The sequence below is a fragment of the Mobula hypostoma genome, unplaced genomic scaffold, assembly GCF_963921235.1.
Source record: "Mobula hypostoma unplaced genomic scaffold, sMobHyp1.1 scaffold_62, whole genome shotgun sequence".
In the NCBI taxonomy this organism is placed as follows: domain Eukaryota; kingdom Metazoa; phylum Chordata; class Chondrichthyes; order Myliobatiformes; family Myliobatidae; genus Mobula; species Mobula hypostoma.
The window spans coordinates 1,123-109,756 of record NW_026948193.1 but is presented as its reverse complement, the minus strand read 5'-3'; the positions used below and the strand labels follow the sequence as shown (position 1 = coordinate 109,756).

At 46.8% G+C, this 108,634-nt stretch overlaps 2 protein-coding genes and 1 long non-coding RNA gene across 5 annotated transcripts; 1 reads left to right on the top strand and 2 right to left on the bottom strand.

The window, feature by feature from the left end:
• Window positions 1-7,499: 7,499 nt before the first annotated feature.
• On the bottom strand, window positions 7,500-13,593 carry LOC134341764 (zinc finger protein 235-like). The gene has a single exon (XM_063039680.1). The coding sequence runs from the start codon at window positions 13,512-13,514 to the stop codon at window positions 12,378-12,380; it is 1,137 nt and encodes a 378-aa protein (XP_062895750.1). The 5' UTR covers window positions 13,515-13,593; the 3' UTR covers window positions 7,500-12,377.
• Window positions 13,594-41,656: 28,063 nt separating this feature from the next.
• LOC134341767 (uncharacterized) lies at window positions 41,657-66,897 on the bottom strand. Its single transcript, XR_010016854.1, has 3 exons — window positions 66,719-66,897; window positions 59,308-59,475; window positions 41,657-45,325 (listed from the first exon to the last, which is right to left on the bottom strand). It is a non-coding gene; the product is annotated as an uncharacterized LOC134341767 (long non-coding RNA).
• Window positions 66,898-69,413: 2,516 nt separating this feature from the next.
• LOC134341765 (zinc finger protein 239-like) lies at window positions 69,414-77,502 on the top strand. 3 transcript variants are annotated; one of them, XM_063039683.1, is made up of 3 exons: window positions 69,437-69,495; window positions 70,496-70,570; window positions 74,821-77,502. In XM_063039683.1, exon 3 carries the CDS (start codon window positions 75,157-75,159, stop codon window positions 76,027-76,029), a length of 873 nt encoding a protein of 290 aa, XP_062895753.1. In that variant the 5' UTR covers window positions 69,437-69,495; window positions 70,496-70,570; window positions 74,821-75,156; the 3' UTR covers window positions 76,030-77,502. The 3 variants fall into 3 exon arrangements, with proteins under 3 accessions (XP_062895751.1, XP_062895753.1, XP_062895752.1); XM_063039681.1 differs by lacking the exon at window positions 70,496-70,570 and having other exon boundaries at window positions 69,414-69,495; XM_063039682.1 differs by lacking the exon at window positions 69,437-69,495 and having other exon boundaries at window positions 70,312-70,570.
• Window positions 77,503-108,634: the final 31,132 nt, after the last annotated feature.

Genomic DNA, 108,634 nt, shown 5'->3' with positions numbered 1-108,634 from the left:
GTATCAGCTCATCCCTCTGCAACTGGACCTTGGACTGTCTGACTAACAGACCCCAATCAGTTAAGTTAGACAACCTCTCCTCCTCCACTCTCACCCTGAACACCGGCGTGCCTCAAGGCTGTGTGCTGAGCCCTCTTCTGTACTCCCTTTTCACCTATGACTGCGTTCCTGTACATGGTTCTAACTCCATAATCAAGTTCACAGATGACAACATGGTGGTTGGCCTGATCAGAGGGGATGACGCGACGGCCTACAGGGACGAGGTCCAGCACCTGGCCGCATGGTGTGCCGACAACAACCTGGCCCTTAACACCCAGAAGACCAAGGAGATCATTGTGGACTTCAGGCATGCTAGGAGCCACACTCCCAATCTACAACAACGGAGCTGCAGTGGAGCATGTATCAAGCTTCAAATTCCTTGCTGTCCACATTTCCGAGGATCTCACCTGGTCCCTGAACTCCTCCATCCTGATCAAAAAGGTGCAACAGCGCCTTTACTTCCTGCAGAGAATCAATAAAGCTCACCTCTGTCCCAGGGTACTGACGGACTTTTACCGCTGTACCATTGAGAGCATACTCACCAACTGCATCTCAGTGTTGTATGGCAATTGTCCCATTTCGGACCACAAAGCACTCCACTGTGTGGTGAAAACTGCCCAGCGGATTATCGGCACCTAATTGTCCACCATTGAGAACATCCACCATAAACGCTGCCCAGGCAGGGTGAAATGCATTATCAAGGATGCATCTCACCCTAACCATGGACTTTTTACTCTCCTTCCATCCGGTAGGTGCTACAGGAGCCTCCGCTCCCACACCAGCAGGCACAGGAAGAGCTTCTTCCCTGAGGCTGTAACCCTGCTGAACCTCACATCACAGCGCTAAGCAGTACTGCATCCGTATTGTACTGTCTCAGTACTTTTATATTTGTGTGCTGTAGCACTTACTTTTTATTCTCAGTTATTTTGTAAATAACACTATTCTTTGCATTTCTGGTCAGATGCTAACTGCATTTCATTGGCTTTGTATCTGTACTCAGCACAATGACAATAAAGTTGAATCTAATCTAATCTGAAAAAAAAACAAAGGAGCTGATTGTGGACGACAGGAGGAATGGAGACAGGCTAACCCGTATTGACATCAATGGATCTGGGGTTGAGACAATGAACAGCTTTAAGATCCTTGGCATAAATATCACCGAGGATCTCGCATGGTCTGTACATACCGGCTGTGTTGTGAAAAGAGCACAGCAGCACCTCTTTCACCTCACACGGTTGAAGAAGTTTGGGATGGGGCCCCAAATCATAACAACTTTCTACAGGGACACAATTGAGAGCATCCTGACTGGCTGCATCACTGCCTGGTATGGGAACTGTACTTCCCTTAATCGCAGGAACCTGCAGAGAGTGGGGCGGACAGCCCAGCGCATCTGTAGATGTGAACTTCCCACTATTCAGGACACTTACAGAGACAGGTGTGTAGACAACAGACAATAGGTGCAGGAGTAGGCCATTCAGCCCTTCGAGCCAGCACCACCATTCACTGTGATCATGGCTGATCATCCACAATCAGTACCCTTTTCCTACCTTCTCCCCATGTCCCTTCACTCCGTTATCTTTAAGAGCTCTATCTAACTCTTTTTTTAAAGAATCCAGAGAATTGGCCTCCGCTGCTTTCTGAGGCAGAGCAATCCACAGAACCACAACCCTCTGGGTGAAAAAGGGCCCAAAGGATATTGGGGACCCGATTCACCACAACCTGTTCCTGCTGCTCCCATCCAGGAAACGGTACCACAGCAAAAGGACCAACAGGCTCCGGGACATCATCTTCCACCAGGCCATCAGACTGATTAATTCATGCTGATACAATTGCATTTCTATGTTATATTGACTGTCCTATGTACAAACTATTTATTATAAATGCTTCACTACAATACACACAGGTAACACCAGTTTCTGTATTGTACATAAATATTTCCCCTAAACCCTCCCCCGGGTGACTGACGGTGGTGAACTCAGTGATGGCAATGCCAGTGAATATAAAGGGAAGGGCAGTAGTCTGTCTCATTGGAGTCTGGCACATTTGTGATGTGAAAGCTACTTGTTGCCCAGGGCAAGGTGTTTGATATCATTATGTACCCAGAGAGAGTGGGACAAAACATGTTCTCACGGGTAGAAAAGTCCAGAACAAGAGGGGGTAGAACAAGCAACAGACACAAAATGCTGGAGGAACTCAGCAGGCCAGGCAGCATCTATGGAAAAGAGTACTAATGCTGAGTTCCTCCAGCAATTTGTGTGTGTTGCTTGGATTTCCAGCATCTGCAGATTTTCTCTTGTTTGTGACTGGAGGCAGAACAAAGGTGATTTTCTCAACAGCTGATGTAAAAGATTTTGTTCCCTTTCTCCGAGTTCCCGATCCTTGCATTTAGACAGCTGGAGCTCAGCTCTGTCTGAGAGATCCATCGGTTCCCATTCCCTCATCAGCCGGAAGCTCCCCGGGGCCCGTGTACGGATGGTGGGGCTGAGAGAGAGGGAAGAGAGCAGGACTGTCCCGGGATTGCGGGTCACGGAGTCCGGAGCTCACAGCAACTACCCGAAGTCGGTGTTGAAAACGCCCGCCCGGTGAGACCCCCAACCCGGAGATCCCTTCTTACCTCAACCGATCATCCGGGGCCTTTTGTGCACCGCGCGCTGGTGAGCTCGAGCTTGGTCGGTTTAACGGCTGGGCTACTGATCACGTGACCAGCCCCTCCCCCACCGCCGTCAACAGAGGAGTCACGCGCTGCGCTATTCCCATTGGTCCGAAGCGATGTCAATCACTGGTTCCAGCCAATACCCGAGGCGGACCAACCGAGAGGGCGTTACCCCGCTGACACCGTCTCCCGAACTTTCCGTCACGGCGGGACAACCGTCAAAGTAAATGTCCGCTTTCTGATTTATTTCCATTTCCCTCCGAGGGAAGTTGGGGCGTTTGTGAAGCGTCTCCTGCGGCCGGAGTCTGATGTGTCGCTGAGAGGTAGGAGGAGACCGCTCGGCCCGTCGGTTTGATGCCGGTTCCCCGGGGAGGGAGAGGGGGATTTTATTGAAAGGATGAAGACGGTGAGAGAGGGGGCGGACAGGATGTTGGTCCCGGTGGGGACAGGAGGGGCTCATCTGTGGAAATGTCTGAGCCCACGGTGGTGGCGAGCAGAGGGATTCACCACATTGGGGGGCAAACACCGGCAGACTGTTGCCCTGCAAGCGGGGCCAATGGTCCGGGCAAAGTGACAATTATTTGTGTTTTGTTGAGACTGTACCTGGAATATGGTGTAAAATCCCGCTCCCCACACTAACACGGGTCACACAGACCAAAGAACAAACTGCCGGAGGAACTCAGTGGGTCGGGCAGCATCTGTGGAGGGAAATGGACCGTCAACATTTCGGGCCGAGACCCTCCCTCTGGACTGAGAGTGGACGGGAAATAGTCAGAGAAAAGAGGTGAGGGGTGGGGATGGGGCAAGAGCTGGGGAGTGAGAGGTGGATCCAGGTGAGGGGGGAGGTGGGAAGGTGGAAATAGTGATGGGGGTGGGAGGTGACTGGTTGGGGCAACACGGGGCTGCAGAAGATGGAAATTAATTCCATAGAGGATTAAGAAAGAGGTTAGAGAGTATTTGTTATAGAGAGTGCAATGAAAATTCACCAGACTGATCCCTGGAGTGGTGGGGTCATCATATGAAGAAAGATCAAATGTGATAACCCTTTCATTTAGAGAATTGAGGACTGAGAGGTGAACACATTGAAATACACAACATCATTACCGGCTGAACCAGGGATCCCAGTCTCTGAAAAAGGGGGTGGATTGTCCGGGACTGAGATGAGGGGAAATGTCTCCACTCCGAGGGAGGTGAATGTCTGTAAATCCCCACCACAGAGGGCGGTGAAGACTCAGTGATCGTCCTCACATAAAACAGAGCCCGGCAGATGTGTGGAGACCGAAGGAATCGAGGAAATGAGGATTGGGCAGAAACATGTGTCTGAGATGGGAGAGCAGCCGTCATCTTGTTGATGGTTAGAGGGGCTGAATGGCCACCTCCTGCTGTTTCTCACTTGATGTTTCATGTGATCCCGTGTCCTGTTCTCGTTTTTCTGCAGATCTGCAGCATCTGCCGGTCACTGCTGTACGTGTCCGTGTAGCTTCATCTTTCACCCGCTCAGACAAGGCACAGAGATCCGGATCTGTCACGTCCTCTCGTTGTGGGTGGACAGTGTTTTACTCTGCAATATTTTCAGCATGTTTCTATATAACCACATAACAATTACAGCATAGAAACAGGGCATCTCGGCCCTTCTAGTCCGTGCCGAATGCTTACTCTCACCTCGTCCCAGGCCTTTGCCCATAGCCACTGGGCTGAGGCCTGGGACTAGGCCTCATTCCACTGTTTTTACCTGCTGAAGTTCAGCCAATGTTTCTGGATGTCTGACCCATTTATGTGAGAATTTAGCCTTTTGTATTTATCTGAGCTTTTCATAAATATGTACAGTTTAGTTCAGCTTCACTCCAGAATTTCCAAAGCAGCAACCCAGTCAGTCAAATAGTTCCACACAACTGAAATAGTTTACAGTATTACATTTTTAAAATGTTTATGTTGTACTACTTATATAATTTAACTATTTAATATGTATATTCTTATTTTAAATCACAATGGTTAAAATCTATTGTTACGAATTAGGTTCTATTGCTGCCGCAGAGACAACGAATTACATGACATCTGCCGGTGCTATTAAACTTGATTCGTATAATTGGTCTGGGAGACTCACCACCGGTCACCTGATCCCAGTTACGGCAGGTCGTAATGCGAGATTGAAGCCCTTTCTATTTATTTGCATTCCTCAGAAATGACAACAGTTAAGTTTCCCTCTGTGGTTCCAGAGCAGGAGCTCAGTCTGTCTAATATTTCCACACAATTAAAATGGGGAATATGTTTATTCTTATCACGTACTGAGCTACAGTGAAAATCTTGCCCGACCTACCATCCACACAGATCAATACATTACAACAGTACATTGAGCTGATATACGACAAAACAATAACTGTAACAAAGCATTATGGCTGCAGAGAAAGTGCAGTGCAGATAGACATATGGGGCAGGGTCACGTCGAGTTACATCGTGAGGTCGAGTCCATTTTATTGGACTGGAGACCATTAATTTGGCTTACAACCGCAGACAGGAAGCTGTCCATGGGTCTAGTGGTACGCTCTTTAAGGCTTTTGTATCTCTTCCCCGTTGGGGGATTCGGTTTGCAGAAATAATGTCCAAAGTTGTGGGCATCTTTGAGTACACGGCCTGCTTTCCTGAGGCAGGGGAAGTGTAGGAAGAGTCCATAGAGGGGAGGCTTGTTTCTATGATGTTTTCAGATGAGACCAAAGTTCTCTGCAGTTCCTTGCAGTCATGAGCAGAGCTTTAGCCAAAAGAAGGCGTGAAGTGTCGACAAGAAGCTCAGAGACCTCGGCCTTCACCCTGCCTTGTGCAGCTGGATCCTGGACTTCCTGTCAGATGGCTGGCAGGTGGTAAGAGTGGGCTCCCTCACCTCTGTCTCTCTGACCCTCAGCACACATGTCCCACAGGGTTGTCTCCTTGGCCCCCTCCTTTACTCTCTGTGCACCCATGACTTGTGTTGTCACCCACAGCTCCAATCTGTTAATTAAATTTGCTGACAACACTACATTGATTGGCCTAATCCCAAATAACAACTTTCAATCGATCAAATGCTTCCTGACAAGGCTCAGTCCAAACAAACTTTTCACCCTTCTTCAGGAGATTAGTCAGAGGAAGAGCAGTATCAGCAAAGTTCTTCCAGAACTTACGATAATATCCAACCATTCCCAGAAACCTTCCAAGAGCCTTCTTACCAGTCTGTCACAAAAACTGTGTGTCAACTGTCTAAGAAAAATAACAAGATGGCTTGAGTGGCAAAAATAGATTGAGGTGCTTTTATTTACAAAAATAGTGGAAAAACAAAAACTTGGATGTCCACATCAAAACAAGAAATTTAAAAAAATGCAATATATATATATAGCTTGCAATTGTCACCTGTCTAATTAACAGCCACCCTCAAACGAAACAAAAAAAGAACCCAAAGCCAAGGCTTACAACTGCTAAGCCAATCCCCCGAGACAAACCAAAAGTTAATTAACTCAATTATCTTCCATTTCACACAATCTGAAACTCTACCACCAGTTCTCACAATATACACATATACCTCATCATAGGATTCTCCATTTCCCGGTTAATTAACTTAAATAAACCCCAAAACTTTACCACAAGATGAGTAATTAGGTAACATAACCCTTGTCCCAGGTAAAGATGGTATCCTCCACCATCGGCACACCTGTGCAGGTTGCTGCTGCCTCTATATAAGACAGCTCTATGCAGCAGCTCTGTTTCAGACCCAGTGACTGTGGAGGAGAGAGACGTCAGATTATCATGACACTTCGGCAAAACACTTATTGGAAGGATGAATATAGAAACATAGAAAATAGGTGCAGGAGTAGGCCACTCGGCCCTTCGAGCTTGCACCGCCATTTATTATGATCATGGCTGATCATCCAACTCAGAACCCCGCCCCGATATGAATAAATTGACCTGAGATAATAAAACTGTGACATAGTGTGTTTCCTTTTTTGATACCTATTACTGCTGGGGTTGAGTGTAAAATTGTGACGGTTGATTTATTGAGATGTGTTCACTCACCACAATAACAGAGGGAATAATGTGTGTGGATTACCCTTTGAGTGTTTTACCGAGTGTACCATGAGACGTCTGTAATCAGTGACGGGCCTTCGTCACACAGTCGGAATAGGAACTTCAGAAATTGCCTGGATTTTGCCTGCACAGGAGCCAACTTGCCTTGACCTACAACACAGCCAAGATAGATCACAGAGGCATGGCCAAATTCACTCTTAGCTAAGTCAACTGTAAGGTTGGCCCTGGAAAGCCTGTCAAACAGCTTTTCTACTACAGAGATATGCTCTTCCCCAGTGTCACTCCCTGTGACTAAGTCATCAATATAGGCATCTGTGTGTCCTAACCCTTGAATTACAGAATCAATCATTCTCTGGAATGTTCCTGGAGCATATTTCATTCCAAATGGTGAAACATTGTATTCATACAACCCAGAAGGTGTCACAAATGCAGAAATTTCTCTACCTCAGTCCGTCAATGGAACACACCAATACACTTTCACAGATCGATCTTTGTAAGAAATTACCTTTTCCAACCTTATCGATGCAATCATCCACCCTAGGGATAGGATAGGCATCTGTTTTTGTTACTGCATTTACCTTCCTATAATCAGTGCAAAATCTAACACTATCATCAGGTTTGGGCACAATGACGCAAGGTGAGCTCCAATCTGATGTTGAAGGCCTAATAATACCATTTCCAGCATATAATCAATTTCTTGCTCAGCCAATTTACACTTCTCTACATTCAGCGATATGGGTGTTGTTTAATCGGTTTGGCTTGACCAATATCTACGTCATGTACTGCGACCGTGGTTTGCTTGGGAACATCGGGAAATAAATCTTTAAACTTCAGAATTAATTCCTTCAGCTGTTGTTGTTGCTTTGGCTGCAGATGAGCCAACTTGTTGTCAATGTTTTCGAGAACAACCGAGTTCATTAGCCTAACTGGGACCATGTTTGGCTTGTGAAAAGTCTCAGACGAGTCAATTGTTTTAGATTGAGGTGCTTTTACTTACAAAAAAAACTTAGATGTCCACATCAAAACAAGCATTTTTAAAACATACTATAACATATATACACATATACATACATGTATACACATATACATACATGTATACATTTATTACACACACACTTCATCATAGGATTCACCATTTCCCCGTTAAATAACTTAAATAAACCCCAAAACTTAACCACAAGATGAGTTCATTAGCCTAACCGGGACCATGTTTGGCTTGTGTAAACTTTCAGACAAGTCAATTGTTTCATTCTCAGGGTTGTCAGATTGATATGTTTGACAACACTCACCGATGGTGCCTGCTTGTCAGAATAAGGCTTTATCATATTGATGTGTACCACCTGTGTTAGTTTACGTCAGTCGTGTGTTTTAATAACATAATTCACATCATTAATATGAGAGACTAATTCATACAGTCCATTGAATTTCACTTGAAGTAGAATCGTCAACATTGGAGATAAGGCAAGCACATTATCCCCCACCTTGTATTTTCTTTTGTTTTGGTCCGCTTATCAAACCAACACTTCATTTTGTTTTGAGAAATCTTTACGTTTTGTCTCGCCAGACGACAAGCTTGGTATAGTTTAGTTTTGAACTTCAAAACATAGTCGAACAAGTTAACATGTACATCCCCCTCAATCCACTGTTCCTTTAACAAGGTCAAAGGTCCCCTCACTCTCTGACCAAATACAAGTTCAAATGGACTAAAGCCCAGTGACTCCTGTACCAACTCTCTTAAACCTGATTTATACTTGTGCGTCAAGTGTACACCATAGGCACTACGTACCCTATGCCGTACCCACGCTGTACCCTACGCCGTAGGGTGACGTGCACCTCCTCAAAAAAGTAACTCATGCGTCGCGGCGATGCAGACCGCAACAACTGTGATTGGTCCGCTTGGTAGCATCGCATTTCTGGTTGCTTTTCTCTGCCATGTCTGTACACTGATGCAAAATAAATGGTTGGAGACAATGAACCAAATCAACAAATCTACCTGCCGACATGGGAAAATATTTGAGATGCATTTCCCTGTCCATGTCTGTCACGATGAAACTCAACAGTGTCAGAGAAACCCCACGGCCAACTTGCGTTTTGGTGGTGAAGTGCAGAGCGATGCAGACACAACTACACATACTCGCTACGGCATAGGGCTACGCAAAAATTAAATCGGGCCTACGGTGTAGGATACGGCGTATCCCGAATGCACAAGTATAAATCAGCCTTTACAGTGAACAAAAGCAAATGTATTCCTTCATCCCAGTCGTTCCCATTATCAACACAGTACGTCTTAATCATTGTTTTGAGGGTAGAATGAAATCTTTCTAAAGCCTCTTGTGATTCCGGATGGTACGCAGACGATGTAATTTGTTTAGCTCCCAGTTCATAAACTACCTGCTGGAATAATCCAGATGTAAAATTACTTCCTTGGTCAGACTGGATTTCTTTAGGCAAACCAAATAAAGTAAAAAAACTTGTTTGGAGCCTTCGCCACAGTTTTAGCTTTAATAAAATTTGGAAAAGGGTTCACCGAATGCAGGTATAGGCCAGAGTGGGGCCACTAGGGTGACCTGATTAGGTTTACCCACAACTTGACAAGTATGACAGGTTCTGCAAAAGGTCACAATATCTTTCCTCAAATTCGGCCAGTAAAATTCTTTCATAATCCTGTTTACAGTTTTATTCATGTCAAAATGGCCACCTACGGGCATACTGTGGGCCAAAGTTAAAATTTCAGTCCCATAAACTTTAGGAATAATTGCCCATTCCTCACTCGCAGGTATAGCAGGTGGCCTCCACTTCCTCATTAACACCCCATCCTTGAGATAATACCCTACCGTCATTTTCTTAATCTCATCATCTGAGAAAGATGTTTCTTATAAAGCTTCAATCTCAAGGTCTCGGTTTTGTTCTGCTATAAACTCCTTCCTAGACAGGGATAAATCTTTCTCATCAGACTTACTACCTGAATCCTGTTGAAACAATGAAGGCAGAAAAGTCCCCGACAAGTCATCATAACCTGAATCCTGATTTTGGCTATCATGGGTATCAGAATCATGCTGCACAGAACCGTCTGCATTGGCAGACTTTTTAGCCGTACTTCGAGTTACTGTGATAAATGTTAAAATCCATCTGTGAGTCGTCAGTGGTTGGTTTAGTTGTCAACTGCACTGCAGGAACAACTTTACCATCTGCCAGGTCATTCCCTAACAGCAAAGTAACATCTTCCACCAGTAAACTGGAGCATAATCCAATCCTAACAGGTCCCGAAACCAACCCTGACTGTAAAGTTACCTTGTGCAATGGCACAGAAACAATGCTGCCCCCAATGCCTTTAATAAGATTTACCTCACCAGTGTCAGTCTCATCATCGAACTAATATAAGTGACTGAGAAGTCCCAGTATCTCGAAGAATTTTCACTGGTACCGGTGTTGACCCTTCCATTACTAATACAAACCATCTGACATAAAATGATCGAATCCCTTCTTAACTCAGTCAGACCTCTCAGTCCTTAACTGAGCCTCAACAGAATGTTCAGAACCCTGTGGGTTTACAGGTGCTTCAACATGCTGATCACAGGCATGTGGGACTGCCTCCTTTTCCTTTTTCTTCTTCAGGACAGAACAATTAGCCACCATATGACCAGCTTTCTTACAATAGTAACAAAGAAGACCAGAATATTTCTCCTTCAACTGCTTCCCTTCATCCTCCATCTCATCACTAGTCCCAGCTTTAATTTCTGGTTTACCCTGGTTATCCCTGCTACTCTTTTGGAACCTCTTATTCTGGGTGAACTTAACCTTATGAGTTAAAGCAAACTTATCTGCTCATCTAGCAGACTCCTGCAAAGTGGCAGCATCCTTTTCATTTAATTACATCTTTATGTCATCAGGGACGCACATTTTGAATTCTTCAATTAAAAGCAACTCTATCAAGCTGTTAAAATCATCATTTACATTTTTATATGTGCACCAGCGGTCAAAACACACAAACTTCTCTTAAGCAAATTCCATATAAGTCCGGTTCACAGATTTCCTCAAACTTCTAAACTTTTGCCTGTATGCTTCTGGGACCAACTCGTAAGCTTTGAGCACAGCCTGTTTCACCATGTCATAATCAGCTGCTTCATCAACTGTCAAAGCAGAATAGGCTTGCTGAGCCTTCCCCTTAATTACACTTTGTAAGAGAATAGGCCAACCCTCTTTTGGCCATTTCAAACCCTGAGCAACCTTCTCAAAATGCTGAAAGTATTTATCAACCTCTGCCTCGTCAAATGGAGGTACCAATTTAACATCCTGACTGCCCTCAAACTTATCACCAGAGTCTAATGCTAGACCCCTTTGCTGCAATCTCTCTATCTTTTCCAGCTCGAACAGCCACTGTCTTTCTGCTTCCTCCCTGTTTTTCCGCCTCTTCTCTCTGTTTTCCTGCCTCTCCAGCCTCAACCTGCCTCTGCCTTTCCACAGCCTCCATCTTGAATTTTTCTAACTTGTACGGGAGGCCAAGCTCACTAGGTTTACTTTCAGGAAACACCTCCAACTCCTCCACTTTAAACACACCCTCAGATACATAATGTTCAACTATTATCCTCTGCATCTGTGACCTCCTCATTGTCAATTTCACCTTAGCAAGTTTTAACCTTTTAGCAATACTCAACAACTCAATCCTTCTGGTATCCTTCAGTGCCTCAGAGGTTGGTGCTTCCAGAAATCTATCAACATCCATTGCTGCTGATTTTCCACACACAAATAAATCAAAAGGGATTTCTCCAATGAAATCGATAATTAATCAATATGCCTCCAAATCTTTTCCTATATCGGATGCAGGTCCCAATTTGGCCCCATAACACTTTAGAAATGAGTCAGCAGCAATAGACTACACCCAGAGTCTGTTTTTGATGTTAAATCCACTATCTTTATTAGTACCTACTAACAATATAGTAACTTAAGCAAGATAAACAAAAGTTAACAGTGTTATATGTATATATGTGGGTAAATATAACTCCCAAACTATTGAGCTCAGGGGAAACAAGGCTTGGAGTCTTGAGATGGTAAACTATGAAAGTTCAGTTCAACCACAGAATAGTTGATGAGAGAGAGATATTTGTAATCCAGGGTAAATGTCAAGAGAAGGCAATAACGTTGAGTTTCACAGCATCCATGGTGGTAAAACGAGAGAACAGTCGCTGTAGATTTTATCCGTCGTCATTCCAAATCCACATACAAATTATCACCGAAAGTGACTTGTCACAAGGGGTATCGTCTTCAAGTGAATTTCCACACCACACCCAGGCAAGGGTTAACACATAAGTGGTCTTCACAGGATACCCCAAATCCAATCCACTCCTATGGATCAAACGAGGTGACAACCACACATTCAATGTATGCTGAATCGATAATTAACCCAACCTTGTGGGCAGAGGAAAGTTCGAAACAGTGACCCTTGGCCAGTAGTTCCCTTGTTCTGAACCTTCCATTTATCCTCCTTCATCTCCGTCTGACTGAGTATCTGTGTCCGTGGTTAAAACTAAACAAGCTGTGAGCGATGTAAACAAGCTGCAAGTCAGACTGATTTCCATTCTTAATCTCTCTCTCTCTCTCTCAAAATGACAGTCCACAGCAAACGAAATCTGGGGATTCATAACAATGGCCTCTCCCCATTGTGAACTGACTGGTGTGCCAGTAGGTGGGATGACTGAGTGAATCCTTTCCCACATTCCGAGCTGGTGAATGGCTTCTCCCCAGTGTGAACTCGCTGATGACTCTGTAGGTTGGATGACTGAGTGAATCTCTTGCCACAGACTGAGCAGGTGAACGGCTTCTCCCCAGTGTGAACTCGCTGATGATTCTGTAGGGTGGATGATTGGGTGAATCTTTTCCCACAGACTAAGCAGGCGAATGGCTTCTCCCCAGTGTGAACTCGCTGATGATTCTGTAGGGTGGATGGGTGAGTAAATCTCTTCCCACAGATTGAGCAGGTGAACGGCCTCTCCCCAGTGTGAACTCGCTGATGACTCTGCAGGAGGGACGACTGAGTAAATCTCTTCCCACAGACTGAGCAGGTGAACGGCTTCTCCCCAGTGTGACCTTGCTGATGTGCCACTAGGTTGGATGACTGAGTGAATCTCTTCTCAGAGACTGAGCAGGTGAACAGCATCTCTCCAGTGTGAACTCGCTGGTGAGCCATTAGCTTAGACGAGCAAGTGAATCCCTTCCCACAGTCTGAGCAGGTGAACGGCCACTCCCCACTGTGAACTGACTGGTGTGCCAGTAGTCTGGATGACCGACTGAATCCTTTCCCACATTCTAAGCAGGTGAATGGTTTCTCCCCAGTGTGAACTCGCTGATGACTCTGCAGGTGGGATGACTGAGTGAATCTCTTCCCACATTCTGAGCAGGTGAATGGCTTCTCCCCAGTGTGAACTCGCTGATGACTCTGTAGGCTGAATGACTTAGTGAATCTCTTCCCACATTCTGAGCAGGTAAACGGCTTCTGCCCAGTGTGAATTCGCTGATGACTCTGTAGGTTGGATGACTGAGTAAATCCCTTCCCACATTCTGAGCAGGTGAACGGCTTCTCCCCAGTGTGAACTCGCTGATGACTCTGTAGGTTGGATGACTGAGTGAATCTCTCCCCACAGACTGAGCAGGTGAATGGCTTCTCCCCAGTGTGAACTCGCTGATGGCTCTGTAGGGTGGATGAATTAGTGAAACTCTTCCCACAGTCTGAGCAGGTGAACGGCTTCTCCCCAGTGTGAACCCGCTGGTGAGCCATTAGGTCAGATGACCGAGTGAATCCTTCCCCACAAATTCAGCAGATGACCAGCCTCTGGTCAGTGCGAATTGCCTGGTGTGTCCACAGGTGGGATGACCGACTGAATCCCTTCTCACACACAGATCAGATGAATGCCCTTGTCCAGTGTGAACTTGCTGATGTACCTTCAATTGGGATAACCAAGTGAATCCACTCCCACTGTCTGAGCAGGTGAACGGCCTTTCCCCTGTGTAAAATGACGGGCATGCCAGTCGGTCAGATGACCAAGTGAATCCCTCCCCACAGTCTGAGCAGGAAGGATGGTCGATTGAATCCCTTGCTCCACTTCTCAAACATCTGGACAGAGACAGCAAAACTGGCGTGCCATGTTTGAGATCCTAGGAGCTAAATTCCTTCTCGTTTTTAACCTGTAAAAAGATTTACAAAATCCAACAATGGGTTAGGACGAAATTTCAGATGAAATTACTTGAGTTTTCAAGGTTTGATCTGGTATCACACTGTTACAGTGAGGTTCAACCCAAGTTGGAGAGAGAAATCATCTTCTAACTGGGCACAGTGCTGGTATCTGGAATGGCCATCAAATTCTCTGATGCTCTTCCTGTCTCTATAAGAATGGGGCATTTCTGCCGTCTCCAATTTGTTCCTTGGCGCAGTTACTCTCTCCATTGGTGAGCAGCATGGATGCCTGTCCCCACAGTAACCTAAAGAGTATCAGGCAAGTTGTCTTTCTTGTCATGCATCTGGGATTTTCTTTTATGTATTATTAACTTAAAAGTGCCACAGTTTTAACGCTATATAAAAAATTCCTGCTGAGATGAATGGTTGGTCTGCACAGCCGTTAAAAGGACTTAGAGTGAATTTTTGTATTATTTCAGGTTCTTGTCAGAGTCATCGAAAATTACAACACAGAAACAGGCCCTTTGGGCCATCTGGTTTGTGCTGAACTATTTAAACTGCCCACTCCCATACCCCTACCATCCAGGTACCTATGCAAACCTCTTAAATGTTGAAATTGAGCTCGCATGCACCACTTGTGCTGGCTGCTCATTCCACACCCGGATGACCGTCTGTGTGAAGAAGTTTCCCCTCATGTTCCCCTTAACGTTTCACCTTTCACCCTTAACTCATGGTCTCTGGTTGTCATCCCACCCCATCTCAGTGGTAAAAGCCAGCTTGCATTTACCCTATCTATACCCCTCATAATAGTGGTATACCTCCATCAAATCTCCCCTCAATCTTTTATGTTCCAAGGAATAAAGTCCTGACCTGTTCAATCTTTCCTCATAACCCAAGTTCTCCAGACCTGGCAACAGCCTTGTGAATTTTCTCTGAACTCTTTCAACCTCTTTTACAACCTTCATGTAGGTAGGTGACCAAAACTGTACACAATACTCCAAATTAGGCCTCACCAATGTCCTCCACAAGTCAAGATAACGTCTATCTATTGTTGTCAGTACTTTGGTTCATGAAGGCCAATGGGCCAAAATCTTTCTTTCCATCACATTTGTGACACCAATTTCAATAGACAATAGGTGCAGTAATAGGCCATTTGGCCCTTCGAGCTGGTACCGCCATTCACTGTGATCATGGCTGATCATCCACAATCAGTACCACGTTCCTGCCTTCTCCCCATATCCCTTGACTCTGCTATCATTAAGAGATCTCTCCAACTCTTTCTTAAAAGCATTCAGAGAATTGGCCTCCACTGCCTTCTGAGGCAGAGCATTCCACAGATTCAGAGCTCTTTGGGTGAAAAAGTTTTTCCTCAACTCCATTCGAAATGACCTACCCCTTATTCTCAAATTGTGGCCTCTAGTTCTGGACTCCCCCAACATCAGTGAAATAAAGACTTGTATTCCGAGATCCCTTTCTTCTACAACACTCCTCAGTGCCCTACCAGTCACTGTGAAAGACCTCCCTTGGTACGTCATACCAAAGTGCAACACCTCACACTTGTCTGCATTAAATTCCATTTTCCATTTCTCAAACCATTTTCCCAGTTGGTCCAGATCGCACTGCAAGCCATGATAGTCTTCCTTGCTGTCCACTACACCACCAATCTTGGTGTCAGCCACAAATTTGCTGATCCAGTTAACCACACTATCATCCAGATTACTGATATAGATGACAAACAACAACAGATCCAGCACTGATCACTGTGACACACCACTAGTCACAGGCCTCCAGTCAGAGAGGCAACCATCTGCTGCCACACACTGGCTTCTCCCAAAGACAGTGTCTCACCCAATTTACTATCTCATCTTGAATGCTGAGTGACTGAACCTTCTTGACCAACCTCCCATATGAGACTTTGTCAAGTGCCTTGCTAAAGTCCATGTGGACAACATCCACTGCCTTGCCTGATAACTTCCTCAAGAAACTCTATAAGATTTGTTAGACATGACCTACCATGCACAAAGCCATGCTGTCTATCCATAATCAGTCTACATTTATCGAATTACTTACGGTATATATCCGGTTCCTGCACACACATTCCAATAACTTTCCCACTACTGATGTCAAGCTCACCAATGTACAATTTCCTAGATAATTTTTAGAGGCTTTCTTGAACAGCGGAACAACACCGGCTGTCCTCCAGTTCTCCAGTACCTCACCTGTCACTAAGGATGATTTAAATATCTGTGCTTGGGCCCCAACAATTTCTGCACTTGTCTTCCGCAGGGTCCCAGGGAACAACTTGTCAGGTCCTGGGGATTTATCCACGCTAATTTGCCTTAAGACAGCAAACACCTCCACCTCTGTAATCTGTTCAGGGTCCATGAAGTTGATGCTGCTTTGTCTCACTTCCATAGATTCTGTGTCCATCTCCTGTGTAAATACGGTTGCAGAAAAAAATCTCCCACATCTATTTTTTCCCTTCCAATCTTTTTGCAGAATCCCTGAGGATTCTCCTTCACTTTGTCTGCTGGGGCAACCTCATGCCTTCTTTTATTTCTTTTATAAGTGTTCACTTGAATTTCCTGTATTTCATATGTACCCCATTTGTTCCAGTCTGCCTGTACCTGGTATGTACCTCCTTTTTATTGATCTGGGAGATGAAGCACAAAGGGATGATAGAGCTGCATGGTGTGGGGTGGGGGTAACGGGGGTTAAACTAAAGTTGCGGGGGGAATGGGGGCCTGAATAACAGAACAGATAGTGGAGGGGTTGTGGAGACAGTTGTTGTTCAGACCTCAAAGCCAGGAATGAAGAACGTTGAGCATGGTGCAGTGAATATGCTGAGCCCTGTATATTTCAATACAAGGAGCAGCGTAGGAAAGGCGGATGTGTTCAGGGCATAGAATAACACCTGGAATTAAGATACTAGGATCTGGCCACTGGGGACTGGCACAGGCTGCTTTCTGGCAAAGGTGTGCTTGGTAAATGGGAAGCCTTCAAAGCAAAGTTCTGATAGTACAAAGCAGGTGTGTGTGTTTGTCAGAATAAAAGGTAAAGATAGAAACTGTAGGGAACCTTGGATTTCAACAGATATTGAGACCCTGGTAAAGAAGAGATGTTTGCTATCCTGAGGCAGATTAGGGTGGAGAAATCTCCAGGGCATGATAAGGTACTCCCTCAGACCCTATGGGAAGCAAGTGCAGAAATTGTCAGGCCCTAGCAGAGATAATTAAATCATCCTTAGTGACGGGGGATTATCAGAGGATTGTATTACATCACTGTTCAACATAGAACATAGAAATCTACAGCATATTCCAGGCCATTCAGCCCACAATGTTGTGCCAACCATGTAACTTACTCTAGAAACTGCCTAGAATTTCCCTAGCACATAGCCCTCTATTTTACTGAGCTCCATGTACCTATCAAAGAGGCTGTTAAAAGACCCTATTGTATCTGCCTCTACAATGGCTGCTGGCAGTGCATTCCATGCACCCACCACCGTCTGTGTAAAAAACTTATCCCTGACATCCCCTCGGTATATATTTCCAGGCACCTTAAAACTATGCCCCTTGTGTTAGCCATTTCAGCCCTGGGAACGAATCCTCTGGCTCTCCACACCATCAATGCCCTTCATCATTTTATACATCCAAAAAAGGCTCTAAACATAAACAAGGAAATTATACATTGCTTTGACGATTTGTTGGAAATAATAAAAGGTATGAGGGTATAGATGGGGTAAATGTAAGCAGCTTTTTCCACTGATGTTGGGTGGGATGACAACCAGAGGTCATGGGTAAGTGACTTCCCCATTTATACAACACAATACAATACAGCACAATACAGGCCCTTCGGCCCACAATGCTGTGCCGAACATTACTTACTTTAGAAATTATCTGGAGTTCCCCATAGCCCTCTATTTTTCTACGCACCATGTACCTATCCAGGAGCCTCTTAAAAGACCCTATTGTATCCGGCTTCATTACAGTGGCCGGCAGCCCATTCCACGTACTCACCACTCTGTGTAAAAAAAAACTCACCCCTTGAGCTGATATCACGTGTCAGGACGTGACTGGACAGAGTTCCCAGCATGCGCAGAAATGAAGAATGATCGAGAAGCATGGCAGTGTAAAACGTGGTTTTGTTGCTGTTAAATAAAAGTTCAATTCTGCCAGAATATAGTTTGTTATTAGTAACCCACGGTACGTATAAAGAACACAACACCCCTGACATCTCCCTCGTACCTGCTTCCAAGCACCTTAAAACTGTGCCCTCTCTGCAGATTTTCTCTTGTTTGTGACTGGAGGCAGAACAAAGGTGATTTTCTCAACAGCTGATGTAAAAGATTTTGTTCCCTTTCTCCGAGTTCCCGATCCTTGCATTTAGACAGCTGGAGCTCAGCTCTGTCTGAGAGATCCATCGGTTCCCATTCCCTCATCAGCCGGAAGCTCCCCGGGGCCCGTGTACGGATGGTGGGGCTGAGAGAGAGGGAAGAGAGCAGGACTGTCCCGGGATTGCGGGTCACGGAGCCCGGAGCTCACAGTAATTGTCCCTCACCCTCCGCTCTCCCCTTTCCATGTCTCCCCTCACCTTCCCCCCGATCCCCGGAGACGCGCTCTTACCTGCTGTCGGTCTGCCGAGGCCTATCGTGTACTGCGCGCATGCGTGATATTCGGCAACGACACAGCGCTGACGCCTGCGCATTTGATAGGTGCTTCGGCGACGGCGATATTTGTAACGCAGGGATTTATGGGTAATCACGGTGCCATTAAAAGTTTCTGCAAGCACCGGTTCCACGTCTATCACTCAAGTCTTTTTTGTGTGTATGGAAAATTCAGCAGCTGGGTTAAAGCAGAAAGCTGCTCCCATTAAAAAAAGTACTCAATATCAACGTGTATCTAATGCCGAAGTACAATACTCTTACAAATGTAGATATAAAACACAAGAGATTCTGCAGTTGCTGGAAATACAGAGACGCAAACACACACAATGCTGGAGGAACTCTGCAGTTCAGGCAGCAACTAAGCAGAGGAGTACACAGTCTAGGCACGCTGATGGGGCTCGGCCTAAATATTGTCTATTTCTTAATTTCCACATTTGCAGCCAGATCTGTTGATTTCCTCCAGTATTCTGCAGAAATTAACCACCTTTTTTTTTTCAAACTGTTTGAAAATGTTTCTGATCTTTCATTTGCAGCCACATCCTACCAGTCTGATTCCTCTTCCTGCTCCTCCTGGTAAACTCTAGGTGCCATCTCTTTCAGGAGCCCCAAAGCCCTGATTCAGGCTTTGATTTCTGACTCTGCTCCATCGAAGATTCACTCACTAGTCTGCTGTCAGACTTTAGAGGTGCGTTGCAACAACCCAGCTGTCTGAGACACAGTCCTTTGAAATGAGTGAAAATCACACAAAACGTTGAAAAGAGCGGGGAGGAAGGAGTTTAACCAACTTCATCCAGAGCCCTGAAGGACGTCAAAAGCACAGTGAGCTTATCGTCTTATTCAGTCTGGAGAAAAATATGCAGGAAATTCATGCAGGTGTACGGGATGATGAGAGACATTGGTCATGTGGATAGCCACAGGCTTGTTCCTAGGGCTTTAGATTTAGATTATGAAGACACACAGTCCTCTTTCATTGTCATTTAGTAATGCATGCATTAAGAAATGATACAATATTTCCTCCAGTGTGATATCACAAAACACAGGACAGAACAAGAGTGAAAAATCTAACAAAATCACAATTATAACATATAGTTACAACAGTGCAACAATACCATAACCTGATGAAGAAGTCAATGAGCACAATAAAAAGTTCAAAGTCTCTCAAATGTCCCACATCTCACGCAGACGGGAGAAGGAAGAAAAAACTCTCCCTGCCATGCCCGACCACAGTCCGACTCCGAGTCGTCCGAAAACTTCGAGCCTCCGATCAGCTCTCCGACACCGAGTACCGAGTATCATCTCTATCCGAGCGATTCGACCTCAATGTCGGTCGCCAACAGCAGGCAAAGCCGAGGGTTTTGAGGCCTTCCCTCCGGAAGATTCACGATCGCGCAGCAAGGACAGCAGCGAACGGGCATTTCAAAAGTTTCTCCAGATGTTCCTCTGTACTTTCACGTCCCTCTGCATCAAATCAGAATTGTCCACGGCCCCTATTTAACGGATACGATATCATTTCACCAAAGGACTGCACGCACTGCCCTCGCTCCTCCCGCCGAACCGGCTGAACACGAGGGGGCAGAGTTTTAACTTGCTTGGAAGTAGGTACAGAGCAGATGTCGGAGCTAAGTGGTGTGTGTGTGGACAGCATTGCCAGCGACAGTGCTGGAGGCGGATACAATAGGGTCTTTTAAGAGACTCTTAGATATTACATAGATGTTAGATAGTACATGGAGCCTAGAAAAATAGAGGGCGATGCGGGAGGGTAATTCGTGGCAGTTTCTGGAGTAGGTTACGTGGTCGGCACAACACTGCGGGCCGAAGGGCCTGTAACGTGCTGTAGATTTCTGTGATTCTGTGAAATTCAAGGGAAATCTCTTCTCCCACGGTGTAGTGACCAGCTGCAACCTGTCATCACAGGGAGAGTGAGAGGGGAGCGGACTCGAACTCCCAATGGGATCGCACCCCTTCTCATTCACTACCATCATCCGCACCCCCGTGGACCCCATCCCTTCCCACCCACTCCCGCCATTTGCACTCTCAATGAGATCTCTTTCCGTTCATTTCCAACGGGACTGCGAGGCTGGAAACTGGAGGGGTTGCTGAAATCCCCGTTTGCAAGAACCCAGGACACCATCAGCGACACGAAACAGCTTACCAGCAAAGTCACGGTGAGCACACTCACGGTGAGAGAGAGAGGGGAGCGGGGAAAGGTTGGAGAAGGAGATGTTGGGAGGAACTCGGCCGGTAGAGTAGAGAGAGGGATAGACCGAGAGGCAGGGAGGGGGGATAGCGAGAGATCGAGAGATCGAGAGATACAGTAGATGGGTGGCGAGATGGAAGGTGAGAGAGAAGGGAGAGAGAGGGTGAGAAGGGTTGGAGAGAATGCTGAGATAGCGGTAGAGGAAGTGGGATGGGGAGATAGAGGGAGAATGGGGTTAGAAGACAAAGGAAGAGATAGAGGTGAGAGTGGAGTGTCCTATCCACTGTGTGGGGGTTATTAGTCTGCCATGTGACATCAGGGGATCGGCTGATGTCGTCAGCTTTTCCATCTATTGATTCGCGTTTGACCTACAAATTCTGTGCGTGTGAACATGTTTATTTTTTCTGCGTGATTACGAGTCAAGCAGACCCGTTCGGCTGCACTGGACACGATTAACGTTCTTAGTAAAACAGTGGTGACGGGGATGGGATCTGTGACACTCGCTCTTTTGGAATCGATGTTCACATTTGAACAATGACCATCATTGGACAAGCTCAGGAATATTATGATTCACAGACCACGGGAAGGTTTACATTAAACTGTTTGGCTAGTTATTCAACATCTCTGAGCCTAATCAAAAGGTTACTATCTTGCTCAGTTTATGCGGTCCGGGAACATACAACATCGTCCGAAGTTTGATGAATCCCGATTTGCTCTCTTCGAAATCTTATGAGGAACTGCTGAGATTTGATCTCATTACAATCCTAAACCATTGGATATTGTGCAGCGCGTTAGATTCAGCTCTCGTTTTCAGTTAGAAAACGAACCAACAGCAACGTTTGTTGCTGAATTAAGAAAACTGACTGAACTTTGTGTTTACGTTGCTGTTCGAGAAGTTATAGAAACATAGAAACATAGAAAATAGGTGCAGGAGTAGGCCATTCGGCCCTTCGAGCCTGCACCGCCATTTATTATGATCATGGCTGATCATCCAACTCAGAACCCAGCCTTCCCTCCATACCCCGTGACCCCTGTAGCTACAAGGGCCATATCTAACTTCCTTTTAAACATAGCTAATGAACTGGCCTCAACAGTTTGCTGTGGCAGAGAATTCCACAGATTCACCACTCTCTGTGTGAAGAAGTTTTTCCTAACCTCGGTCCTAAAAGGCTTCCCCTCTATCCTCAAACTGTGACCCCTCGTTCTAGACCTCCCCAACATCGGGAACAATCTTCCCGCATCTAGCCTGTCCAATCCCTTTAGGATCTTATACGTTTCAATCAGATCCCCCCTCAATCTTCTAAATTCCAACGAGTACAAGCCCAGTTCATCCAGTCTTTCTTCATATGAAAGACCTGCCATCCCAGGAATCAATCTGGTGAACCTTCTTTGTACTCCCTCTATGGCAAGGATGTCTTTCCTCAGATTAGGGGACCAAAACTGCACACAATACTCCAGGTGTGGTCTCACCAAGGCCTTGTACAACTGCAGTAGTACCTCCCTGCTCCTGTACTCGAATCCTCTCGCTATAAATGCCAGCATACCATTCGCCTTTTTCACCGCCTGCTGTACCTGCATGCCCACTTTCAATGACTGGTGTATAATGACACCCAGGTCTCGTTGCACCTCCCCTTTTCCTAATCGGCCACCATTCAGATAATAATCTGTTTTCCTATTTTTGCCACCAAAGTGGATAACTTCACATTTATCCACATTAAATTGCATCTGCCATGAGTTTGCCCACTCACCCAACCTATCCAAGTCACCCTGCATCCTCTTAGCATCCTCCTCACTGCTAACACTGCCACCCAGCTTCGTGTCATCCGCAAACTTGGAGATGCTGCATTTAATTCCCTCATCCAAGTCATTAATATATATTGTAAACAACTGGGGTCCCAGCACTGAGCCTTGCGGTACCCCACTAGTCACCGCCTGCCATTCTGAAAAGGTCCCGTTTATTCCCACTCTTTGCTTCCTGTCTGCTAACCAATTCTCCACCCACACCAATACCTTACCCCCAATACCATGTGCTTTAAGTTTGCACACTAATCTCCTGTGTGGGACCTTGTCAAAAGCCTTTTGAAAATCCAAATATACCACATCCACTGGTTCTCCCCTATCCACTCTACTAGTTACATCCTCAAAAAATTCTATGAGATTCGTCAGACATGATTTTCCTTTCACAAATCCATGCTGACTTTGTCCGATCATTTCACCGCTTTCCAAATGTGCTGTTATCACATCCTTGATAACTGACTCCAGCAGTTTCCCCACCACCGACGTTAGGCTAACCGGCCTATAATTCCCCGGTTTCTCTCTCCCTCCTTTTTTAAAAAGTGGGGTTACATTAGCCACCCTCCAATCCTCAGGAACTAGTCCAGAATCTAACGAGTTTTGAAAAATTATCACTAATGCATCCACTATTTCTTGGGCCACTTCCTTAAGCACTCTGGGATGCAGACCATCTGGCCCTGGGGATTTATCTGCCTTCAATCCCTTCAATTTACCTAACACCACTTCCCTACTAACATGTATTTCGCTCAGTTCCTCCATCTCACTGGACCCTCTGTCCCTTACTATTTCTGGAAGATTATTTATGTCCTCCTTAGTGAAGACAGAACCAAAGTAATTATTCAATTGGTCTGCCATGTCCTTGCTCCCCATAATCAATTCACCTGTTTCTGTTTGCAGGGGACCTACATTTGTCTTTATCAGTCTTTTCCTTTTTACATATCTATAAAAGCTTTTACAGTCCGTTTTTATGTTCTCTGCCAGTTTTCTCTCATAATCTTTTTTCCCCTTCCTAATTAAGCCCTTTGTCCTCCTCTGCTGAACTCTGAATTTCTCCCAGTCCTCAGGTGAGCCACTTTCTCTGGCTAATTTGTATGCTACTTCTTTGGAATTGATACTATCCCTAATTTCTCTTGTCAGCCACGGGTGCACTACCTTCCTTGATTTATTCTTTTGCCAAACTGGGATGAACAATTGTTGTAGTTCATCCATGCAACCTTTAAATGCCTGCCATTGCATATCCACCGTCAATCCTTGAAGTGTCATTTGCCAGTCTATCTTAGCTAATTCATGTCTCATACCTTCAAAGTTACCCCTCTTTAAGTTCAGAACCTTTGTTTCTGAATTAACTACGTCACTCTCCATGTTAATGAAGAATTCCACCATATTATGGTCACTCTTACCCAAGGGGCCTCTCACGACAAGATCGCTAATTAACCCTTCCTCATTGCTCAAAACCCAGTCCAGAATAGCCTGCTCTCTAGTCGGTTCCTCGACATGTTGGTTCAAAAAACCATCCCGCATACATTCCAAGAAATCCTCTTCCTCAGCACCTTTACCAATTTGGTTCACCCAGTCTACATGTAGATTGAAGTCACCCATTATAACTGCTGTTCCTTTATTGCACACATTTCTAATTTCCTGTTTAATACCATCTCCGACCTCACTACTACTGTTAGGTGGCCTGTACACAACTCCCAGCAGCGTCTTCTGCCCCTTAGTGTTACGCAGCTCTACCCATATCGATTCCACATCTTCCCGGCTTATGTCCTTCCTTTCTATTGCGTTAATCTCTTTTTTAACCAGCAACGCCACCCCACCTCCCCTTCCTTCGTGTCTATCCCTCCTGAATATTGAATATCCCTGAACGTTGAGCTCCCATCCCTGGTCACCCTGGAGCCATGTCTCTGTGATCCCAACTATATCATAATCATTAATAACAATCTGCACTTTCAATTCATCCACCTTATTACGAATGCTCCTTGCATTGACACATAAAGCCTTCAGGCGCTCTTTTACAACTCTCTTAGCCCTTTTTAATGCTTGCCCTGGATTTGTCGGCCTGCCACTTTTACTTTTCCCCTTTGTACTTTTTGCTTCTACGCTCACTTTACACTCCTCTGTCTCTCTGCACTGGTTCCCATCCCTCTGTTGTGAACTAACCTCCTCACACCTAGCCGCTTTAATTTGATTCCCACCCCCCAACCATTCTAGTTTAAAGTCACCTCAGTAGCCCCCGCTAATCTCCCTGCCAGGATATTGGTCCCCCTAGGATTTAAGTGTAACCCGTCCTTTTTGTACAGGTCACACCTACGCCAAAAGAGGTCCCAATGATCCAAAAACTTGAATCCCTGCCCCCTGCTCCAATCCCTCAGCCACGCATTTATCCTCCACCTCATCGCATTCCTACTCTCACTGTCGCGTGGCACAGGCAGTAATCCCGAGATTACTACCTTTGCGGTCCTTTTTCTCAACTCCCTTCCTAGCTCCTTATATTCTTCTTTCAGGACCTCATCCCTTTTCCTACCTATGTCATTGGTACCTATATGTACCAGGACCTCTGGCTCTTCACCCTCCCACTTCAGGATACGAGGTCGCTCAGTCGTCGGCGTGATGTTCACATTCAGCGTCGCTTATCGGCAGAATCAGAGCTCTCACTTCAGTCAGCTTTTGATATCGCAAATGGCATGCAAGCGGCAGATAAAAATGCAGTTTTGTCGCAAGAGTGCCAAGTACAAAGAGCGGTGACATCTCCATCACCTACAACTGCCGCAGATTGTACTGACCCTAACAAGGTGCCCCCAGCTAAGAATCAGAAGAATTGTACTCCGGGTTTTCCGATGTCACCGTTGCGCTGAATTTCACCGGAAGCCTCCTGACTGTTGACACCGAGACTCATTCCGCTTTACTTGCCAAAGAAAGGACACTTGACCAGAGTTTGCCGATCTCGGCCTCCATCCAAACCAAAACGTCCCACAGCATCTGATCTCTTCTTATTGATCATGACGGGTCTGACCAAGCTACGTTCTGGTCAATGGGAACCAACGTCCACTTTCCTCGGGTGTTGATAGTAGGACACTCATCAAATCCAACGCAAAAAAGAGGTGTTGAAATTCGCTGTTGATGTATGTCACTATTCCATAAATGCGGTGCGATCTGAAAGCTCGAAAGCGCTGGACGCTGCTGCCTTGAAAGCCGGATCCAGACGTCGGGGTCCGGGTCGGAGACCCGAGAACGAGCCAATTGCCGGAGCGGATTTAGAGGCGATTCGATGTGGCGGAACAGAGGCGAGCCGAGGCGAGGCAGAGCCCGGCCCCGTGCCCGACAGCGAGGACCGATCCGAGATTTGATCGATTTTAAAGTGGGGCCGAATTGGAAAGATCGGAACGAGCAGAATCGAGGCGGTGAGACTAGGCTGGAGAGAGTCTCGAAGCAGCAGGGCCCGGCTCCGAAAGCGAGGAACGACGCGATGTTCGGACGTTTTCAACGACGGACCAGATGGCCAGATTGGGCGATAGACGGGACGCTTCGGCTCGGTGCTCCGCGACGTTTCCTCGGCGCTACGTTCAACAGAGGCAGGGACATGTTCTTGAATCAGTTGCTGCAATACCTGGCTTCCTATCCGTGGGGGGACTCAATTTTCTCAACTTCAGTTCTGAATGTTATTTGGTGAAGTTTATCGTTTGAAACTTTGGTCTTTTTGGTTTATTTTCTCTCCGCACATCTGGCATTTGACGATTTTCTTTCTTAACCGGTTCTATTGGTTTTCTTTGTTTTGTGGTTATTTGTAAGGAGACGAATCTAATTGTTGAAAGAGTATAATAAATGCACTTTGTATTTTGAACTGTAAACAGGTACGTCTTCCTCGACGGGTCAGCAGAGGAAAGGCCGAGGAGCTTCCATTTCCCGTGGGTCCACAGCTCTGTAGATGATGAGTTGGAGATGAGGAATTGATGCAATTACGGAAAAGGTTTGAGAAGATTAGTGATGTACCCCGGACAGTGTGCGGGCTGTTGCATCCCGTCAGGTGTGGAGGCGCTAATGCAGAAGATCGGAAAAAACCACAACGTGTTGTAAAGTCAGTCAGCTCCAGCAAAGGCATCAGGCTCCCCACCATATTCAGAAAGCAATGTCTGAAGAAGACGGCATCCATCATTGAGGATCCTGAAGATCCGGAACACTTTGCATTGCTGACATCAGTAAGCAGGTACCTGGTCACAAGACACACCCTGAACGTTTCACTAACACATGATCGCATAATGCATACAGCAATATGGCATCGTAGGCACTCGGTTGTGCCCACGGTTTAGTCCATTCCAAGATCAATCTGACCCTTTCCGACTACATCGCCCTCATCTTTCCCATTCATCCACCCGCCTATCTGAGAGTCTGTGGAATGTCCATAACGGAAATGACGCCACGCCGCTGATTACAGAGCGTCACACGTACACACCCCTCAGTGTGTCAAAGAAATCCCTCCGCCATCACCACAATACCTTCCGCCCAACTCCATAAAGTTATGTCTCCGTGTATTCGCCATTTCCGCCTGGGAAACATACAGTATCTCTTGCTGTACAATCGACCTCTGCCTCTTATCATTGTGTACACCTTCCCGACATCACAGCTCATTTTCTGTCCTCCTAAAGCAAAACCTTAGCTCGGTCAACCGCTCTTCATAATCCTGGCGTCATCGCAGTAAATCTCCTCTGCTCGATCTCTAACGATTCGACATCCTTCCTATAATGAAGACCACCGCAGCCTCTGCCTTCTGCGGCCAAACCAATTCTGAATCCACACGGGCAATTTTCCCTGGAACTGGTGTCTCCTACCGTCCCGAATGAGCTTATCGTTGGGCGAACATACCATACTAAAATCCATATTCACGACCTCCAGTCCTCGGTTTTAATCAATATGTCTCGCCCATTCCTCACGGTATTCAGTCATCTTCGTGAGACATGTTCTGCTCTTCTGAAAGTCCTGCCGACTATCCCTAATCAGACTGTGCTTCGGCAAATCAATAGGATACAATGGAACTGTATTGTCATGGCTGATGACAACAAAATGGCGGCGCTGCTCCAGACCGCGCATAACAGATATTTGCAATGCGTGCGGTCCGGATTCATTCAAACAAGAAAAAAAACAGTATTTACATACACAAATGATTTCAGTGACACTCAAAGGCCATTGGCAAGGCAGGGTGTTGCATTATTCAGCACAACAACGGCCCTCGGGATGAAGTTATTTCCGTCTAATGCCATGGAGAAGATGTTTCCCTCTCCCCTACCAGACGGCCGGAAATTAAACAGAGGGTGTCAGGGATCGGATGGGTCTTTACTGTTGCCGCGGACATCCGGAGTTAGATTGTCTCCCAGTCCAGTATTTGAGCCCCAGTGATGTTCGGAGCCGTCCTAATCAACCCTTTGAGTGGTTTACAATCTGTCTCGCTGCATCTGGAGCACAGCACTGCCATTCCGTGTGTCAGTCTGCTCTCTATCGCACAGAAAATGTTGACCAGCTATTTCTGAGACAGATCAGCTCTCCCTAATCACCTCATATAGTATAGTCACTGTTGTGCTTTCATTGCTAACGAGGTTTTGCTGACGGGCCGAGAGAGCTCCTCGGTGATATTCATCCCCAAAAACCTGAACCTCTGAACACTCCCCATTAGTTCACTATTCAGGGATAGTGGGGCTTGTTCGAGACGTCTTGCATTTTTGAAGTCGATTACCATTTCTATTGTCTTCTTAGTGCTGGTCGAAGTTTGAGGTTCACCCTCTCTATATACAGATTCATCAGCCTCTGTGATGAGGCCAGTCACTGTTGTGACCTCTGCGACTATGATGACTGAGTTTGTAGCAGAAGCGGGAGGGCAGTCATGGGCGAAGAGAGAGAGTAGAGACGTGGCTCTGTACACACCACTGCGGGGCACCTGTGCTGAAGTTTTGGGGATTTGATGCGCACTTGCTTAGTTTCCTCGTTTGGGTACGATGACTGAGTTCCAATTACAGGTTGATGTGCCGAGACTTGTGGAGCTACTAAACGTCATCTCCAGAAATTCTCCCCAAATTTGCCCGTCTCTGAAGTAAGAGTAATTGGTCGGTCATTCCCAGGGTTAATCCTGGTACCTTTCTTGAACAAAATATTGATATTTGTCATAACCTCCCACCGTCCAATGCTTCGCACCTATGCCTGTGGGCAGCGAGGACGCACATGTCATCACCAAAGCCGAGGAAATCTCTTCCCACGCATCCATTAGTATCATGTGCGATATTCCTTTCGGTCTCAGGTTCTTAGCTATCCTCATGCTCTTCAAATTCTCCAATGCATCTTCCTTCGAAACCTTGACATATTCCAGCATAACAGGCAGTTCACGCTGCCCCCACATTCATCAAGTTCCCTCTGAGATTCCTACTCTGTGGTCTATGGAGTCCTGGGTTAATAGTGCTGGTCCCCGGCATCAGATCTGTCCGGAAGCTCTGCACTGGTGAATACTGAAGCAAAGCATTCATTATCGACCCGCACTGCCGCCCCCGACACCAGGCACATGTTTCTTTCCTCTTGTATCCTTCATCGTTTCTACGCTCTCGTCCTCCTGTTCCCCTCCTCGCCAATGCACACGCCTGACACTAATTTCCGCTGTTTGGCTCCTTCTTGGCGACCTTGTAACTCTCCAGAATCCTCTCTGATGATCTCTGCTTCTTAACCCTTAAGCATGCTTCTTTCTTCCTCCGGAATGGATATTCCACATCTCGTCACAGCCGTGACCCCTTCCAGTTAGAAAACTTTCCCTACCTCAGTGGGGCAAACCTGCCCAGAACGCCAAGCAAGGGCGCCCGGAACAACCTTCACATTTCTGTTGGGCATTTCCCTGAACACATCCGTTCCCAGTTCACATCCCCAGGTTCCTGTCTCATAGCGTCATGATGGGGACTCCCCCAAATTAAAGACTTCCCAATATATTCTGCTCATATCCTTGTCCATGGCTCTGTAAAAGTTCAGGGGGTTGTCGTCAGTATCACCAAAATACTCGCTAAGCCTCGCATATCTTAGTTGAGCTTATTCTCTTCAAGCATCGGCTTTCTAAATTATTTCTAAACTTTTCTAAATTAAACAATACTACGTCACTGTTTGCATTCTTTTTGCGCTCCCTCTCTTGTTTATTTATTTATTGTTTGTTTCGGTGCTTTTGGACGTATTGCACTGCACACACATTTCACGGCATTTACTGGAGACAGTAAACGTGATGCTGGTTCCGATTCTGATGATGGAAATGAGGAGCCGGTGATGATCCATAATATGCACCGTCATTTACTGAGACCTTATTCGGAGCCGGAAAACCCGATGCACATTCGGTATCGGTAATATTTGTCACAGAGGTTATTATAGAGATTTTTAACCTTCAATGTCAAAAAGCAGGGGTTACTTCAATACAATTCCGTGCTGCCCTTGTCAATCATGCCCGCACAACGGGCTGCTGAGTTCATTGTGACTGAAGAAGTTTGGACAAAGTTGGAATAAGGTGATGGAATCCGTGTGGTCTACAATGACACTGGGCAAATAACGCAGACTGTGCAGGCCCGCTGTAAAGTTCATATGTGGGATTGGTTTCAGGATAAATCGGGAGCTCACTCAGAGCTAACATTTGCTTTGAGAGATATGGAGCGAGATATCGTACAATTAATATCAAACAAAATGAATGTGAAGGCTAGAATAGAAGTAGATACGAGAAAATCTGCAGATGCTGGAAATTCAAGCAACATACATAAAATGCCGGTGGAACGCAGCATGTTGTGTGTGTTAATATAAGTAGGTGATAGGTCATGACCGGCATTTCAATCCGGAGTGCGTGGAACAGCTTTAAAAACTTTCTGATTGTCTACTTTACTAGACGGTGTTATGGACTGAGCTTTAAGTATTCCCCGCGGTGCCGAGAGAACACAAAAGTAGAAATAGCACCTTGTTTGTTAACTGACTGTAACTAACCCGAGTTATTGTGCAACCTCTGTGTTTCTCTCACCGGGGTATAGATTAATGTATAAAAGGGCAGCGAGGTCAGAACGCAGGCGAGTGGCTCTCAGTGCTAGCAGTGCGGTACATTTTGTACAACACCCGAAAATGGCTCTACCAACAATCCGGCATGTGAGCATTGTACTTTACCCTATTCTCGCAGCTTTCGGTGTTCCGGGTAAGTCGACACATCCTCTGTCTGAAATGTTCGGGACGGACTTCTATTAACAGTCATTTCACTGGGTGTTGATTACCGGCGAAACCGACCCAGCGCGGAGACACGGCAGACTACCGCTGCTGAACGGTTCGTCTCCGCTCCACACGCTGATGCAGGGTCAAGTTCACCGTCACCCCGACCCCCCATCCCGCCCCCAAAGTTCATCGTAGACGATGCTGCTGAAATTCAGGGAGATCAATCCTCTCCGCTGTTCACCACTGTCAGCGTAAATTTGATACCGGGATTGTTGCAGATTGAAAGGTATTTTGTGATCTAACTTTTTGGTGAAGGAGCAGTGGAACAGGACGATTTGTGGGAACGTTGCGGATTGTACCTACTGCCGCCGTAGTTGAATTTTTTCTCTCTCACTGTCTGTCTGTCTGTCTCTCTCATCTCTCTCTCTCTCTCTCTGTCCTCTCTCTGTCTCTGTCTCTGTCTCTCTGTCTTTCTGTCTCCCTGTCTCTCTCCCTGTCTGTCCTCTCTCTCTCTCACGCTCTTTCTCCCTTTCTCCCTCTCTCTCTCCATCCTCTCTCTCTCTCTCTCCCTCTCTCTCTGTCTCTGTCCTCTCTCTCTCTCTCTGTCTCTCTGTCTTTCTCTTTCTCCCTGTCTCTCTCTCGCTTTCTCACTCTCTCTCTCTCACTGCCTGTCCTCTCTCTCTCTCACACACTCTTTCTCCCTTTCTCCCTCTCTCTCTCCGTCCCCCCCCCACTCTCTCTCTCTCTCTCTCTCTCTCTCTCACACACACACACACACACACACACACACACACACCCACTCTCCCTCTCCTTCCCTCCCCCCTTTTTGGATTTCCGATCAAACCTTTGATTGTATGCCTTTCCCGTACCAGTTGCGAATTATAGTAAATATAGCTAGCATAAGAATGTGGTGTCCAGCTAGAGATTTGAATTAATTTCTCCCTGTCGCATCTTTAAGATGATAATGAATATGATCAAAAATGGCGGATATATCCAAGTGAGAGTTTATTTATTGATAGGCGTTTCGGAAACTATTCGAGTTTAAGCTAGATTGCGTACAAGCGACACTAGACGAGTCAGTGAAGTCCGATTCTGTTCACCAGGCCCTGCGCTCATTCATTGACTAAATGGAGGGAACGAGTGCATCGGTTTCACCCTGGGGCTGATGACCGACAGCGGGCACGGCCCCACTTACTCCGGGCCAGTACCGGCTCAATAATAAAGTTCCGTTGAGTGGATTCTGTCGACTGCACATCAGCCGTTCCTCCTACAGCCACTGTATTCAGCTCTGTCACGGCTCTCATTCACTACGGCTGGTGTCTGAATGGGGCTTCGAGGGTAAGAGCCATTGAAATGACGATCCCACGGGTAGGGAATGTAGTGCGCAAGGGAGGTATGGGAGAAGATGGTGATCTCCCCTATTTTTCTGGGTTGTGATGGCGAATGAGCAGCAGTGCTGCCCCCTCTCGGTTACATCGCCAAGGTGACATCGAGAGCACGTCAGCAGCAACTTAACCAGGAGCAGTGCTGCCCCCTGTCGGTTACATCGCCAAGGTTACAATGCGCAGTTCAGCTGCAAACCCTTTTAGTTCACTGAATGAGGAGCTTTTATTCTCTCTTGGAACATATTTCCCCGGTAATTTTGCCGATCACTGTCGGAAAATTATTTTCACATTGCATTCCGAGAACGCTTCTCCTCGCCCTGTTTGTAACTCACAATTTGTAACTCTTTCCCTAGCGAACCTATTGACAACGGTGGTCCTCTTCCGAGGGAATTGCGGCCTTTCCAAATGTATATCGCTCTGCATGGCTTTCATGGCAATGGCAGATCTCCTGGTGATGATCGTCTGTGTAATTGCGTATCATATCGTCATGTACCAGTTTCCAAAATCCTTCCTGTCCTATACATCCGTCTGTAAGGTCGTCCTGTACTTCAATTCGACCTGCCTGCAAACCTCGGTCTGGTACACTGTCCTGTTCACAGCCGATCGGTTTGTAGCGATCTGTTGTCGGAAGCTTAAAACGAAATATTGCACGGTGAGGACAGCTGTTGCCGGCATTATAACCGTTCCGCTCCTGATGCATTTACAGAACGTCCCGTATCTATTAGAGTATAAACCTGTGCGTGTAGTTAACGGTATTCAATGGGGCTGCCAGCCGAGCTCGTGGTTCATTACGTCTCTTGTGGGCGTCGCATTCTCCTTTCTGCAGAGTATTTTAACGGTTATATTACCTTTTGTTCTGATAACCCTGTTTAACTGTCTGACGGTAAGGCGCATTTTATTAGCCAGTAAAGTACGCCGCGGACTGCGCGGTCAAGGCAGTCAAACACAGAAGGATCCAGAGATGGAAGGCCGCCGGAAATCCATCATTTTACTCTTTAGTGTGTCCGGCAGTTTCATTCTGTTGTGGCTGTCGGTCACTGTGATCTTTCAGATCACCCGACTCACAGGAAACGCGCATTACGAAGGTGATTACACCGACTCTGCCTATGTCGCCACTGAAGCCGGTTACATGATCATGTATCTGAGTTCCTGCACGAACGCCTGTATTTATACAGCGACCCAGGCTAAGTTTAGAGAGGAAATGCGGCTAGTGTTAAAATCTCCTTGGACTTTATTTTTAATATTGGTTAAAAAACACAGGTAAAGCAAAGCACATATTCCTAAAGGTCGAATGTTCATTAACTACTAATTCTCCGCATCGGGAATCTGCTATTCTGTCGCGATGTACATCTGGGTTTTATGTGTTTAACTATAATGTGTCTCGCTATTAAATTGACTTGGAGTCAAATATAACTCCATTTCTGTGCAGAAGCGTCCTTGATAGCCGTGACGTCATCAACAATCCTGGTATCCGATCGCTCAGTTGATTTCAGTCACTCGTTGCGTTTGACAGCTTCGTTGACAGTCGGGGTCATTTGGCCGCTGGGTAACTCGGGTAAAGGTGGAGCCATCGGAATGACTTTTACACTGGCAGTGGAGATTCGCTGCGGTCAGCGCTGTGACAGAGCTACCTTCTTGTAGATTGCAGTGCGGAATCAATATTGCATAGATTCTGCCCCAGCTCGACTATGGCGACCTCTGCCAATTCCCAGAGCCATAATCCAGCCCGTATCCCTCTCTACCTTTGTTAACCAAGGGTTATCCAGGCACGTTTCCATTGTTTTATTATCACCCGCATCCAGCACGTCTACTGCAGACATAACCACGCCGCACTGGGCGAGAAAAAGAGAATGTCTTCAGATCTGTGTATGGACGTGCCACTGCTGACATAGGGGAAGACAAAGTTATTGGCTATCTGTACAATATACACCTCCCCATAATTGTATAAACTTTTACACGGACCCTTCACTTTATTTTCTATTTCAGACAATCAAACTTCTCCTTATAGTTTATCCCCTTCCCCACAGTCCAGGAAACAATCTGGTGAATTTCGATCTACCATAGCTCAGTTCTTACAACATCCTTCCCATGGCGTGGTAACCAGAATTGCACCCATTGCTCTCAGTCTGTTATCACCAGTGCTCCGTATCGCTGTCAGACCGAGTCGGAATTCTTCCACTCAGAGCCTCGGTGAACAATGCAAGAATAACAAAATCCACTTTCGCTGTACTGTCCTCCTGCATTCAGAAAGGTATGGCCTAGCGTTGCAAGGTTACAACTAAAAACGACCCTCCAAAGGTCTATATGCCCTCCCAGATTTTCATTTCACAATGTGGATAAGTCACATTTTGTTTCACATCCTCTTTTACAAACAATAAAGGACCCAGCAGCAAATCTACAGCTCGCCACTTATTGCCGGGTCCGGGAGGAGAGACACGCTCGCACACTGCCATTTGCATCCATTTACCAAGCTAATTGTGTGACTAGTTTGCCAATTCATCTCCGCGTCCCTGTATCTGTCATGGGTGCCTTGTTAGAAACATTACTGAAGGCCATCCAAACTCTATCTACCTTCCTGCTTCGTTAAATCGTCGAGATCATTCCTTTAAAAGTACAATCATATTTGTGACACATGACGCCGCCGGCACAAGACCACACGGCTACGGCGTAGGGATCCGCATAGGCTCTGCGTATGGTTCGCGGCGATGCCGTACCTACGGCGTCGATTTGACGCAGTGGTATAAATAAGCCTTGACTCCTTATTCGCTTCGTTGAACTGCCTTCCGAGCTGTATATACATATATTCTGTTAACCGGAATTTTCTGCCATGCCATTCCCATACCGATATAAAGAGAGCTGATCTCAATATTCAGGAAATGAAGTGATAAGGGGAGCGATGTGGAAACGGTGAAGAAGGGAGAAAAAAGATATTTAAAGAGGCACAGACGGTAAACGACGTTTGGGGGATAAATTGAAGACGGGTGTTTGCATAACTAATGACACAACTAAATCGAGATGGCTGGGTTTATAATTCTATGCACTTGTATCCAAATCACTGCAAGGTCCCGTCCAAATCAGTCCCATGATCCCAGAGTTCAGCGCTCTTTCAGTCACGCCCGCACGGCCCTCCCTCCACCGCGGACGTCCATCCTTCAGCTACCCGAGGTGAAATTTCCGCAGTCCCATCCGTCGGCTCAGTAGCCTGTCTATTCCTTCCACTTTTGAGCATTCTCTCAGTGGAAAACTGGGCGAGATACGCATCCCGTCAACAACTCATCCACACGAATGCTCCAAGCCGTATGGTAATGGACACGTAACTGAAAGTGTTCCGGGAGAACGAAACGGGGCAAATAGAGTATAGCCCCCTGGGTAATAACTGGGGAATAGCGATCACACTGTGAAAATTCGCGGAAATCCGGGTGGGCATATGAAATACAACAAGAAGCTATTCCTTAATGAGACATTATCACGACTAATATATTCCAACGAAGAATCTTTTCCTTTTTCCGCATCTAATCTCATTGATTTACATAAAAAATGAATATTTTGAAGTATTTCAAACACTGATCCTCCGCAGAACTTCGGGTGTAAAGTTGCAAGCGTTCACTGCATTTCCTGAAGGGTATTCTCCCCGTCACCGTTCCAAATTATCCCGTTTCTTAACTCCCCACCTGGGAAAAATTCCTTCTGCGTCCTTTTCTTTTGTATCCTGTCTTCAGTGTGGAAGTTTGATTCAGTTCATTTCTGTCTCTTGTATTCACTCCATGGATCTCCTCAGCTCCGGCCTCCTGCATCCATTCCACACCCTCACACTCCTCATTTGGAGCTTCATTCCATTCTCACAGTTCCCATGTCTCCACTGTACTTTTCCAATGTTGGAAGATTCTCCACACAGGTTTCTCTGAAGTTCCGTCCCTCTGCCAACGGAGAGAAATTCCTTTCTGCGTCTCAGTTATTTCCTCTGCATGTTCTCCCCACACCTCTCCTGAATTCAGCACGGTGAGATCCGCCCGGTCTTCATCCTCTTCAATTTCTATTCGTCAGCAAGATTCTACCAACCTTCATAACTCTCTTTATTTTCTCTGCCACTCCACGCCTTTCAGCATTTTGAAGGGAACATTTTTTACGTGATTTTCTGAAGTATTCGGCCCTCGTCACCATTATGTCCTGGTCCTGGATGAGACACATCCACTGTGATCCAGGGACACAGAGCTGAGCAAAACAGCGGGCTGAGCGCTGGCGAAATTCTTGGCAGTCTCTGGAGTAGGTCTCTCTGCTGTGGGCCGAAGGGCCGGTAATGTCCTGTCAATATCTATGTTCTGTTTCAATCTTTTTATTAACTTTCAAAATTAAACATAACAATAATAGTAACGATACACAGAGATCGGGATTACAATAACAACAGTTAGCATGTACAAGCACAAATTCCAAGTAGCAAATATAGTTTAGCCTCCCAACCTCATAGTAATTCACCATGAAAAAGATACTTTATAAACAGTGAAAAAGAAAACCCCCTAAACTAAAAAGAAACTAAACTAAACAAAAACACAAACAAAGCTTGAGCTGTTATATTACATCGGCTAAACATATTTGTTGTTAACTCCGCTCCTCTATACATGAACAAAAAAATTACTACAAAGGATTCAGAAAAGGTCAACTTACATCATATGAAAACATTGAATAAATGGCTTCCAAGTTTCTTCAAATTTAACCGAAGGATCCAGGGTACCACTCCTATTTTTTTTCCAAGTTTGGGCATGCTATCGTTTGGGAAAACCATTGAAATGCAGTGGGGGAATTAGAATCTTTCCATTTAAATAAAATGGACCTTCTGGCTATTAATGTAACAAATGCAATTAGACTGACATGGATAAACGACTAGAGTCTATCACTGGTAGTTCAAAAATTGCAGTAGTAGGATGAGGTTGTAAATCAATTCGTAGAACTACTGAAATAATATCAAACATATTTTTCCAATATTTTTCTAAAAGAGGACAAGACCAGAACATATGTGTCAAGAAGGCTACCTCAGAATGACATCTATCACAAACAGGATTTATATGGCAATAAAAACGAGCTGACTTATCCTTGGACATATGAGCCCAGAGAACCACCTTGAACTGTATCAAGGCGTGTCTGGCTCACATTGAGGAAGTATTGACTAATGTTCTATGTTCATACAGTTTTCTCACTCCATCCGGAGACAACAGTAATGGAGAGGTACAGCTGTTAATTTTGTGTACTTGATTAAACGTTTAAAGACACGTCGCCTGTGTTCTGGACAAACGACAGGCGGATGAGTAACTGCTCCTGCTTATCGCCGACCATTTTGTTCCTGCCACTTTAATTCCCTATTCCTTGAAAGTTCTGATCTTTGTGTGTCTGACCACATACTCTGATATACAGGTGAAACACCCTGGTTTCCTTGGCTGCGTGAGTCTAAGGAAAACACTCTCAATCCCCGCCAAACTCCTGAGACTGAGACGGCTCGATCCCACCCCAAACCCCAGTTTGTGTGGGTGCTGTGTAATTGGCTATCCTGTGACAAATAACAGACTTTACACTGCATACGATTAAAGGGATTATACTTATGAATCTTAACTTAACTGAAAGGTTAGTGAAGAATAACAGAAATAAACTGCCCAATTCCAATCAAACAGTCATACGTGCACACGTTGGAACTCATCTGGAACTTCTCTGTCACTCAGGCGCTGGGTCCTCGGTCAACGTGAAAGCTCACACCACCTTCCGAACGGCGCTCACAATCCATCTCGAACAAACGGGTCTCCCGCCGGATCCTGTGCTTCGACCGGGTCTCTACAGCGTCTTCTCTCCCCATCTCCTGCCGAACAAAACCCAAGCCCAACCTTAGTGTCCCTCACCAGAGAAACAACCCCTTCATTCAACCATCCTAATTGGATAGCACACATTTCTCCTCATCTCTTTTGTTCAACCATCAGCCAAACAAGCTGAAAACAAGCTGCTTTTACAGAACTGCCAATATGAAATACATACAGCACAACCGTAAAAGTAATAACCAGGGCATTACACTCTCCGCACACCAAAATAGTCATGTCATCATGACTTGGAAATAATTTGTCATCTCATATTAATAACACCGCTTTCAATGGAATTTCGAGATGTCAGCAACTCCAATCCATTTTTGAAAGGTCGTGACATACCTCACTAGGGGGATAGTCGGAGCATTCTGTACCCTGGCCCTACATAGACAAGCTGATTCTTTGAGACCTCCTTACCCCATCCACTACTTCTTCAGTTTCAGACACTCCTTGGGATACCTCTGGTGTACATGACGAGGGTTCCCCCGGTCTATCACTCGTGCCTTCCTGCAACCCGGATCCCTCTGCTCGGCTTCATCCCCAGTTACTCTGGAGCCTGGACCCGCTTCCTGGTCCAGCTGCAAGCCTGCCTGAGCACTGCTAATCCCCCACACAACCCCCACCCCCCCCCCACCCCCGCCCCCCGCCCAGGTCACCTGCCTGAGCGAGAGCAAGATTGGGAATCTCTTCATCATTTTTTGGGGAGTTGGCGAAAGGCAGCATATACCACAACCCCTTTACCTCATCCTCCGAGTCCTTCAGTCTCTTCACGTTGCGGCAAGGTCCTCTTACTAGGTGTAGGGTCCAGGCCAGGCTCTGGGTGAACACGCACCTCTTGCCCCAGAGGTAGAAGGTGGTTCCGATGCAGAACCCTGACAGGTCCATTCCCATCCTCTGGTATCACTCAGAAAACTAGTACGTTTGGCATTTGACTCTCCATTACATTGGTCGTAGCCTCCCAGCGGTCAGCCAACTTATACTTCCCTGGTAGACCCAAATTCATTATGAGGACTCGGTTTCCAGACTTGCACTGGGAGAACCTAACTTTTTGATCATCTTCTCCATGTGCCTTGTGTGTTACACGCTTGGGCGATAATGGCTTTCCACGTCGCAGCGTCTTTGATATCTCGCACATCTAAATCTGATCTTTAACAGTGTCCATATATCTTCTTCCTTGCCTTCCTCTTCCACGTTTCCCTAGCATACGGTCTTGTAACGTAAGACATTCCATTTCTCCCTTTCTATAAACATAACCCAGGAATTTAAGTTTCCTCTCATTTAATGTTCTCTTTAAAGATCTTTTTGTATGGTCAAGTTGGAGTACTGTCTCATTAGTTACCATATCTCTACATGATATTTTCAGCATTCTTCTAAGAAACCACATTTCTGTTGTTTCTATGTTTCTTTGGAGTTCCGGTGTTATAGTCCGTGTTTCGGAAGCATACAGCAAGATTGACCAGATGTAACATTTTAGTAGCCTCAGCCTTGTTGTTATAGAAATGTGTCTGTTGGCAAAAATGAGTTTCAGTTTTTGGAAGTTGGTTTTGGCAAAGGCAATTCTTTTTTTTTTATTTCCACTTTGGTTCCAGCATCTTGTGATATAAAACTACCAGGGTAATTAAAGCTAGTCTTTTGTTCAATCTCTTGGTTACCGATGTATAATTGGCAGTTGGGAGTATCCTGCTGTTTTGATATTACCATACATTTGTTTTTTTACAGTTGATGGTTAGACCAAGATCTGCACTTGTTTGTATTACTTTGTCTAGGAGGATTTGTAGGTCTTCTGCAGCACTTGCTGTTAGGGTGGTATCGTCTGCATATCTTATATTGCTGATTTTAACACCTCCAATTTTTATCCCATCTATGTCTTCAATTTCTCTGAGAATCACTTCATTATATATATCAAATAATTCCAGTGAGGCAACGCATCCCTGTCTCACTCCTCTTTTAATTTTAGTCCAACTGCTTATATTATCATCATTTTTTATCGCCGCTGCTTGATTCCAATATAATTTTTGAACCAGTTGTTGGTCCCTTCCATCAGTGTTTAGTTCAGCGAGAATTTGAAAGAACTTTTCATGTTTCACTTTGTCGAATGCTTCAGTGAAATCAATAAAACATAAAAAGACATCATTTTGATATTCAATTATCCTTTCTGAAAGCATTCGTAGTATGAAAATTGCGTTCCTAGTTCCACTATCCACAATAAATCTATATTGCAGTTTGGAAATTTCTGGTCTTAACTTGTTTTTAATTCGACTCAGAACAATTCTCAACAAAATCTTTATTATGTGACTTATAAGACTGACTGTTCTATAATTTTCGCAGTCAGTAGTTCCAGGAATTTTTGGCAGAGTTAGAAATACTGATTTCAAGAGATCGTCAGAGAATACAGCAGACTCATATATGACATTAAACAGTTCAAAAAGAATATCTATGCACAGATCCTACAGGGCTTACTGAAATTTCATCAGGTCCAGTGGCTTTACCATGTTTTACGCTTTTCATTGCTTTAGTTATTTCTTCTTTGGTAATAGGTGGGCCAGAATTAGGGTGTTTAATATCTGGGGTTTCCCTCTATTATCTTCAAAAAGCTGATCTATATATTGAATCCACGTCTCACATACTTTATCTGGGTCTGTTAGTATGGATCCGTCTGCTGATCTTATGCATCCTGTAGAGGAGGTTTTCTTAATTTCAGTAATTTCCTTAATTTTCTTGTACATTTCTTTGCTGTTGTTAATATAGCCTTCTACTTCATTGCATTTTTGATTCAGCATTCTTCCTTTCCAATATTGCACAATTGTCTGATCTGTCTGTCTAGCTCTCTGTATGGCACTTCATTATTCTTCACTAACCTTCTTTGTTCCATCAGATCTCGGATTTCTTGGGTTATCCACCCCTCGTTGGTGTGTTGGATTTCTTGTACTAGGATTATCTCCACTGCTGATTGCTGTAGAGCATATTTAAATCTGTCCCAAATAGGTGTTGTTTCGTGTTCGGTGAGGTGCTCTTCTACAGCTGTTTTGAATTGTTGCTGAAGTATGCTATCATTTTTACATTCTCCCAACATATACTCCATTCTCTTTTTTCCATGTTTCAGTTTCTTTAATTTTGTTTTAATGGTAGCTATTACTGGATGGTGATCTGAACCACAGTCTGCTCCTGGGTAGGCTTTAGAATTTGTGATATTATTTCTGAAGCGTTCACTGATGGTAATGAAATCTATTTGATTCCTTGTTCTATCTCCAGGGCTAATCCAAGTACACAATCTATGTGGATGGTTTTTATACCAAATATTAGTGATCACTTGGTTGTTTCTGACACACCAATCAGTAAACCTTTCTCCATTTTCATTTTTCTCCACAAATTCAAAAGGTCCTATCATGTTATCAACGCTTTCCTGCTGTCCACTTTGGAGTTAAAATCTCCCATGACTAGCTTTATATCGTGAGATTTACATTGCTCAATGCTGGCATTTATTTAAAGTGAAGTAGAGTATACAAGCAAGGAGATAATGCTGGTAGTTTCTAAGCTAAAGAGTATTTGGGACATATCGACACTACTTCGGCCTCACTTAATAACATAAGAAATAGGAGCAGGAGTTGGCCATCCAGCCCATAAAGCCTACCCCGCCATTCAATAAGATCGTGGCTGATCTGTCCGTAAGCTCAGCTCCATCTCCCTGCCTTTTCCCCATAACCCTCAATTCCCCTACTATGTAAAACCCATCTAACTGTATCTTAAATATACTTAGTGAGGAAGCCTCAAATGCTTCCCTGGGCAGAGAATTCTACAGATTGACTGCTCTCTGGGAAAAACAGTTTCTCCTCATCTCCGTCCTAAAGCTTCTCTCCTGAATCTTGAGGCAATGTCCCCTAGTTCTAGTCTCTCCTACCAATGGAAACAACTTTCCTACTTCTATCTTATCTATCCCTTTCAAAATGTTGTATGCTTCTATAAGATCCCCTCTCCTTCTTCTGAATTCCTGAGAGTACAGTCCCAGGCGACTCAATCTCTGCTCATAGGGTAACCCCTTCATCCCTGGAATCAAACTGGTGAACCTCCGCTGCTCTGCCTGCAAAGCCAGTACATCCTTCTTCAAGTATGGCAGCAAAACTGCACACAGTACTCCAGGCGCGGCCTCACCAGTACCCTGTATAGTTGCAGGATGACCTCCCTGCTCTTGAATTCAATCTCTCTAGCAATGAAGGCCAACATCGTATTAGAGTTAGAGTATTTCGGACCCATATCTCAGAAAAGGCGTGTTGTTGTTGGAGAGAGTCCAGAGGATGTTCAAGAAGACGATTCCGGGAATGAAGGGGTTAAGATATGAGGAGCGTTTGCCAGCCTTGGGCCTGTACTCCTGCACTGACCTATGTTTAATAAATGCGGGTGGTGGGGGGTAAATCTCACTGAAACCCACCGAATGTGGATAGGTCCAGATAGGGTGGATGAGGAGAGGGCTTTTTGTATGGTGGGGGTAGCCATAACAGAGGGCACAGCCGAAAACTGAGGAGCGACATTTTAGAATAGTTAAGGAGGATCTTATTTAGTCGGAGAGCAGTGAATCTGTGGAATTCTCTGACACACACGGCGGTGGTGGTCAAGTCCGTGGGTGCATTTAAGGCAGAAGCTAATAGTTTGCTGATCAGTCAGGGCATTACAGGATATGCCGAGGAGGAAGGTGCATGGGGTGGAGTGAGAACCGGGATCAGCCATGATAGAACGGCGGAGCAGACTCGATGGGGCTGAATGGCCTAATTCTGCTCCTATGTCTTATGGTCTTATACTGCTAGAGTATTACACAGTGAAGACTGACACAAAAAATACTATTACATTCAGCTGCTATTTCTTTACTCTATTACTAACTCGCCAGCATCATCTTCCAGCGGTACAATATCAACTCTTGCCTCTCTTTTACTCTTTATAAATCTGTAAAACTTTTGATACTTGATATTATTGGCTCACTTACCTTAATTTTTCATCTTGTCTCTCCTGTGTGTTTTTTTTTAGTTGTCTCCTGTTGGTTGTGTAAAAGCTTTCCAGTCCTCTAACTTCCCACTATTTTCTTGCTATATTATATGACACCACTTTTGTTTTTATCAAAAACAGGAGAAAACCTGTGGATGCTGGAAATCCAAGCAACACATACACAGAATGCTGGACGAACCCGGGATGCCGGGCAGCGTATATGGGAAATAGTAAACAGTCGAGGTTTCGGCCGAGACCCCTAATCAGTACTGGGAAAAAAAAAGATGAGGTGTTAGAGGAAGAAATGTAGGGGCTGGAGGGGTAGAAGAAGTGGTAGGTGATAGGTGAAACTAGCAGAGGGGGAGTAATGAAGGAAAAAACTTCTTAGTATATAATTTCCTTAACGATTCTCGAAAGATCATTGCTGATGCCTCCACATCTCTTCAGCCACCTCTTTCAGATCTCTGGGGTGTGCACCATCTGGTCCAGGTGACCTATTTACATCCAGACCATCTCTGTTTCCCAAGAACCTTCTCCTGAGTAATGTAACTTTACACATTCTGATCACTGACACCTGGGACTTCCATATTCCTGCCAGTGTCTTCGACAGATAAGAGTGATGTACAATAATTATTCAGTTCATCTGCCATCACCTTGCACCCCCAGCCCATTACTACCTCTCCAGCATCATTTTCCATTGGTGAAACATCCACTTCCACCTCTCTTTTACACTATATGTACCTGAAGAAAAGTTTGGTATCCTCTTTAATATTACTGGCTACCTCACCTATGTATTCCATCCTTTCCTTTTTTAAATTATTTGTTCATTCTGTTAGTTTTTAAAAGCTTCCCAATCTTCTAACTTCCTCATAATTTTTGCGCTGTGCCCTCTCTTTGATTTTTATGTTGTCTTTAGTTTCTCTTATCAGCCACGTTTTGTCCCCTTACCTTTAGAAAACAACTTCCTCTTTGTGATGTATATATCCCCTGCGTTCTGAATTGCTTCTAGTAATTCCAGCCATTGCTGCACTGTTTTCATCCCTGCCCGTGTTCCTTTCAAATCAATTTTGACCAATATTTCTCTCATGCCTCTCCAATTCTCTTTATTCCACATCTGATTTTAGCTTCTCCTTCTCTAATGTCAGGGTGAATTTGATCATATTAAGATCACTTGTCGCTAAGGGTTCCTTCAACTTAAGTGACCTAATTAATTCCAGTTCATTACAACACCCAATCCAGAATAGCTGATCCCCAAGTGGGCTCAACCACGAGCTGCTCCAAAAAAGCATCTTGTTGGCATTCTAGGAATTCCTCCTTGAGACCAACACCATCCTACTTTTCCTAATCACCTGCATGACAATCCCCCATGACTATTGTAACATTGCCCTTTTGGCACGCATTTTCTATCTCCCATTGTAATTTGTGGACTACATACTTACTGCTGTTTGGAGGTCTCCATACAATTCCCATCAGGGATTCTTTTTTTTTTACATTTGCTGTTCCTTAATTCTACCCACAGATTCTACACCTTCCAACCCTATGTCACCTCTTTCTAATGATTTTATTTAATATTTTACCAACAGAGCCACACAACCCCACTACCAGCTTGTTCTTTCAAGAAACTTGTAAGCATCTGGGAAACAAGAGGACCTGCAGATGCTAGAAATCTAGAGAAATACACACAAAGTGCTGGAGGAGCTCAGCATGTCAGGCAGCATCTATGGATGGGAATCAACATTTCGGGTCAAGATCCTTCATCGGGACTCTTGATACCCACCTATCTGGAATATCAACAAGCAAAGAAAGTAGAAAGTACTGCGAAATAGGGAAAAAAAACTTTGAGAAAATTTAGTTCAAGGCTTAAAAAAACCTGTCAAACAGAGCTCAGTAGTTAACAAACACAACAAAAGCAAGTACTTCTTTCATCAATACCGACATTGAATTTTTTTATAGAAATATCTTGGTCCCATTTCAATCTGTAAAATACACAAAGAAAAATAAGAACTTTAGAAAAGACTATTTACAGACAGACCCACTTAGATTAACACTACCTTGGTCAGAAGGAGGAAGAGAAATAACACACATGAAAAAAAAAATACACAACAGTCAGATAAAGCTTCTAAGTATATATTTTCATCAAAAATGTACAGGATTCAGCATATGCAATAAAATACAGACTAGAAAACTTAAATGAGAGGCCCACTCAGAAAAATGAATCATCACTATGGAAGAAAAGATTAACCAGTGGAATGAGTATGACCCTCCATGGGAGACATCCCAACGATCTGAGCAGACCAGATGTTGACAAGGAAGCATCGAGCACCTGACTGAGAGTTGGAGACCTCTTCCCAGAAACAGAGGGGTTCCTTGCAGAAATACAGGACAAGGTGGTTAACAAAAATAAGAAAAAAATCAAAACTACATGCAATACCAAGAAACAAGGCAATAAATGCAGGGAATAACAAGAGAAACCAGACACATTCCAACACATTCCAGGATCCTGCAGCAGTTGAACTCAATTTGATTACAATCGAGTGGCAAATATCATTGACCAGAATCTTGCTTTAAAATACAAACTGACCTCCATTTCATCATGGCACCGTACATTCAAGCCTGTTCCAGTTTTAGAGTCAAAATCTCACAAACTATAGATAACCAATACATTATTTCAGATAGGACAATCCATGATAACCATCAGATATAATATTACAGGATAAACAAGCAGGAACAACTCCCTCAATAGATATAACCATTCCCAACACACACATGTTCCTCGATCAGTGGAGCACCTCACCACAGGTATTGTTTGTGTCATCAGTCAGACAACCAGATTATTTTCTCTGTCAATCAGCTTCCAAATGTTGCGACTCTGTCATTCGTTGCCACGGCCCACTGCTGATTCCCTTCTCCTCATCATACATTCTTACCCCGACCATCGTCCAGAGCCCCAAACTCTGCCCTGTGCAGACCCGCCTCTGGTTTCTGACCCTACTCTGTTGAACATCCAACTAATGGTTTCCCATTCTGCTTTCAGTCTTCAGAGGACAGTGTGTTTTCAACAACCCTTTAGAAGCAGGGAAAATGACCCATAATGTGGAAATGAGACATCAATAAGGAGGTTAACTACCAATGTCATTCTTCCTCAGCCCAGAGATTAGAGGGACGGAGAACATCTCAGACAGAACTGCAGTCAGCTCCACTTCTTCAGGCTGCAGAAATTCAAACCTCTTCACCCAAAGAGTGGCGACTGTTTGGAACCCATCACCACAAGGAGAGCAAGAAGGGAACAACAGGGGAGGATTTAAAAGGACTGTCATGGAACAGAATCACTGGCAGGGTCCAGCCGGCCTGAGTTGTCTCCCTACTGTACGATAGCTGCATTATAAATTCACTAAGTACCGGAGACAGAATTCAATTAGAACTGATTTAATTGTCTTAGATCCAGAATATTAAACTCCAGCCCTATTAAGGGTGAATGTGCAGCAGAAGAAACTCCTCCCATGCCCAGTGACCAGGGTGCAGAACTGGGTGTGGTGAGTAGCAGCAATAATTGCAGAGTTCAGCACCGACTCACTCTCGAAATTGCATTCAGCAACGGTGATGGACAAATATCCAGCATGCAGCTTATTGAAACTTTCTCCCTAGTGTGAACCCGGCAGTGTGTCACAAGTGTAACACGCTGTAAAGTTTCACAGCTAATGTAATGGCCTCTCTGCAATGTTTCACTGCTGAGGTAATGGTTTCTCTGTAGCAGCAATGTTTAGGTTACGAATAGAGATAACAGGGTTTTGGAGTGTGGGGCTATCCAATGACAGAAATGTTCTCTCTTGTGAGTCTGGAAGAGAGATTTTGGTGTTTTTTTTTGCTGGGGAGAGATGAGAAGATGCGAATGGAGAGAGTGGGCCCTTTTTCATTTATTTTTTTGTTTTCTTCAGGAACCATGTAGTCAAATTAAGAATTATAAAGCTCAATTGTTTCATTGCATATTGTGTACCGCTTGTTATTTCGGGGTACTGATTTGTAAAAGGGGACACATCGTGCAGCATCCACCCAAATGAGATTTCTTAAGCTTGGCCAGGCTGGGGGGGCTATCACCCCCTATATTAAGCTGCTAGCTGAAGTGAAAGTTACATAAGGTTAAATGACTGAGTGAATCGCTTCCCACATTCACAGCAGGTGAACAACCTCTCCACAGTGTGAACTCAATGATGCACATTTGGATTATTTGGTTCAGAGAATCTCTTCTCGAAGTCTGAGCAGGTGATCAACCTCTACCCAGTGTGAACTTGCTGGTGTCTCTGTAGTTGAGATGACCAAGTGAATCCCTTCCCACAGTCTGAGCAGGTGAACGGCCTCTCCCCCGTGTGAACTCTCTCATGTACCTTCAGATGAGATGACTGAGTGAATCCCTTCCCACAGTATGAGCAGATGAACGGCCTCTCCCCAGTGTGAACTGACCGGTGAGCTTGCAGGTGGGATGACTGAGTGAATCCTTTCCCACAGTCTGAGCAGGTGAACGGCCTCTCCCCAATGTGAATTCGCTGATGTACCTTCAGTTTAGATGACTCAGTGAATCTCTTCCCACAGTCTGAGCAGGTGAACAGTCTCTCCCCAATGTGAACTGACCTGTGTACCAGTAGGTAGGATGACCGAGTGAATCCCTTCCCGCAGTCTGAGCAGGTGAACGGTCTCTCCCCAGTGTGAACTGACCTGTGTACCAGTAGGTAGGATGACCGAGTGAATCCCTTCCCGCAGTCTGAGCAGGTGAACGGTCTCTCCCCAGTGTGAACTAACCGGTGTGCTTGTAGGCTAGTTAACCGTCTGAATTCCTTCCCGCAGTCTGAGCAGGTGAATGGCCTCTCCCCAGTGTGAACTGACCGGTGTGCTTGTAGGCTAGTTAACTGTGTGAATCCCTGCCCACAGACTGAGCAGGTGAATGGCCTCTCCCCAGTGTGAACTCGCTGATGTAACTTCAGTTGAGATAACAGAGTGAATCTCTTCCCACAGTCTGAGCAGGTGAACGGCTTCTCCCCAGTGTGAACTCGCTGATGTACCTTCAGTTCAGATGACCGAGTGAATCCCTTCCCACAGTCTGAGCAGGTGAATGGCCTCTCCCCAGTGTGAACTCTCTGATGTACCTTCAGTTGAGATAACCGGGAGAACCCTTTCCCACAGTCTGAGCAGGTGAATGGCCTCTCCCCAGTGTGAACTGACTTGTGTACCAGTAGGCTGGATGACTGAGTGAATCCCTTCCCGCAGTCTGAGCAGGTGAACTGCTTCTCCCCAGTGTGAACTCTCTGATGAACCTTCAGATTAGATGAGCAAGTGAATCCTTTCCCACAGTCTGAACAGGTGAATGGCCTCTCTCCAGTGTGAACTGACTTGTGTACCAGTAAGTTGGATGACTGAGTGAATCCCTTCCCACAGTCTGAGCAGGTGAATGGCCTCTCCCCAGTGTGAACTGACTGGTGAGCTTGTAGGGTTGATGATCGAGTGAATTCCTTCCCACAGTCTGAGCATTTGAACGGCCTCTCCCCAGTGTGAACTCTCTGATGTACCTTCAGATTAGATGAGCAAGTGAATCCTTTCCCACAGTCTAAGCAGGTGAATGGCCTCTCTCCAGCGTGAACTCTCCGATGAACCTTCAGGTGAGATGACGAAGTGAATCCCTTCCCACAGTCTTTGCAGGTGAACGGCCTCTCCCCAGTGTGAACTCTCTGATGAACCTTCAGTTTAGATGAGCAAGTGAATCCCTTCCCACAGTCTGAGCAGGTGAATGGCCTCTGCCCAGTGTGAACTCGCTGGTGAGCCATTAGTTCAGATGATCGAGTGAATCCTTCCCCACAAATTCAGCAGATGACCAGCCTCCGCCCAGTGTGAACTGACTGGTGTGTCCACAGGTGGGAAGACCGACTGAATTCCTTCTCACCCACAGAACAGGTGAATGGCCTTGTCCCAGTGTGAACTTGCTGATGTACCTTCAGTTGAGATGACCGAGTGAATCCATTCCCACTGTCTGAGCAGGTGAACGGCCTCTCCCCTGTGTAAAATGACGGGAATGCCAGTCGGTCTGATGACCAAGTGAATCCCTCCCCACAGTCTGAGCAGGAAGGATGATCGAGTGAATCCCTTGCTCCACTTCTTAAATATTTGGACAGAGACAGCAAAACCGACGTGTTGTGTTCAATTTTCACGTAAACAAATTCCTTGTCATTTTTAACCGGTAAAAAGATTTACAAAATCGATCAATGGGTGTAGGACAACATTTCAGATGTCATCACTTGAGTTGTCAAGGTTTGATCTGGTATCACACTGTTACAGTGAGGTTCAACCCAAGTTGGAGAGAGAAATCATCTTCTAACTGGGCACAGTGCTGGTATCTGGAATGACCATCAAATTCTCTGATGCTCTTCCTGTCTCTATAAGAATGGGGCATTTCTGCCATCTCCAATCTGTGACCTGGCTCAGTTGGACTCTCTCCATTGGTATTATTCCCTGTTCCCACTGAGCTGCATGGGTGCCTGGCCCCACAGTATCTGAAACACTCACACAAATAGCTGGCAGTGTATTACACGCATCCACCACTCTCTGTGTAAAAAACTTGCCCCTGACATCCCCTCGGTATCTATTTACAAGCACCTTAAAACTATGCCCCCTCGTGTTTGTCATTTCAGCCCCGGGAGTAAACCTTTGGCAATGCACATGATCAATGCCCCTGGAAACCATAAAAAAACATAGAACACAACAGCACAGAAACAGGCCTTTCGGCCCTTCTTGGCTGTGCTGTAACATTTCCTGCCTAGTCCCACTGACCTGCACACGGACCATATCCGTCCATACACCTCTCATCCATGTACCTGTCCAATTTATTCTTAAATGTTAATAAAGAATCCGCATTTACCACCTCATCTGGCAGCTCATTCCATACTCCCACCACCCTCTGTGTGAAGAAGCCCCCCCAATGTTCCCTTTAAACTTTCCCCCCTCACCCTTAACCCCTGTCCTCTGTTTTTTTTTTCTCCCCTTGTCTCTGTGGAGAAAGCCTGCTTGCATTCAAGTCCAAACTTATTCAACCTCTCTCTGTAACTGAGTTTCTCAAGTCCCGGCAACATCCTTGTAAACCTTCTCTGCACTCCTTCAACCTTATTAATATCCTTCCTGTAATTTGGTGACAAAAAATGAACACAATACTCCAGATTCGGCCTCACCAATGCCTTATACAACCTCACCATAACATTCCAGCTCTTGTACTCAATACTTTGATTAATAAAGGCCAATGTACCAAAAGCTCTCTTTACAATCCTATCTACCTGTGACGCCACTTTTAGGGAATTTTGTATCTGTATTCCCAGATCCCTCTGTTCTACTGCACTCCTCAGTGCCTTACCATTTACCCTGTATGTACCCCTCATCATTTTACAGACCTAAAAAAGGCACTAAGCATAAACAAGGAAATCATACATTGCTTTGGGGATTTGTAAGGAGTATACAAAATTATGAGGGTATAGATAGAGCGAATGCAAACAGGCTTTTTCCACTGAGGCTAGGGGAGAAAAAAAACAGAGGACATGGGTTGAGGGTGAAGGGGGAAAAGTTTAAAGGGAACATTAGTGGGGGCTTCTTCACACAGAGAGTGGTGGGAGTGTGGAATGAGCTGCCAGACGAAGTGGTAAATGCGGGCTCACCTTTAACATTTAAGAAAAACTTGGACAGGTACATGGACGAGAGGTGTATGGAGGGATATGGTCAGGGTAAAGGTAAGTGGGACTAGGCAGAAAAATGATTCAGCACAGCAAAGAAGGGCCAAAAGGCCTGTTTCTGTACTGTAATGTTCTATTGTGTGATGGTTACAAGCTGCAGCTGGATGCACATCTTGTAGGTGAGGGCATCAAGGACACTAGAGGTATCCCCACCTTCCCACCAATGTCCCCTCTAATTTGTAATGACCGTGTGCACATAAATCTTGTACTGTCCATTTTTTTTTACCCAGTGACAACGTGTGCACAGTGAATTTTATATAGAGAGGTATTCATTTTAACCTTGCAAATCACTGCCAGTGAGAACTTTGATCTCCCCTGGCTTCGATCGAGTTCACGCTCACACAACCTATGTAGCAGTCCTGTAATGGGAAATGAAGGTGTTTTTGACCAGAGCTTTTGCACATTGTCTATATGTGGCTTGTTTGCTAAATTACGCTTTAAAAAGTCAGATTTCCAAATATCACTCCACTTCTTCCCACTTGTAAATTCTCCAGCAACTTTTGAATTGCCACAATACACACAGGTAACACCAGCTTCTATATTGGACAAAAATATTTCCCCTGAACCCTCCTGAGGAATTGAGGATGTATAAAAAATCATTTTGAACCTCTGTAACCTCTGGTTAAAATAATAATTGGGACGGAATAGGAATTTTTGAGCTGATGTAAACTCTGTCTTCAGCGGTTAGCTAAGACAGGCTCATTACCAGTCCTCTGTGGCTTGCAGAGAGACACACTGAGAGCTGATAACATTATACATTGTACCCTCTTTAGTAAAGGGATAAGAACTCGCCGATAGGGACAGGAATGAATATCTGTCTGTAATTAAGTCAGGGCCTTGCAAAGGGAATAACTGATAAGGACTGGACAGTACATCCATCTGTAATTAAAACCTTGATTTAGCGAACCTTATCTAAGTAATTATGTTTTGCACCAACAGACTTGCTGGGCGTACCAGTTCAAATAACATCTTGCAATGGTAATGTATGGGGCTTACTATGTCTTAATTTCTGGCTGTAACCTGACTAAATCAGTCCACTTGTCAGATGGTGGCAGTGCTTACGTGCCTTCCCTTTGACAACTGGGTCTCAAACTCCTGCAGGAGAATGCGCTATAAATTGTAGTGACGATAAGAAGCTGGTCTCCCAAGTTTTATTCAGATACAACTTGAACATTTGGCGTCACAAACTGGATCCCAATATAGGGAGTTCCAAGCAGACTGTGGTGGGATATTACCTCATGAGAACAAACAGTAAATTTGATTTGGAGAAAGAACTGTGGAAAGAAATGGAAATTGTTCAAAAGGGAATGGAAGGAAAAGGTAGATGTGAAGTGGAACAGTATATTATTAGCAAATTGGAGGAATAATGCATGTGACAAAGGGATAGAGGTATGTACTGCAGAAGGAACGCGAAAGGTTGGGAGACGCTAAAAGCGGAGCGTTAATGGGTGGATGGGAGCTGAAAACGAGAGCAGGAAAAACAACGTAAGCAAACCAAGGCCTAGATAGGAGAGAAGGGCAGGAACATCAGTTCGAACTGATAGGGAAACAAGTGAATCCCGAACCCATGTCTGCATACCGACCCTGTTTGAGGACAGTGACAGTGATGAGGAGTGGGCACCCACTGTACCCCACCCACCTTATCAGGGGCCAAGTGCACCCAGTGCTCCTGAACCCCAATCCTCCCAGTACTCACATACGGTGGCCGCTCGGGTAAAACAGCAGTGGCAGGGAAGGGGAGGTCCCTATACCCTGAGATCCAGAAAGGAAATACTGTGGGAAGAATCCAATAAAACCCAGAGCTAATGGCTCCACAAAGACAATTGCCCACCCGAATGCTGCCCAGTCCACGAGCAGGAGGAGGGACAGTCCTCAGTGATTCCTGTGTATGCACCCTGGAAGCCTCAAGAAATGATAATGATCATGATTCAGGCCCAGATAGGAAAGAAAAACCTGGACAGTTTGCTCAGTATGTCCTCAGTATTATACAAATGTATAATGCGACACCGCAAGATTTATTCTGTCTCTGCTGCATGATTCTCTCAGCTGATGAGGGGCAGAAATGCAAAGCAGAATTGAGATACCAAACCTATCAGGAGTTACAGGTGGAAAACCACAATGAGAATGAACAGACAGACCAGATTATTCAAGCCTTGGAAGGGCTCTCCTGCAACCTGTAAACATCACTAAAGTACCTGAATGCAAACCGAAGCCTGGGGAATCAGGACCAGATTATTGGGAGTGATTTCTGGCCTGCTGCAGCACTTTCGCAGGACACCAAGCCTTCAATGATGGGAATCTGTCCCCCCAGTTTAATGCCTTTCTTCTCCTATGCTTACCAACTAAGTTAGCCAACATGATTAAGACAAATAATATGGATTGGCCTGACAATGACCGAAATCGAATGCGACGAGCTTTGATATATTATTGGGACCCGGCTTTCGAATCCCGATCAACCCCGAAAGGAAGTGATATTAAAGCTGAATATGTTCAGCGGGTAGAAGGATGCGAGCGGGCTATATCTGGGATCAGAAATGGGAACACAAACCTACCACGGGACAGGTGGGGACAACAACCCGTTTAGAAATTGACAAGCAAGGACGCTTCCTGCTGTGAGTACCACCCCTCAGGAAAAGCCCAATGAAATATTGCAAGTTGCTGCAATTCCAATTCCGTTTACAGGGGCCACCACAACCACTCTTAATCAGGAAATAGTACTGGAAAAGGGATTCCAGCCATCAGACACTACAATCACTGTGTCTGGGTTCGAAGGCACGGAACATGCGTGTTCACGTACCCAGCCACTGCCGGTGGAATTCCAGGGATACCAGTGTGAGGTTTCATTTACAGTCACCACCAGTCTGGGGTGTAATCCAGCAGGGAGAGACTTGCTCTGTCCGCTGGAAGTCGAGATTCTATAGACGGACAAGGGTGTCACCCTGGGACTAGCAAACAACCGACAGCTTCCCCAGTTTCTGACCCCCCAGTGGTGGGCACTTAATCTGGACTCCACTGCATTTGAAACCCTTCTGCCAGCGGCCAACCCTCATGTGACTCTGTGCTATGACCCTACTGAGGAAAGCCAATATTATGCACCCCTTGAGAGACAGAAGTTCCTGGTCACAGTGATTGGAGAGGTTAAAGGAAGAGAGGGCAGTGCATTACTGGCTGAAGTTCCGGATTTCCTTTGGCGACAGACAGGACTGGTGGTTCCCCATACCACTGTTAGGGTTTTCCCTGGGTTCAAGCCAAAGAACCTAGGGTTCCTTGCCTACACCCTGACGAAACAAGCATCCAACACCGAGGGAGACTGGCAAGACTTGCCCGCGGGCTAACTCCGATTCTGGAAGGAGTCTGAGGTGAAGACGGGACATCTGGTAAGACACTCTTTTAATATTAACCGAACCCAAGACATTGTATCCCATCTCTGGGCAATTTCAGGCCATGAAGTCGGCTGCATTAACTGCCCCCCGCTGGCCGGATCACCGTGAAAGAAGGACAGACTGTGCCATCCTTTCCACAATACCCCCTAAAGGCCGAGGCAACGTTTTATGTGGATGGAAGCTCTTTTGTGGATCCAGCAGAGAAACAATGTTCTGGCTATGCGATAGTGACGGACAGTGAAGTAATTGAGCAGTCGTCTTTTGAAACAGTTGTCTCCGCCCAGAAGGCTGAGCTGTTTCACTCGTGCCTGTATCCTAGCAACAGACTAAAGTGCAAACGTTTACACGGACTCCCGTTATGCATTTGGAGTTGTACATGACTATGGGGCTCTCTGGGAACGTGGGGATTTCTGACTTCCTCTGGCCACCCCATTAGTAATGCCACCTTTGTAAATGACTTACTCACTGCTCTACAGCTACCTCGAGTTTCAGCTATTATTAAATTTGCAGCCTGCACCCGCAAGTCCGACCGGGTCACTAAAGGCAATGCTTTAGTAGATTAGACAGCAAAAAGTGTGTCACAGTCCTCAGGAGTTGTAGCACCCTCGGATTCAGTCAAGCAACCCTCTGTGACTGAAGCAGAACGGGTTTGCCAGACATGCAGGAGGTACTTACTTTTCAGGGGGACGCCTCTGAGGAGGAGTGCAAACGGTGGTCCGAGATGGGGTGCCAGAAAGACCCCGATGTAGGATTTTGGATCACCCCAGTGGGACAGGTTCGTGTTCCTGCACAGTTTCTACCAATATTGGTCCATTATATACATAATTGAACACACCTGGGAAAGGAGGGAATGGTTGGTAACCTGTACCCTGCACACCGGGTATGACTCCCTTGACAGGTGAACCTTTTTCGCATCTACAAGTTGATTTTATTGAATTGCCTAGAGTACATTACTATAGATACTGCTTCGTTATTATAGATGTGTTTAGTAGATGGACTGAAGCTATTCCAACTACCAATAATACTGGTATGACTGTTGTGAAGGTATTATTACGGGAAATAATTCACAGGTACGGCCTGCCGAAGATGCTCTCTGACAATGGCCCACACTTTGTAGTGAAAGTAAACGAAGGGGTATGTAACAAACTAGCTATGAAGCGACAATTCCACTGTGTACACCACCCACGGGCCGCTGGCATAGTGGAAGGAGCCAATGGCACTCTGAAGAGTAAATTCGCCAAACTAACAGCAGAGTCTGCACTCACTTGGTTGAAGGTTCTACCGTTAGCCCTGTTCCACACGAGGGTTACCCCACAGGGGAAAACAGGGTCATCACCAGCTGAAATCATTTATGGACGGTCCATGAGGACAACCTGGGGACCAAGACCTTGTGCACCATTGCTCCCAGGATGTCTACCAGCAAACTTGTATATGCATACCCTAGGGGAAGAGATGAGGAAATATATATGCCAACTAACCAAAATCCTCCAAGCATTACGAGGGGAGCTTGATCAGTTTGTGGCCTCAGGAAGATGGAGTCAATTTTAGAAAACCTACCACATTTATTTTTCGCAAACAACAGGAATTCTGCAGATGCTGGAAATTCAAGCAACACACATAAAAGTTGCTGGTGAACGCAGCAGGCCAGGCAGCATCTCTAGGAAGAGGTACAGTCGACGTTTCAGGGCGAGACCCTTTGTCAGGACTAACTGAAGGAAGAGTGAGTAAGGGATTTGAAAGTGGGAGGGGGAGGGGGAGATCCAAAATGATAGGAGAAGACAGGAGGGGGAGGGATGGAGCCAAGAGCTGGACAGGTGATAGGCAAAAGGGATACGAGAGGATCATGAGACAGGAGGTCCGGGAAGAAAGAGCGTGGGGGGGAACCCAGAGGATGGGCAAGGGGTATATTCAGAGGGACAGAGGGAGAAAAAGGAGAGTGAGAGAAAGAATGTGTGTATAAAAATAGTAATAGATGGGGTACGAGGGGGAGGTGGGGCATTAGCAGAAGATAGAGAAGTCGATGTTCATGCCATCAGGTTGGAGGCTACCCAGATGGAACATAAGGTGTTGTTCCTCCAACCTGAGTGTGGCATTTATTTTTCATACATTTACACACAGTCCAATGGTCGTGGAGCATACGGATTCCTTCTTTGTAGAAATTGGCATCTTCGACATCCAGAAGTGGTCCACAGCCTCGGGTGACTGAGTTTGTGGCCAAAGGTAGAAGGAAATGAGTTACTAACTTCAAACTTCCTGCATTTTCACTCAGAGTTGAACTGCTCGTGCATGTACCAAGAGCTGTATAATTCTTCCCCTTCTACCTCGGCCATGAACTGATCAATCACCCCTGCTGTGGACCACTTCTACAAAGAAGGGATCTGTACGCTCCACGACTGCTGGACTAAGTGCGTTCATGTAGGAGGGGACTATGTTTAAAATTAATGTGCTAGGTTTTCCAAAATTGACTCCTTCTACTGTAGGCCACAAACATATCAATCACCACTCATACATTCACAGGTACGACAGCCTTACAAGGAAGAGAACTACCCCACAGACAGGAGTGACTATCCCACCTCAGAACCTGGGGATTTTGTCCTGATCAAGAACTGAGATTGAGTGAATCTCGGACCTCGGTGGAGAGGACCATATCAGGTGTTACTGACCACTCCCACGGCTGTGAAACTGAAGGGGCAATCTCGGTGGATACATCGAACAGACTGCCAATGTGTTACTGAAGGAACTGAGTAGAAGGACTCTCTCGGACTAGAGGAAGATGTATTGGTTTCTAGTGATGTTCTTGTTTATGTCTTTGAGAGGGCTCACTCCAGCATCTGGGGTTCCCCATGTTAATACCTTTCTGTCTCTCTGTCACACCTAGGCCAAACAGGTAGAACTAGGGGCCTGCTGGGTTTGTGCCGAAATTCTGCAGCATGGTAAAACTATGATTCCAATGTCAGTAATCCCGCACAACCAGAGTGAGGAACTCTCAGCCTGGGCTTTCTCAAATAACAGCCAGGGAAGTGAGGTGAGGAACTGTGGTCCAGTCAGAGATGACTATGGCTGTCAGTGTTTTGAGGGATGGTATCTCAGGCTCCCATCAAACAGAACTTCCTATACTGGGAAACATGCATCCTGGCCATACTTGCAGGTACCCAGCAGCGGAGAGGAATAACCGAAACTGAGCGATTTTGGATGATCACTTTTCTCTCCTGTGGAGTAGCCAGGAATTCACGAGAGATAATCAATCTGGCTACAGCACTTGAGGAGCTGGCCACAATACTGCAGGGGCCCTGACAGAAACACAGGCCCAAGTAACAGAAATATCCACTGAAATGATTGCAATCCGGCAAACAGTCCTACAGAATCCTATGGCGTTTGATTTTATCCTGGCTGAGAAAGGGGGAACCTGTGCTATTATTGACACAGAATGCTGCACCTATATCCCTAATGAGTCTACTAACATTACATCCCTCTCCGACCACACTGCCAAGGAGACTGACAGCATCAAGAAAGTACGACAGGACTTACATGGGTTCACCGAAGGGTCGAAATGATGGTCTTTGAAGGTCTGTTCTGTAATTTGTGGGGTATGATATTGCATTATGGCCTAATAGTTGCAGATATCTTTGTTATGATTACTGTTCTACACTGTTTTTACCCACTGATAAGTCAATGCTCTACTCAGTTGCTTTCTCTGTAAAAAACTACTACTTTGTTGATCATGTAATGATCAAAAGGAGGGAATGATAAAGTATGTAAAAGGGTTAACACTTTGTTAAACAATAGTAGCCTATTTTTCAGAAAGCAACTGCTGATGATCAACAGACGTTCTATTTTAACTTCATCAGTCCACAGGACTGGTTTCCAAAATGCATCAGGCTTCTTTAAATGTTCCTTTGCAAACTTCTGAGGCTGAATTTTGTGGTGAGGACACAGGGACAGTTTTCTTCTGATGACTCTTCCATGAAGGTCATATTTGTGCAGGTGTCACTGCACAGTAGAACAGTGCACCACCACTCCAGAGTCTGCTAAATCTTCCTGAAGGACTTTTGCAGTCAAACGGGGGTTTTGATTTGCCTTTCCAGGAATCCTACGGGCAGTTCTCTCCGAAAGTTTTCTTGGTCTTCCAGACCTCAACTTGACCTCCACCATTCTTGTTAACTGCCATTTCTTAATTACATTACAAACTGAGGAAACGGCTTTGCTATCTTCCTTTTGCCTTCTCCTGCTTTGTGGGCACCATTTGTTTTAAATTTCAGAGTGCTAGGCATCTGCTTAGAGGAGCCCATGGCTGCTGATTGCTGGGACAAGGTTTGAGGAGTCGGGGTATTTATAAAGCTTTGAAATTTGCATCACCTGGCCTTTCCTAATGATGACTGTAAACAAGCCATAGCCCTAACAAGCTAATTAAGCTCCGGGAACTTGGTAAAAGTTATCTGAGAGCTCAAATCTCTTGGGGTGCCCAAACTTCTGCATGGTGCTCCTTTCCTTTTTTTTCACTCTAAAATTGTACAAAACAAAAATAATACACTAATCTTGCTTAAAATTTTGAAAAGAATGTTTCATCTTTAACTTTATGACTTTTGGAGATCGGTTCATATTCTACTCACTGCACTATTCACAGTAACAGAAATTTTCACCGGGGTGCCTAAACTTTTGCATGTCACTGTAGCCAGCTGTGGTTTCAGGATGCTTAGCTCCTTGTGCACTCATGCGTAGAGATAGGACAGCTTCAGTCTGTTCTGTGTGTGTAGGCCATTATGATTATTTTGTAATTTGTCTTTAGGGGCTGTCATGTAGTAAATAACTTTGGCTCCAGTCTGTCTTGTGTGGGGGGTATCTGGACGGATATATCTGTGGTGTAAGGGGAATTGTTAGTCAGTTAGTGGATTGGGCGGGACAAGTCATGGACTCTTCCTCTTTGAGTGACTAACTGAGTAAGTCCCAGGTGCTTGGAATAAATAGTTTGCACTTATACGGTCTCTGGGTGACTTTATCTGGATTCAACTTCCACAGAATGGGAGTGGTTTTAAAGGGCTGGGCTGCTGGAAGCACATCACCAGACCTAGAGTGATTGCAACTGGGTCTGACAGAGGCATAACTGGTTCTTCTGACAACATTCAGTCTCACTCCAACTATTTCCTACCATCCTTTGTACAAGTATGCAATGTCTAAAGGACCAGTGTTTGAGTAAAGGAGACTCACCAAACTTTCTCCTGACTGAGACACTGTTTTCTCCAAGTCAGATGGGTTCTCTCCAGTTGAAGCTCTCAATCCTCGGGCTGGTTTACTTGTTGCTGTTCCCTCGTCTTCAGTCGTGGTTTGCTTCCAGTTGGGGTTTTTCTTCCAATAAATCTCTCAGCGCAGGTCTAACTTTAACGTGAAAGAGAATGAAGCACATTAACAATAAAAAGGAGAAACAAACATTTCTGCTTAACGTTACTAAGAACAAAACTCACTGAAATTTAAACATTGAAGGAAAACATAATGATCTCAGTGATCTTTAGTTGTCTCACATGTCACAAAACAACGTGGGATAAGAAGGAGCCATCATTCAGTCATGGTAAGACATAAGACACAGGAACAGAATTAGGTGATTCGATCCATCTGGTCTGCCTCACCACTCAACCATGGCAGATTTTTATTCCAACACCATATTCCTGCCTTCCTCCTGTAACCCCGAAGTTACTTAGCAATCATGAATATATTAATCTCTGTCAAAAATACACCCAAATGGCAGCCTCAACCAAAATCTGTGACAACAAATTCCACAGATCGGACATCTTTCGGTCAAAAATTTGTTTCATGTCAGTTTTAAAGGGAACCATCTTTATTCTGAGATTGTGCTGTCAGATCACAGACTCTCCATCTAATGGAAACATCCTCTCCATGTCCACTGTATCCAGGCTTTTCAGCATTCAGTAGGTTTACTTAACCATACATCCCTCCACCACCCCAAACGTTCCTCTGAACTCCATCGAGCACAGGCCCAGAACCATGAAATGTTCCTCATACATAAAGCCGATCATTCCTGAGATTATTCTTGTGTACATTGTTTGCAACAACTGTACAAACACATTTCCAGGAATAATAGACAAATTGATACCAGTATAATTTACGGGGAAATGTGCTTTCTTTACTGTTCTACTGTTACATACCTTGTGGGTATCTTGTGACTGTCTTATGACCATGATGTAATGGAGTATCTTGTGAACATGATGTAATCATGTTGTGATGGTGGGGTCAAATAATTTTCCCGCCAGTGTGAGGTCATCTGATGACCTGTTCCAACAGGTATACATGGGGAAACCCCTGTTGTTACGGAGTTAGTTCGTCAGTTTTGGTTCGTCTGTTACTCCATCAGTTAGTTTTGCTGCGTAATCGTCTCATGACATAGTTTCGTTTCAAAGCAAAGTTTTACTTTCTATTTTAAGGCAAAACCGTTGTGCTGGCAGTTTCGCCAATCGCTACCCGGTTTTGTCTGTTTACCTTTGCAGTCTAGTGTCGGAGAGTGAAGACCTTTACCAAACTACAGGAACCCGAAGGATTGAGTAAAGTTGGTGTCGTTTGGCGGATTCATAAAAGATCGACCTTACACAGGAGATTAGTGTCCCACACAGCAGATTAGTGTGCAAACTTAAAGCACACGGTATTGGGGGTAAGGTATTGATGTGGATGGAGAATTGGTTAGCAGACAGGAAGCAAAGAGTGGGAATAAACGGGACCTTTTCAGAATGGCAGGCGGTGACTAGTGGGGTACCGCAAGGCTCAGTGCTGGGACCCCAGTTGTTCACAATATATATTAATGACTTGGATGAGGGAATTAAATGCAGAATCTCCAAGTTTGCAGATGACACGAAGCTGGGTGGCAGTGTTAGCAGTGAGGAGGATGCTAAGAGGATGCAGGGTGACTTGGATAGGTTGGGTGAGTGAGCAAATTCATGGCAGATGCAATTTAATGTGGATAAATGTGAAGTTATCCACTTTGGTGACAAAAATAGGAAAACAGATTATTATCTGAATGGTGGCCGATTAGGAAAAGGGGAGGTGCAACGAGACCTGGGTGTCATTATACACCAGTCATTGAAAGTGGGCATGCAGGTACAGCAGGCGGTGAAAAAGGCGAATGGTATGCTGGCATTTATAGCGAGAGGATTTGAGTACAGGAGCAGGGAGGTACTACTGCAGTTGTACAGGGCCTTGGTGAGACCACACCTGGAGTATTGTGTGCAGTTTTGGTCCCCTAATCTGAGGAAAGACATCCTTGCCATAGAGGGAGTACAAAGAAGGTTCGCCAGATTGATTCCTGGGATGGCAGGACTTTCATATGAAGAAAGACTGGATGAACTGGGCTTGTACTCGTTAGAATTTAGAAGATTGAGGGAGATCTGATTGAAATGTATAAAATCCTGAAGGGATTGGACAGGCTAGATGCAGGAAGATTGTTCCCGATGTTGGGGAAGTCCAGAACAAGGGGTCACAGTTTGAGGATAAAGGGGAAGCCTTTTAGGACCGAGATTAGGAAAAACTTCTTCACACAGAGAGTGGTGAATCTGTGGAATTCTCTGCCACAGGAAACAGTTGAGGCCAGTTCATTGGCTATATTTAAGAGGGAGTTAGATATGGCCCCTGTGGCTACGGGGATCAGGGGGTATGAAGGGAAGGCTGGGGCGGGGTTCTGAGTTGGATGATCAGCCATGATCATAATAAATGGCGGTGCAGGCTCGAAGGGCCGAATGGCCTACTCCTGCACCTATTTTCTATGTTTCTATGTTATTGAATCTTCGTTCAGAATTAGTGATCTGCATCTGAGATAACCCCTGCAAGCTTGGGAAAGGTTTGTGCAGTGTTCACCATTCAGAAAAAGGTCAGTTCCTTTAACGTGATTCCTTTGGACAGAATCAGCAGTAACGTCACATCTTCGAAGAAATCCGTTTCCAGAGAAGTCTCTCCTTATTGACTGCGTAAATCACTTGGTCTTTCAAATCTACCACTTTTAGACTGTGTTTGAATTTACCACTTTAAGATATGTTCCAGAGTTTGGCTGTTTGTTAAATTGCCATATAGCAGTTAACTTCCAGTTAAGTTAGTCGTTTGTTTACTTTTCACCATTGTTGAGCAGAGTTTAATAAATGTTTAAGTTTGTTTATAAAACCTGACTCAATTCTATATTCATAGTTGCCGACCACATAACACTACGATCACAAAATAAGCCATTTCCATTTCCAAGCTAAACCAGGTTTATTTCAGGAAATATAAACCAGTCCGGGGTGAATGTAATAAAAAGAAACTGGAATTACCAGAAATACTCAGCAGGTAAGGAACAGGTGTGGGGACAGGAACACACTTTACAATTCAGGTTAATAATGTTTCATCAGAATGACTTCAAACGTTTTCAGTTTTTAGTGCCAATCTCCAGCAACTTGAGATTCTGTCTGATTTCCACCGAGTGACAGACGGGGGATTTCCAAACACAGTTTGAACACCAAACTCATGGGTCTATTTCTACTGCTGTAAACATGGAATAGCCCATTTACTCATAGCCTCTCCTCAGATTAGCAGTCATTGCTTCCAAAGGAACTCCAGAAATAAACATCTGATCCCAGACCAGAAATACTCGCTCAACACCTCATAAACCCAAGCAACTCGATCCCCAGGTCCATTTTACCTGGAGCAAAAACTGTGATATCCCAGGACCCAATCTCACAGAGTCACACAGCTGAACCTGCCACTCACTGACCCTGAAAATCTCACACATCATCGCCCGCCCCCATCTCACACTGGATATTGCAAACCGGGATTTCCACACAACCAATGTCCAGCTGCTCGAAATTTCTGCTTCATTGCAGAAGGACGACCATCCAGCCCCATCTGTAGAAGCACTAACCAAAGTCAAAACCAAAACAGTAACAGTTACATATGCCTGGAATGTAGATCACAGGACTCCCCCAGTACTCTTTGCTGACAGGAAAATGCTGCAGTGTGTCATCCAGTCACAGTTCAAAAACCAGCACCTCCACACCAATGCACAACAGAACTGGTACCTGATGACCCTCTGGCATTCCAGCTAACAATAAACGATTCTGGAAATAACTCAGCGAAGCCAAAGGTGCAAAAGAACACTTCACAATAACAACAAGGGTTAGAAGAAAGATTGCTGATATATAACATTGAGGAGGTGGGACACAGGGTGGACCGAGGTTGACCCAGATGGTTGATGTATATCACTGAAGCAGGGCAGTGGGGTGGGGTGAGGAGACTGGACAGAGGTTGAACAAGATGGGCAGGGATGAGCACATGGAACCAGGTGGGAGAAGGGATCAAAGACAATCACTGATGGTCCTCCAGCAATACACAGATACTGAATTAATAGTACATACTACTCTATAACAGATCCTAAAATGACAAAGTTAGAACAAACAACAAGAAATTTGCCATATATACTTTGACCCTCACCAAATTTTTATCAACATCCCATAGAAAGCTTCTCATCCGGACACTTCACACGTTTCCATGGTAACTACTCTGCCCGTGACTGTGATGAACTCCAGAGACCTTTGGATACAGATCAGCACATCACAGAAACCCTTCTCACCCCTCGACTTCCCAGACCCTCGGTAAAGCAGGCAGTGAAATGAAAGATCCCCACAACCTGGGACGTTCTCCTTTCTCACCCACCCCATTCGGGGAGAAGACAACAGCCTAAAGCTCAGGGACAAATGCGAGGAGCCTCAGGAAGCGAGGCGAGTTGGGGGAAGTTAACGGGACTCAGTGGCCAACATTAGATTTCCCCAACACAACATAGAGGAAACGTAGAACATAGAATAGTACAGCACATTACAGGCCATTCGGCCCACAATGTTGTGCCGACCCTCAAACCCTGCCTCCCATATAACCCCCCACCTTAAATTCCTCCATATACCTGTCTAGTGGTCTCTTAAACTTCACTAGTGTATCTGCCTCCACTACTGACTCAGGCAGTGCATTCCACACACCAACCACTCTCTGAGTAAAAAACCTTCCTCTAATATCCCCCTTGAACTTCCCACCCGTTACCTTAAAGCCATGTCCTCCTGTATTGAGCAGTGGTGCCCTGGGGAAGAGGCGCTGGCTATCCACTCTATCTATTCCTCTTATTATCTTGTACATCTCTATCATGTCTCCTTTCATCCTTCTTCTTTCCAAAGAGTAAAGCCCTAGCTCCCTTAATCTCCGATCACAATCCATACTCTCTAAACCAGGCAGCATCATAGTAAATCTCCTCTGTACCCTTTCCAATGCTTCCACATCCTTCCAATAGTGAGGCGACCAGAAATGGACACAGTCCTCCAAGTGTGGCTTAACCAGAGTTTTATAGAGCTGCATCATTACATTGCGATTCTTAAACTCTATCCCTTGACTTATGAAAGTTAACATCCCATAAGCTTTCTTAACTACCCTATCCACCTGTGAGGCAACTTTCAGGGATGTGTGAACATTACCCCGAGATCCCTCTGCTCCTCCACACTACCAAGTATCCTGCCATTTACTTTGTACTCTCCCTTGGAGTTTGTCCTTCCAGAGTGTTCCACCTCACACTTCTCCGGGTTGAACTCCATCTGCCACTTCTCAGCCCACTTCTGCATCCTATCAATGTCTCTCTGCAATCTTTGACAATCCTCTATACTATCTACAACACCACCAACCTTTGTGTTGCCGGCAAACTTGCCAACCCACCCTTCTACCCCCACATCCATGTCATTTATAAAAATCATGAAAAGTAGAGATCCCTGAACAGATCCTTGTGGGACACCACTAGTCACAATCCTCCAATCTGAATGTACTCCCTCCACCACGACCCTCTGTCTTCTGCAGGCAAGCCAATTCTGAATCCACCTGGCCAAACTTCCCTGCATCCCATGCCTTCTAACCTTCTGAATAAGCCTACCGTGTGGAACCTTGTCAAATGCCTTACTAAAATCCATGTAGATCACATCCACTGCACTACCCTCATCTATATGCCTTGACACCTCCTCAAAGAACTCTATCAGGCTTGTTAGACATGATCTGCACTTCACAAAGCCATGCTGACTGTCCCTGATCAGACCATGATTCTCTAAATGCCCAGAGATCCTATCTCTTAGAATCTTTTCCAACAGCTTTCCCACCACAGACATAAGGCTCACTGGTCTATAATCACCCGGACTATCCCTACTACCTTTTTTGAACGATGGGACAACATCCGCCTCCCTCCAATCCTCCGGTACCATGCCCGTGGACAACGAGGACATAAAGCTCCTAACCAAAGGCTCAGCAATCTCTTCCTTCGCCTCCTGGAGCAGCCTGGGGAATATTCTGTCAGGCCCCAGGGACTTACCCATCCTAATGTATTTTAACAACTCCAACACTTCCTCTCCCTTAATATCAACATGCTCCAGAACATCAACCTCACTCATATTGTCCTGACCATCATCAAGTTCCCTCTCATTGGTGAATACCGAAGAGAAGTATTCATTGAGGACCTCCCTCACTTCCACAGCCTCCAGGTACATCTTCCCACCTTTATCTCTAATTGGTCCTACCTTCACTCCTGACATCCTTTTGTTCTTCACATAATTGAAGACTGCCTTGGGGTTTTCCTTTACCCTACTCGCCAAGGCCTTCTCATGCCCCCTTCTTGCTCTTCTCAGCCCCTTCTTAAGATCCTTTCTTGCTTCCCAATATTCCTCAATAGACCCATCTGATCCTTGCTTCCCAAACCTCATGTATGCTGCCTTCTTCCACCTGACTAGATTTTCCACCTCACTTGTCACCCATGGTTCCTTCACCCTACCATTCTTTATCTTCCTCACTGGGGCAGATTTATTCCTAACATCCTGCAAGAGATCTCTAAACATCGACCACATGTCCATAGTACATTTCCCTGCTAAAACATCATCCCAATTCACACCCGCAGGTGTGAGCTTTATAGCCCTTCCACAATTAAAAATTTTCCTGTCCTCTTTGATTCTATCCTTTTCCATGATAATGCGAAATGCAAGGGAGCGGTGGTCACTGTCCCCTAGATGCTCACCCACTGAGAGATCTGTGACCTGACCTGGTTCATTACCTAATACTAGATCTAGTATGGCATTCACACTGGTTGGCCTGTCCACATACCGTGACAGGAATCCGTCCTGGACACACTTAACAAACTCTGCCCCATCTAAACCCTTGGAACGAATCAGGTGCCAATCAATATTAGGGAAGTTAAAGGCACCCATGATAACAACCCTGTTATTTTTGCACCTTTCCAGAATCTGCCTCTCAATCTGCTCCTCTGTATCTCTGCTGCTACCAGGGGGCCCGGAGAGTCACCACCCATCGGGGAGTGTGAGCACACACCACGTGATCTTGCGTCACAAAGCGGAGGGCGGGGCTAAATAGCCTCACGTGACCAGTTGGCGGGACTTCCATTCCAATTCTGCGGAAAGAGACAGCCTGGGCTCCTGGTTTGGGTCGTTCAATGCAGATTAAGTGGAGTCGACACGTTTCTGACGAGCCCAGATAACTGGGTACTAAATGAGTAATTGGCCCGCAGTTCGGGGCTGACGGCCAACATCAGATCTCCCCGCTCGGGATCGGTCTCAGTACTCACCGATGAGAAAGTGACATCTTCAGCCCGTAAATAGTGATCCCGACCCCTGGCTCCCCGATCAAGGAGGCGATCGTCCCTTCCCGATCCCGCAGACGATCCGCTTCAGCACTGCGCCGAAAAGCAAACGCCGACAATCTGGCGGCAGTGAGCATGCGCAAAGAGACTGTGCGTCTTCCGGAGGGCGGGGCCTCGGGAGCAGACACGCTGCTGTTGAATGGGCGGGGCGAACAGGATCACGTGACCGGTGGGTCCCACAACCCAGGGAGAGACTCCAGCGACCCGCCCGTCACTGTGTGTTATGTACAGCAGCGATAGACCACAAACTCAGTCTGTATTAGTATAAACTACTATCTGTATTACTATAGAGACAATTAAACAAACTACTCTTCTAAACAGAAGTTAACAGTGTTATGCGTTTGTGGCTGTCAAAATGTCAAGTTTAGGAACAGTTCTGAAAGTTTCAAGATGGCAAGTTTCAGTTATCCACGCAATGGGGAAATTTGTAAATCCACATTGAAATGCAACGAGAAAGTAATCACAAATAATTTCACAGGTTCCACGCTGGGAAAACGAAGTCACAGTCACAGAGGATTTTCTGTCGTCGAGTTGTGTTCCAAAATCCACGAAGAGATTATCCAAGGTGACAGTTACAGGAATATTCTTTAGAGCAAGTGGTCGCTGCACAACACCCGAATCCACGCAAGTGTTAACGAAAGTGGTGGCCACAGAAATACTCCAACAGTCCACTTGTGGATCAAAACAGTGACAGTCACACATTCAATATGCACTGCGTGCCGCTCCTTCACCCAGTCCTTTTGGGCATGGGAAAAGTATCAAACTTTTACCCATTACTTTAGCAAACTACAGCTTGCAGTCCGCCGGTCCTCCGTCTGTCTCTGTCTCTGTGTCTGTCTGTCTCGGGAAGGTACAGGGACAGAGAAACACCCAATCCCCCATTGGGGAAGAGATACAAAATCCTTGAAGCGCGTACCACCAGGCTCATGGACAGCTTCCTGTCTGCGGTTGTCAGCCAAATGGATGGTCTCCAGTCCAATAAAATGGACTCGACCTCACAATGTAACTCGACGTGACCCTGCCCCATATGTCTATCTGCACTGCACTTTCTCTGCAGCCATAATGCTTTGTTACAGTTATTGTTTTGTCGTATATCAGCTCAATGTACTGTTGTAATGTATTGATCTGTGTGGATGGTAGGTCGGGCAAGATTTTCACTGTAGCTCAGTACGTGATAAGAATAAACAAATTCCCCATTTTAATTGTGTGGAAATATTAGACAGACTGAGCTTCTGCTTTGGAACCACAGAGGGAAACTTGACTCAACTGAGGAACACAAATAAATAGAAAAGGCTTCAATCTCGCATTACGATCTGTGGTAAATGAGATCAGGTGACCAATGGTGGGTCTCCCATACCAATGATCAGAATCAGGTTTAATAACACCGGCAGATGTCATGTAATTCGTTGTCTCTGCGGCAGCAATGGAACCTAATTCATAGCAATAGATTTTAACCCCCTCTGTGGTGGGGATTTACAGACATTCACCACCCTCAGAATGGAGACATTTCCTGGACAGTCCACCCCCTTTTTCAGAGACTGGGATCCCTGGTTCAACCGGTAATGATGTTGTGCATTTCAATGTGGTCACCTCTCAGTCCTCGATTCTCTAAATGAAAGGGTTATCACATTTGATCTTTCTTCATATGATGACCCCACCACTCCAGGGATCAGTCTGGTGAATCTTCATTGCACTCTCCATATCAAATACTCTCTTACCTCTTTGTTAATCCTCTATGGAATTAATTTCCATCTTCTGCAGCCCCGTGTTGCCCCAAACACTCACCTCCCACCCCCGTCACTATTTCCACCTTCCCACCTCCCCCTCACCTGGATCCACCTCTCACTCCCCAGCTCTTGCCCCATCCCCACCCCTCACCTCTTTTCTCTGACTATTTCCCGTCCACTCTCAGTCCAGAGGGAGGGTCTCGGCCCGAAATGTTGACGGTCCATTTCCCTCCACAGATGCTGCCCGACCCACTGAGTTCCTCCGGCAGTTTGTTCTTTGGTCTGTGTGACCCGTGTTAGTGTGGGGAGCGGGATTTTACACCATATTCCAGGTACAGTCTCAACAAAACACAAATAATTGTCACTTTGCCCGGACCATTGGCCCCGCTTGCAGGGCAACAGTCTGCCGGTGTTTGCCCCCCAATGTGGTGAATCCCTCTGCTCGCCACCACCGTGGGCTCAGACATTTCCACAGATGAGCCCCTCCTGTCCCCACCGGGACAAACATCCTGTCCGCCCCCTCTCTCACCGTCTTCATCCTTTCAATAAAATCCCCCTCTCCCTCCCCGGGGAACCGGCATCAAACCGACGGGCCGAGCGGTCTCCTCCTACCTCTCAGCGACACATCAGACTCCGGCCGCAGGAGACGCTTCACAAACGCCCCAACTTCCCTCGGAGGGAAATGGAAATAAATCAGAAAGCGGACATTTACTTTGACGGTTGTCCCGCCGTGACGGAAAGTTCGGGAGACGGTGTCAGCGGGGGTAACGCCCTCTCGGCTGGTCCGCCTCGGGTATTGGCTGAAAGCAGTGATTGACATCGCTTCGCACCAATGGGAATAGCGCAGCGCATGAATCCTCTGTTGACGGCGGTGGGAGAGGGGCCGGTCACGTGATTAGTAGTCCAGCCGTTAAACCGACCAAGCTCGAGCTCACCAGCGCGCGGTGCACAAAAGGCCCCGGATGATCGGTTGAGGTAAGAAGGGATCTCCGGGTTGGGGGTCTCACCGGGCGGGCGTTTTCAACACCGACTTCGGGTAGTTGCTGTGAGCTCCGGACTCCGTGACCCGCAATCCCGGGACAGTCCTGCTCTCTTCCCTCTCTCTCAGCCCCACCATCCGTACACGGGCCCCGGGGAGCTTCCGGCTGATGAGGGAATGGGAACCGATGGATCTCTCAGACAGAGCTGAGCTCCAGCTGTCTAAATGCAAGGATCGGGAACTCGGAGAAAGGGAACAAAATCTTTTACATCAGCTGTTGAGAAAATCACCTTTGTTCTGCCTCCAGTCACAAACAAGAGAAAATCTGCAGATGCTGGAAATCCAAGCAACACACACAAATTGCTGGAGGAACTCAGCATTAGTACTCTTTTCCATAGATGCTGCCTGGCCTGCTGAGTTCCTCCAGCATTTTGTGTCTGTTGCTTGTTCTACCTCCTCTTGTTCTGGACTTTTCTACCTGTGAGAATTTGTTTTGTCCCATTCTCTCTGGGTACATAATGATATCAAACACCTTTGTCCAGGGCAACAAGTAGCTTTCACATCACAAGTGTGCCAGACTCCAATGAGACAGACTACTGCCCTTCCCTTCATATTCACTGGCATTGCCATCACTGAGTTCACCACCATCAGTCACCTGGGGGAGGGTTCAGGGGAAATATTTATGTACAATACAGAAACTGGTGTTACCTGTGTATATTGTGAGGATGCAAAAGTTGCTGGAGAATTTGCAAGTGGGAAGAAGTGGAGTGATATTTGAAAATCTGACTTTTTATGGCATCATTTAGCAAGCAAATCAGATATGGACGGTGTGCAAATGCTCCAGTGAGAAAATCCTTCATTACCTGCTCCAGACCTGTTACATAGGTTGTGTGAGAGTGCAGATCAAAATTATTATTGACAGTGATTTGCTGGCTGTTAAAATGAGTACCTCTATATATAAAATTCAGTGTGCACATGTTGTGTCGCCACTTTTAGGAGTTGGGGCTGGAAATGGATGAATTCCATATCATCTGGGAGTCGGAGGGGATGATAGTTATGACATGAAGAGAGGTGAGTTACACCCAAGGTGCAGGACACAGGAAACTGCGTGAGAGTCTGGGAGGGGAATGAGGTTAAATAGCCATCGCAGAGTGCTCTTGTGGCCATCCCCCACAACAACAGGTAGGCCATAGATAGGGTGCAGAGGAGATTTACAAGAATTTTGCCTCGACTGGCGAGCATGCCTTATGAGAACATGTTGAGTGAACTCGTCCTTTTTTCCTTGTAGTGACGGAGGATGAGAGGTGACCTGATAGAGGTGTACGAGATAATGAGAGGCATTGATCATGTGAATAGTCTGAGGCTTTTTCCCAGGGCTGAAATGGCTAGCAAGAGAGGGCATAGGTTTAAGGTGCTTGGAAGTAAATACAGAGGAGATGTCAGGGATAAGTTATTCATGCAGAGAGTGGTGAGTGCGTGGAATGGGCTATCGGCGATGGTGGTGGAAGTGGAAAAGATGGGGTATTTTAAGAGACTCCTGGATGGGTACATGGAGCTTAGAAAAGTAGAGGGCTATGGGTAAGCCTAGGTAGTTCTAAGGTAGGGACATGTTTGGCACAGCTTTGTGGGCCGAAGAGCCTGTTTTGTGCTATAGGTTTTTAATGTTCTATGCATTCTACCACTTTAGAAACTGTTGGGGGGGGGGATTATGTGACAGAGGAAAGTCAAAGGGGTGATAGGGGATTTGCTAGTTAGGGGAACAGAACTAGAAGGGGACTGATATCCTAGTGTTAAGGCTTGCTTGTGCTAGTGTGGTGGGTGGTGGGGTGTGGGTTAAACGAAAGTTGTAGAGGGGATGGGAGCCAGAATGCCAGGTAATAGAGAGGGTGAATTGAATTGAATTTCTTACTTACATCCTTCACATGCATGAGGAGTAAAAATCTTTACATTACATCTCCGTCTAAATGTGCAGTTTATAGTCATTTATAATAGAACAGGACAGTCATTAGAACATAGAAATACAGTTGTATCAGCATGAATTAAGCAGTGTGATGGCCTAATGGAAGAAGCTTGTTGGTTCTGGCTTTTACGCTGAGGTACCGTTTCCCGGATGGTAGCAGCTTGGAACAGTTTGTGGTTCGGGTGAGTAGGGTCCTCAATGGTCCTCCGGGCCCCTTTTACACACCTGTCCCTGTAAATGTCCTGAGTCATGGGCAGTTCACAACTACAGATGTGCTGGACTGTCCGCACCACTGTCTGCGATTAAGGGAAGTACAGTTCCTGTACCAGGCAGTGATGCAGCCAGTCAGGATGCTCTCAATTGTGACCATGTAGAAAGTTCTTAGGATTTGGGACCAATACCAAACTTCTTCAAGCATCTGACGTGAAAGAGGCACTGTTGTGCGTTTTTCACCACACAGCCGGTATGTACAGACCACATGAGATCCTCGGTGATGTGTATGCTGAGGAACTTAAAGCTGTTCACCCTTTCAACCCCAGATCCATTGGTGTAAATAGGGGTTAGCCTGTCTCCATTCCTTCTGTAGTCCATAATCAGCTCCTTTGTTTTTGTGACAATGAGGGAGAGGTTGTTTTCTTGACACCAGGCAAATGCTGTTCAGACCTCAGGGCATGGAATTGTGATCTTGTTGCCATGACTGGGACTTGTTTGCACCCAACAATCTGAGGAATTTGGAGGAACAAATTAGCAAGAGAGATCGCAGACTATGCTAATGCTTGATATACTAAGCGATTTTAAATTTCCATAGATTGACGTGACTCCCATATGTAAAAGGACTAGATGGGGTAGAGTTTGTCAAATGTGCCATTAATCAGCACGTAGAATTCCCAGCATAGAAATGTGCAATAAACTATTAGAAAATAATCCAGGGCTAGTGACAGAATATTAGTGTATGGGAACACTTTGCATCTCGTGATCATAATGCCATGAGATTCCAAGTTAACATGGAAAAAGAAAGGACTGAACCATGGGTCGAGATTCTAAATTGGAGAAAGGTCAACTCTGATGGTATCAGAATGGATCTGACAAGTGTGGACAGGCTGTTTTCTGGCAAAGGAGTACTTGGTAAGTGGGAGTTCTTCAGAAGTGAAGTTTTGAGGGTGTAGAGTTTGTATGTGCCTGTCAAAATAAAAGTTGAAAGGTAACTGGTGCAGGGAACCTTGGTTTTCAAGAGATATTGAGGCCCCGGATATTTTGTTCCTCCAAATGCCTCAGACTGTTGGGTGCTACAAAGACTCATTAGTGACTACAATATCATAATTCCACACCCTGAACTCATCTGACATCTTTTTTAGTCATCTTCTGTTGCTTTCTAAAAGCTTCCCGATAGATTTTGCTCTTTTGTTGTCCTCTCTTTGCTTTTTATGTTGGATTTGGCTTCTCATTTCATCCACGGTTGTGTCCTCCTGCCTTTCTAATGCTTCCACTTCTTTGGGATGTATCGATCACTCAGCTCCCGAATTGCTCCCAGAAACTCCAGCCATTGCTGCTCCATCATCATTCCTACCAGTTTCCCCTCCCAATCAAGTTTGGCCAGTTCAGTACAGAAACATGCCCACTCTGGACGATCAGAATGGTAATCTGTATGAGGAGACAAAATATATGGGGGAGATTTTAAATATTATTTTTGCATCCACATTTACTCAGGAGATGGACACAGAGTCTATAGAAGTGAGGCAAAGCAGCATCAACTTCATGGACCCTGTACAGATTGCAGAGGTGGAGGTGTTTGCTGTCTGAAGGAAAATTAGCGTGGATAAATCCCCAGGGCCTGACAAGTTGTTCCTTGGGACCCTGCGGAAGACAGTGCAGAAATTGTTGGGGCCCAAGTACAGATATTTAAATAATACTTAGTGATTAGTGAGGTACTGGAGTATTGGAGGATAGCCAATGTTGTTCTGCTGTTCAAGAAAGGCTCTAAAAATAAACTAGGAAATTATACGTCAGTGAGCTTGACATCAGTAGTGGGAAAGTCATTGGAACTTATGTGCAGAAACCAGATATGTCAGTATTTGGATAGATGTGGATAGATTAAGGATAGGCAGCATGGCTTCGTGCATGCTAGGTCATGTCTAACCAATCTAATAGAGTCTCTCGAGGAAGTTATCAGGAAAGTGGATGAAGGCAAGGCAGTGGATGTTGTCCACATGGACTTTAGCAAGGCACTTGACAAAGTCTCATATGGGAGGTTGGTCAAGAAGGTTCAGTCACTCAGCATTCAAGATGAGATAGTAAATTGGATGAGACACTGTCTTTGGGAGAAGCTAGAGTGTGGTAGCAGATGGTTGCCTCTCTGACTGGAGGCCTGTGACTAGTGGTTTGCCACGGGGATCGGTGCTGGATCTGTTGTTGTTTGTCATCTAGATCAGTAATCTGGATGACAGTGTGGTTAACTGGATCAGCAGATTTCTGGATGACACTAAGATTGGGGGTGTAGTGGACAGTGAGGAAGAATATAATGTCTTGCAGTCTGATCTGGACCAGCTGGAGAAATGCAAAATGGAATTTAATGGAGACAAGTGTGAGGTGTTGCATTTTGGTGGGACCAAGGTCTTACACAGTGAATGGTCGGGCACTGAGGATTGCTGTAGAAGAAAGGGATCTGGGAATACAGGTCCATAATTCACTGAAAGTGGTGTCACAGTTAAATAGGGACGGAAAGCAAGATTTTGGCACATTGGCCTTCATGAACCAAAGTACTGAGTACAGGAGATGACTTTGTTGACTTTTTACAAGACATTGGTGAGGCCTAATTTGGAGTATTGTGTGCAGTTTTATCACCTACCTACAGGAAAGATGCAAAAGAGGTTGAAAGAGTTCAGAGAAAATTCACAAGGATGTTGCCAGGTCTGGAGGACTTGGGTTATAGGGAAAGTTTGAACAGGACAGGGCTTTATTCCTTGGAATGTAGAAGATCAAGGGGAGATTTGATGGAGGTGTGCCAAAATTATGAGGGTTATAGATGGGGTAAATGCAAGCGGGCTTTTTCCACTGAGATTTGGTGGGACTGCAACCAGAGGCCATGTATTAAGGGTGAACGGTGAAACATGAAGGGGAACATGAGGGGAAACTTTTTCACACAGACAGTCATCCGAGTGTGGAATGAGCAGACAGCCCAACTGGTGCATGCGAGCTCAATTTCAGCATTGAAGAGGTTTGTGTCGGTACCTGGATAGTAGGGGTACAGATAGTTCAACACAAACTAGATGGGCCAAAGGGCCTGTTTCTCTGTGGTACTTTTCTATGACTCTGTGACAAGAACATGAAATAATACTGATATTCATTTAATTCCTTTTAACAGCTGTGCAGACCAACCATTCATCTGGGCAGAAGATGTTTTCATGGCTTTAAAACTGTGGTACTTTAAATTGACAGTAGATAAAAGAAAATCCCAGCTGTACGTCAACAAAGGGGGGAACCCATTCATCTGCTCAGACAGTGGGAATGGATTCAGTCGGTCATCTCAACTGAAGGTACATCAGCAAGTTCACACTGGACAAGGCCATTCACCTGTTCTGTGTGTGAGAAGGGATTCAGTCGGTCTTCCCACCTGTGGACACACCGGTCAGTTCACATCGAGCAGAGGTTGGTCATCTGCTGAATTTGTGGGGAAGGATTCACTCAGTTATCTGACCTAATGGCTCACCAGCGAGTTCACATCGGGGAGCGGCCGTTCACCTGCTCAGACTGTGGGAAAGGATTCACTGTGTCATCTCAGTTACTGAGACACCAGTCAGTTCACACCGGGGAGTGGCCATTCACCTGCTCAGTGTGTGGGAAGGGATTCACTCAGTCATGTAACCTGAAGATACACCAGCGAGTTCACACTGGAGAGAGGCCATTCACCTGCTCAGACTGTGGGAAGGGATTCACTTGCTCATTTAATCTTAAGGTACATCAGCGAGTTCACACTGGGGAGAGGCCATTCACCTGTTCAGACTGTGGGAAGGAATTCACTCAGTCATCTCAACTGATGGTACATCGGCGAGTTCACACTGGGGAGAGGCCATTCACCTGCTCAGACTGTGGGAAGGGATTCACTGAGTCATATCAACTGAAGGTACATCAGCGAGTTCACTCTGGGGAGAGGCCGTTCACCTGTTCAGACTGTGGGACGGGATTCACTCAGTCATCTCAACTGAAGGTACATCAGCGAATTCACACTGGGATGAGGCCGTTCACCTGCTCAGTCTGTGGGGAGGGTTTCACAAAGTCATCTGCTGTACTGAGACACCAGTCAGTTCACACTGGGGAGAGGCCATTCACCTGCTCCGTGTGTGGGAAGGGATTCATAGAGTCATTTGAACTGAAGGTACATCAGCGAGTTCACACTGGGGAGAGGCCGTTCACCTGCTCAGACTGTGGGAAGGGATTCATTCAGTCATCTCATCTGAAGGCACATCAGCGAGTTCACACCGGGGAGAGACCGTTCACCTGCTCAGACTGTGGGAAGGGCTTCACTTGCTCACCTCATCTACTAAGACACCAGTCAGTTCACATCAGGGAGTGACCATTCACTGGCTCAGTCTGTCGGAAGCATTTCAATTGGTCATTTCACCTGCTGACACACAAGGAAATGGCCGTTCACCTGCTCTGTCCATGGGAAGGGATTCATTCAATCATCTCAACTGAAGGAACATCAGCGTGTCCACACTGGGGAGAGACCATTCACCTACTGTGAATGTGGTGAAGGATTTGTGGTGGACATGGACTGTGCCTTTAAATAAGAGAGAGAGAAAAACTGTCTACAGTACTGCTGCCTGCTTCTTGGTTGCCATGGTGAGAGACAGGCGGAGTTATGTGATGGACAGTTCAATGTTTACAGTTGCTTCTTGGTTGCCATGGTGAGAGACAGGCGGAGTTATGTGATGGACAGTTCAATGTTTACAGTTGCTTCTTGGTTGCCATGGTGAGAGAGAGGCGGTGTTATGTGATGGACAGTTCAATGTTTACAGTTGCTTCTTGGTTGCCATGGTGAGAGAGGGGCGGAGTTATGTGATTGACAGTTTGATGTTTACAGTTGCTTGGTTGCCATGGTGAGGGAGAGGCGGAGTTATGTGATGGACAGTTCGATGTTCACAGTTGCTTCTTGGTTGCCATGGTGAGAGACAGGCGGAGTTATGTGATGGACAGTTCGATGTTCACAGTTGCTTCTTGGTTGCCATGGTGAGAGAGAGGTGGAGTTATGTGATGGACAGTTCGATGTTCACAGTTGCTTCTTGGTTGCCATGGTGAGAGAGAGGTGGAGTTATGTGATGGACAGTTCGATGTTCACAGTTGCTTCGTAGCGTGTTTATTTAAGCAATCCAGATGACTCTCCCACAGACACACAGTGGGACACCGGTTACAGCGACCAGTCAGTGAAAGGAGGCCAGTGACAGAGGAGTCACTGGGTGGGACTTTCGAGTGCCCACAAGTGTGGGTTGAGGATCGATCAGAGGAATCGATCAGTAGCTGTCACGGTGTGTGGAAGGGCTGACCCTGTGGAGGCTACCGGTGTGTCTACCCTTGCCTGGGAGGTAGCTCACCCTCGAAGACGGTCCCCTTAGTGATAAGCTGCGTTTGGCTAACTCGAGAGTGGATTTGGAGCCTGATGAACTGTTTACTCGTTGTTCTCCTGGTGTGGTTTTCACCTTGGATTACAAATACCCTCTCTCCACACACCAATTCCGTGGATTGAACTGAACTTCCTTACATTACCATAGTAAGACTTTAACTCTTGCCACCCAAGCTTTAACGAGTTTGGGAAGTATATTTATACACATATATATGCGTAACACTGCTAATTTTTGATTTACCTGGTTTAAGTTACTATATTAAATAGTTACTAATAAATAGTGGTTTTTAACATCAAAAGCAGACTCCAGTTGTGCTCTATTGCTGCTGGTTCATTTAGACCATTGTGTGTACATAATAGTAACATAGAAACATAGAAAATAGGTGCAGGAGTAGGCCATTCAGCCTTTCGAGCCTGCACCGCCATTCAGTATGATCATGGCTGATCATCCAACACAGAACCCTGTACCAGCCTTCCCTCCATTCCCCCGATCCCTTTAGCCACAAGGGCCATATCTAACTCCCTCTTAAATATAGCCAATGAACTGGCCTCAACTGTTTCCTGTGGCAGAGAATTCCACAGATTCACCACTCTCTGTGTGAAGAAGTTTTTCCTAATCTCGGTTCTAAAAGGCTTCCCCTCTATCCTCAAACTGTGACGCCTCGTTCTGGACTTCCCCAACATCAGGAACAATCTCCCTGCAATCTTCCTAGATTCATTCAGTTGTCTATCCTTATGACACACTACCAGGTTCACACTGGAGGGAGGCTGTTCACCTGTTGTGAATGTGGGAAGCAATTCACTCAGTCATCTAACCTTATGTAACTCTCCCTTCGGCTAGCAGCTTAATACAGGGGGTGACAGCGCCCCAGCCCGGTCAAACTTAAGAAATCTTGTTTGGGTGGATGCTGCGCAATGTGTCCCCTGTAACAAATCAGTACCCCAAAATAACAAACAGTACATAATGTGATAAAACAATTGAGCTTCATAATTCTTACTTTGAGTATAGGGTTAGTGAAGTAAACAAATAAAAGAGAAAGGGCCCACTCTCTCCCTTCGCGTCTTCTCATCTCTCCCCAGCAAAAGACCACAAAAATCTCTCTTCCAGACTCACAAGAAAGAACATTTCTGTCATTGGATACCCTTCCCTCCAAAACATTGTTATCTCTAGTCATAACCTAAACATTGCTGCTACAGAGAAACTATTACCTCAGCAGTGATACATTGCAGAGAGGCCATTCCATGAGCAGTGAAACCTGACATCATGTTACACTTGTGACACACTGCTGGGTTCACACTGGGGAGAAAGTTTCAATCAGCTGCATGCTGGATATTTGTCCATCACCATTGCTGAATGTTATTTCGAGAGTGACTGTCGGTGCTGAACTCTGCAATTATTGCTGCTGCTCATCACACCCAGTTCTGCGCCCTGGTCACTGGGCATGGGAGGAGTTTCTTCTGCTGCACATTCACCTTTAATGGGACTGGAATTTAATATTCTGTATCTGAGACAAATAAATCCGTTTATTTTAAACTCTGTCTTGGGTACTTAGTGAATTTATAACACAACTAGTGTACAGTAGAGAGTCAACTCAGGCTGACTGGACACTGCCAGTGATTCAGTTCCATGACAGCCCTTTTAAATCCTCCCCTGTCGTTCACCTCTCACTCTCCCTGTGATGATGGGTTCCAAGCAGTTACCACTCTGTGGGTTTTTTTTATTAAATGCAATCGTGAACAATAGCCAGATCAGAAATGCTGATCTAGTCAACTAGTTCCCAAAGAGAACTCTGATAGGCCAATCAGAAGGTTCACTGCCGCTCAGCGATAGAATATATAAAAAAATCATATGTACAGGTAAGAAACATTAAAACATAGTAGAATTACTGGAGTCATGATGATCATGATGAAATCTGCTGGAGAGAGACATTTATACACATGCTGCCCTCCATAATTCAAAGAGATTGAAGGATAAGGTTGCAGGGTGACAGAATGTAACAGGAGCACTTGGAACTAAAAACTAATCCCTACCGGGAGGAAACAGCGCCTGTTCTTTCTGCACTGTTCTCCAGCAGTTTAAGGACTAAGTCCAGCCGGAAGATAACTCACAAGTGCTCTTGAAAGTCAAGTATTAACCCTACTTGCCAACAACCAAGCATTGCCATCCTGGTCCCCTTCATGATAGCTTATGAAGAAACATGTGACTTCCCTCCCAGAGATGATAGGTGTTTGTGCACTCAACTCTTGAATGCTTGCACCCCATCATTGCAGATGTTTCCAACCACAGCATCTGGAAGGCTGTTCCAAATTCTGATAGCACAGTGAAGGAAGCTTCTATCCGGTGTGTGGCTTCTCGCATCAGGCATAGAAACAGCCTGAGCAGGCATAGACAAACTTGATCGTCTGGTACGCCGTCTCTCATAAGATGAAGGCAGCATGGCGTGAGGGTCTGCAGGGCTGTGGCTGGCGGGCATTTTGTATATTCTGCATTGTGCATTTTCATCTACACCTATAATCCTGGGAGCCTTTCTCTGAATGGAATCAAGCTGGCTGAGGACACTCTGTGAGGCATTCATCCATGATACTTTGTACCTGGGCTTTGTAAACCGTGGCTCTGCCCTCTTTGTCTAATTTGGATGCTACTTTCCACAGAGCTCCAAGCCTTTGTCCAGCCATGTATGAAATAGTGGAAAGGAGTTTATCCCATACCAACGTGCTGTCAATATTGACACCAAGGATTTTGCAGTTCCCAAAATACAGGTCGGGATTAGATGGATTCCTCTTCCTAGACATCACCATTGCCTTGCACTGAGTAGGCTCAAAGGTGACATTCCAGTCGTCTGCCCAGGCTTTCATCCCGTCAAGATCCCTATTCAGGCCTGCTGTCACTATATTACTCTCTCCTGCTCTAATTGAAGAGGTTTCCCTTGAATTCTCTACAGATGAGCAGGGTCAGAAGCCAGAGGCAGGTCTGCATGGGGCAAAGTTTGGGGCTGTGGACAACAGTTGGGGTAAGAACGTATGATGAGGAAAAGGGAATCAGCAGCGGGGCATGACAATGAATGACAGAGTAGCAACATTTGGAAGCTGACTGGCAGAGAAAGTCTTTCGGTTTTCTGACTGATGATACAAACAATACCCGTGGTGACGTGCTCCACTGATCGAGGAACATCTGTTGGTTGGGAATGGTTTTATCTGTAGAGGGAGTTGTTCCTGCTTGTATTGATTATCACATAATTGTTAATATTTTGACTGTAAAACTGGATCAGGCTTGAATTTATGGTGCCTTTATGATGTGACAGAGGGCATTCACCAGTTTGTATTTTAAAGCAAGATTGTGGTGAGTGATATATGCCACTTGATTGTACCTTTGTAAGTAATCAGTTTGAGTTAAACTGCTACAGGATTGTGTCTGGTTTCTCTTGGTATCTTCTGTACTTACTGGTTTATTTGTTTGTATCATGTATTTTTGATTTTTTTTTCTTTCCTTTTGTTAACCACCTTGTCCTGTATTTCTGCAAGGAACCCCTCTGTTTCTGGGAAGAGGTCTCCAACTCTCAGTCAGGTGCTCGATGCTTCCTTGTCAACATCTCGTCTGTTCAGATCATTGGGATGTCTCCCATGGAGGGTCATACTCATTCCACTGGTTAATGTTTTCTTCCTTAGTGATGATTCATTTTTCTGAGTTGGGCTCTCATTTAAGTTTTCTGGTCTGTATTTCTTACCACGGTTGCATATACACACATGGAGTGCTGAATCCTGTTCATTTTTGATGATACTATATACTTAAAAGTGTTATCTGTCTGTGTGTTTTCCTTTTTTTTTCATCTGTGTTATTCCTCTTCCTCCTTCTGTCCAAGGTAGTGTTAATCTAAGTGGGTTTGAGTGTAAATAGTCTTTTCTAAAGTTCTTATTTATCTTTTTAAATTTTATTGATTGAAATGTGACCAAGATATTTTCATTAAAAAAGTCAATGTTGGTATTGATGAGAGTGTTTATTGCCTTTGTTGTATTTGTTAACTATTGATCTCTGTTTGGCAGGTTTTTGTTTAAGCCTTGAACTAAATTTTGTCAAAGGTTTTCCCTATTTTGCACTACTTTCTATTTGCTTTGCTTGTTGATATTCCAGATATGCGGGTATCAAGAGTCCCGATGAAGGGCCTTGGCCCGAAATGTTGATTCCCATCCATAGATGCTGCCTGACATGCTGTGCTCTCCCAGCAATTTGTGTGTAGTTCTCATCAGGGGTGATTCAGAAGTTCATAGCCTAAGGTAGAAGGAGATGAGTTATTAACTTCAAACTTTCTGCATAATCCCTCAGAGTTGACCTGCATGTGCATGTAAGGAGAGCTGTATAACTCACCTCCTTCTAACTAAGGCCACAAACTTATCAATCACCCCTGCTGTGGACACTTTCTGGAGGTCCAAGATCCGTTTGTTCCACGACCACTGGACTAAGTGTGTAAATGCAGGAGGGGACTATGTTGAAAAATAAATGTGCCAGGTTTTCTAAAATTGACTCGTTGTACTTTTGGCCATGAACTTATCAATCTCCCCTTAAACATTACAAAGAGGAAGTAGTATTCCAAATGCAAGGTGACAAAACCGTGGCTGACAAGAGAAATGAAAGACAACATAAAAAAAACAGAGGACATAGAGCAAAAACTACTAGGAAGTTAGAGGATTCAGAAGCTTTTAAAAACCAGAATGCAACTGAAGTAATTAAGAAGGGAAAGATAGAATACATAGGTGAGCTAGCCAGTAATATTAAAGAGGATACCAAATGGTTGTTCAGGTACATATAAACATGTAAAAGAGAGGCAGAAGTGGATATCGGGCCACTGAAAAATGATAATGGAGAGGTAGTAATGGGGTGGGATGCAAGGTGATGGCAGATCAACTGAATAAGTATTGTATTCACTCTCCTCTGTCAAAGACCCTGACGAGAATATGGAATTCCCACATATCAGTGGTCAGAATGCGTAAAGTTATGTTACTCAGGAGAAGGATCTTGGGAAACGGAGATGGTCTGAAGGTAAATAGATCACCTGGACCAGATGGTGCACACCCCAGAGATCTGAAAGAGGTGACTGAAGAGATGTGGATGCATTAGCAATGATCTTTCGAGAATCGTTAAGGAAATTATATCCTAAGAAGTTTTTTCCTTCACTACTCCCCCTCTCTCAGTTTCACCTATCACCTGCCACTTCTTCCACGCTTTTTCACCCCCACTCTTCTTCCTCTGACGTCTCATCATTCTTTCCCCCCAGTCCTGGTGAAGGGTCTCGGCTCGAAACGTTGACTGTTCACTATTTCCCATACATGCTGCCTGGCCTCCTAGGTTCCTCCAGCATTTTGTGTATGTGTCGCTTGGATTTCCAACATCCACAGATGTTCTCCTGTTTTTGATAAAAGCAAAAGCGGGGTCATATAATATAGCAAGAACATAGTGGGAAGTTAGAGGATTGGAAAGCTTTTTCATACCCAACAGGAGACAACTAAAAAAAAAACACACTGGAGAGACTAGATGAAAAAGTAAGGCAAGTGAGCCAATAATATCAAGCATCAAAAGTTTTTCAGCTATATTAATAGTAAACGAGAGGCAAGAGTTGATATTGCACCGCAGGAGGATGATGCTGGCGAGTTAGTAATAGAGCAAAGAAACAGCGGTTGAATGTAGTAAGTGTTTTGTGTCAATCTTCACTGTGTAAGACACTGGCAGTATGAGACCATAACACATTGGAGCAGAATTAGGCCATTCAGCCCCATCGAGTCTGCTCTGCCGTTCTATCATGGCTGATCCCGGTTCTCACTCAACCCCATGCACCTTCCTCCTCGGCATATCCTGTAATGTCCTGACTGATCAGCAAACTGTTAGCTTCTGCCTTAAATGTACCCACAGACTTGGCCCCCACTGCCATGTGTGTCAGAGAATTCCACAGATTCACTGCTCTCTGACTAAATGAAATCCCCCTTAACTACTTGTATAGGGAAGCGTATGATGTATGAAAATTGGCACGGCAGAGAAATGGTTAACAATTACGAATCTGTGGGTCTGTTATGTTGTTGGGCGGATTGACCCTTGATACTAGATAAGGGGAGAACGATATATGTGACTCTGGTCTACCGATCATATGCCTCAGAGCAAGCTAAAAGTGCTGATTTGTGTAAAAGTAATTAATCACCTTGTCTCTAAAGAATGTTTTTTTTAACATTGTTTGTTTGTAAGATTAATAGGATGTATTGTCCCTGAAGGAGGCAAAGGCCGGTTGTTGCATGTCACCCGACCATCGACTGGGGGGTGGGGGTGGCGATACAGCTATAAAGGTGGGGAAGTCCTTTCTTGGGCCGACCACTCGCCTGGGTCCCAGCTTCGGGCCAAGCAGCCGAATCGTCGCCAAGGACCTCCACCCCAGCCAGTCCACGGTCGATCGCCTGCTTCAGGGACCACGCAGACGTTGCTAAGTATACTCGGCCGTGTAGACTACTAGGGGTTGCTTAAGTTAGTCCTACCTGTTTGTGGTGTAGGTAGTGTACAATATAAAGCATTTCTCGCAACTCTCTATTTTCTTCTCTGTATTAACAATAAAGTGAGTCTCGGAGGAACCACCGAGTCTGGGTCCACTTGTTCAAGCGAAACCAAATAGTCGCAGCATCCACCCATCACGGTTATTCTCATTGGGTATCAGTTCAGTGAAACAATTGACGGCGTGGCAGCAGGGTACGTGGATTGACGAAAATGTTTCGCTGGAACAAAGAGGTTTGCCCCGGAACAATATCGCATACCTGGCAATGAACACGCTGGTAAAATCTGCAGAGCCAGAGTGTCGAGATCCGAAATCAAGATCTGGGATCCGCCAACAACCACCAATACGAGCCTTCGTGGATGATCTGACTATCACTACGGAGTCAGTGCCCGGTGCTGTGTGGATTCTTAAGGGGCTGGAAAGGGTGATGAGGTGGGCAAGGATGTCCTTTAAGCCCCCAAAATCAGGATCTGCAGTGCTGGAGAAGGGGAGCGCACAGGAGAGATTTCGTTTCTCTATTGAGGACATTCCAACTCCTACCATCACAGAGAACCCCGTTAAAAGTCCTGGGAAGAGGTTTGATGCAACACTCAGAGATAAGGCGGCAATAAGAAACACCTGTGGGGAGTTTGAACAATGGCTGCCAGAGGTTGACAGGACTGGCCTTCCAGGGCGGTTTAAGACATGGATCTACCAGCACGGTGTACGACCCAGAATCCTCTGGCCACTGCTTCTCTCTGAGTTTCCAGTTTCCACTGTTGCCGAATTAGAGAGGGTAGTCAGCCGGTTCCTGCGAAGATGGCTGGGTTTACCAAGGAACATCAGCAGCATCGCTCTGTACGGGAATAACTGCAAACCGAGGCTCCCCCTGAAATCCATCGAGGAGGAGTTGAAGGTTTTGCGAGCAAGAGAGGTGCTGCAGTACCGGGAATCTTCAGATCCACAGGTTGCCGGAGCAGGAGTGGTGGTGAGAACTGGAAGAGAGTGGAGAGTGGAGAGCGGAAGCTGCGGTGGGAGAAGCTGAGGGGCGACTGCGTCACAAAGTGCTGGTGGGGGCGGTCGCCAAGGAAAGAGTTGGACTCGGAAGCCTTGAAGTCCCCCATTTTGACAAAGTATAAGGGAAAGGGCGACGAGAACTGCTCCAGAGTGAAGTAAGGGCAGCTGTGAAGGAGGAGAGGACCAGCAGAGCGGTGGCAATGAAACAGCAAGGAGCCGGGACCAAATGGGAGCAGGTGATCGAGTGAAAGATCACGTGGAACGATCTCTGGAAGGTGGATTCACACCACATCAGGTTCCTTATCCAGGCTGTTTATAAGGTCCTTCCTAGCCCGTCCAACCTGCACTGCTGGGGCCTTGCAGAACGGCCAGCTTGCCCCCTCTGTGAGAAGACTGGCGCGCTGGAGCACATTCTGAGCTGCTGCCCCAGAGCTCTTGCCAATGGCCGTTATCGGTGGCGGCCTGACCAGGTCCTCTGGACAATTGCTGAGACAATCTGCAGCACCCTTAACATCTACCGGAAAACCAGTCCGGTCAAGAATACCATCTGCTGTGTCAAAGAGGGGGAAAGACCAACAGAACACCAGAAAGCAACCGGGTTGCTCTTCACTGCGCAGGACTGGAAGCTCAAAGCAGACCTGGGAAACCAGCTGCAGGTTCCTCCCCACATCACAGAGACTACACTGCGGCCCGACACTGTGTTGTGGTCCGACTCATTGAAGCACGTTCTTATGTTTGGGCTTACCGTGCCGTGGGAAGAACGCATGGAGGGGGCCTACGAGAGGAAAAGAGCCAAGTATGAAGATCTGAAGAACAACTTGCAGAGAAGAGGCTGGAGAGCAGAGTGCTGGCCCGTGGAGGTCGGGGGTCGTGGCTTTGCAGGCCAGTCGCTCTGCAAAGTACACACTGCACCTGGAGTCACGGGAGAGAGAAGAAGGAGAACCATTTCTACCACCACAGATGCCGCAGAGAAAGCGTCAAGATGGCTCTGGATAAAGAGGGCAGATCCTTGTGTTGCTGCTAGGACACAGGCCGGGGTCTGATCAACCCCGGCTGGGTTGCCTGGGCGAGGGTGTATGATGTTGAAAGACCCGAAACACCTGACGACCCCAGGTAACATCAGTGATGATGTGCCCCAGCTTAGCATCAGTCAGATGTTTCTGTAAGAAGAAGGTGGGCGGATAATACTGATGGGTTTGCTGTACTTGCTAACACCCTTGCTAAGCTGGGACCTCCCATAAGCTGGGATGGTCGCCTAGATAATACTGGCGAGATATTGGGAAGTAAGATGGCTAGATTGTTGCGTGAAATAAATTTTCTATCGAAACGAGGTTCTCATACTGATGGCTCTTGGCTGCTGGCCACAGCCTTGCGCCAACAGTTGGAAAGGACCCGTGAGGTGGAACAAGAAAGGGATAAGTTGAGGGATGACGGAATGCTGTGAAGGAGAGGTGCTCAGTAATGATTGAGGTGGTGAGGACCAGTCAGAATAGGGCGCAGGAAGCTGAGGAGGAGGGAATTAAGATGGCGTGTAGGCCAGTGCAAATTAAACATCAGGAGGCGGCTCGCCGCCAGAATTATACCGCCGATGCCATGAAGATAAGATCAATGTTGTTATACAAGGGAGATCCAGATACCTGGGGTGGGGATATATGGTATGATGATAATGATAATGGGTCCTTTGGTGAGGGGGGAACTGCTTTTCTCCCAGAACCATTGCAGGCTCGGCCTGCCGTGGTGACTTCTCAAAAGACTGTACCCGGGCGGCCGGGAGTACAGACTCTCGAGTACAAGGAGTATAATGATAAGGAGCTATCTGAGATGGCTGTCCGTTTTAAGCAAAGGTCTGGGGAGTCGCTAGCGGAATGGTTACTCCGCTTGTGGGATGATGGAGGTGCTAGTATAACCTTTCATCCTGAAGATCAAGCAAGGCTGGGGTCTTTAACCTCGAACCCCTGTATTAACACTGAGTTACGCCAATCTCCCCGTGCGGATAGGTTCTTTTTTTCAAGTGTTGGATGCTGTTAAGGAGGTATTCCCGCACCCCCTTGATTAGGATTCACAGGTACAGGGGGACTGGGAAACTGCCGCTGAAGGCATTCGCCGCTGAAGACAACAGGCCCTGGTCAATAGGATGTCTGGGGACTGGGACGCTCAGTGGCCATGGGGTCGAGATCCCGACCAAGAGGAATTCACCGGAGGGATGTACACGAGATTGGTGCGGTCAGCCGCCCCATCCATTCGGGGTGTGGCTCTTGCATTATTGGGGCCCTCAGTTCAGGGGGATGTGGAGGACGTGACTAATGCCTTGGCGTACATTTCGGACTTGCAGGTGGTTAAACCCCGAGTCCGTTCGACATGGCTAACGAATGTTGGAGGGGAAGGTACTAATGGTACCAATGGGACTCGGAAACCCGCCCTGACGCGCAGGGGAGATGTTCACTACCCTTTTGAAAGCAGGCGTCAGTAAGGAGAAGATTGACGGTGTGCCGACTAGTGTATTGTGTGCTATGTATCGTGAGCACATGGAAGCTGGGAAGACGCCGGTGGACCCTCCCGCTCCTCCTGCCTCCTCACTGTACCCATGGTCAGCTGAATTGCAGGACGTAGTAGATAAGGCCATACAGGAGGAGACCGGGAAATGGCGGCCTCCGAAACTCTCCCGGACCTGGTGCGGGGGGAGGGGGCGGTGCCCGGGTTCCCCCGACATATAAGATCCATTCGATGTGGACCCGGGGGGACTGTAGGCGTTATATACCATTATGTCCATTGGGCTAAGGGAAATGATCAACGGACTGTTGCTCTGGTTGATACTGGGGCAGAACATACTGTGATCCCGGGAGACCCCGATAAATTGAGGGGACCCGAGTATAATATTGAAGTGATGGCGGGGTGGGGGGTGCCCTTACTGGGACCCAGGAAGTAACGGTACGAGTAACGATTGACAAAAACGTCCCGCGTTCTGTGTCTGTCCTAATTGCTGTAACCACCGAGTGTATCTTCGGAACGAATGTGTTACGGGGAATGCAATTGAAGACATCGTTAGGGACCTTTAGTTTTGGGATCGGGAGCATGCGGGTGGTAGTCGGGAGGGCAAAGTGGGAGCCCCTGTTAATCCCTCCACCGACGCAGTGTCGGTTCCACAATACCGGATCCCGGGAGGTCACAAGGAAATGACTGAAACTATTGCCTCCTTGGAGCAAACTGGGGTTATTCGACCCGCCACGTCCCCGTACAATAGCCCGGTCTGGCCGGTAAAGAATCCAGACGGGTCCTGGAGAATGACTGCTGACTATCGACAATTGAATCGATACTCTTCCCCCGTTGATTTCTGCTGTACCCGACATAGTGACGCTGGTAGATGATATTCCGGATGATGCAGATGGTCGATGGTATGTTGTTATTGATCTGGCCAGCGCCTTCTGTTCGATTCCCTTGGAGGAGGAATCACAGGAGCAGTTCGCTTTCACCTGGAACGGTCGGCAATATCCCTTCACTCGTTTTCCACAGGGATCTGTCCATAGTCCTACCTCACGCCACGGGATGGTGGCAGGTGATTTGGAGACCTGCGCACTGCCCCCTAACGTCGGAGTTCACCACTACATCGATGATGTCATGTTACAGGGACCGGACGAGGAGGGTGTCGCGGAGGCGCTGCCCCCTAACGTCGGAGTTCACCACTACATCGATGATGTCATGTTACAGGGACCGGACGAGGAGGGTGTCGCGGAGGCACTGCCCCCTAACGTCGGAGTTCACCACTACATCGATGATGTCATGTTACAGGGACCGGACGAGGAGGGTGTCGCGGAGGCACTGCCCCCTAACGTCGGAGTTCACCACTACATCGATGATGTCCATGTTACAGGGACCGGACGAGGAGGGTGTCGCGGAGGCACTGCCCCCTATCGTCGGAGTTCACCACTACATCGATGATGTCATGTTACAGGGACCGGACGAGGAGGGTGTCGCAGAGACACTGCCCCCTAACGTCGGAGTTCACCACTACATCGATGATGTCATGTTACAGGGACCGGACGAGGAGGGTGTCGCGGAGGCACTGCCCCCTAACGTCGGAGTTCACCACTACATCGATGATGTCCATGTTACAGGGCCCGGACGAGGAGGGTGTCGCGGAGGCACTGCCCCCTAAGGTCGGAGTTCACCACTACATCGATGATGTCATGTTACAGGGCCCGGACGAGGAGGGTGTCCCAGAGGCGCTGCGGTCCCTGTTACAGTGTGTGTGAGAGAGGGGATGGGCTGTGAATGAAGATAAGGTGCAAGGTCCCAGTCAATCCCTGACGTTTCTGGGCATCCACTGGCATGCTGGGGAGGGGATTATACCGGAAAGGGTACGAAATGAAATACAAGCCACAGCTACCCCCCACTAATAAGCAAGAATCTCAGCGCTTTGTGGGATTATTAGGAAATTGGAGGAGACATATTCCACATTTAACTCTCCTACTGAAACCGTTGTACGCCGTCACTTGTAAGAGGAGTGAATTCACACGGGGAGATGAGCAAAAGGAGGCATTCGAGCTAGCCAAAACGGCAGTTGAACAGACTATTCCCCTTTCACCTCGGGTCTCGGGGGCCCCGTATGAATTACAGGTGTCTGTTCACGATAACATGGCCGTATGGAGTCTGTGGCAGCTGCAGAATGGAAGGAGGGTGCCCCTCGGGTTCTGGTCACGCACTATGCCGGAGGCTGCCGGACGATATACCCGGTTCGAACGACAGCCCCTGGCTTGTTACTGGGCCCTGGTGGAAACGGAGTCCATCACGGGATCGGACCCCACGGTGTTGCGACCCGATTTGCCTGTTATGTCCTGGGTGCTCGCCCCAGATACGAAGGTGAGACAGAGGCGTGCACAGCAGTCATCCATATCGAGTTGCAAATGGTATATACAGGACCGGGCCGACAAAGGATCCGAAGGACTCAGCCGTCTTCAGGAACAAGTAGCCAGATGACCTATGACAGCAGGAACCGACGAAGACAAGGCAGCTCCCCCTCTCGAACCCTCCCCCATTCGATGGGGCCGGCCGTACGAGGAATTGACATCGGATGAAAAGGCTGGTGCCTGGTTTACGGACGGCTGGAGCCGTTGGGTGTCGGGGCGCCAACGGTGGACGGCCGCTGCCCTGCGACCCTCCGACGATGCTCAGTTAATACAAGAAGGAGAGGGCGGATCCAGTCAGCTGGCGGAACTTGTGGCGGTTTACCCTGCCCTCTTCACTCCCCACCAAGGAACTTAGAATATATACCGACTCGTGGGCGGTGGCTAATGGAATGGCTATCTGGATGGTGAGCTGGCAGATGCACCAGTGGACAGTTCATAATAAACCTATCTGGGGCAAGGAATATTGGCAGCAGATATGGCAAGAGGTGCGGAGGCGTGATATTTATGTGTATCCTGTGAATGCTCACCAGGAGGACATTAGCCCTACCACGCTCTACAATAGTCAGGTAGGCGGATTGGCTGCGGTATCTGCTATTACAGTGCCTCTAGTCAGGTGGGTCCACGAACAGTCCGGCCATCCCGGGGAGAAGGGGACGCGAGAGTGGGGATGAGACCATGGGATATCTTTGACGGTGGATGACTGTCGGACTACCGTGTCGGAATGTCCTATTTGTCAGCAAGTCAAGCCTCGCTCTGTCCCGCGTGGACCTTTCGGCCATATTAAGAGAGGTCTCCGTACCCGGCGAAAGTATGGCAGATTGATTACATTGGACCCCTGCCCCCATATAAGAATGATAAATATGTGTTGACAATGTCGGACACTTATTCTGGATTGTTGTTGGCCAGACCCTTTCCTAGTGTCAGTCAGGGGTCCGCTATTCGGTGGGTGGAATACCTGGTGTCGCATGATGTCACATCCGAGGAAATACAGTCAGATAATGGATCCCACTTTACAGGGCAACAGATCCAGGACTGGGAGAAAGAGCAAGGTATTTATTGGGTCCACCACATACTCTATTACCCCAAGCAGCTGGCTTGATTGAACGATTAAATGGACTTTTGAAGCAGCAGATTCGATTGATGACCCCCACCCACACTATGAAGGGACAATATATGTGTTGACAATGGTGGACACTCATTCTGGATTCCTGTTGGCCAGACCCTTTTCTAGTGCCAGTCAGGAGTCCACTATTCATGTTCATGCCATCAGGTTGGGGAGGGGGTACTCAGATGGAAAATCAGGTGCTTTCCTGGACCCTGAGGGTGGCCTCATCTTAGCACAAGAGGAGGCGATTGATTGACACGTCGGAACGGGAATGGGAATGAAAATGTTTGGACACCGGGAAGTCCTGATCGGAGCGGATAGTTCAAAGGTTAATTTGTTATCAAACAGGTATCAGTAAACATCAGAGAGCCACGAAACAAAGAAAGAACATGAAAGTCGTTCAGAGAGAAAAATCAAACTCCCACCCCACCCCTGCATCAAAAACAAACGGCATCCCGATCATCAACCCCCAAAACCCACCCCTCCCGCACAAAAGGGAACAATAACATCGACCCCCCCCCCAAAAAAAACAACCCTACCCCTCACAACTGCGGAGGAGCTGGTGTCACCAGTGTCGAGGTGGCGGCCGCATCGGGAGCAGCGGACACAACGGGCGACCCCGGAAGATTCACAGGTGAAGTGTCGCCTCACCTGGAAGGATATTTGGACAACGGAGAGAGTTCGGCCGTCCGGCCCTTTCACTGTGACACCCCGAACTCCACATCAAATCCGTCCACACGAATCTGGGTGAACTTTAATGACCAATAAATATAATTCCTCTCAGCGATCGGCTGTCTGAGTGATTCCCTGACTCTGAGAGGAAGGGGTGTCTATGGTCCACATTGTCAGGGTGTTGAGTTTACCAGGAGACAGAGACTGCAGGGACGGGAGGTTTTCTGTTGACTAATACACTGTGTGTGGACCCCGCTGGCAATTCTGGTGTTGTGACCCGAATGGAGACAAACACCACGCTGCCCACTCCACCAACAACACGGCACAGCCGGACACATAACAGGGGACTTTACATCTCACAACACTGGATTCAGTGATGAAACCCGGGATTAATGTTGTTGTCCCACTGAAATCATCAGAAACGTCCATTCAGGTGTTTTTAAATACCAGCGCTCCCCCACAGGTGACGTCACACAGGCGCACCCACGCACCTGACGTCACACATCGGCTCCCCACACCGGGATCTGCCCTCACGCGCGCGGTGTCTTACGTCACTCACGCGCTGGTGAGCTCGGGCTTGGTCGGTTTAACGGCTGAGCTACTAATCGCGTGACCAGCCCCTCCCCCATCGCAGTCAACAGTGGATTCAGGCGCTGCGCTGTTCCCATTGGTGCGAAGCGATGTCAATCACCGGTTACAACCAATCGCCGAGGCGGACAAGGCGAGTGGGCGTTACCCCCGAGGAATTCGTCACCCGGTCAAGCGCCCAACTCCTCATCCAAGCGGAACAAATCCCAAAGTAAATGTCCGCTTTCTGATTTATTTCCATTTCCCTCCGAGGGAAGTTGGGGCGTTTGTGAAGCGTCTCCTGCGGCCGGAGTCTGATGTGTCGCTGAGAGGTAGGAGGAGACCGCTCGGCCCGTCGGTTTGATGCCGGTTCCCCGGGGAGGGAGAGGGGGATTTTATTGAAAGGATGAAGACGGTGAGAGAGGGGGCGGACAGGATGTTTGTCCCGGTGGGGACAGGAGGGGCTCATCTGTGGAAATGTCTGAGCCCACGGTGGTGGCGAGCAGAGGGATTCACCACATTGGGGGGCAAACACCGGCAGACTGTTGCCCTGCAAGCGGGGCCAATGGTCCGGGCAAAGTGGGGACGGGAGCGGTGTTGGGGCCCGGGTCTGATTGAATGACAGGACGTGATAGAGGGGCCGAGTGGCCGGCTGCTGTTCCCGGTGTCCGTGTGTTTCCATACGAGGAATAACCAGACCCTTCCCGGGCCCGCAGGATGTCCCGGTCGGTCCCGGAGTGAGGACAGACTCCCCCCACCTCTGAACACATCTCCCTCTCCCTCACCCCGACCCCCTCAATCCGCTCTCCGTCCCTCCCCACCGTCTCTACCCAAACCTTTCACCGCCATTTCCCCAAACGGTACCCCTCCTCTTTCTGTCCCTCTCCCCCTCTCCGTCCCTCCCCACCGTCTCTACCCAAATCTTTCACCGCCATATCCCCAAACGGTACCCCTCCTCTTTCTTCCCCTGTCCCCCTCTCCGTCCCTCCCCACCGTCTCTACCCAAACCTTTCACCTCCATATCCCCAAACGGTACCCCTCATCTTTCTGTCCCTCTCCCCCTCTCCGTCCCTCCCCACCGTCTCTACCCAAACCTTTCACCGGCATATCCCCAAACGGTACCCCTCCTCTTTCTGTCCCTCTCCCCCTCTCCGTCCCTCCCCACCGTCTCTACCCAAACCTTTCACCTCCATATCCCCAAACGGTACCCCTCCTCTTTCTGTCCCTCTCCCACTCTCCGTCCCTCCCCACCATCTCTACCCAAACCTTTCACCGGCATATCCCCAAACGGTACCCCTCCTCTTTCTACCCCTCTCCCCCTCTCCGTCCCTCCCCACCGTCTCTACCCAAACCTTTCACCGCCATATCCCCAAACGGTACCCCTCCTCTTTCTGTCCCTCTCCCCCTCTCCGTCCCTCCCCACCGTCTCTACCCAAACCTTTCACCTCCATATCCCCAAACGGTACCCCTCCTCTTTCTGTCCCTCTCCCCCTCTCCGTCCCTCCCCACCGTCTCTACCCAAACCTTTCACCGGCATATCCCCAAACGGTACCCCTCCTCTTTCTGTCCCGACCACCTGCCACCCCCCTCTCCCCCTCTCTGTCCCTCCCCACCGTCTCTACCCAAACCTTTCACCTCCATATCCCCAAACGGTACCCCTCCTCTTTCTGTCCCTCTCCCCCTCTCCATCCCTCCCCACCGTCTCTACCCAAACCTTTCACCGGCATATCCCCAAACGGTACCCCTCCTCTTTCTGTCCCTCTCCCCCTCTCCGTCCCTCCCCACCGTCTCTACCCAAACCTTTCACCGGCATATTCCCAAACGGTACCCCTCCTCTTTCTGCCCCTCTCCCCCCTCCGTCCCTCCCCACCGTCTCTACCCAAACCTTTCACCTCCATATCCCCAAACGGTACCCCTCCTCTTTCTGTCCCCACCACCTGCCACCCCCCCTCCCCCTCTCCGTCCCTCCCCACCGTCTCTACCCAAACCTTTCACCTCCATATCCCCAAACGGTACCCCTCCTCTTTCTGTCCCTCTCCCACTCTCCGTCCCTCCCCACCGTCTCTACCCAAACCTTTCACCGGCATATCCCCAAACGGTACCCCTCCTCTTTCTACCCCTCTCCCCCTCTCCGTCCCTCCCCACCGTCTCTACCCAAACCTTTCACCGCCATATCCCCAAACGGTACCCCTCCTCTTTCTGTCCCTCTCCCCCTCTCCGTCCCTCCCCACCGTCTCTACCCAAACCTTTCACCTCCATATCCCCAAACGGTACCCCTCCTCTTTCTGTCCCTCTCCCCCTCTCCGTCCCTCCCCACCGTCTCTACCCAAACCTTTCACCGGCATATCCCCAAACGGTACCCCTCCTCTTTCTGTCCCGACCACCTGCCACCCCCCTCTCCCCCTCTCCGTCCCTCCCCACCGTCTCTACCCAAACCTTTCACCTCCATATCCCCAAACGGTACCCCTCCTCTTTCTGTCCCTCTCCCCCTCTCCGTCCCTCCCCACCGTCTCTACCCAAACCTTTCACCGGCATATCCCCAAACGGTACCCCTCCTCTTTCTGTCCCTCTCCCCCTCTCCGTCCCTCCCCACCGTCTCTACCCAAACCTTTCACCGGCATATCCCCAAACGGTACCCCTCCTCTTTCTGCCCCTCTCCCCCCTCCGTCCCTCCCCACCGTCTCTACCCAAACCTTTCACCTCCATATCCCCAAACGGTACCCCTCCTCTTTCTGTCCCCACCACCTGCCACCCCCCCTCCCCCTCTCCGTCCCTCCCCACCGTCTCTACCCAAACCTTTCACCTCCATATCCCCAAACGGTACCCCTCCTCTTTCTGTCCCTCTCCCCCTCTCCGTCCCTCCCCACCGTCTCTACCCAAACCGTTCACCGACAAATCCCAAAGGGTACCCCTCCTCTTTCTGCCCCGACCACCTGCCACCCCCCTCTCCCCCTCTCCGTCCCTCCCCACCGTCTCTACCCTAACCTTTCACCGCCATAAACGGTACCCCTCCTCTTTCTGTCCGGCCTCAGTCCCCCCCTCCCCCTCTCCCTCTCTCTCTCTCTGTCTCTCTCTCTCTCTCTCTCTCTCTCTCTCTCTTTCTCTCTCTCTCTCTCCCTCTCTCTCTCTCTCTCTCTCTCCCTCTCTCTCTCTCTCCCTTCTCTTCCCCTCCACTGTCTCTCTCTCTCTCTTTGTTTCTCACTATCTCTCTGTCTCTCTCTCTTTTCCCCCTCATTATGTCTCTTTCTCTCTCTCCCTCCCTCTCTCATCCTTCCCTCACAACTGCCTCCCTTCTGTCCCACACTCTCTCTCCCCCTGTCCGTCTCTGACATTTTTCTCGTCCCCCCTCTCACTCTATCTCCTTCCCTCGGCGTCCTTCTCTCCGTCAATGCTGAACAAGTCCCAAAGTAAATGTCCGCTCTCTGATTTATTTCCATTTCCCTCCGAGGGAACAAAATCTTTTACATCAGCTGTTGAGAAAATCACCTTTGTTCTACCTCCATGTGAGATGAAGAGAGGTGAGTTACTAACAGAGAGAGACAAAAGGTAAAATACCTATTGGGCGCCCGGTCGGTCTCCGCAGTCCCCAGAGTGGTGCAGACACTAACTCAGTCTGTCTGCTTGGCTCTCCCTGTACTGGGATCCTGTTCATGATGCCAAATGTTAACAATGTATCTGAATAAAACTCAGTCTGTCTGCTTGACTCTCCCTGTACTGGGATCCTGTTCATGATGCCAAATGTTAGCATTGAATCTGAATAAAACAGTCTGTCTGCTTGACTCTCCCTGTACTGGGATCCTGTTCATAACGCCAAATGTTAACATTGTATCTGAATAAAACTCAGTCTGTCTGCTTGACTCTCCCTGTACTGGGATCCTGTTCATAACGCCAAATGTTAGCATTGAATCTGAATAAAACTCAGTCTGTCTGCTTGACTCTCCCTGTACTGGGATCCTGTTCATAACGCCAAATGTTAACATTGTATCTGAATAAAACTCAGTCTGTCTGCTTGGCTCTCCCTGTACTGGGATCCTGTTCATAATGCCAAATGTTAACATTGAATCTGAATAAAACTCAGTCTGTCTGCTTGACTCTCCCTGTACTGGGATCCTGTTCATAACGCCAAATGTTAACATTGAATCTGAATAAAACTCAGTCTGTCTGCTTGACTCTCCCTGTACTGGGATCCTGTTCATAACGCCAAATTTTAACATTGTATCTGAATAAAACTTCAGTCCGTCTGCTTGGCTCTCCCTGTACTGGGATCCTGTTCATGATGCCAAATGTTAGCATTGAAGCTGAATAAAACACGGGAGACCAGCTTCTTATCGTCCCCACAGTTGATAGCGCATTCTCCTGCAGGAGTTTGAGACCCAGTTGTCAAAGGGAAGGCACGTAAGCACTGCCACCATCTGACAAGTGGACGGACTTAGTCAGGTTACAGCCGTATATTTACACATAGTAAGCCCCATACATTACTATTGCAAGATGTTATTTGAACTGGTACACCCACCAAGTCTGTTGGTGCAAAACATAATTGCTTAGATAAGAGAGTTCGAAAAATGAAGGTTTAAATTACAGATGGATGTGCTGTCCAGTCCTTACCAGTTATTCCCTTCGCAAGGCCCTGATTAATTACAGACAGATGCTGATTCCTGTCCTTATCGGTGAGTCCTCCTCCCTTTACTCAAACGAGGGTACAATGTATAATGTTATCAGCTAAAGAGGGTGCAATGTGTAATGTTATCAGCTAAAGAGGGTGCAAGGTGTAATGTTATCAGTTCACAGTGTGTCTCTCTGCAAGCTGAAGAGAACTGGTAATGAGCCTGTCTTAGCTAACCGCTGAAGACAGAGTTTACTCCAGTTCAAAAATTCCAATTCAGTCTCAATTATTCTTTTATCCAAAGGTTACAAAGGTTCAAAATGATTTTATAAAATTCATCCTCAATTCCTCAGGAGGGTCCAGGAGAAATATTTATGTTCAATATAGAAACTGGTTTTACCTGTATGTATTATGGCGATGCAAAAGTTGCTGGAGAATTTACAAGTGGGAAGAAGTGGAGTGATATTTGGAAATCTGACCTTTTTAAAGCATAATTTAGCAAGCAAAACATATATGGACAATGTGCAAAATCTGTGGTAAGAAAATACTTCATAACCTGTTACAGGCCTGCTACATAGGTTGTGTGAGAGTGCAGATGAACTCGATCGAACCCAGAGGAGATGAAAGTTGTTATCAACAGTGCTTTGCCGGCTGTTAAAATAAATACCTCTCCAGGTAAAATTCACTGTGCACATGTTGTCACTGGGTTAAATAAATGCACAATACAAGATTTATGTGCACACTGGTCATTACAAATGAGAGGGGGCATTGCTGGGAAGGTGGGGAGACCTCCAGTGTCCTTGATGCCCTCACCTACAAGATGTAACCCTGCACTTTATGGAGTTGGAACTTGAAATGGATGAATTCCGGATCATCCAGGAGCTGGAGGGGGTGATTGATAAGACATTAGGAGAGGTGAGTTACACCCAAGGTGCAGGACACAGGAAACTGGGTGAGAGTCAGGAAGGGGAATGGGTTTAAAAAGCCACCGCAGAGTACTCTTGCTGCTATCCTGCACAACAACAGGTGGGACCACTTTAGAAACTGCTGGGGGGATTACCTGGCAGAGGAAAGTCAAAGGGGTGATAGGAGATTCACTAGTTAGGGGAACAGAACAACAGGGGACTAATATCCTAGTGGTAATGCTTCTAGTGTGGGGTGAGGGGTGATGAGGTTAAAATAAGTTGTAGGGGGAATGGGAGCCAGACTGACAGAACAGATAGTGGGGAGGGTGAATTGAATTGATTTGACTTTATTACATACATCCTTCCTATACATGAAGAGTAGAAATCTTTGTGTTATGTCCCCATCTAAATGTGCAATGTGTAATTTATAGTCATTTATAATAAATAGTTTGTACACAGGACAGTCAATATAACATAGAAATGCAATTGTATCAGCATGAATTAATCAGTCTGATGGCCTGGTAGAAGAAGCTGTCCCAGAGCCTGTTGGTCCTTTTGCTGTGGTACCGTTTCCTGGATGGTAGCATCAGGAACAGTTTGTGGTTGTGGTGAATTGAGTCCCCAATATCCTTTGGGCCCTTTTTACACACCTGTCTCTGTAAATGTCCTGAATAGTGGGAAGTTCACATCTACAGATGAGCTGGGCTGTCCGCACCACTCTCTGCAGGTTCCTGCGATTAAGGGAAGTACAGTTCCCATACCAGGCAGTGATGCAGCCGGTCAGGATGCTCTCAATTGTGTTCCTGTAGAAAGTCCTTAGGATTTGGGGTCCCATCCCAAACCTCTTCAACCGTCTGAGGTGAAAGAGGTGCTGCTGTGCTCTTTTCACAACACAGCCGGTATGTACAGACCATGTGAGATCCTCGGTGATGTTTATGCTGAGGAACTTAAAGCTGTTCACCCTCCCAACCCCAGATCCATTGATGTCAATAGGGGTTAGCCTGTCTCCATTCCTCCTGTCGTCCACAATCAGCTCCTTTGTTTTTGTGACAATGAGGGAGAGTTTGTTTTCTTGACACCCGTCAGATGTTGTTCAGACCTCAGATAGAGTCAGCAATCAAATGGTTGAGCATGGTGCGATGAATGTGCTGAGCTGTGTATATCACAATGCAAGAAGCATCGCAGGAAAGGCAGATGAGCTCAGGACAGGGAATTATGATATTGTAGCCATTATTGGGACTTGGTTGCTCCCAACAGTCTGAGGGATTTAGAGGAACAAATTTGTAGAGAGATCACAGACTATTCCAAGAAACAAAGGTTGATTCAGTAAGTGATTTTAACTTTCCATATATTGACTGGGACTCCCATACTGTAAAAGGACTAGATGGGGTAGAGTTTGTCAAATGTGCCCTTAATCAGTACGTGGAATTCCTCACGTTTAAGTGTGCAATGAGCTGATGATCCAGGGCTGCTGACAGAAATTAGTGATTATAATGCCATGAGATTCAAAGTACATATGGAAAAAGAGAGGTCTGGACCACGGGTTGAGATTCTAAATTGGAGAAAGGTCAATTTTGATGGTATCAGAAAAGATCTGACAAGTGTGGTTTGGGACAGGCGTTTTCTGGCAAAGGAGTACTTGGTAAGTGGGAGGCCTTCAGAAGTGAAATTTTGAGGGTGCAGAGATTGTACGTGCCTGCCAAAATTAAAGTTGAAAGGTAACTGGTGCAGGGAACCTTGGGTTTCAAGAGATATTGAGTCCCCGGATATTTTGTTCTTCTAAATGCCTCAGACTGTTGGGTGCTACCAAGACTCATTAATGACCACAATATCATAATTCCACACCCTGAGCTCATCCGACATTTTGTTTTCGTCGTCTTCTGCAGGTTTCTAAAAGTTTCCCAATAGTTTTTGCTCTTTTGTTTGCCCTCTCTTTAGCTTTTATATTGGCTTTGGCTTCTCATTTCATCCACAGTTGTGTCCTCCTGCCTTTCCAATGCTTCCACTTCTTTGGGATGTATCGATCACTCAGCTCCCGAATTGCTCCCAGAAACTCCAGCCATTGCTGCTTCGTTGTCACTCCTACCAGTTTTCCTTTCCGAACAAGTTTGTCCAGCTTCTCTGTCATAGGAACATGGAGAGGTTCAGTACAGAAACAGGCTATTTGGCCCATCTGGTCAATGCTGAAATAGCATTTAAGCTGTCTAATGCAACTAGAACCTTTGCACTGGGACAAAGTCTTTAGAGGACAGTGGTGTTTTCTAACAACCCTTTAGAAGCAGGGAAAATGACCCATAACGTGGAAATGAGTCGTAATTAAGGAGGTTAACTACCAATGTCATGCTTCTCAGAACAGAGATTAGAGGGGCGAAGAGCATCCCAGAGGTTCAGTACAGAAACAGGCTATTTGGCCCATCTAGTCAATGCTGGAAAAAACATTTAAAGTCTCTACTGCAACTACCTGCACTGGGACTTTCGCCTTCAGACCCCTATCATCCAGCCTCCCATCCAAACTTCTTTTAAATGGTGAAACTGAGCTCATATTCACCACTTGTGCTGACAACTCATTCCACACACTCATGACCATTTCAGTAAAGAGCTTTCCTCAATGTTCCTGTTAAATTTTCACCTTTCCCACTTACCCATGAACTCTGGTTGTTATCCCACCCAACCTCAGTGGAAATAACTGCTTGCATTTACCCTATTTATACCCTCATAATTTTGTATACTTGTAACAAATTCTCAAAGCAATGTATAATTTCCTTCTTTATGTTTTGAGCCTTTTTGAGGTGTGTAAGATTATGAGGGGCTTTGATCATGTGGATAGCCAGAGGTTTTTACCCAGGGCTGAAATGCTTACACGAGGGGGCATAGTTTTAAGGTGCTTGGAAATTGGTACCGAGGGGATGTCAGGGGTAAGTTTTTTACACAGAGAGTGGTGGGTGTGTGGAATGCACTGCCGGCTATTTGTGTGAGAGTGTTTCAGTTACTGTGGGGCCAGGAGCCCATGCAGCTCAGTGGGAACAGGGAATAATACCAATGGAGAGAGTCAAACTGAGCCAGCTCACAGATTGGAGATGGCAGAAATGCCCCATTCTTATAGAGACAGGAAGAGCATCACAGAGTTTAATGGTCATTCCAGATACCAGCACTGTGCCCTGTTAGAAGATGATTTTGCTCTCCAACTTGGGTTGAACTTCACTGTAACAGTGTAATCCCAGATCACACTTTGACAACTCAAGTGATCTCATCTGAAAGGTTTTCCTACACCCATTGATGGATTTTGTAAATCTTTTTGCAGGTTAAAAATGACAAGGAATTTGTCTGCTGGAATCTCGAACACAACACGCCAATTTTGCTGTCTCTGTCCAGATATTTAATAGTCATAGTCATACTTTATTGATCCCGGGGGAAATTGGTTTTCGTTACAGTTTCACCATACAGTGGAAGAAGTGGAACAAGGCATTCACTCAATCATCCCTCCTGCTCAGACTGTGGGGAGTGATTCTCTCGACCATCAGACCAATTGGCATGCCCGTAATTTTAAACAGGGGGGAATCCATTCATCTGCTCAGACAGTGGGAATGGATTCAATCGGTCATCTCAACTGAGGGTACATCAGCAAGTTCACACTGGACAAGACCATTCACCTGTTCTGTGTGTGAGAAGGGCTTCAGTCGGTCTTTCCATCTGTGGACACACCAGTCAGTTCACCCTGGGCAGGGGCTAGTCATCTGCTGAACTTGTCGGGAACAATTCACTCGATCACCTGACCTAATGTCTCACCAGCGAGTTCACACCGGGGAGCAGCCGTTCACCTGCTCGGACTGCGGGAAGGGATTCACTTGCTCATCTCAACTGAAGGTACATCAGCGAGTTCACACTGGAGAGAGGCCATTCATCTGCTCAGACTGTGGGAAAGGATTCACTCAGTCATACCATCTGCTGACACACCAGCGAGTTCACACTGGGGAGAGACCGTTCACCTGCGCAGACTGTGGGAAGAGATTCACTTGGTCAGCCGATCTGGTGACACACCAGCGAGTTCACACTGGGGAGAGGCCGTACACCTGTTCAGACTGTGGGAAGGGATTCATTTGCTCATCTGAACTGAAGGTACATCAGCGAGTTCACACTGGGGAGAGGCCGTACACCTGCTCAGACTGTGGGAAGGGATTCACTCAGTCATCGAGCCTACAGAGACACCAGCGAGTTCACACTGGGGAGAGACCGTTCACCTGCTCTCAATGTGGGAAGGGATTCGCTCAGTCATCTAACCTTGTGACACACTACCGTGTTCACACTCGGGGGATGTTTCAATAAGCTGCATGCTGGGTATTTGTCCATCACTGGTGCTGAATGCAATTTCGAGAGTGACTGTCGGTGCTGAACTCTGCAATTATTGCTGCTGCTCACCACACCTCAAATGGCCGACGCTTCACTGGAAATGTCTGCTGGGGAGGGAGTGACGGCTTTAGTAGAAGTGAGCACAGGAGAAGGAGGGACGCGCTGATTTAAAATGGGCGAATCCTTGGTTAATGTGGCCGCCAGGGATGGAGTGAGACACTGACTTACAATGGCTACTGTCGCTCACAGAATCTATGGCGAAGGAACATGCGGTGCCCGTGGATACAATCCCGGGATCGAGTGTCTTATTGATTGTAATAACAGTGTTTTAATTTGTGTTTTATATAGTCTTGGGCATTGTATATATGTTTTAATTCTAATAATGTTGTCATTGAATAAACTAATGTATATATCTCAGATATTCACACATACACATTTTCATGTGGGTTGTGGGGAGGAGGGTGAGGGGTTTGGGAGGAAGAGGAGTGACGGGATGAGGAGTGGGCTGATGAGACGGTGACCGTGGCGAAGTCACTGATTCAATAGGGGACGAAAAGGGGAGGCGAAAGTTCCTGTCACAAACTGGTGGCCAACATGCAGAAGATAAGGACGAGGTGAGGAAGAGTGAAACGTCAGAAAAGGAGCGGGACTGATGGGACGAGGAGGGAGGGGAAGTGATGGGACGGGGATGGAGAGGAAGTGATGGGACGGGTATTGGGAGGGGAAGTGATGGGACGGGGAGGGAGAGGAAGTGATGGGACGGGTATTGGGAGGGGAAGTGATGGGACGGGTATTGGGAGGGGAAGTGATGGGACGGGGAGGGAGAGGAAGTGATGGGACGCGTATGGGGAGTGATGGGACGAGGAGGGAGGGGAAGTGATGGGACGGGGAGGGAGAGGAAGTGATGGGACGGGGAGGGGGGGAAGTGATGGGACGAGGAGGGAGAGGAAGTGATGGGACGGGGAAGGAGGGGAAGTTATAGAATTTGAAGGGAGGCAGGGGGCTGATAGGACAGGGTGGGGAGTAATAGGATGGGGAGTGCGGAGGGGTGACTTACTCAATAGTGGATGAAGGGTGGGTGGTGATATTTCCTTCGCTAATAAAAGGGGAGGGGTGTGCTCGAGGGGCAAAGGGAGAGCGAGGGGTCAGGACGCGGTCAGGGCTGATGGGACGGAGAGTTGAGTGTCATAACGGAGGGAGAGGGGAGAGACTAACTCAACGACGGAAGGAAGGGATCGGGTGGGGGAGCGAAATTTCCCATATGGAAATGCTCACCACCCAGGATGTGGTGGGTGGTGGAAGAAAGGACAAGGGGACAGAGAGGGGAGGGTGTCAGGGGTGACGGGGAGAGTTGGGGAGTGACTCACTGGGTAACACAGAGAGAGAGACATAGAGGGCGACGAGGAGAGGCGGAAATTAACATCGCAAAATGGCGGCCACCCAGCAGAAAGTGCACCTGCACAACATCGAAGTGGTGGGGAGAGGAAAGCGAGTTGTATGCGGGAATGGGTTTGAGGGTGATGAGATGGGAAATAGGGTGACGAGATGATGAGTGTGAGGGAGTGACACACTTCATGGTGGAGGAAGTGGGAGGGAGGGTCATACACTGCCGCAAAATCGCTGTCTGCAGAAGGTCAAATAGAGAGTTGCAACAGCGGGCATCGAGGGAAAGAAGAGGAGGGATGAGGGGTTGAGTTTGAATAAACAGGGAGGGAAGTGAGTGGAAGGTGAGGAAAAGGGTGTGCTTCATTCTACGATGCTGGGGGAGCAGCTGTCAATGCTAACCATCACAGAATGGCCGCCAACCAGGGTGAGATGGACGGTGATAGAGGGGAGAGCGAGGGGACAGAGAGCGGAGTGTTTCAAGGGTGACCGGATGCCGAGGGTGGGACAGGGCGACTCGTAACAAGGGATCTGAACACTGCGGGGGAATGTAGCTACGGGAAGAGGTTGGCACCGTTACCACCCCTTCCCATCTCCAAAATACCACCTTCACTGTTCTCCCTCCCCCGCCCCTCAGGCCGCTCGGCCCGAATCCCGCTGGCTGTCCCGTGCAGTGGGGAACGTGACGTCACTGAGGCCCCTCAAAGGCAGGAGACGGCGCGGGCTCGCTGGAGAAGATGGAGGCGAGGTCTGTCGGTGCGGGCTGGTTAGCAGAGGGAAGGATGAAAAGGAGGGATCAAATTGAGGAGGTGAGGGGAGAAAGAAAAGGTGAGGAGGGGAGACGAGATGAGTAAAACCATCATCGCCTCTTCGTCGTCCATTACCCACTCCCTCAACCTCTCACTCCCTCACTCCCCTCTCTTCCCCCGTCCCCTTTTCCTTCTCTATCTCTTCCCCCACCTCTCTCTCCCCACCCTGTCCTCCAGCCCCTCTCACCACCCTTTATTTCGTTTCTCCCACTGTCCCTATCTCTTTCTCTCTCTACCCCTCTTGGTCCCACCCGTCTCTTCCTACCCTCTATCATTCTCTAGGCCCCCAGTCTCTCTTCCCTCTCCCACGCCTCCTCGCCCCGTCTCTGTATCCCGGGTCTCATCCCAAATCTCTCCCTCACCCCGGCTGCTCTGTCATCTACGATTTCTCTCCCTCTCCCTCACTGGCCTTTCTCCCCGTCTCACTGTCCTCCCTCCCCAGTCGTTCTCTCTCCGCCCTCCCAGATTCTCTCTCTCCAACAGTCTCTTTCAATGTTAAAAGCAAATTTATTATGAAAGTACACCCATGTCACCACATAGAGCTCTGATATTCATTCTAAAAGCATAGAACATAGAAACATAGAAAACCTGCAGCACAATACAGGCAGTTCAGCCTACAAAGCTGTGCCGAAAAAGTCATTTTCTTGCAGGCATACACAGAAAATACAACATAAAATAATGACCATAATAGAATCACTGAAATATATCTGCTGATGGAAATTAGACAGGGCTTTCTTCCTCTAGGGTCCTCCACTCTCTCCTCACCCCTGTCTGTCTGCCCCAGACTCTCAGTCCCCCTCCAGACTCTCTATCCCAGAGCGCTTTCTCTCCCGTCTCTCTCCCGTCTCTCTCTCTCTCTCTCTCTCTCTCTCTCTCTCTCTCTCTCTCTCTCTATCTCTCTCTCTCTCTGCAGTCTCCCTCTCCTTTCCCCATCACCTGAACGGTGACGTTGAGTGTGAGAAGTATGGTGGGGGTAAATCTCCCACTATCTCCCTCTCACTCCCTCTCTCTCCCCCTGTCTCCCCCTCTCTCCCCGTCTCTCTAAGCCAAATACTTATGTCACTCTTTTTTACATTCTGTCACAATGGAGGCGCTGGTAGATGGCGGACCCAAATGCAAGACACAGGCACTGAAGTACCAGGAGCAGAACCTGACCAGAGTAGGGACGTGACAGGATACAGATAAGAAGCAGGGACAAGAACGCAGACTTGGGCTTGGACCCAGAGCCAGAGATTGGACAAGGACCCAGAACCGGGATCTTGCCTCGGGCTCGGGCCCTAGAACCAGGCATGGACATGACATGACTGCAGGACTGGAGGCTGGGGTCTTGAGGCTTGAAGACAGGCTTGGCGTCTTAGGGTCTTGAGGCCTAGAGACAGGCTTGGGGTCCTGGGGTCTTGAGGCTTGAGGCTGGGGTCTGGGTCTTGAGGCTTGAGGCTGGGGTCTGGGTCTTGAGGCTTGAGGATGCGGTCTGGGTTTTGAGGCTTGAGACTGGGGTCTGGGTCTTGAGGCTTGAGACTGGGGTCTGGGTCTTGAAGCTTGAGGCTGTGGTCTGGGTCTTGAGGCTTGAGGCTGGGGTCTGGGTTTTGAGGCTTGAGACTGGGGCCTGGGTCTTGAGGCTTGAGACTGGGGTCTGGGTCTTGAAGCTTGAGGCTGTGGTCTGGGTCTTGAAGCTTGAGGCTGGGGTCTGGGTCTTGAGGCTTGAGGCTGGGGTCTGGGACGAGGCTTGAGGCTGGGGTCTGGTTCTCGGGTCTTGGAATGCGGAGTCTGATAATTCGGAGGCTGGAGCTCAGAGACAGACTGGGAACTGAACATCAACATAGAGCTGGGACTTATCCTTCGAAAAGCCTGGACTCATCTTTAACATGACACGAACACGAGACTGGACAGTACATAGACTTAGAGCCGGGACTTATCCTTAGACAAGCCGGGACTCAACTTTATCTCCACACCAAGATGGGACAGGTCCCTCCGTCGGGTAACGGCAGGATGGCCGGACTTACCTAATAGAGGCAAAGACAAGACATGACACCCCCCCCCCCCCCCGCAGGGCAACGGCTGAACAGCCTGATTTACCCAACGGAGGCGAGGGCAAGACAAGACAGATCCCCCCGCAGGGCAACTGCAGAACGGCCTGACTTACTCCACGGAGGCGAAGGCAAGAAGAGACAAACATCGAAGAACAACAGACAGTTCTATCTCTGCTTCGGGGTTGCTCCGAGTCGCAGTTACGGCCAACGACCTCGGCTGGCTACGGGAACAGCCGGATCCTTACCTAGCTCGGAGTGGCTGACGGCCCTTCAGCTGGCCCGGGAAACGGCCGAATCCATACCACAAAGACAGCTGCGGCTACTGACAGCAAGGCTCCATGAGGGGATAGTTCCCCACCGCGGCCTAAAGATGGCAAGTGGCCGCTCTGGCCTTCCACCGGGAGGTTGCTCCCAGGGGATCTTGAAAAGACAAACCAGCAGCCCACACTCAACCCCAAGACTGCTGATATTCCAAGCCCCAAGATAGGAATCAGTTGCCTATGATTAACTCAACCAAAACAAGGGACAACTGGAAGACCCGGAGTCCTTAGTCCACGGACCGGACCGTGAACCGGAATGCGGACTTTACAGACCGGACCATGACACATTAACAATATTCAAAAGTAAGCTTTTGAAACAAATTTCATTTTCCTCTCAACGAAAAACTGCACATTTTAGTTATCTTTATCTTTGAATTTTACTCAGCTTCATTTTCGCTGAATCTACAAAATTTTTTTGAAATGCTGGAAATTATTTAACAGCACCTCACCACACCTGCGGCTCAGGAACTATGCAGAAATAATTAACTGCATGTGTCATTTCATTAAATGCCAATATCCACGAAGGGTTCTGGCGTCACAAGAGAGTTTTCCTCTCCTGTTAAATAGCATCTGAATCACTGAGTTCTCACTGAGCTGCCGCTCAGACACTCACAGCGATTCGCTGATCTTCAAAGCGGACAGAGAGAGTGCAGTCTGAGGAAGGAAGATTTTCTGGTTCCGTAATCGAGCAGAGACCGGGAACAGCAGAGTGGAATGTGGCAGAAATTCCGAAGAATATCGTCTGGGCCTCTCAATTTATCTTTGCGACTTTGACCTTGGATCTTCGAATTGCGCACAAATTAAAAGTCATTCAAGTTATTTACTACCCCGGTCTGGCTATCATTGCTCTTCCCAGTGAGTCTCTCTCCAAAGTTCAACTATAAAACAATACCTAGCTGCTTTCTAATGTTTATCACCCAATTGAAATTATTGCTACTGTCGCGCTCTCCAGGTAAGAAATCTCCGAAACTTCAAATTCTGCAACGATGCTCTTCACTGTGGCTGTTGTAATTGTGCGGGTGTAATGGCCAATGATCCAATCGGTAAACTCCGTTCAACCGTTGCTCACATCAGTTCATGAACGAGGTTTAATATTTTGCCTCTGGAAGCGTTGCTTTCTTTCAGTCGCTCCATCCCCTGTTCGAAAATACCGGCTTTTGAATCAAGTTGCTTCCTCTCCTTGTGTTTGCAGCGGAATTCAATCTGACTTCCAAGTGCGGATTATCCTTGCAGACAACCGGTCTGATGATGAACCAGCCGCCAACGTCACCGCGCACCCAGCCCCGCCCAGCTCCGTACGTGCTGCCACGTCATCGAACAGAACATCCCGCCTTCCCACTTCTCCCAGAACCGACTGTCTGCTCTAAACTCCCGGGCTGTCCAGGGAATCCGTGATCCTTTCCTCACGGTTCACCACTGGCATTCGTCCCGCTGCAGCTCCGTCTCCGCATTACCGGAGTTTGTCAGCAAATGTCTGAATTGTTTCACCTCTGTCCTTTCCTGTGGTAATTCACGTAATTTAAAACAATCCTACATTCGCTTTTCAAATGTCACTCTGAGGCTTTCTCAGAATTGGGTTATAATAATGATAAAGAGAGACGGCTCATTATCTGTCTTCTCCTGAGAGAAGTTACCTTATGGTGACTATAATCCCGACTCTCTCATTCTGTGGTCATTTCAAACAATATTCATCTGAATAACATTGTGCAGCAGAAAATGTAGCTGTCTGTATGGACTGAATAGCGCAATTCCGTTTGAGGTTTAGATTTCTTCCTTGAATTCCATTGACATTGTATTCAATAAAAAGGAAAGGCATCTCGATGTGTACTATACTATGGTTAAAATATTCTCGTGATCATTCGCTCTCCTCTGACTGTCCGCCAAACGATGTCTGTATCAGATCTCATTCTACAATTAGAACTCCACTATTATAAAATGCCAATGTCCTTACTGTTGTTCTTCTTTAATTCTTGGCCAGCGCATTTGACAGTGATCTCAGTGATTTCGTGTAGTCTTTGTACAAACTGATTCCATTCAAAAACATTCATCACTAATTATTTTATTATTGTCAGCGTTTCAAGTCAAGTCAAGTAAAGTCACTTTTTATTGTTATTTCGACCATAATTGCTGGTACAGTACACAGTAAAAACGAGACAAAGTTTTCGGAACCATGGTGCAAAAGGAAACAATACAAAAACTAGGCTGGAACACGTAAAGCAACACAAAACGACACTAGACTACAGACCTACCCAGGACTGCATAAAGTGCACAAAACAGTGCAGGCATTGCAATAAATAATAAACAAGACAATAGGCACAGTAAAGGGCAGTAGGTTGGTGTCAGTCTAGACTCTGGGTACTGAGGAGTCTGATGGCTTGGGTAAAGAAACG

What these genes read in the sequence shown, in the direction of transcription:
- LOC134341764 (XM_063039680.1), bottom strand. Translation starts at nt 13,514, where the DNA reads ATGGCTCACCAGCGGGTTCACACTGGGGAGAAGCCGTTCACCTGCTCA.
- LOC134341765 (XM_063039681.1), top strand. Translation starts at nt 75,157, where the DNA reads ATGGCTCACCAGCGAGTTCACATCGGGGAGCGGCCGTTCACCTGCTCA.